Source organism: Sturnira hondurensis, unplaced genomic scaffold, assembly GCF_014824575.4.
Source record: "Sturnira hondurensis isolate 20B ecotype Veracruz unplaced genomic scaffold, ASM1482457v3 Scaffold0003693, whole genome shotgun sequence".
Taxonomy (NCBI): Eukaryota; Metazoa; Chordata; class Mammalia; order Chiroptera; family Phyllostomidae; genus Sturnira; species Sturnira hondurensis.
The window spans coordinates 3,540,242-3,658,591 of NW_028076324.1; the positions used below are offsets into that span (position 1 = coordinate 3,540,242).

Below are 118,350 nucleotides of genomic sequence, written 5' to 3' on the forward strand. Positions count from 1 at the left end.
ATCAGATGCACAGTTCAAAGTACTGGTGATCAGGATGCTCACAGAATTGGTTGAATTTTGTCCCAAATTAGATGAAAAAATGAAGGCTACACTAAGTGAAATGAAGAAAAATGCACAGGGAACCAATAGTGATGGAAAGGAAACTGGGACTCAAATCAATGGAGGTTACCAGAGGGAAGAAAGAAACAACCAAACAGAAACGAATGAAGAAACAAGAATTCAGAAAAAACAAGGAGAGGCTTAGGAACCTCCAAGACATCTTTAAACGTCCCAACATCTGAATTATAGGGGTACCAGAAGGAAAGGAGGAAAAGCAACAAGTGGAAAATTTATCTGAACAAATAATAAAGGAGAACTTCCCCAATCTGGCAAAGGAAATAGACTTCCAGGAATTCCAGGAAGCTCAGAGAGTCCCTAGGAAGATGGACCCAAGGAGGAACACACCAAGGCACATCATAATTACATTACCCAAGATTAAAATGGAGGAGAGAATCCTAGAAGCAGCAAGAGAGAAGGGGACAGTCACCTACAAAGGAGTTCCCATCAGACTGTCAGCTGATTTCTCAAAAGGGACCTTACAGGCAAGAAGGGGCTGGAAAGAAGTATTCCAAGTCATGAAATCCAAAGACCTACATCCAAGATTGCTCTATCCAGCAAAGCTTTCATTTAGAATGGAAGGACAGATAAAGTGCTTCTCAGATAAGATCAAATTCAAGGAGTTCATCATCACCAAGCCCTTATTATATGAAATGTTAAAGGACTTATCTAAGAAAAAGAAGATAAAAAAGATCAACAGTGAAAGGACAGCAAACTCACAGTTATTAACAACCACACCTAAAACAAAAGCAAACTAAGAGGACAGCTAGATGAGGAGCGGAGCCACAGAAATGGCGATCACACAGAGGGTTAGCAACAGGGGAGTGAGAGGAGGAAAGAAGGTACAGAGAATAAGTAGCATAGATGGTGAGGAGAAAATAGATGGGGGGAGGGCAAAATAGTATGGGAAATGTACAAGCTAAAGAGCTTATGACACATGGACATGAACTAAAGAGGAGAGTGTGGGGGGAAGGGGTGTACAGGGTGGAGGGGAATGAAGGGGGGAAATGGGACAACTGTAATGGCATAATCAATAAAATACATTTTAAAAAAAGAAATGCTATGGAAATGTCTCTATTTCTATTATATGAGAACAGTACATTAACATGTCTAGGATATTAGCAAAGCCTATCAGACACATACTCATTTCTAAATATACCCGTGGAAATGGAAGCATGCGAATCCATTGACAAAGGGCTTTGAGAGCACGTGTCCAGCTGATGGTATCTGTTACTCTTGGGGAGGGGATGGGGACTGAGCAGTGTTCAAGAGGATTTTTCCCTTTGTCTGCTTGTCTGAATATTTTTCGAATGACTGGAGCCATTTACAAAGTTGTTGTTTAAATGAAAAAGATGAGAACTGATGAGTTCAGCCGAAAGTGTGAGTTGTGATTTCTTGTGGCCTTGTAGGAGGGAATGGGTGGGGCGCAGGGGAGGCGGCTTTGTGGTTCTCTGACAGTCCAGGCTCACAAGTGTTTCTTTTACTGTGAGTTCCTCTTTTGGGTTCCAGGGTGGGCCCTTGATGTGAAACCTGAGCTCCTAGAGTTCCAGACCGACCAGACCAGCAGGGCACTTCCCTTTATTGGCACTCTTGCAGGCAACCTGTGGAGTTGCTCCTATATCAGCTGGGAGGCAGGGCCTGCTGTGACATCCCCCCACCTTCCATAAGGACTAGCCAGGTTCAGTCCTGCTTCAGCCCACCCCCCAACCCACAGGGCACCCGGCTGGGTTTGGACTGGAAGCATCTTATCCGACTGTGCGGTGTCCGGTGGAGACTGGGCTCCGGTAAAGGTCTTTGGAGAGAAGGGACACCACTGGGCATGTGCAGTCCTTGTCTTCTCCCCCCACCTTGTTGGTCCCGGGGCTCAGAAAGGGAGGCAGTCCTTCACCTCCAAGAAAAACGGGGAGCTCCAGGTCTTAGGGGCGTTAAAGGGCACAGAACACCAGGGACTAGAGAAAGCCTGTTGGGAAGGGAAAAATTCCCCTGGGGGAGAATTCTAACATTGTGCAGTTTTCTAATATAAATGAGTTGCAGTTTTTTTAGTGCAGAGGATAAAATGAACTGAAAATGTAACAAGCATAGTCCCCGGAGGGCTCCTTCAATGAGCAGAGAAGTCTCATTTGTAACCAGTGTGTGTTGTTGGTGAGGCATGTTATATGACGCTGAAATAGATCACATGTTTCTCAGAAAATCCTCCGACTCTCCCCATTCCCTGCGTCTGGTGCACTGATACTTTTCTTGGAAATGCTGCATCTTCGAAATAAAAAAGGCAGGCCAGAGCTCTTGCAGCTGCGAGGAGCCGAAGGAGATGAGAAGACTTAATGTGATGTGGCATCTTAGCTGGGATCCTGGAACAGAAAAAGGTAAAAACAAAGGAAGTCTGAATGAGCTATGGACTTTAGTGAGTAAGGATGTATCAAAGTTGGTTCTTTAATTGTACCAAGTGTATCATGTTAATATGAGATGTTACAATGAAAGAAACTGGGTGGGGTTGTATGAGGACTCTCTGTAATATCTTTGCAACTTTTTGGCAAACGTGAATCTATTTGTAAATTTTAGTAGTTTTAGTTAGAAGAAAAATCAGGCCTGGCCTGGTTTAATTGATACCCCACGGTAAAAGAAAAAAAAGTTGTAGGTGGTAGTGAGGGGTGAGCAGAATTCAAAACTTAGAGGGTTGATGATGTTTTTATTTGAAGTAAGATGTGCATTCTCTGCCATAAATATTCTTTTCCTATTTCTATGGTTGGCCCTTACATCACCCTGCGTGATGCATTATTATTTCCATTTTACAGATGGACAAGCCAAGCTCAGAGAGGTTACATGGTTGCCCACCACCCTCCCCAGTTAGTGCTTTATTTGCCCCTGTACTCTGGAGGATTTCCCAGACTCGCCAGGTGTCTCTGCCTCTCTCCGTCCTTCCCAAGCACTCCACCCCTCCTATTCTCTGCTGGGAAATTGTCCAGCCTTTTCTATCATGTGAAATTGACTCCGATTTTACTTCCTCTGAGAAGCCTTCCTTGATGTTCCCATGTAACTAATCATCCCACACTCAGTGCTTCTTCTGAACCTCCCCAAAATGAATTCTCTCCTTGAAACCGTCTGGCTGCTCCCTGGGCCCTGAGCACCTTGGGGGTTGGAACTGTGTCTTTTTCATCTTTGAATCTGCACTCTCTGGCCCATTCCCTGGCAAACAGTGGCTGGGCACCCTGTGCCTCATGTTGAACTGAAGCCAACACGAAATTGGTATTGGCTGCTCAGGCTGTCATAACAAAATACCCCAGGCTGTGTGGGATAAACAACAGAAGCCAGTTTCCTCACAGTTCCGGAGGCTGGAAAGCCAAGATCAAGGTATCGACAGAGTTGGTTTCTTCTACAGTCTCTCTCCTTGGCTTGTAAGTGGCTGTCTTCTCCTTGTGTCCTCATGTGGTCTCTGTTTTGTGTGTGTGTCTGCGACCTTATCTCCTCTTCTTCCAAGGACACCAGTCACTTTGCATTTCGGAACACCCTAATGACCTCATTCACCCTTAATTACCACTTTAAAGATCCTATCTCAGAATGCAGATGCATTCTGAGATAGTGGGGGTTAGGACTTCAACACAGGAATTTGGAAGGGACACAATTCAGCGGATAACAATGCCAGAGCCCTGGGGTTGGAGAGTGATGGGGAATGACCCCAAGGGTTTACTATTTATAAGATGAGAGTGAAATGCGACAAGGCTGGAGCCACCAAGGTGCTACGGATTCAAGAGAGAGAGAGGAACTTGTATTTGGAAAATGATCTGAGGTCATTAGACGAGGTTGCTACAGAAGAGGCTCATTTTTATTTATCACTAGAAACAATTGCTTCGTCCAGAAGAGGGATTCTGGAAGCCTGCAGTCTGTTCTGTGCTTCTTGGCCTTGACCCCTGCTATCGCTGGGCTCAGGCTCTCCCGCTCTTGTTCCCCTTTCTCTCACACTGTTACTTTCGCTTGGTCCAGCCCACACAGCATGCAACATCTTCAAGGCCTCACGCTCTGGAGCAGGGGGAGGACCCAGCATGGAATTTCAGACTAAACTAGCAACAGCCAGCTACCTTCAAGGGCACAGAAATGTCTCAGGCAGCAGCTGCAGCTCCCCAAGGAGATCCAGAAAGTTCTGGTTGCTTCTTATGCATTGAAAGAGATGAGCGTGATAAACGGCCCACTCTGGGGAAGGGCCTGGGAGCCCTGTTACCTGAAGTGCAATCACCTAGGACCCTGGGAGTAGACAAGGACATCTGCAGGACCAGGGGCAGCTGGCCACACTTTGTACCCGTTGGTTTTGTGCCTCAGCATTGCCTCTTTGGACATAAACGTTGTCAGACAGTTGCTACTTATCCAGCATGTGCCAAATACCGTCTGCACGGGGCTTAACAGGCTACAGAGCTGCCTCATGGCCATCTCTCCATTTGATCTCACAGTAAAGAGTGAGGCAGATCTGAATGTCTACACCCCCATCTTGCAGGTGAAGAAACGGAGGCTCAGTAGAGTGGGCTGATTGGTGCCAGGTTGCTCAGCTGGTAGGTGGTGGCTTTTGCCTCTGGGAACAAGGCCTCTAGCTTCTGAGACTATGCCTTGTGCCTGCTTGAGCGCCTTTGCTCCCCTCACCACCTGGCATGTTTCGTTTCTCAGGGTGAGCTGATGTTTGGGGTTATGTGAGTGCCCAGGCTCACACAGCCAGTGGCTACCCAAGTTAATTTCAACCAACTTTCCTGGCTTTTGATCTAGGGCACTTTTTCCTCTACCACTGTATCGAGGGCAGGGGGGACCTGGCAGGTTCGAGACAATACCTTGCCCTCCGTGTGCTCACAGGCTGGAGGCTTTAGATGGATGGGGAGTACAGGTGGGACCGCGCACACCACCTAGGGGATGGGCCATCCCAGGCGCCACATTTCTCTCCAGGTCGGGGCCTGTGCTGGCAGCAGCTTTGGGCCCACAAACAGAGGGGCATCTTGCCTCTCACCAACACTTGTTGTGACCAGGGCAGGGAGGAGGCACAATGTCATGGGCAAAGAGAACATGGGCTCGAGGGGCAGATGGATCCAAGTCCCAATGCTGATGCTCCCACGGATGAGAAATTGCCTGAGAGGAATCTTAGCCTCAGTTTTTCCATCCGTGAAATGGAGACAAAGATGCTCACTTTGTAGGGCTGCTTTGGGGGTAAAACTGAGACAATGTTTATCAATTACCCAGCACTGCACCTGAAGTATAGATGCTTAGTGAATGGCGGCTAATATGATGACGATGAGCACGGTGGGGCCCAGCCCCCGATGTACAGAGAAAATGCCTTGGTGCCCATGGCCCAGAAAAAGCTCTGGGGTTTGTTGTGTGTGTCTCTGCGCATCCCTCCTCTCTACTTGCCCACCTGGGGCCAAAGGCTGTGCAAGCGCCAGGGTTACCTGCTGCGGGATCTTGGGCAAATTACCTCTCAGTCTCCTTTTCCTCCTCTGCAAGGCAGAGGATAAAAGTACAGCAGGTCCTCAAATAACGCTGTTTTGTTCAACCTTGTTTTGCTGTGAGGTTGATGAGATGCTGTGGGAACCTAACTATTGTTTGTATCAATTAGCCTTTGGTCAAATTGGTTTTGTTATATGTTATTTCACTTAAAATTGCAGAACCTACCAACAATGTTAAGTGAGGACTTACTGCATCTTTTTCACAGCATTGTGAGAATCCAGCGAGGCTGTGCCTGTGGAGAGTCGACACAGAGCAACATGTATACATATATATATATATATCTGCCATCATCACCATCATTATTGTTTCATGGGCCAGCCCCCTGGTCTGTGCCCCGGGGTCCAAGTTGAAAGGGTTGGAGGTCTTGTCTTGTTTCAGCAGGGAGAGTGCGTGCGTGATTGGGGACGTGCAACTAAAAGTGGGTTAGGAACATCAAGTCCATGAGTTTTCCCTTCCTGAAGATCCTATTTGTTGAAAATGGGACTTGTCCCCGCTTTAGGTCTCAGTTGTCTTCTCTATCCATGAGAGAGTTGGGCTGGCTGATCTCCGAATTCCTTTTTGGTTCCATCATCCTAGGTCCCCGGTGACTCCATGCCTTAGCTGAGCTGAACATTTCCCCAAATGTTCCTCTCCAGGAAGTTGGCTGCAGCCAGGAACAGGAAGGAAGTCAGCTCCCGCCTGGCTCCTGCCTCTCAGGGCCCCTGGGAAGCTGTTCCAGGACTCCCAAGGCGGTTCCTGGTTGTCAGTAGGGCTTCCTTCCAGCCTGCACACCAGCCCATGGAGCGAGCCTGTGCCTCCTGCCCAGGCTCCCAGCCTGGGGAGGGGAGAGAGTGGGTCCAGCACCTCTGCACTGCCTTCCACCTCAGAGGCAGTGAGAGTGTGGAGGAGCTTTGTCTGTAGCAGGGCAGCTGTTGAGTCTACTGGTGTGTCCATGAAATAGGGCACCCAGAGCTATTCAGACCTCAGTGTGGTGGACCTTGACCGTCAAAAGGGTCTGTGACCAGGCCTTAGTCATCTTCCCAGAGAAGAGAAGCATGAGGAGTGAAGTGCGGTCTGAAGGGGAGAATTACCATCTGCTGAGCTTCCACTCTGTCGGCACCATGCAGTTTCTCATGATATAAAGGAGGAAGAAGACAAGGCATCAACTGTCCAGGAGACAGATATGTTGCTTATCAAAAAAAAAAATTAAGTGTCCGTTTCCTACAACTTAAATATAAGCTGCAGGAGAGTGGAGATTTTCTTCATCCTGTATACCAAGGTATCCCCTGGAACTGGTGGCCTGCCCGGCACGTGGCAGACAGTCAATATTTATGAACTTAATGGAGCAACTGCAATTGTGGAGTAGGAGCGGAAGCACAACCAAGGTGTTGGGAGAATGGTGGAGAAGGGAAAAGCGAGAGGTGACAACTGGACTGGGTTTTGAAGGATGAATAGGAGTTCTTCAGGGAATGAAGGTAACAAAGGGTTTTTTTCCCAATCTTTGATTAGATTTCAAGGTAGACTTTTGGTTAATGATAATTACAGGACCCTTAAATAAGTTGATAGGAGGTGAAGGCATGAGCCATAGAGAAGTTAGAATAAATGTCTCGAGGTTGCCCCATAGGGACAGGAATTGATGGGTTAGTGGTAGTATGCCCTGTATGTGCCCAGTGCCGTGCCAGGCACTTAATGCATGATGTCTTGTTTATTTCTTCTGACCTTTCCATGAGATAGCATTGGACAAATGTGAGTGCTGGCTAGGAGGACTTCAGTGACTTCTCTCGGTCTCAGACCGTGTTGGCTGGAGGCTGGATTAGACCCAGAGCTTTCCAAAGCTGTCCTTTCCTGCAGGGGCTGAGCCTCCTTGAAGCCAGGGGACATGGTCATCTTAACCACGGAGTAATGAAATGTCCCTCCAGAAAGAGAGCCCTCCACTAAAGCTCCAGGTCCCAAGGCCAGAGCTTAAAAATAAGCTCAAAATCTTTGCATTAAAGAAAAAAAAATTTTTGAGCCTGTGGCCTTTCTTCTTCACTTTCTCCCAGGCCACTCCTATCCCGCCACTGTTCTCCCACCAGCGGGTGTTCTGAGGGACACGAGAAAGCTCCGAGAGGAGGCCCGAAAACCTCCATCCCTCCATCTGCCATCCATCAAGAACAGAAAGGCTCCGGGGCAGGTTTGGAGAGTGGGAGAGAAGGCTGGGGGGCAACGGGTTGTTCCAGAAAGGATTCACAGCCCAGAGGTCCCTCACCCCATTCTTCGGAGGCGGGGCCCAAAGTGTGGGGGTGGAAAGGGAGAGAGGGGCAGAGGAGGCGGGAAGATAAGCCGGCAGTCATTTGTCTTTTTAATTGGCTCGGATGCTCAGAGGAGAACTGTGTTGTTATCCTGGCTCTGGGGCTGGACTGGCTCCAAGCGCCAGGCTTTGGCCACAGTGTAGGCTGCAGACGGAAGCCCTGGGCTGCCCTTCCCTGGGAGGGGGACAGGGTGGGGGGCAGCAGCACGTGGTCAGAGGTGGCTTCTGCCTCTTCGGCATTTCAGAAATCGGAAACAGTAACTCAGTGACTGAAGTACACATACTGTAAAGAATCCACGGCATCTGAAGGCCCCTCTGAATTCATCCTTCCCCTGTGGATGGAGCCTGTTGGCCGCGAGGCCCAGAGGTGCCGCACGGACAGAGTCTTGCAGTTCTTGGTCTGGAACCAAGAAATTCCCTCCGTAAGCACTCGCTGGACACTGCGGAAGCACGCTGTGATTTGGGATCAGCAATACCGTGCTCTGCACTATCCCATTTGGGCTCCAGTGAGAAAGGCAGGACAGGCACGCCTTTCCCGTGTCCTAGATGAAGACACTACAGCTCCGAGAGGCTAGGTGGCATGTTCAAGGACACTCAGCATCACAGCTGGTACTCAGATCCAGGTTCTTCTAATTCTATGTTCAGGGGTTGGGCCCCAAAGCTGTTTGCTACACAGAGGAGCTATACCGGTGGGTGCCTGCTGCGGCATGGTGGTCCCTCCCCAATGATGGTCATCGGCACAGCTCCCACGGGACAGACAGCTGTGTTCAAGCTCCCACTCAGAGCACATTTCAGTGGGAGGGGGGAGGCTCTAATGCCAGGGGGTGGGGTGGGAATGGGGTGGATTCGGGGAGGGGGAGGCTGCCTAGGAGCAAGGTTGGTCCGGATAGGCCGTGAAGAGGGCAGGAAGGGAGGAAAGGTGGGGTGGTCCAGGTTAGAGCAGGGTATTCTGGCAACCAAGAAGGCGGACGGTGTGTGTGGTGGAGGGGGCAAGGGAGTGGGGGAAGCTGCAGGCTGCCTGTCGTTCCAGTTCCTCCAAGATCTTCCTTCCAGGAGGAGGGAAGGCTCTCCCCCATCCACCTAAAATGCAGAGCCTTTGCCTCATTACGCTGGGGCCCAAAGTGCCCAATTTAAATCTCTGAACACAAAGCAAAGGAAGGCACTTTTTCTTTGTTTTCTGGAAGCTCCCAGGCGCTGTGAGGAGGGTGTTCAGCTTCAGAGACCTCCCGCTGCAGAGTGAACATCTTCTGGCAACTGGGAGGCCCTGTGCCTCTGCCCTGTGGCTCGCCCTCACCAGAGCCACCGCCCCTCGCCAGAGCCCCCAAAGGTGGTCTGACAAGCTTGGCTCAAATGCCACCACCTGTGTCACTGTTTAACCTTTCAAAACTCCTCCCGAATTCTGTTCCTTACTGGTCAGCTGGCCTCCCTCTCTTGTGCCCCACCCTCCAGATCACCAGCCTGGGGGAAGGGGCATGGGTGCCAGCTCAGGCAGTGACAGGATGGGACCCCGGGGAGTGTCCGGGTCAAACAGAGAGGATGCCAGGGTGTCCTGCTTCCAGGCTCCCAGAGCACTGAGGAAGGGAAGGGAAGGAGGGGAGGGAGGAAGCAGGTGGTGAGGTGGTGTGTCCCATCCTCTCCTTACCTGGTGCCTCCCGAAGGGGTCAGCAAGTTAGGTGGGTTGAGAAGAATAAGAAAGTTATAAGGACTTTTGCCCTGCCTCCCTGTGCTGCTGCGGTCGGGGGCTCCTGCTGTGACACAGGAGCCAGCCCAGGAAGCCACATCAGAGAAAAGCCAGTGGCAGGGACACTTAGTTGGAGAAGGTCTCTGGGTTGGTTCTGTGTGGGATGGAAAGTACCCAGAGGTGGGGAGGGGAAGCCGAGAGTCCTGCCAGGTGAGTCTGCCAGGGAGGTGGCCACGCTGCGTCTCAGGGTGAAATGACCTATAGGGGTGGGCCACTGGGGTGGGACTGAATGGGAGTTGGACCCCCAACCAGTGTGGAGTCAGGGCCACATCAGGCCCTGAGAGAGCCCAAGAATCAACTGGAAGTTCATCTGCCTCAGACCATCCCAGAAGTTAGACCAGACTCACCTGATCTCACCTTCGTGAGATCCCCAGTCCTGACCTGACAAATGCGGAGACCAGGGACCCGGTCTTAAGCCTCCCAGGTCCCTGGGCTTAAGCCTCCCCTGCAGGCTCAAGGGCCCAGTGGTCTCCCCTGGATGCGACAAGCATATTCCTTCCCCTTCCTCTCCACTTGCACCCCGCCCTGCCAGGAGCCCACCTGTGTGGACACTGCTGGTCCACAGCCCTCAGGCTTCTGGCTGGGCTTGGCTTTCCAGGGAAGGTTGCCACATGAGGAAAGGTTGTTTGTGAGTCAAATACCTGCTGAAGGGTGAGAGAGGGTGCTGGATGGACAGCATTTGGGGCTTGGTTTTAGCCTCATTTGCCCAGAGACCGGCGCTGTGCTTCCTCTGAGCAGGCCCACCCCAGTTCCTGTTTCCTCTGGGCTCCTCTGCCCTCAGTCCCTGCCCCAGGGTGGTGTCCTCCTGCCAGTGCTCGCCTCTGGGGTGTCCTCACTGCCCTCGGTCCATCTTCCCAGAAATTCCAGCACCTGAGTAACCGAGGCCTCAGTTTAAAATCCACAGCTTTCCATTTCAAAGTGGATTTCTTTTTCCTTGTTGGACCTGGACTGATGTGCAGCCCAAGGGCAGCCATGCTGACCCCATTGACTTTCTGTCCCTTCTACTTTTTGTCCTTATGGATTTGACTGGTTAGGTAGCTTACATGAGTGGAATCCTACAGCGTTTGTCCTTTTGGGACTGGCTCCTTTCACTGAGCATCATGTCCTCAAGGTTCATCCACGTTGTACGTGTCAGGATTTCCTTCCTTTTTAAGGCTGAATAGCACTCTGTTGCACAGAGACCACCTTTTGTTTATCCATCTATCCATCCACCCGTGGCAACAGGCTGTTTCCACCTTCCCAAATCTGCCTATCTGCTAAGGGAACTTGCCCTGGGGAGACAGCCCTCTCCCATGCCGGCATTTCCAGGTGGCTTTGCAGGGTAGAGAGCAAAGGTCTGCACGCTGTCCAGCGCCTGTGCCAAATCAGGGCTTGCTCCTGTGTTCCTGACCCTGAAAGTCGCTTGTTGGAAATAACTGAATGAATCAGACAGATAGAGTGACTTTTTCTCCCCAGAGGGAAATGCCTGTGTCAGATTCAAGTCACATTCTTTACTGGGTTGGGTGTGACCGGAGAGCAGGGCTGAGCCTCTTGCCCCCAGACCCTGAGGCGGGGGAAGATGACTGAGCTCGACTCTCCTAAGAGCACCTGGTGGCTCCGGGAGTCCATTGTAAAGCTGGTTTACTCTTTAACAGGCGTCCATAATGTGTCACCTCAGACCCTCTCCACCCTCTCCACCCTCTGCTGAATCCGCCAGCAGAGGCTGGGGTCCTGGGATGAGGCAGCAACACGAGAAATAATGCAAAAGGAGGCAGCGAGGGAAGGAAGAGAGGCAGGTATGGAGGCAAAAAGCGTCTGGGAGTGTGAGCTGGTGTCTGAAATTTTGGACAGTTGCTCTAGATGCTTAAGAACTTTTTGTGTGTTAAGAAATAGTTTTTAAAAATCGCTTTGGCTTCAGGTTGCACATGAGCCGACCCCCTTCCAATGCTGAGACGCCTGAGCATTCCTTCTTCTCACGTCCCATGGTGAGTCAAAGGAAATGGAGCACCACAGTGCTGGGGGCTGGGCGACCCAGCATCCCCAGGGACTCGGTCACAGCCTGAGCACCACACAGGGGCAGTGTGGCAACCTTCCAGCAGGTGGCGGTAATGTGTCTTAGAGAAAGACCATTTTCCTTAAGAATATTTTTAAATTGAATTTACTGGGGGTGATATTGGTTAATACACTTATATAGGTTTCAGGTGTATAATTCTATAATAGATAGTCTGTATATTGTGTGTTCACCACCAAGGTCAAGTCTCCTTCCATCACCACTTATCCCCCCCCTTTACCCTCTTCTCCCCCCGCCACCCCCTTTCCATCTGGTAACCACCATGCTGTAATACATCATTTTCTAACTTACACAAAAGTCCTGAATAGGTTAGCAGGTGGCCTCGGGTTCGGTGAAGGCATGATTTGGACTTGACCGAATTTTCCTTTTGACAGATGTGGAGACAATCTTCCAGTGGGTGGGAGCCTTATTCCACACAAGGACTGTGGAGGGCAGAGAACTTGCTCGGCTCAGCCCCAGAGATTGGGAGTGGCACCAAGGAGTCACTGCTATAGGAAAGCAAATTTTGGTCTGACACAGGAAGAGCTTTACAATAATCAAAGGTGTCAAAATTTATGGTAGTGAGGTGACCGTCCCCAGAGGTATTCAAGCTTGGGCAGATGGTTCTTTCTTAGTGATATTGCAGAAGGCCCTCAAACATTAGATGAGGTGGGGTTAGACAGCCTTTCAGGATCTTTTCCAAGCCAGGGAGCCTGTACAATTATTTTACTAAGAGGGAAATGATGGTGAGACCTTGAGCTCATTGAAGAAAGAAACATGCCTTATGTGTCATGGGCTCATCCATTCCTGGAACATATAGGCACATATGATAAGTATGTCAGTAGATGTGAGAGCCTTATTGAACAAATGGGAGTCAGGAATTGGGATTAGAGCTGTTGTTTGCTCAGCTGAGCAATTTATGACAGCCCCCCTCACCTGCCCGATGGTTAGGGAGGCCCTTTTCCTCTTCCCTGCAGGTGGTCTCCTCCCCATCTCTCTTCTCCTTACTCTAACTATGCCACCATCTTGAAACTTGGGGTGTGCACTCAAAGAACCCCCACCTCCAAACACTGGCCCTCAGCCTCCACTGGACATCAGCTGGCCAGGACTGTGGTCCCCAAACAACCCTTTGCTCTTCCTTTCTCTCTCAGGGTCTGGAGCAAAGCAGGAGTGACCTTGTGGCTTTGTGTAACTGTCTGGTGAGTTGGCCTACATCCAGCCAAGGGCTCCGAGTGTCCTAAAAATACCCGTCCCCACGCCCGTGTCCTCTCCCAGCCCCCACGTCCAGGAATCTCTGACAGTAACCATATGCCAGCACCGAGTCAGTCACAGCAACCTTGTCAAATGCCGGCCACGGTTGCTCGTAATCTTCGGGGAGGTAAGGCGGTGCCAGAAGAGGCCGGTTTCATTATCCCCGTCACCCACACATAAACAACATCGGGAATCATGACAGGGAGATCCTCCTAGGCCGCTCTTCCAACCCGTTTCGCCCTGAGTGACGTTACCTCGAGCTCAGGGCCCTAATGGCTCTGGGCATCGTAGCTTAGGACTCTTATCTGCCGGACGCAAAGCACCTCGCTGAAAGACATTTTGGTGCCCTGCTCTGGATGTCGCGGTAATCCTCTCATTTATGTATGCAGACAAGGAGATCAAAGCCCCCTGGGGAGGCATAAAACACATCAGGGCTGGGAGTTGTACATCCATTAAAGCTGACAGATGCTTTGTCCAGCTCATGGGCAGCCAGATAGCCACCCTGCGGGGCGGGACTGCTCTAAGGAGGGAAGCAGGGGGACCACCTGGGCGCCGGGACCGGAGAGGGACTGGGGCGTCAGGGGCTGAGAGGAGAACGAGGGCTGGGCCGTGCCAGGGTGAGTGGGGTTCAGGCCCCCCCCACCTCCTTGGGCACCTCCCAATCTTCGATGTGAACAACTGATGTTTTTACAACCGAGTGAGACGTGCTGTGTGCAAAGATGCCCTTCGAGAAACGCTGAGGCCCTGCTCTGTGGACACCTGCGGTCCACAGGCCTGGAATAGAAATGGGAAGTCCTGGGGGAAAGGGAAGGTCGGGAAGAGGAACACGAAAGAAAAGGGCAAGAAGTGAAACCTGGAATTGCCAACAGCCCCTCTTTGAAAATCTCGGGAGCACAGAGCCCACCTGCCATGTCGCCGCCGTGGTTGCGCCTGCGCGCCAGTTCGCCCATTACAGGGCGATGGGGAGGTCTCTGGAGAGAGCCTTCCAGAAGTTTCTGCTCAAGTGGAATCCCGTTTCCCTTGGCTTTCTGGAGCGGAGAAAGAGGGGGGTGGTGATCACTCTACAAATGGAGAAACGGTGTCCCTGAAACTCTCCCGACTGTGCATTTGCATCCCCAAGGAAGGAAATGTCTTAGGTGAGAACATGTGTGCCTATGAGGGAGAGAGAGAGACAGACAGACAGACAGACAGACACTAGCACCCAGGAGCCAAGGCAGCTTCTGCTCTCCCTAGACCAGCAGCACAGAACGCGTCCTTCATGGGGTTAGACACCTGCCATTCAGATTGCTGAGCTGCAATCTGTTACTGGCTGCAGTCGTGCTGGCTGCAAAGGTTACTCTGGTTTCCCAGCCGTGTGCAGTCGGGGGAGGCTCTGCTGGCGAACCAGGCCTGGCTGCATGTTGGAAGTCTCGCTTGGAGGGGCGGGCATGTGGGAGTCCCACCTGCAGGGCCATCAGGGAGGCTTTGCCACTGGTCCCACACGGTGCTCTGCTCAGGTTCTGAAGACAGTGCAGTCGCCGACAGACCCACTGGTTCTCACCATTGGCTCTGGCTTTGCTCCTCTGTTCCTGGGCCCCTTTGTCTAGAATGGGGTTCGTGGTAGTATTTCTAGAAAGATATGTTCAGTCAGTAAGTTTTCTGTCTTTTTAAAGTAAAGCAGCTGGGGTCTGCTGTCTCCGTAAACCTCCATTTCTCCCCTTGACCTTGTCTGAGCCTTAAAGCTCCCATAGTGAGGGCACAGGCAGCCCCGACTTACAGATTTGCTCATTGGGAGGCACACATGTCCCTGTGAAAACAGTGGAATGCTTCCAGCCCCCCGAACCCCCAAGTCTATGTCAATCCATTCCCTGAAATGCCATCTATTTGTAACAGAAAGTCAATGAGGTTGCAAACCCAATTTAAATGAACAAAATCACACATTTGCTAAAGTTATCATTTCCCCAAATGCTAGTTCTCAGAGAGAGAGAGAGATTTAATCAGATGCAGCTGGAGAGATGGATGGAGACGCTGGCATTCACCGGAAGAGGGCTCCTGAGCACCGGTGAGTGCTGCACAATCAGGACCTACGACATGGTTCTGTTTGTTTATTTTATTTTCATTTGAGAGAGAGGACAGAAAGAGGAAGCGAGAGAGAGAGAGACACACACACGCACACAGAAGCACATATTGATTTCTTGTTCCACTTATTTATACATTCATTGGTTGATATTTGTGTGTGCTCTGACCAGGGATCGGACCCACAACCTTGTGTATTTGGATGATGCCCTAACCAACTGAGCTACCTGGCCAAGGCTAGTTCTGTTTTGTTTTTGTTTGTTTGTTTTGTTTTGTTTGTTTGTTTTTTGCTTAGTTTTAAATCAAATACATTTTCCTTTCAATAATATAATTCCTTCACTATTTCCAATTGTGATTGGAGTCATTTAAGAAAATCTCCCTCAGTTCCAAAACAAAATACAGAAAAGAAAAAGAGAAAGCAAGACCGGGCAGGGACGAGCTTTCCTGAGATAACTGGGTGCGAGCTAAGGGAGAGACGCAGAGTTAAGGGAGGACAAGTTTACACGGGAGCCAGTGTCAGGTCTGGAGGGAACCAAGTTCTGGACAGAGAACCATAGGTCGTTGTAAAGAGGTGAGGGCAAAGTGTAATTCCTTCTAAAGAGAAGAAATGGGAGAGGCCAAGCCCAGAGAGCTGGGTCTCCCAGTTTTTAAGGCCAGCCACCAGATGGCAGCACGAGACCAGAACAGTTTTGTTGCTTCTCCAGTGTCTCCAGGGGTGGGAGACCTGCGGGGCCTGCAGAGCCGAGGTGCAGCTCTGGTTGGGACCTGCCTGGTCTCCGGCCTTCAGGAAGCTCCTCCACCTCTCAGCTAAGGCCACCTAATCAGCACCCTCGCTCCAAGCTCTGAAATTGGTCTCGATCTTAGTCACTAGTTTGATGGAGCTCTGGTTTGCACGCTTAGCCTGATCCTATTGCTGTATGACACAAGCTTTTGATTTTTGTCCCTGACACCAAGTTCTCACTTGTACCCAATTCCAACCACCTCCTTTTTACCTCTTAACCACTACTTACCCTTTTAAAAATGCTTCCGTAGATTACTCTTGTATCTCAGTTTCCTCTCTCTTCCTACCCTGAGGACTAGCCTCGTTCCCCAGTCCCACGGCACACCCTGGGGGCGGAATTCCCTGATCATCACTGCTTGGCTGTGTAACACATGCTGCCCGCTGTGGGATTTCCCGCTGATGACTTCTCTCACAAGGGCTTGCCAGGGTTCTGCCTTCGCCCTGGTTTTTAGGTCCCCTGAAGCCTCTCCGTCCGCTGTGTGGGGGTTGTCTCTTCAGCACCTGCTCGTCCCCATCCGTCCCCATGCTGTTGCAGTTAAGCCTCTGTGTGGGCAACACCAGGAGCCACGACGACCACATGCTTAGAACCTCCCTCGGTGCCGCCTTGCCTTTAAGATGAAGTCCTCACTCACTAAGACCGTAGATCCCGTGACCAGTTCCCACCTTCTTCTCCATGTCCCCTCTCCACATTCTTTATGCGCACCTTTTCTTTAGTTCCCCCCTCCCCAAGTGGGCTCTTTCTGCTTATGTTTCTGAATCCCTCATAAAATTTTCCCTTCTTTCTAGAACATTCTTCTACTATGAGCCTGGCTAGTTCCTTGAGCTCTGCTAGCAACATGTCTAGTGGGAAGCCCTCCCGGATTACCCCCCACCCTGGGGGTGGGAGGCCACTCCTGTTCATCTCCAGCACCCTATGTTTTCCTCCACTCCAAGTTCTAGTCGGTTATTCTGTGGCATTACACAGTGCCTGTAAGCCAAGTGCCCATAGTGTCCCCTACACAGTGTGACTTTTGGGTGGGCAGGGACTGTGTCGCATATACCTCTGCATTCCTTGTGCTGGGTCAACACAGCCAGTCTTTATGAACGAACATCAACTATTTAATGAATCGCGCTGTGAGTCAAGGGTATTTGAATGATAGGCTTAAGCATTTTTCCTATGCACGTTCCAAGAAATTCAATTTCTACAGAATAATAGATAGTGTTGGCCAAAGATCGGGTAGGAGAATAATTTGGAGACATGCTAGTTACGCAAAGTAAAACAGGTTTTTTAATTAAAGCATTTTTGGCATCTTTTACTACGCTAATGTGTCTTTCTGTCTCCAAGGAGTCTGAGATTACACGGGGCTCTCGGGCACCTCCTTCGGGGAACTGATGTATTTCCTTTATCAATTCTAATGCAGAGCACGCTAACTGGAAGGCAGCAGCGTGGTCACTCTGGTGGGGATAAGTGGCTGATTGCCCGCCACAGGCCAGGCACTGCTTAAGGCCCAGGGGATACGGCGGTGAGCGAGGTGGCCAAAGCTCTCCAAACACCAGCAGGGCTGTCCCAGATTCTGAAACGAGGGAAACTCATCCAACGAGCAATGTTTCGGGCCACTACATGCCAAGTAAGGTGCCAGCGTTTAGTTTTTCTGTTGCGCTAAAGTATACATAAAATTTGCCTTAATCATCGGTGAGTGGACAGTTCAGGGGCACTGAACGCATTCACACCGTTGTGTAACCAGCACCATCATTTATCCCCCCAAACTGAAGCTCTGTTCCTGTTGAACAGCATCTCCCCATTCTCCCCCTGTTTACCCCGGAACCCCTCGCTCTGCTTCCTGTCCTTGACCACCCTTGGTGGAATCTTACCACTAGTGGAATCCTTTTGTGTCTGGCTTATTTCACTTAGCATACACTCCTGAAAGTTTATCCATGCCGTACCATGTGTCAGAATTTTCTTTTGAAGGCTGAATACTATTCCACTGGACGCACAGACCATGTCTTCTCTGTGCACTCATCTGCTGATGGACATGTGGGTTGTTTCCTCGTTTCGGCTGCCGTGAGCAATGCTGCTGTGAGTGGGGGCGAACAACCACCTTTGCAGGATAGGCATGTGTCGTTTCCAGGGGTGCAGGCCGGAGGCAGGGCACCCCTGAATCGCACCAGCCAAGCTAGGATGTCACTTGGCACAGGTGTGTCAGTTGTGCGTGCATTTTTCTGGGGCTGCAACCTTCCTCTAGCAGGTCTGAGGGACAGGAAGTGGAAGACGGGAGACCCCAAGAGAGATTCTGAGCTCACTGCGGTGGAGCACGCAAGTTCGGGGGAGGGGCGACCTGTGGAAGGAAAGGCGAAGGGCAGAATTCGCAGTGGGAGGTGCTGACTGGCCCTGAGAGCTCCTCTGTGCCCAGGCCCTGCACAGGGCAACACACAGTCCAACACTCACCATCACCCCAAGATAACTAGAGAGGAAGCATTATCTTCCGTTTGCAAAAGAGGGGACCAAAGTTTACGCGGGTCTTGTGGGATCCAAAGGAGTCCTGGGGGAATGCCAGGAGTGAGTAGAACAGAGGGCAGTACTGTGGGAAAGGAGGCCTCGGAGAACATCCCTTAAACTCACCGTCTGCACCAGGGGCCTCGGGCACACCTGCAGGGCTCTGGGTCCGAGGGTCAGACCCTCCAGGGCTGGGTGGCTGCCCTTCTCAGCCAGCACCTCCCGCTTCCGGGCCTGTGGCTCCTGGCAGAAGGCGAGGTGCTTCTTGCTTGTCCTGTGGATGCTGTCGTGTCCGTCTCAGTGTTTACACCTTTGCCTTTGAGATGAGAGCCGAGAGCCTCCAGCACAGCCCTCCATCAGCTGGGAGCTAGGGGAGACCACGGGTGCCTGACCAACTGCTGGCCCCAGACTGACCCCGTGACCCCAGAGTTATCACAGGGAGACAGTGCTGCGGTGGGCCCAAGACCACCAACAAAGCAGCAAAGACCAGGGCAGGGGTGGAGCAAAGAGAAACTAGGGGAGGATCCCTCCGGCTCAGGGACCAGTCCTGGATTTCCACAGGTGCTCAGTCGGTGCCCACTGCTTGAAGGACAGTAATCTAAGCGCTGGTTAGCACCTACTGTGCACTTCACAAACACAACCCCACCATGTTCTAGCTACAACCCTTAGGGTTGGAATCTACAACTCTCATTATGCAGATTCCATAGCAGAGGAAACTGAGGCCCACAGCAGAGAGGGTAAGTGCCTTGCCTGGGGTCACTCCCCACCTGGGATGGGACGGCACCGGGACTGAATCCAGGCCCGTCAGCCTCCAGAGCCCTCGGGAACCCTGCCCTCACTCCACTGCCTGGCCTGAGCCCCGTGCAAACCATGCCAAGTGTCTGGGGCCAGCAGTCCTGGTGGGTCATAGGAACTGGCAGGGACAGGGAGGGGAGGATGGAGGGTTTCAGTGTTGGCAGGTAGACTGTCCACCAACAGCCCTGCAGCCCCACCCAGCTCCACCCCCAAGGGAACACAAGCATCAGCGTCCAGCAGCAGCAGGGCTCCCCCAGCCACGAGGGAAGGAAGCTGTCCGAGACCAAGAGCCTCCTCCCCTGGGCGCAGCGGTGGTGATGGTGGTTGTCGTGTCCCTTGAACCCCAGTCATTGTCCCAGTAAGGGTGACCACAAGGGATGAGACTCAAGGGACAAATCACAGAATCCCTGGGCTTGACTGAGGTCATTTCTCCCAGCACCATATCTCCATCTGGTATTTTTCCAAATACTATTAGGAATATGAAATTGTGAATATTCCATTTTTTGTTAATGAATTGTTAATTGTTGCAAATATTCAGCAAAGATGACAGTTTCTTATGGCGTGACTCATAACTGAGAGGCTCACACCAACCCCAGGGAATTGGCTGGAAAGCCCCTGCTGGGACCCCGAGAGATTGCACTCTGCTCTCAGCCCCTGCTCACCCAGCTGGGCTGCTCCTGGCACGGTCTCCAGAGCCCATAGCGTTGAAGTAACCGTCTCCAGTGCTGCAAACCTCTCCAACCTCCGAATGGGTGGCAGGGCGCAGGGCTGGAGATCTGCAGCCACATGACTTTGCCCAATCCACCTGACTTCCCCGAGCCTCAGTCTCTTCCTCTGGGCCTTCTCACAGGGTTTTTATGCCGTCCAACACACCGGCACATACAAAGTATCCGCACCAGGGAGCGCTCAGCCGGTACTCTCTGAGTGTGTGTGGGCTGATCTCAGTCTCCCAGAACAGTGCCCAGCTCAGAAAGCACCCCTAGGAAGATACAAGCCCCAGGGCAGCCGCCAGGCCTCAGACCCCTACCCTAGCTCCACCGCCGGGGGTACCTGTAGGTGCCAATGGCCATGGTGGCTGCCACTCGGGCCCACTTCCCCTCTCTCCATTCATTTCCTCGACCTGCTTCATCTTTTCTACCAGCTCACCTAGGCAGTGTTTTGTCAGAGGACACATGAATGCACTTGAACCTGATGCTGGGGGACTCCACGTTGAGGAGACTATTATCCTGGGCTCAAGTCATATTCCTGTAGGACACATGTCCCGGTCCCACCCACCCTTATAACACACCCACACTGTGACACCCCCACCCCCATCCACCCTGTCTTTCTATGACATTCCCACCCCCAAGGTACAATCACCCCCATAACACACCCATCCCTCTGTGACACCCACTCCCCCAGAGCCCACTTACTTCCACTGTTGGGATATTTTTCTGGACCCTGGGGAGGGACCCAAGGAAACTACACCTTGGCTAGTCAGGATTAACAATAGAGTTGGAAGAAAACTAAAAGATCATCTAACCTCTCTCCTTGATGTTACAAGTGAGGAAACTGAGGCTCCGAGGTTGGTACAAATGATGATAATAGCACAGCTCCTGACACCCAATAACTTGACACCCAAGAGTGGACATACATCAACACCTATACCCATTTTGCAGACAGGAAAACTGAGACTGGGAATGGCCTGGCTGAGGTTCAGGGAAGCCTGCCAGGTCTCTGATCCTGCGAAGTGCTCCTTCCACTCCCTCCACCTTCTCCCTGAAAAAGCCAGGAGACACAAAGTCTCAGTCAGTGGGGCTCCAGTTTAATGACATTTATGTCAGCCACCCCCAATGGGGAGGGTCCCTCACCCTATCAAGCATAAGGGGGCAGAATGAGTCTCCCCTGGAGTGAGGGGCAGGCACCTGGTAGAGACCCCAGACTGGAGCCAACAGGGTCCATTGAGACCTCCTGCTTTCTGGGCAGAAGCTCTTGCAGTGACCTAGGTCCAAGACCTGGTTCTGCCACGTATTTCCTGGTGACCTTGATCACTTAACACCTCTGAGTCCTCTAAGAAATGGCATCCAGTCCAGCCCTAGGGTTCCTTATTTTGACCGTGAATGGATATTTCAGGACAGTAAGCCAAATGCACAAACATGGTTCCAGAGAGTTCAAAGAGAATACCTTTAAAAATGTCACAATACCTCAAAGCAAGCCACTTAAGAGGGGGACAGGATGACAGGAGAACTTTATTTATAAAGAAGGATCTGATATGTCTGCCAGCTAAGCTACATCTTGTTTGATCCTGAGAGGAACCTGTGAGGAATGTAATATGATCGCTGTGTAACAAACGGAGAACGGGGGTCTCCATGGTGCATTGTGGGAAGGAGAATCCCCTTTGGTCACTTACTACATGCCAGGTGTGGTACTTAGGATCCTTCACCCGAGGTCACAGTAACCTGGGAGGCAGCAACTGTAACCCTCACTTGAGATGGAAAATAATAAATCAAAGTTAAATAAATTGTTCAAATGACATCTCTACTCTCCCTCCCAATGAAGTCTGCACATCACTGTTACTGGGCTTGTAACATTTCATGGCGGAGCTCGTCCACCTCTGCCACTGTAATGCCGAGAGCGCCCTGAAGCCAGCCCCTCCTTATCTGTGTTCAGTCAGCATCTGAACACATTGGTTCTCTGCTGGCTGTGCAATGCAATGAACATTAATTTATTTTTAGAGAGAGAGAGGGAGAGGGAGAAAGAGATAGAGAGAAATATCAATGTGCTAGAGAAATGTTGATTGCTTGCCTCTCCTATGGTCCCTGACCAGGAACCGAACCCACAACCCAGGCCTGTGCCCTGATAGGGACTCAAACAGGCAAAATTTCGTTTTGCAGGATGATGCCCAACCAACTGAGCCACACAGGTCAAGGCTACAATGAACATTTTAAATGCCATTGTTTGCAATGAGCTGACGATTTACACCACAATTTCTTGAGGTGGAGCATTACATTTTTTTCGAGTTTCCAGAATGGTTCTAGTGTCCAGCCAGGATTGCAATGACTGACCAAAGGTAGAGACAGTGTTCAGCTACATAAACTCGGTATTGGTCTTGATTTTAGTCTTTCAATCTATAAAATTAGTAAAAATTATACCTTTGTAATAGGGAAATTTGAAGAATTAAATGTAAGAGTGGACACAAAACAGCTTAGCATATTGCTTGGAATGTAGCAAATAATGAATCCACAGTAGGTACTACAACTGTTCACAGTATTTATAATGATAATTATGAGTGATCATTACTTGGCGATTGAATAGATAAGTTTTGTGTTGAGATGTAACAGATTTGCAGGGGGTTAAGATGTCACAGGGGGTGCAGAAGGTGGCCAGACCAGGGCTGTCTCCAGGACACACGCCCCAGCACCAGTTCTCAGGAGTCCTGCAGCCCCGCCCCCCTCGGCACCTCTTGAGGACCAAGGAGGCAGGGCCATTGGTAGTGTGCCTGTAGGTGCCACCAAAAAAATCTCTGAGTGTGAGGTGGGCGTTCTACCTGCGAGGGCGGTGTAAAGATTCAGAAGAAAACAGCCTGCCCACTGCCTAGCACAGTGACCGGCATGTACTAGGCATGCAATCACTGCCAGCTGCTACTCCTGTTATTACAGGAACGAGGGCGGTCTGAGGAATGTCACAGGGATGTCACAGCGGTGGAGGGAGGAGATGCTGGTGGTCAGAAGTCATACCCCACCCCCACCCCATTAGGATGCTGGCCCGGGCTGAAGGGAGGGGCTTGGACACTTTCAACCAGAGCCTGTCCCCTCTCTCTGCTTGTGATCCGAGGTCCTGGACCTCCCACGGGCCTCCCTCAGTGCAGGGCCGATAAGCCGCAATGGAAGGCACGTGAAAGGCGTGGTGTAGGGCCCTGCCTCCCTGTGCACGGAGGCCACTGATAACCTGGTGGGGGGGGCACTATCGGGAGAGGAAATGGCTGGAACTGGGGAGGGGGGCTGTAAATGAGGCCCAGAGTCAGGAGGTCGCTTAGAGCCCCAGAGAGGGACCCAGCCTTGGGGGTCATGTCATCCATTCTCTGCCACCAAGCACAATTGCGCCGGGCCATCCATCACTGACCACTGTCTGGCTTTTTCCCCTCTGAATGCATTAGTGCATTCTCATTCTGAAAGATCTGAGCAAGAAGGAAGGACGGAATACAATGTGAGTGCCTCCCTTATCCGCCTTTGTCCCATTAGCACCCTCCACCCCCAGGAGGTCACTGGGAGCTCTCTTGGGTGGGTGTCACTCAGGTCCCTTTGCTTTACTTTATACATCCAGATAAATGTGTGTGTGTGTGGTAAATGTAACATTGTGTGTACACATGTAAAACCATACCGTATGTGTTTTTCTGCACCTACCCCCCTAATTGACATGTCTTAGGCATGTTTCCATATCTGTGCCTGTAGAAATGCACCATTCATTTTAGGGACAGAATAGTAGTTGGTAAAATAAATGTGCCGTAATTTACTTACATGTTCCTTGCTGCTGTACCTTTAAGCAGTTTCCAGTGTTTGCTGTTCACCATGACAAGTGCGCTGCTGTGAAGGGTGTCAATCATTCATCTTTGAGAACAAGGGCATTTGTTAGTGTGGGATAATTTTCTAGAAGCACAGTGCTTTGTTGCTGAGCATGTGCACCCCAATTTTGTATACATTTTTTATTTTGTTTTATTTTTTTAGGGAAAAATATAGAAAAAGAAACACTGATTTGTTGTTTCACTTATTTATGCATTCAGTGGTTGATTCTTATATGTGCCCTGACTGAGCATTGAACCCACATCCTTGGCTTATCAGGACAATGCTCTAATCAATTGCACTATCTGGCCAAGGCCTGCACCCCACGTTTGAATGGCACTGCCAAAAATGCTCCCCCAAAGTCTTTATCAAATTACACTCCTGTCGGCCCTTGGTGAGGGCGACCAGTTCCCCATGTCATCACCCACACCATCGGGGGCTAGCAGTCTTGCTGCTTTGCCATTTTGGTGGCAGAAAATATCTGTTTTTTCCACTGACTGGCTTGGTTGGGCACCTTTTTCTACGTTTCTCAGCTGATCATAGTTCTCTTTCTGTGCAATGCCCACATCTTACCATTTGTCCATTTGTCTCGGGGTTGTTTAGAAACAGGAGGGCCTCCTTAGGTGTTCCTTGCAGTAACCCTTTGTCACACGGGGACCGCAAATGCTTTCTCCCTGGCTGGCACTTACTTTTAACTTACCCCATCTCCCTCTCTGCAGGATTATGAGCTATCCCAGCCTTCGCTTTTGGGTGTTTAACCCGTATTCCACCCCCCACCCCCCGCCAGCAGTCCTGTAAACACATGAAGGAGTCTCCCTTTATTGAATGCCTGCCTTGCGTCAGGCCATCTTCAGGGACTGGAGTGGCTCTGTCTAGCCCACACAAGGCCAAGCCTCCGAGTCACTGACACACTTCGGAGAGAGGCTGAGTGGCACCGGAGCCCCAGAGCCACAACCTTTGTGGTTTTTCCTTCCTGGTCTCCACCCCTGTTCTCATGTGGCTCAAACCATCTTTGTCCAAGGCCTGTTTTTTTTACTATGTATAGGGTATGGGCAAAGAGAAAAATGTCAACTTGTCTCCGTCCATTCATTCATGAGTTTGACAATATCCTTTGAGCACATTCTGTGGTCCAGGTCCTGGGCCAGAGGCTGGAGACACAGTGGGAAAGAGACACAGCCCAGCTCCATATTTTGCTTTATCCTTTGCCCACTCACTTAATAAACACCTGTGGCTTACCTGGGTTCAGGAGGCACTGCGCATTTTTCTTAATCTCAGGCATGGTGCCTGAGGGTGAGTCGGGCCTACTGTTTTATTCTAGGGGCTGAAACGAGTAAGATGATGTCCTCAGACATCCGCTGGGAGCCTAGAAGGAGGAAAGAAACAACAGAATCAAGGAATAGTGCCAACAGGGAAGAGCTTGCACAATTCGATGACTCAGTCTCCTCCCCGATGTCCTGGGTTGGTTAGTTATGTGTGCAGGCACGTCCACCCCTGCATGCCCACGCACACACTCACATGCACACACCTCACCCGCTTGTCTGGCCTCCAGAACAGGACACATGTTCTGTTTGCTCTTTGGAGAGCAGAGGGCACACAGCCCCACCCCTGCCTGTGCAAGGCCAGGTCCTGGTGGTTCATGGGAAAAGGCCATTCAGTCCAGAGCAGTGAGCAGGAGACTAATTTTAACCAAGAGCTGCAGAATGGCCTTGGCACAGAAGGAAAGGCTCCTAAAGAGACTCCCCCAGATGGCACCCTCGCCTTTCCAGAAGACATCAGGATGAGATTAGGGACCCCTCTCGCCCTCCTGCCTCCGACTCCTCCCAGGCAATGCTGTCAGCCCTGGGGCGGCAGTCCCTCTTCACCTCATCAGTCCTCAGTAATCTGCCTCCAGGCCCTCTGGGACTGGCTCCCATCAGCCCCCGTCAGCCTCTGTTGCCACAGGGACCTGGTGGCCCAGGGGCCATGCTGCTGATTGGAAATGGAGGCCAATGGGACAGGGTGGGTAGGCTGGGTTTCCACCGTGACCCTGAGGTGACCCCAGGGCAGAGGCTGTCTGCCTGGGCCGCCAGGTTGGGAAAGAGCATGTGTGTGTTGACATCCTCCTGTGCCCGTGACCATGTACCTGAAGCTTTATATACGTTATTTCAGTGCATCCCCAGCTTCTCTTTGAGAAAGGTGTGCTTGTGCCCATTCTGAAGATGATGAAACCGAGGCTCAGAGAGGTTCAACGATTTGCCAGGGATTCATTCCACAGCCAGAACTAGGCAGAGCCCAGAGGCTCAGGGAATGCTGCTGGATTCCTCCAAAGCCTGTTCTTCCGCAGCACAACCCACGCCCTGCATTGGGAGAGGCCAAAGGGGCCCAGGCGGAGCCAGTCCCAGCTCTGCGTCCTCCTTCTCCGCAGCCATGGCCCGCCCCTCTCCCAGGGACTCTGGCCAGAGCAGGCTCTGCACAGAAGCCGACCTGGGTGCCTGTCAGGCAGAGGACCTCACCTCCGACAGCCTCCATTTTCTCACCTGCAAACGGGGACTAGCAACGGAATCCACTCCCGGGGTGTCGTGTGGGCTGCATGAGGCCGTGGTCACAAAACGAGTAACAAGTTGGGCGGCACTGCACCCTTGCCTGAGTGTGGGAGAGGTGACATTCGTGCCCCACAGGTGAGGGCATGGTGAAGAGCTTTTTGGGAGTGGGAGCTTGTCTTACTTGTGGCTGTGGCCCTTCAGGGTCAAGCGAGCACCTGAAAGGGCACAAAGTCCCCACAGGCGGCAGTGAGACAGTTTCCATGTGCGCCCACCATTCCACCCAGGCAAACTTTAGCTTCCCCCCACTATCTCCTGCTGGCTATTTTTAGGTCTTCAGCTGATGTCAGGCCGCGTTCTTACTCTGTGAATCATCAGCAGAGTTCCTGACCCCACGCTCAGGGAGTCCGGCCACCTCGCCCCTCCAGGGACCACAGTTCCTGTCTCGGCGATGAGAATCTGCTCGGTCCTGGGGCCCCACCAGAACCAGATGTTTCTCTTCCTTGCCACCAGGCATGACAGAACCTCCTATTACCCCCTCGGCACGGTTTGCTTAACCTCATTAACATGGTGGCCCTGTGGGGGCCTCGCACCCGGCTGTGTGAGGGGCATGTCCGCCCTGTCCCTCCCTTCTCCAGAGCACATTCAACTTCAGGGCCACTTTCTGGGTCCCTCGAGTGCTGGGCGCAGAGCCAGGGACCCAGGGTTTGCATTCTGGCCCCTCCGCTCTCTAGGGACGCAACAGCGAGAGACGCCCTGTCTGGAAGGCAGAGCGATGAAGGCTGCTTCGGGTTGGAGAGGCTGCTGTGAGGGGCAGCTGAGACAACGAAGCAAGGGAAACCCCTGTGTAAACTGCCGAGGGCCAGGCCCTTGTGCGGCCCACTCCGAGGAGCCGCTGTTTTAACATCTCTCTACTCCGATCCATTCAGTAAAGAGCGATTCTGCCATGGCTAAGGAATGGGGGTTTCCGGAGAACTGATTCATCTGATTTGGAGAGTTCTCAAATACAAGGGTTTCTATTTTTAGAACAATCCGGTGAAATGAACCCTGGCCCACCAGAAAGGAAGGTGAATCAGGGTGGAGGGGGAACCTGGCCAAGCACCTTGGGGGCAGGCTCTGGGTGTGGGCCCCACGTGGTTGTGGGTCCTTATCTAGATCCCGTTTTTCCCATTTGGAGATGGAAGGGGTGGGGGAGGACATTCGACTGGGTGACTGAGTTTCCAAAGAATTTGAAAGCCACCCTCTGTTCAAATAATCCTCACAAGGCAGCTGAATATGTGAAAAAAGGCGCAGAAAAGGCTGCTGTGTCCGAAAGGGGTGTGTGGGGCCTTCTCCCCCCGCCCCCATCCCACAGTGAGCTTCCTTCTCCCGAGGCCCCTGCCCCCCACAGACCTCAAAGCAGCTCAGTGTGAACATCTAGGCCAGATCCTCCCTGGAAGGACGGTGAAGGGTGGTGAGGCCTCATGTCGCCCTTTACCAGCTGCGTGGCCTTGGGCCTGTTACTTAACTTCCCGGAGCCCCAGTTCCCTCATCTGCAGAATAAGAATCACGGGACCTACCTCTCTGGGTTGTCATTGGCACTGCATACTCAACCAGTGTCGACTGCCCATGAAGGTCCTGTTCAGATCTCTAAGATTCTAGCCCGAGTATCAAGGCTGGCACTTTCTTTAATACAGAAAACTTGGAGCTCAGCCTGGCCATGGGATGAGCTGACAAGACTATGTCGGAGGCCCATATGTCTGTAGCTTTTTCTGATCCGCCCATGGGTCTGGTAGCTACTGCCTTCCGATCTCTCCTCGTCCCCTCTGCAGCTGAGTGCCCAGAACCAAACACAGTTCTTTCCCACGGTGTCAAGCAAATCTCGGTGACCACTTTGAAGCAAAGGTACTAGCCATGCTCACCAGGATGCAGACCCACCTGGGAACATCTGGTGAGAGCCTTGGGCAAGTCCCAGGAGACCCTGAGGCACTCCAGAGCAGACTCACCTCAGGGGGAGTAAAAGGTGCTTTCCCCAAAGCAGAGTCCTGCCCCCACCCCACCAGCCAGCTGGGACCTCTCAGCCAGGCCCATGAAGCCCTCTTGCCCCCAGTGCCCAGAGAGAAACAGCAGAACTTCAGAGGCATCGACCTGAAAAGGCTCATCATGGGCGCAGATGGGGCAATCACCCGAGGACCTTTCAAAGAGGCCGAGTCAGTGGAGACCAAGGCCAGAGAAATGGGTCATTGCGGTTAAAATGACATGCCCCTCACATTCATCAGGATGGCCACTAGGGAACAGGAACAGAAACGGAAGACACTGTGTGCTGGTGGGAGCGTGAAGGAATGTGAACCCCTGGGCACTGCCGAGGGGAATGTAAAATGGCGCAACTGCTGTGGAAAGTGGTGTGGAGGTGCCCCAAAACAATTAAACATAGAACCACCGTATGATCCAGCTGTGGGTCTCAGAGAGACGTTTGCACACTCGTGTCCCCAGCAACACCACTCTCAGTGACCCAAGGGCGGAAACATCCCAAGTGACCCTGCCAGATGAAAGGAGAAACAAAATGCGATACACACGATGGAATATTAGTCCTAAAAAGGAAGGACGTTCTGACATGTGCCATGACAGGGGTGAAAATGGAAGCCGTTAGGCGGAGTGAAAGACGCCAGTCACGAAAGGACAGACCCTGTGTGATTCCGCTTACACAAGGCAAATAGAGGAGTCGAATTCACAGAGACAGAGCGGAGCATGGGGTGGGGGGGGACTGGGAGGAGCAGGGGGCAGTTGCTTAGCGGGGCCCGAGTCTCGGTTTGGGAGAGTTCTGGAGACGGACGGTGGTGGCTGCACGAGAGCGTGATGCCCCTGACGTGACTGGACGGCTCGCTTCAGAGGTGTCTAAGGTGGTAAGTTTTCTGCAGTGTGTATTTTACCACAGTTTTGAAAAATAGACAATAGAAAGCCTGGGGAAATTTGAGAACTACTTTTAAAATACCTAAAGGAATATGTGGTGGAAGCTTTAATAAAAAATACCATTACAGACTGCTTTGTCTTTCGTGTAAATCTGGATTTTTATGTGTAGCTTTGCTTAAAGCCAGTCCACTGGCACTCCAGCTTAGCTTCGGATCTTCCTGATTTGCAGGTGGGATGTTCATTCACACCCAATATTCTGGTTTTTGCAGCCATTCAGTCACCAGAGTACACTGACACCTACTACGTGCCTAGCACTAGGAAGGCATAGTGGAAGATATGAAAAAATGAAATGCAAATAAAAAACAGTATGAAAATAGTTGTGAAAATAGAAAACATGAAAGGAGAAACAATGATCACGTTTATGTATTACCGTTTGTTATGGGCTGAGTTTTGTCCCCCAAATTCCTACACTGAGGTTCAAACTCCCAGAACGTCAGGACATGCCCGTTTGGAGAGAGAGTCTACAGGTGATTAAATTAAATGGGGCCATCTAATAGGGGCCATTAAATGGGGTTCTAATAGGCCCGAACCCCTCTGACTGGTGTCTTTACCAGAAGAGGAGATTAGGGGCCAGGCACACGCAGAGGGGAGGCCAGGTGAGGACCTGGGGGAGGCCTCGGAAGGAGACCCTGCTGACACCTCGACCTTGAGCTTCCAGCCTCCAGAACTGTGAGGAAATCTGCGTCTGTGGTTGAAGCTGCCCAGTCCATGGTATCTTTCACAGCAGCCTCATAGACCCTTCCATTTTAAGAGTCTTCTTTAAATCCTTAAAACGCTTTGCAAGGAAGTCCTTGTCCTCCCTGTTCATAGCTGAGAAAATGAAGGCTCCGAGGACTCGAGTTACTTCCCCAAGGTCACACAGCTGAGAGGCCCTTGGGGCAAACCTGGGGCCTGGACTTCAAACCCTGAGCACCTATTTTCCAGTTCTACCCTGAGGGTGTGAGGAGTGTGAATGTCAGCAAAGAAGAATCAGAGTGACCGACAACAAATCACAGAGGACAGGAAACCAGGGAAGGGTGATGGAGGTTGTCAAGAAAGGCCTTGGAAGGCCTTCCTTTAAGGGGCTATAATAAAATAGTAAGAGCTAACATTCCTGAGTATTTCCCATAAGACAGGCACTGTGTAAATGTCTCACATGTACTATCTCACCTAAGTCTCAAACTCAGCCTATAGTATGTGTATTGTTAGAATGCCCATTTTTCAGACGAAGAAACTGAGCCCCAGAGAAGTCAAGCAAAGTGCCCTCGGTCATAGATCCTGGGAAAGTGCATCGGGGTCCCTCTGACTCCAAAGATCTTGCTGTTAATCATTTTTCAATAAATGCAAGGGTGTGTGCACTGGCTTGGGGAGAAAGGACAATCTTCCTCGCAGGCAAGAAGGTGTCTGGAGTCCAAGGTCGGGGCCCACTTTTGAGAGTAGCTCTGGGTGAGTGGGCAGCAATCCCATGCTCCAGACGTCTCGGGCCTGGGCCCCTTCCAATGTCCTCACGCATGCAGATTACAGTGGGGAGAACACGGCCTCCATAGCCACGACTAGCCTCCTCTCCCTCTCTTAACTCGAGTTCTCAGAGCAGGAAGTGTTGCTGCTTCTCCCCCCGGACTACCCCCCTCCCCCATCCATGTTCCGGCTCTTTCTTTCTGTTTCTTTTTTTTCTCTCTCTCTGCCTCTTCTGTCTTTATCTCTCTGTCTCTCTTTGCCTTGCTGTCTCTCTCTAACTCTCCACACCCTCTCACATTTTATTCTCTGGCTGGGAATTGGAAGGCTTCTTGATCTTTATAAAGTCACTTACACACCTAATGAAAACCACCGGGACACCGGCTCAGTTCTGACCACTGCTAAGGTAAGGGCGCCTCCTAGTGGTCCTCCAAGGAGGAAACGTCTCACTGGTCCTGGAAGCTCCAGCCTCACCTACCCTGAGAAACCACCTGGGGAGAGGGAGGTGGAGAAGGTATGCCTGCCTTGCCTGACAACGTGTCATTGAGAACACGCCAGATTTCCTTTCCAGTTTCTGTAGGTTGTCACTTGTCTACCAGAAGGGGAAAGAGCCACAGGGATGAGCTAATCTTGTAACCCTAGGAGTCAGACTGGCTCCTGGTTACTTGCAGCCAGCCCTGCTGAGAAGGGCGCTCCCAAGCCCCACACCACTAGCCGGGTGGTTCCCTGTCCTGGATAAACAAGAGCCAGCTGAGGACACTTACAATGTGCTGGTGGCCAGGCCCCACTTGGAATCCTGGCTCTGGTGTTTTTAATGTGCGCCCCCCTCCCACTATCCTCCCCTCACCCCCTGCCCCACTCCACTCCCACCCCACAGTGATTCTACGTGCTTCCGGGATTGAGAACCAAGGGTATATATTCCTGGCATCACGTAGGGTGCTTAGCAATGATGAAGCTTTCAGATCCTGCCTTAGACCTGCAGGATCAGCATCTCAGACTGAGAAGTTTAGTCACCTGTGTTTTAAAACAGCTGACGAGAGTTCCATGAACAGGGAGGGTGGCCAAGCTCTGGGTGACTCCCCGCACCTTCATGGGAAGGTGGTGAGGTCCAGAGAAGTGGCAAGACAGCCCCAGGCCTTCCAGCTCTTGGACAGCCTCTTGGACTTCAGAGAGACCTTGGGAGGCAGGGAGGTGGTGCTCAGGCCTGAGGTCTGGGCTGCAAAGCCGAGAAAAAGGGACTCATTCCACACCTTACAGATAGGTCCTTTCCAAGTCCCACCTCTGAAGGCACCCATCAGTCCATTCAGGGCCCTTCTCATCCGTGAGCACCCCTACTCAGACTATGTCTGTCCGATGCACCCGCCTGCTGCAGGTCCAGCAGTCTCTGTGATGTCCTGCATTACGGCTTAGCTTGCACCAGCCATACTCCCTTGACCCCAGGTTCTGGGCCAGGCGGCTCCAATTCCTAGAAATTCTAGGGAGACGGAATGTGGGTGCTAAGCCCCTGGGGGTTGCGGGGAGGCTGAGTGAAGTTATTTCTTCTGAGAGACTTAACAGCCACCTCCCCCCAAAGCTCTCAATTCTAGGGGGATGTCTAAGGCAATTTGCCAGAGCCCTCCAGGGCCCCCTACTGCCAGCATCCTGGGCATCCTGGGGGAGATCTGTCCAAGGCCCAGTGGGATCACACTCCCCCAGCCCACCCCCAGGACCCATTCGGGGACGGTTCAGGGAGCCTTCCCCACCCACCTTTGCAGACCTCCCGACTCTGAGAATGCTGTGCTCTCTACACAGCACTTAGGGAGCGGCTGGAGTCAAAGAACAGGTTCAAATCCATGGTCCAGCCTTTGGGCAACACTGGTGGTGTGGAGTCTCTGCCAGTTTCCTCATTTAAGGAAGAGTAGAGGCTTCATAATAATGGTGACCCTCCCTCCCTCCCTCTTTCTCAGGGAGGCTGTGACTATGGGAACGTAGTCTAAAACTAGCAAGCACCCTAGAGGCACGTGTTGCTCTTTGCTCAGTCACCTCTGTTCACATGCAGAGGTGACCTCTCTAGTGAGGTTCTCCCAGCTCAGCACCGCCGTCTACTCTGGTGCTAGGGTCCCACATCCCCATCCTGCTGCTAATGAGTGGCATGACCTTGGGAACACCAGGTAAGCGCATTGTGCCTCAGTTTCTTCCTCTGTTCATGGGATGGCAATAGACATACCTCCTTGGGTTGTCCCAGGACCAGAGAAGTCTGTACATGGCGAATTGGTGGCCAGAGGTTCAGAGGGGGTGGGGGTGGGGTGAATAGGTTGAGCCCAAGGGACCTGGAGGGCACTGAGACTATTCTGTGTGATGGTGATGACATGTCATTGCACACTTGTCCAGACCCGTGGGAAAGTACACACAACACACAGAGTGAGTCTTCATGGAAGCTGTGAATTTAGTTAACAACGATCTGTTAGAATTGGCTAATCATTTGTAATGAATGTACCATACTTTTGCAAGATGTTAGATATAGGGGAAATGGGGAGGCAGGGGCAAAGGGTAGACAGATGGGTCTCCCTGTACTTTCTGCAACTGCTCAAGAAAATAATTTTTTCTTGAGGGCTATTCATGTAAGCAAAACAAAACAAAACAAAACAAAACAAAAAACACACGACAAATGTGGAACCTCCATGAGCAGTGCGGAGCCTCGAATGTTCCTTGTTGTTAGCATTCCATTGTCATCTGCTCACTGTTCATGCGCCGGGTGTGTCTGGGATTCGGAGTCCACGGCGCTCGTTCGTTGCACCTGTGGCGGAATCTCCAGCAAGCGCGGCTCCCAGAGTCGGTCCTGGCGCCGTGCTGAACGGCGGATTCCGGGACTCAGACCTGGGTGGCCAAGGATTTCTGAGGTGAGGGCGCCACCTGCCGGCCCTGCTCAAAGGCAGTGACGGTCTACGCAGGTGTTCTAGATCTGGGGACTTGGTCTCCACCGGAAACCCACTGTCATTCTCGAGTCCCTAGCGGAGCCACTCACGCGTCCATGCACGTCATGGGTGCAATGATCAGGCCAGTCACTAGTAGCGACACGGAAAAGGTCAGAGTTCGTGACTTTATTACAGAAAAGTCCCAAAGTCCTGGAGCTCACTCTACATCAGAGATCTCCCTTCCAGAGCCAAAGCGGGTGGCTGCTTTTCCAAGCTGACTTCTGGGAGGACCCAGTTCCACTTCTGGGGTGGGCAAAAGGGAGCCTCAGTGGGAGGCAGTGCGCGCAGGTGGGAGCAAGGCACTCCTGGTCACCTGTGCCAGCACAGGGGAGCCTTATATGACAAACACTTAAGATCTTGTGTGCCAGGCGTGTGCCAGACAGTGCTCTGAACACCTTACCTGGGCTAACTAATGTAATCCTCACGAGGAGGTAGGTATTATCACTTTTCCTGTTGTGCAAAGGAGGAAGCCAAGGGCCCTAGAGGCCAAGTAACTTGCTCAAGGACACACAGCCAGAGCAGGGTGGGACTGTAATTGGATCCCGCTTGGAGCCCATGCTCTGGACCAACCGCCAGGCTGCCTCCAGTTTCCTCATCTAAATAAAGGGCATACCAGTCCCTCCTAGCCTGCCAGGCTGTACCCAGCTGGAATTAGAGCTGCGAGATGAACAGGCCTCAGTTTTGCAGGTCCGGCCCCAGGTGCAAGCCATCCCGGAGCTGCCCGGAGCTGGGCGCGGGAGCCCCGCAGCGCTGACGCGTTCCGGAGCTGGGCTAGGGCTGCAGCTCGTACTGCTGCTCGGTGGCCGTGTTGAAGTCCTCGAGCACCGACTGCAGGAACTCGAAGGTGGGCCGCTCTTCTGGCCGGTTCCGCCAGCACTCAGCGATGACGTCGTGGTACAGCTCCGGGGGACAGGAGTCGGGGCGCGGCATGCGGTAGCCCCGCTCCAGGTTGCGGATGACCTCGGGGTTGCTCATTCCTGGAGGCAGAGGGGACGCAGAGCGAGGCTGAAGGGCTGCAGGGGGCCAGTGAGGCACTGACCACCATCTCCTTCCTCACAGGTGACCTGGCTGCCTGCCTGGTGCCACCTTTACACATCCCTTTGTTTACTTTTCAGTGCCGGGAGAACCTCTGGACAGGAGGCTGTGGATTTCCTCCTTACTGCCAGCAATTCCTTCATGGACGGGACCCCATCTATCTTACCTGGGATTGCCTGGCACACAGCCTGAGCAATCCCTCACTGGGCAAGTGCTCCGGGAAAATCAGGCCGCCCCCCCCCCCCCCGGACTAGGAGAGACTACTCAGCTGCCCAGGGCCTTCTGAGTGGGCCGGGGGCTGGAGGTTTACAGTCAAGGTGAGGCCTTGGGGAGTACACCCAAGGTGTAAGGCCGAGGGGTGGACAACCTGGTCTGAACTGAGGACAAGCTAATGGGGAGTAAGCTAATTCAGACCCTGACCTTCCCGTAATTCCAGGTCTGGGGGCTGATTGATCCCTGCTGGAGGAAGGGGGCAGAACTCCACCCTCAGACTGGTGTGTCTGGGTTTCCGTCCCCACCATGGAGACTTCACTCAGACACATCTCCGGGCAGCCCCCGGGCACCAGGGTGGGATGTCTGCCACCCCAGGACAGCAGGGACCCCAAGCGTCGCTGCAGGACGAAACTGCCTACCTGGGTAAGGCACCCGCCCATAAGTGACGATTTCCATCAGGAGGACGCCAAACGACCACACGTCCGCTTTGATGGTGAACACCCCGAAATGGATGGCCTCTGGGGCGGTCCATTTGATGGGGAACTTGGCCCCTGTGGGAAAAATGACAGGCGGCTTCATAGGCCATGACCGACTGCCCCCATGCGCACCCCCACCCCCGGCTTCCTGCTCCCCTCACCCCACCACCCTTTTCAGGGCTTGGCCCGCCCTGCATGACAGATTCACCCAGGAAGTCACGGACAGCCACTAGGCCACATGACCCAGCATGTGAAGACACTGGGGGCCACACAGCTCGAGAGAACAACATGAACACAAGTGTCACCCCCGTTAGCCTGTCTGTCGGTTTCACTGGGGAACCACCACGAGCTTCCATCTGGACAGTGGCGGCCCTTTCCCCCGGCCTTGCCTTGCTGAGAACAGGAACTCATGGCGTGGGCAAGTCACTGGACCTTGTACCTGCCTCAGTTAATCCTTTGCTACCAAATGGAAATGATGACATGTGGCTTTGGTGCTTCTGAGAGTCACAGTGAGGAGGGAATTCAAATCCTCTGCCCCACGAGGCCCTGCAGCTGGCTGCAGTCCAGTCAGCACTGAGCCGATGGCACCGCTCAGCACCTGATTTGCTCCCACTGATTCGCTCCCACCTCGCCTGGCTTTCCCGGCCCCACAGCCGGCCCGCAGTTCCTTCCGGGAACCAGCCATATAGCTCCCTCTCTGCATCCACTAAGTAATATGCTCAGCTGAGATGGCTTGCTAGCTTGCTTGACAAATGTGTTGACCACTTCAATTCCTCTTGCGAAGAGGATCTTTACTTCGGTTACTCGGACAGAGTAAGCCCGAGGGCTCTGTGGAGACCTAGTTCAGATCCAAGGTTCTGCTGCTCATGCTTCAGAGCTGTGTTTCCTAAAGTGCATCCTTTGGAACCCTAGTTCCTGGGAAGTTCATGGGCAAGTGGAAAAGTATGTTGGGCTCAAATTGGTGTGGGGGACACCAGGGGAAGCAGATGCCCAGTTTCTTTGCTGCAGGACTTCTTAGGCCCTCCAACATGCTGGTGTGCTCGGAAACCACCCAGGGGCCGTGGGTGGAGTCTGCAGCACCCCCAAACCCACTTCCTCAGGGGTCACTAGTTGTTTGGAGGTACAGTTAGGGAAATGCTGATCTGCCGGGGTGGGAGGGTAAGGCCGAGTTTCGGAAACACCGCAGCTCTCTGGCCTCTAGGCACAGGGCTCTGCCATGTGTGGCGACAAGGACAAGTACAAGGGGGTTTGGGGATTGGGGAAGGTAGGGCACAAGGTCTCCCTGGGTTGGGAGTCTCTGCTCACCCTCTTGGGCAGTGTATTCATTGTCGATGATCCGGGCCAAGCCAAAGTCACCGATTTTGCAGCCCAAGGTCTCAGAAACCAGGATGTTGGCCGCCCTGAGGTCTCGGTGGATTGAATTCATTTTCTCGATATATGCCATCCCCTCGGCAATCTGAGGGAACATGTCACACAGGGAGGGGCAGCGCGGGGACCTCCATGCTAGGACCGAGTCCATCCAGCATCCCCTACACAGCCCTATGGGGGAGAGGAAGGACCCGGCCCACCCTCACCACCACCCTGTCTACAGCCTTCATCCCCTCACAGTCTGGGAGGGGAAGGGAAGCTTGCGTGCGTGTGTGTGTGTGTGTGTGTGTGTGTGTGTGTGTGTGTGTGTGTGTGTGGTAGGTGCATGGCGGGGGAGGTTTGCTACTAGAGAAGAGCGTATTCTTGATGGGGTAGAAAGAGGGCTCCAGCTGCTCCCCAGCTGAATAAGCTGTGCACCCCTGTCCCCTCAAATCCCAGAAAGGCAGAGACATCAGAGCTAGGGGCTACCTGTACCCCTCACCCATCTCTCCTCTCCTCCCCAGTGTCTGCAGGGGAGAAACACAGCAGACTGAAGGCAAGAGAAAGGGAGATCTCCTGACAGGGGAGGAGAAGAAAAGGAGGGGGCAGGAGACAGAGGGGAAGGTGAGGGGAAGGGAAGGGTTTCATCTCCTTGGCCAGTTGGATGCAGTTTTGGAGCCAGGATCTGGGTTTGGAGTCAATGGCCCTTGGCTTGTTGCCTAAGCTCCCTGGGACGTCACTGGACTGGCTGGAACACGAGGAAAGGGGTCTCTGGGGCATGGAGTTGAGGTGAGTGTTAAATGGGGCACATGGCAGAGAACATAACCCAGCACTGCTCCGTGGAGGCCCTTGGGGAACAGGGGCAGCTCCCGATGGAAGGGAGACAGGAAAAGTGGAGGAGACTCCGTGTCTGTCTCTCATCACCAGCCCTGGGCCTGGAATAGCTGTTTGTCCCTCTTGTGTGCCCTTTCGCCAAGGAAGTTCCCTCAGGCTCTGTTCTCCGCACTCCCATTGATAGACAAGAACCCGAGGCAGAGACGAGAAAGCCAGTTTGTCAACTCAGACCTGTGGTGGCAGGAAGCCGGCACTGGGATTGATCCCACCTCTCATCTGTTCCCATCTGTATTGGCTTATCCATGGATTCATTCATTCATTCATTCTTTTGCTAAACCATTCCATCAATACACATTTACTGGTATGGTACTGTGGGGACTACAAAGCTAAGTACCAAATATCTTATTCTGGACAGCATTTAGCAGTACTGATCCCATTTAAAGATGTGCATTGAGCATTACTAGAAATACCAAAAAAAAAAAAACCAAGGTTGAGTAGAACCCAGATCTACTTTCAAGGAGAAAAATCCACCGTGCATGGTGCTAATAAGAACATGCGAGCCAAGTGCTCTCTAGCTCTTTTCAGTCCAGGAGAACTTGACTTGGGTCATGAACATGGACTAGGATTCTTCCAGGCAGAAGAGAGGCAAAGGCTCACAGGTCATCGGGAAGCTGCCACATGCCTGCAAAGCAGGACACCCCGCGTTGTGGTTGGAGGGGAGCTTTGCATTTTATCCTGTAGAGCAGGAAAAGGAGCACCCAGAGGATGTGCAGTGTGAGTGTGTGCGTGTGCACACACGGTGAGGTGCTAATACGACCAGAGCATGGTTTAGAAACTGACCATCTAGGAGGTGCTGATTTTTGGTTTCTTAGCCCTCAGCAACTTGACCACACCTATGTATAAATTGAGGTGTCTTTCTACACCCCTGGGTGACCCAAGATTTACCTTTGGACTGAATGCAAGACAGGGAGAGTGAAAGGAGGAAAAGAAAGGACAGAGTTCACACATTTATCACTCTCACGTGGTTTGAAACTGGTTACCATTGCTAATTTTCCGAGACCATCCCACCAACCTCCTCAAAGCTGTCTGTGGAAAAGGGGTGTGGCAACCTCAGTCTTTTTACTGATGCTAATTGCAGATAAGGCCAGTGAGGTGGGGAGGAGCACCGTGGGGTGAGGGGAGGTTTCCTTTCTGCAGCCGGATGTGTGCGTGGGTTTCTGTCTCACAGGCTGACCACGGATTTTCTGCTGAGAGTTCCAGTTTTAACAGACACACACTCAGGGCCACCAGGTGGGTTTCCTGCCAGCTAGAGCCCTCTGCTAAAATCTCTGGGGAGGACAGATCCCCCTCTCCATTTTCCCACCTCTTACAGAAGGCATTTGTGAGCACCATCTGAGGAAGAAATGAGGTCACCACAAAACCCCTGCCTACCACGTTACATGGAATTCATGCAAACTCTCTGGGTTTTCCATACCACCATCAGTCCTCCCTCTCTTCCTTACTGATAGAACCCACCTAATTTAAGCGTGGCTGCCCAAAATAAGGACTACATTTCCCAAGCTCCCTTGCAGCTAGGTGTGGCCAGGTGATGTTGTGGTCAGGAGGATGTAAGAGCAGGTGTAGTGGGTGGCCTCAGGGACATGTCTCTAGGGAGGAGTGTGGGCTTTCAACCCTTTTTACTTCCTCCTGCTGACTGAGAAGGACAAGATGGAGTCGTGTGAGCAGCCTGCTTGGGCACTCACAGGCTATGCTAAGACACCCAGCAGGCGAAAAAAGCCTGGGTCCCTGTGACTTTGAGGGGAAGACCTACCTACCACCCCAGAGTCCCCACCTCTGGATGTTTACACATTAAGCCGTTATTACTTTGGGTTTCCTGTCTTTCACAGCCCAGCCTGAATCAGATAAATGCAACCTCTGAATACTTGATTCTGTTAAGCCACAGGGCTGGGAGCAGAGACCTAGGGGCCTTGGCCATTGGTACTCAGGCCCTGCTGTGCTTGGAAGCTCACAAACCTGGGCTGACATGTCAATCAGTCTTGAAAGAGACAATCGGCTGCCTTCATCCGTCTTCAAGAAATCCAGCAAACATCCTAAGGAAAGAGATGCTGCAGCTACACTTCTTCCAAAGCCCCTGTCCTGGCCTCGCCCCCTCCCTGGCGATACCAGCCTCCTCCAGGTGTGGGCTGCTCCCTGCCTGGGGCCAGAAGTAGGTGGTGCTCTGCGTGATCCCTTGTGCGCAGAGAAGTCTGCCCACGGTGGCAGGGAGTTCTGCTTCGCAGAATTCCGGCCTCCATCCCCACAGCACCCCAGGAGGCAGCTGATAGGCTTCCAGCCCCTCACAGGAAGTTAGATTTCAGCCAGGTTCAGGGTCACAAGCCAGGTTGCCCGGAGCAGAACCTGCTCTCTGACTCTAAGTTTAGTGCTCATTCCTGGCATAGCATTCTTGCTTCTTCACCCATTGTTGGTAGAGATTGTGCCTCTGAGCACCAGAATGGAGAGAGTCGTCCCCTGGATTTGGTTCAGGGGACACATGAGGGTCCTCCGTGGCATCTAAAGCTGGGAGGGACGCGCACTGGAGGTGTGGCTAAGAGCTGAACAGGGAAGCCATTGGGTTCCCAGCCCCAGTGTGGGGTCCCCTTCAGGGTGACATTTAAGGAACTGTATTAGGGTGGCTTATAGCATGGCTTCCAAGAGAACCTTCGAATCCTGCAGGAAGAGCATGTGGTCAGCACCACGGGATGGGGGAGGAGGTCAAAGGCTGAGGCTGGACCCCAGGCCCACTGTCCCACAAGAACATGGCCATACTGTGAACCTCAGAGGCCATCTCATATAACCTCTCTTTTCACGGTGTGTTAAAATGTTCATACAGTTGTAAAAGGTCCTGTGGCTGGTAAGGGGTAGACCTGGGACTCGCACCATCTCTGCATGCCCAACCCACTCCTCTTTCAACTTGTCTTGCTCTGTCCTCCCCAGCAGGCATCACACAGTGCTGGGCACAGAAGACATACTCCAAGTGTTCCCACACGGAGGACACAGCTCTGTGAAACCACTGACCCATCTTGCTTCTCACCTTCCTCCCCTCCCACCCCACACATGTGGGACACCCTAGATGCACAGGCCGCTCCATCCGGCCCATGGCCCAGCAATGCCCTGCACCGGTCCCCTGGCCAGGCAGACCCANCTGTCCTCCCCAGCAGGCATCACACAGTGCTGGGCACAGAAGACATACTCCAAGTGTTCCCACACGGAGGACACAGCTCTGTGAAACCACTGACCCATCTTGCTTCTCACCTTCCTCCCCTCCCACCCCACACATGTGGGACACCCTAGATGCAGAGGCCACTCCATCCGGCCCATGGCCCAGCAATGCCCTGCACCGGTCCCCTGGCCAGGCAGACCCACAGCAGTAGATGGGCCTCTCCCTTCTCAGCCCCTAAGCCTGTCCTTTCCCCCTCCCCCTCCCTGCCTCTGTCTGAGGGACACGGGCCCCCACAGGGCACCACCTCTGGCCATGTACTCGGTCACGATGTAGATGGGCTCCTTGGTGACAACGGCATAGAGACGAACCAGCCTTTCATGCTGGAGAGTTTTCATCAGGTTGGCCTCCCCCAGGAAGGCCTCCGGAGACATGGTCCCCTCCTTCAAGGTCTTGATGGCCACCTTCATGTTGTTTTTGTAATAACCTGAGGAAGGACAGGGGATGGAGTTGGGGAGAGAACGAAGAAGCCGTTCAGCAAAAAAAAAAAAAAAAAAGAAGCCGTTCAGCAGAGGCTTCGGGAGGTGATCCCTTAACCATTATCTACATAAGCTTCCAGGAGCCATTCCCGTGCTGGGGGTGGGGGACTGAGACCGGGGCTGCCTGCCCAGGAAGAGGCCCAGGGCTGGAATGCACAGCTCCTGAGGGTGAGGGATGTCCCAGCTTATCTTGCTGGTTGCCAGCCTGTCTCGGCCTCCCTCAGGAAGTTGAGGGAGAATGTTCTATGCCTCCATCATCTCATCTGCGAAATGGATATCATAGTCTCTGTCCCTTCTCCCCCACAAGCCTTTCTAGGGGAAGCAGGATGCGTTGCGCAAATCCTGAGACTTCTGTGCTTCAGGGTGCATGGCACATACTCACCCATCCAGACTTCACCAAACTGCCCAGACCCAAGTTTCCTGACCAGCTTGAGAGACTGGCGGGGGATTTCCCATTCATCCTGGGCCCAGGGGTTCTGAGGAGCCAGGCTCACACAGGGCTGGGTTAGCTTGTGGCATAAACCATCCTCTTTCTCTGCATTAGGGAAGAGGAGATGGGGCTGGAGGTTACCAGAGCAACCAGACTGGCCCCTTTCCCAGCTGTGCCCCCACCCCTTCTCACTAGCCCCCTCACCCCCAAGTACGTGTATATACATGGGCACATGCACACCCACTCAGCTCTTTTCATCTGCCTTGCATAAAGCATGGCATAAAGCATTAACCTGCTCTCTCTACGACTGAAGGTACTTGTTATTCTCCAGGTGCTTGAATGCTGATCCAGTAGAAGAGATTAGGTACACAGACTGAATCACTATGGTGACAGTTGTCAACTCCAAGGTAGCACCCAGGATTCCCAATCTTGAGATCTTAGTGATAGAGAGATACCAGGGCTGCTCTGCACAAGCCCCCGCCCCACAGAGGCCCCCACCCCATCAGGGGCCCCCGCCCCATCAGAGGGCCCCCTTACTCGAGTAGTGCTGCACCAGAGCCTGTAGAGTGGGGAAGGTGATGCGTGGGGAGATGTAATAGCCTCCTTCGTCCAGGGAGCGGATCTTATAGTGCTTGATCACCTCCCCCTGGGTGGTCGAGTCCTTCACCGACAGGGAGAAGGCACCTGGAGGGTTGATAAAGACGCCTGCATGAGAGGGAAGGCACACAGAGGGAAAAGTAGGCTGGGATTGGGGCTTCATTTCAATGCCTCGGGGAAAGCTCCCTGGAGTCTGCCCTCCACGTTGACCATGGCCATGCACTGTCTTTTCCTTCATCTCAACCCAACCCCCCTGGAAGCTCCCCTGACCACTCCATCTGACTCTGCTCCTGATGTTCCTCCTAGAGTCTCCCAAAACTCCGCCAGGGAACCTCGGGCCTCTGGAACAAGCAGGACAGTCTCTTAGGAATCAGGACGTCCCTCCCCTGGGCACCCGGTTACCAGGGACCTTTTGCCATGGAATACTGAGAAAGGTAGAGCTGTTGGAGGGACTAAAAGGTTGATTGATTGATTGATTGATTGATTGATTCACTCATTCTGGCTTAAAAACGCTGTCTACTCCCACATGCAGCTCCAAAGCCCAACCGCAAGCACCCCTGTCCAGGAAGGAGGGCATAGCCAGCTATTTCCCAGGGGCTCTGTTCCCCTTCATTCACACGTCCGGGTGCTTTGCCACCTCTGTTGGTGTTTCCCTGCAGATGAGGGCTAGCAGACTCCGGGACTCAAGAGCAAGTTAAGGAGGCATGAGTGCCCAGTGGAGAAACTTCTTCCCATAAACTTGATGTTTCCTTAAAACGCCTCTGTCCCGCTCTCTGGGTCCCATGCCCCGACTCTTATTTGGGAGACCAGAAAGCTGAGGTCCCAAAAGCGATGTCATTTGTCCCAGGTCACCCTGCTCGTTAATTTGCAGGCTTGGGAACCCCAGGCTCCTACCAGAGGGAACGCCTAAGGCGAGCAGTACCACCCTCCCCCGCCAGGTGTCAGGCTCGGACACCTCTTTTTCTGGGTGTGCTTGCTTGATTTTCGGATGCGTTGTTCATCTATGTAGACATCTGTCCTTTCCGCTCAGACCACCGCTCTATCTCAAACCCCTTCTCCCCTCCCATCTCCCTTAACATCCTTTCTCATCACCTACTTAAAAAAGGATGCCGAGACGCCGTGCGCCCCACCGGGGCACCGTGCTGGGGCCACAGTCCACACCAAGCCCCAGCCCCAGCTGCAAGCTGCAAACTGTCTCCCCTACCCCGCGCTGGGTCGGTGCGACTTTGCCCCCATATTTAAGGACCTAAAGAGTGGCTCTAGTGAGTTCATTCGTCCTCACACCAGTGGAGTGAAGAAAAGGGTTTTTCTCCCCATTTCCTCAGCGGTAAGCCAAGGAGACCCGCTCTCTTCCAGCAGAGCCTCTGCCCAAGCTTATAATTCAGGGCCCTCACTCGCCCAGGCTCACCCAAGGGCCTGTCTCTATATCTTTCTTTACAATTTGGTATTTTTTTCAAAGGGGACCTCCAAGTCCTGTCAGCTTCAGGTTCACAAAATCTGGGCCCCCTGCCCTGGCTCCCAACTGTGCTGGGCACGTACAGTCTCTGGGGGCCCAGAGACAGCTTTCTTAGCATGAGAAAGACCACCTGCTTTTGGACTGGGAAACTGGGGGGCCCTCACATGGGTGTCAACACAGTGAGGCTTGAGAAGCTAAGAGACAGCCTGGAGGCCCTAGGGGCTGGAATGCACCCCCTCCCACTTCTGTGTTCCTCCCCTGTCTTGCAGCCACCAGATGTGGCCTCCAGATGCAGACAGAGGGTCTTGCTTTGGAGTTCTGAGGAGCATGTGTGTAGACTTGTGTGTGTGTGTTGGGGGGGGTAGGTGTCAGGGGTAATGGTGCCTGGCGGCCCTGCAGCCCCAACTCCCTCTGGCCAGTGCCCATCTTGGCCTCGGTTCCCATGGAGGAGGGACCCCACCCTTAGAGAACCCCTTCCTCCTCCACATTGAGGTGGGGAGTTCCTTTCCCTCCAGAGGGCACCTTAGCCATAGGCAATGATAAAAGCATCATTTCCAGGGTCAAATGACATGATATTTGGGATTCGCTTCAAAATAATAAGTGTAGGCAGAGATATACATGAAACGAGATGGACTGAGTTGAACATTGTTGAAGCTGGGTCTTGGGTACAAGGGGTTCCATTATACTAGAGTCTCTGTTTCTGTATGGGTTTATTTAAAATAGTCTACAGCCCTGGCTGGTGCAGCTCAGTGGATTGAGTGCTGGTCTGCAAACCAAAGAGTCACTGGTTTGATTCCCAGTGATTCCCAGGCACATGCCTGGGCTGTGGGCCAGGTACCGAGTGGGGGGTGTGCAAGAGGCAGCCGCATATTGATGTTTCTCTCCCTCTCTTTCTCCCTCCCATCCCCTCTCTCAAAAAATAAATAAATAAGATCTTTAAAAGATAAAATAAGATATTCTGCAACATAGGCGCTGGCACTCCCTTCCCACTGCACTGGTGGCCACCCACACTTACCTTTGCTGGTTTCACTCTCTCTAATAAGAAAGGAGCCCACGTTGTTGATTGGAGCCAGAAGCTTCCTCTCAGCGTCTTTCCGGCTAATTGACCTAAAGAACCACCTAGAAAAGCACAAACGCAGGCAAGCCTCAGAGAGTGTCCGTGCTCCTCAGCGTGTTCTTATCCAAACCTCCCTCCGTAGCTGTCCCTCTGTCCCCAAGAAATATAATACGTGTTCCTGCCCCAGGTTAACCTTGAACCAAGTTAACCTTTGATCCATGAAATGCCTCTTAGTGTCTGTGCTCCCTTTGCGTCCCACTTCTGGACTCTGATTTCTTGAAATGAAACAGAAACGTTATTTGGGTGCCTTGGTTGATTTCACTGTGGGAAAAGGCACCCAACCACCCACTCTCAGAGCACGCCCTCCTTGGGGTCAGGATTCTGAAGGAGATTCTCAGAGCACCGTTCCCACCATGTGCCCCTGAGCCTGGACTGGGCAGTGTGGAAGTGTCCCTCGGTCCTGCTTGCTGTTCCAGGGAAGGACACAATGCGGGAAGTGCCAGACAAGGACCCCTCCCAAGAGCTACTACCGTTTTACATGAGGGACACCAGCTGAGGCCACGAACCCGGTTCCTGCACTTTGCTACTGAGTTTGACAGACTCCAAGTTCATTCAGGGAGGAGCCACAACTTACTTGTTTTCCGGCTTCTCCAGGCCTCGGGCAGAGCTGGGCTCTGGAGCCTGTTCGCTCACTACCTTGCGTGTGAGTGAACAGATGGCCAAGGCCTGTGGCAGACCTTCCTGGTGCTGTTCGGAACTGGGTCATGAGAAGGCTGCTCCTCTACAAGCCAGTTCTGAAGGAGGCCACCATCCTGGGACCCCCGTCCCCCCCGTGTCCAAACCCCCGAGGCCTGCCCACTGGAGGCGCTGTGGGAGCTGATCACAGCGCCTCCTCCTTGGCTTGTGTGGCCACGGGACATCGGGGACGTTTCTGCCCAGAGAAGCCAGGCAAGGGACGGTTCCCATTGGATAGATGGGAAGAGTGGGGTGCTCACAGAGGAGCGGCTCCCTCGTATTACACAGAGATGGAAACGTCGTCCGGGACAGCAGACAAGCCTTCCCCGGGAGCTCCAGCTCCCTGCCCCTTTCCTGCCCCCCCCATGGGCTCACATCTTTAGCCACTGTCTGGCCGCCCTGCACAGCAGCCTGCGGAGCAGAAGCAGCGAGCACGCCTCTGCTTTAACAGCCCTTCCCTGTCCACCTACTTTTCTATTTCCAGGGTCTCTACTCGGGCCACAAAGTTGCTGGGCACGTAGCCTTCTCTTCCCGTGATGAGAGACTTGGCCAACCACCAGTCTCCAGATCTAAGGGCAGAAGGGAAAACCNGTTCACATCTTTAGCCACTGTCTGGCCGCCCTGCACAGCAGCCTGCGGAGCAGAAGCAGCGAGCACGCCTCTGCTTTAACAGCCCTTCCCTCTGTCCACCTACTTTTCTATTTCCAGGGTCTCTACTCGGGCCACAAAGTTGCTGGGCACGTAGCCTTCTCTTCCCGTGATGAGAGACTTGGCCAACCACCAGTCTCCAGATCTAAGGGCAGAAGGGAAAACCAAAAATTAGGTGCTGGCTCACACTCGCCTCTCTCCAGGGCAGCTCACAGCCCTCCACGCTGTGGTCTCATCCCTGCCAGGCAGAGGGTTCACAGAGGCAGACGGTCTGGCAGACGAGAGCAAACTAAAGCAAGTCTCTCAGTGACGCAAGGGCTATCAGGGCTATTTCTAACTCACCGGTGCTCCTGGTCCAGGGGAGAAAGGGATGGCACAGCCCCCCAAGGATGCTCTGTCCAGACAGCCTGACCATCCCACTGGGGCCCCTGGCCAATAGTGAGTAGCCTTCCTTTTGATTGATGGACACCTTTAGAATGTAGTGAGCAAATCGGGACTGGACAGGAAAGCCAGAAAAACAGAAGAGGGGAGGAACAGGGAAGCCCACAGATAGTCAAAGGTCAGGGTTTTCATGCTCTTAGTTTAAGGTCATTGTAGAATTTCAAGAACAAAGCTGGCCCTCAGGCCTCTACAGGACAATCCAGGTGTCCTGGATTTGAGAGCAGATTCTGGAGGAGTTTCTGAGAAGGAACAGTGGGAATAAACTACAGTGGATTTTATAAGCCGAATCCCATTGAGATCTCATCTGGCAAGGGAGACAAATATGGACACAGCTGACTCCAGCACTAAGCTGTGATGGAGTTGCTAGCCAAGCGCTGTGGGTGTCAGGAGGGCTGCATGGAGGAGGTGCCATTAGCCGTGGGCTTTGAAGGAAGAGTAAGATTTTTAAAACGAAAGTTATTGGGGTGACATTGGTTCATAGGGTCATAGAGGTTTCAATGACACGTTTCTGTGATACAAGATCTGGATGTTGCACTGTGTGCCCACCTCCCAGAGTCAAACAAGAAGAGTAGGATTTTGATAGCGGAGTAAGAAACCACCTCACCAGAAAGAGACTGGAAAGGCAGGTGGAAGGAAGATGCTTGGGTCAATACAGAAAATGCGGGGTAACCTGGCTTGGGGCTGGGCAATGGAGCAAATGTGGTGGAGGCAGTCAGAGAGAGCGTGGTGGGGTGCAGAGAGGTAGCTGCGTGGATGGGTGGGTGTCCTGCTGTGACACGGAGCCACAGAGACCCCTGACCACGAGCAGCATTCTGGGACTTACTCTTTGAGGATCTGCAGCTTCTCCCCTTTCAGCATCTGCAGGTCGCGGTCACTCACTGCCATGTAGTCATACAGTGCCACCACAAAATGCTCTTCTAGAGGGAACAAGGAAGAGATGGCCACCACTCAGGCCCACTGGGCTGATGGTACAGGCTGAGCTAAGCCTGTGCTACGAGCCATCTTCTGGCTACTAAGAGAGTTAGGAAAAGGCAGGGACAGAGAGGAAGCCAGAGTGAGCCTTCTCACTCGCTGATGCAGGAGGAGATATGTATTTATTTTTTAAAGATTTTATTTATTTATTTATCTTTAGAGGGGAAGGAGAGAGGGAGAGAAACATCAATGTATGGTTGCCTTTCATGCGTTCCCTGCTGGGAGTTGGCCTGCAGGGAACTGGCCTGCAATCCAGGCCTGTGCCCTGACTGGGAATCGAACCTCGGCCCTCTGGTTTGCAGGCTTGTGCTCAATCCACTGAGCTATGCCAGCCAGGGCCAGGAGTAGATATTTCTATCTGGTGGACTGACCTCCTGACCTTGACCCTGGGAACAAGGACATACTGCCCCTCTGAGCCCATTGGCTCTTCCCTTCTAGACCCCACATAGTAACCCTAAGGCCTAGATTGGGCTACTGTGTGAGGGAGTCGACAGCCAGAGGTCTAGGAGATCAGCAGACCTAAATTTGGAAGCAGAGGTTGGCTGATTCCTTACCTCCTGGAGGCATATGAGCTTCTCCTCTCCACCCCTTCCTCACCTGTCCCTTCCAGGCTCTATCTCAAACGGAGCAGTGGTCTTGGGACATGGCAAGTGTAACTTAGACCTGTGGCCATGTCCAGGGCCCTATCATGGTGCTTCCGGCTGTCGGTGCCCCTGATTGCGAATGGTCCCTAGAAATTCTGGAGGTGGAGAGAGGGCTCTAGAGCTTGGCATGGTACTGTTCAAGCGACCACTGCCGGCAATAGGGCTTTCTGCACTGCTCTGGGGAGCGGAGACCTGCCTGGAAAAGGTCACCTGGAGACCACCACGCTCCCTGGGAGTGGATGACTCAGCTTTGTCACGAATGCTTGGTGTGACCTTGAGCTAGTCACCTCTTCTCAATGGGAAGAGGGGGTTGGAACAGATGACAGAGGCTCCTCTGGTGTTGAGATTCAAATTCTTGTGCCAAAAGTAGTTTGTTTATTTCCTTCCTCTGGGCTTCCTTCCTGGAGGTATGAACCCCCTGTCAGGAAGTGAAGAATGGCTCCTGATGCTAATTAATTGGAATCTCCAACAGGATAAGTGACACCAGGTGAGGTGTCAATGCCACCCGTGTGGGTGAATTAGTGACCCCAGCTCATGGAGGCTGGCCTTCCTGGTGGTGTGTGGAAGGGAGCTATGAGGGTGCAGGGTGTTCTGATCTCCTGCATGCCAATTCAGAATTCAGCCACTACCCTCTGAGCCCCTCTCTCCTGAGGCCTGAGCCCCTGACCCAGGAAGGCCAAGATCAGTTGCTCTGTCACCTCCACAGTCCTGCCCACCAAAGTGCAAGTGGAGCCTGGGGGCGAGGGAAGGTGGCATGGGTGGTAAGAAGGTCAGCAGAGGGCCTCAGAAAGGGAGCAAGGACCGTGAGGAACAAGACCGAGGACTGGGAGGGAGGACGCAGAACCACATACCCTTTGAAGCTGGAAGCTAGGTCTTTGAAAGCCTGGGCTTAATGATGCTGTTTGTATTCACTGTAACTCTTGTTTTTTGGGGCTCATTTATAGTTTGTAAAGTCTTTAAAGAGATACCCACCTAGGCTCAGGTACACTAAAGGAACTGGTGCCTGGCTGCTGGAGAGGCCCCCAAGGGCAGGTGAAGCTGGGACAGAGCCGGCCCCAGGCCTACCTGCTCTACCCGCAGCCTCCCCAGCCCTCCCAGTCTGGGCCTGGAGAGTCGGCCTGCAGAGCCTCAGCTTCCAAAGCGGCCCCTTCTTACCTTGATCCGGGTGTGTATCGGGAGGTACAGGAGCCAGGTGGTTAAACACGACCTGGAGCAAAAATACATGTCCTTAGCATTAGTTCAGCGCCCTGCAGCCTGGGCAGAGCCAGCTGGGTGGTGGGTGAGTCTGCTGTAAGTTGGCATAGGCAGACTGTGTGCCCACCTGCAAACACACAGGTGACTTCTATTCCCCAGGTACCAGTGCCTCTTGAACAGCCCCTGGAACACCTGCCATCTTTGCCCAGACCACATACACATTTAGAGGAGGGGTATGTGGGTAGGGATGCCCCAACTCTGCGAGAGACAGCTGTGGAATGGGGGCTGGGGGTGGGGGAAGTGACCGATCACCTGGCCTAAAATCCTGGCTCTGTCATTAAGTGATGAGGTTGCAAAAGGGCCTTTGTTCTCCAGGAAAACTATTTAAATGCCGCATTTCCTTGAAACTCAACCAATACATTCCTAGGTATATACCCTGTGCAGAAACTTTTGCATAGGTATAGCAGGAAGCATGCCCGAGACCGTTCCCAGCAGAAATACATCGTAGTACATACTAATTACATGAAAACTAATCAAGCACAGAAGTCACCCCTATGGCCAATGACCAAGGAGGAGATCAATTAGGGCAATGAAGTCCTACACGGCTGTGGCAGTTAATGAGCTAACTTCAACACACGGATGAAGCTCACAGTGAAAAAAACCCAAGTGGATCTAGAACCCACGTGTGAGAAGAATACCTGCCTTTGGCCGCATTTGATTTAAAGCTCACAATATGCAAAATCAAACTACACAGTGCTTAGGAATATACGCCTATGGGATGAAACAAAAAAGCAAAGCTGAGGAATGATAAGCACGTTCAGAATTATGGGCCCTCGGCTGAGGGGGCCCACTCGGGGGACAGGAGAGACCTTCCGCGGGCGGGTCACTTTCTACTTCTGCAGGTGAGCGGGGCCTCACTAGGGGGTCCTTTCGTCCTCCTTCCACCCTGACATGCGTGTTACAGGAAATCTTTTTTTTCTATTCCATACCTGTTAGATAATTTTGGAGTAGCATATCACAAAATGGTCATGTATGGTATGGTTCCACTGAAAATTTAAATACGTAAATAACACCCAGAAACAATGCCTGCAGGCAGGAGCTCGGCAACACTAACTCCGGTACCATTTACTGGGAGGATAATGAGTACTTATCATTTTTCCTCCATAAATAATATGTATTTTGTGACTTTTTAAAAGTGAAAAGCACTGAAGGCTGTACTAATTAGCACATAACTTTGAAGAGATGACTCAATTTAAGTCCAATCTACTCAACTGGATGACTCAATAATTAGCCCACAGCCCTTTGATTATTCATTTATTCAACAAACATTTTATTGCCCTGTGCCAAACCCTGCACTCAGTGGGGACACAGATAAGACGCCTGGTTTATCTCAGAAATGGGAGTGGCAACCACCACCCTCTTAGGTCACAGTGGGAATGAAGTGATGACTAGCTGGGTGGGCTGTCGGGGAAGAGAGGGCAGGACAGAGGGGTCCAGACATGGCTTCCGACTGCCCGGAACCGAAAGGCAGTAGGTGGCCAGGCAAGGGAAACACAAACAATCATCTAAAAATTCGTTGTTAGGAACCAGTAGCATCAAAGGGTGCTAACTGCTTCATAAACAAACCGGAACTGTGAGATAGACCCTGCGAACACACGCACAGGCACCCTCCCTTCTCAGGACACCTCGCCCTAGGGGAGTAAGCTCTTTGGAATGCTGGTGCACCAGGAAGGGGACAATGATCTAGAAGCTTCTGGATAGGGTTGGGGGTTGCAGATGTTGCTGAATGCCCTAGAATCTTCTCCAGCACACCCTTTCCTCAAGCCGATCTCTTTAATTTCTCTTTCTCTTCAAGGCTTGCCCACTGAAAACTAACTAAGCCTCATTGGGAGCTTACCATGCTCAGTCCTATGCAAAAGGCAATACATTATAGCCTTGCACACTTGTATCTACATGGCATACAGTTACCTCCCTATCAGAAAGAGTACTTTCATTCTACCCATTTTACAGGTGGGAAAACTGAAGCTAAGAGGAGTTAAGAAACCTGCTTTGAAGATACAGCTAACAGATTGACACTTCAGCATTCTGGCTGTTAAACAGTCTGTGATACTGCCACACCAATGTGAGCTGGGGTGACCCTGGAGGGACCCTATTTGTGGAAGGTCTGAGTTGCCAAGATAATGGCACTGGGGCTGGCTGGAGGCAAGCAGCATGGCCCATGGAGCCCCACGTGCTCCGTACTCTCCCTCCTCCCTCTCCAGCTGGGAACAGCGATGACTCACCAGGGGCGGCAGTGGAGGGGCCTCTCTGCTCTGGGTGCTGTCCTTCACAGGGCTCCATGGGCCCTTACCCTTCTCCTTGACCTGCTTTTTGCTGCTCACCACTCCCATCCTGTCAGAGAGCACACAGCAGATTGGCGATGTCAGGTCTTCAGAGACTCTGTACGGAAGAGCTCCCCCAAACTCCTTCCGAGTGGCCAATTAGAATGTTGGGGTGGAAGTGGAGGACAGTGAAGGTCAAAGTCAGACAGGAAGTCAGAAGGGGGTGGGTGGGTTAAGTTTGCATCCATCGTTTTTTCCCCAGAGCAGAAAGAAGTGGTCTGGAGAGGAGAAATGACTGGCTTAGGACACAGAGATCAGCTGGTCTGAGGAAACTGCCAGAAACTACTGGAATGAACTCCAACCCCCTGGGGACAGGATCCTTGGCCCCTAGAAAGAGTCTGACCAGTGCGCCTCGTGGTCTAGGCTGTAGTTGTCATTTGCCCTGACTGCGTCACTTGGGAAAGTCACACTTTCTCCCTTGACTCCTGTTAGGGCCTGTCTGAGGCTCTTTCCAACTCCGAAACTCGGGTTGAACATTATCCATTTAGGGTGCTTTGGTAGCCCAGGGACCTAAGGCCAATTACAGCTTTTCGAATAATAGCAGGGAATCTTCTTTAGACATGAGAGAAATATGGTCAAGATTTTTCTTGGGTAAAATCACAGGATGACAGATACCGGAAGACCCTAGATTTATGGCCACGATCACCACCACCCTCCTTCCAGGGGCTGCCATTTAGGTGGGGCTCATCCTGTACCAGGAATGTCACAAGCCCTCTTTTGTATCACCCTTTCAACTCCCTAAAATGACTGTGAATCGGTATTCCTACTCTCACAGCCCGGTGGTTTGAGGCATTAAATAGCTGGTCCACAATCAAACAACTAACCAACACAGAGCCAGCTCTGGAGCCCTGGCTGACCCAGACCACCGCACTGCACCTCACACCTGGCCCCTCCCCAAGACGCTGACATTTACAGAGGACAGGGCCTTCAGTTCCTGCTCTCGTTGGACAGGCCGTGTGGCCGGCGGTGGATTCCTGATGGCCTTTGGATGTCTGCACCGAGTTTCATGGACTCTGAGATGCACCTGTTTCATATTTCGGTCCCTCTGTAATGGGAATATGTTTTACAATTGATGATGGTTCATACTGTAATGAGCAGCATTTTTCTCTTTTAATGATTTATAAAATAAACGCTCGCCTTCCAAGGAATGGTGTCTTAGATTCAATGAAACACAGTAATGTTTTTCTTCTTCCAGAGAATCGAAGGCACATGCCTCATATTATTTCTCCTCAAACTCAACTTGAAACAAGAAAAGCCTATAATACTTTTGAATATAGTACAGGGAGCCACAGTAACAAATAATCCATTAAGTATTTTTTGAGTATGTTTTGCATACAGAATGTATAATACTGTACATTTATTAAAAAAGAATAGTTTCTGTATTTAGGTAGTTTCTTTGTGTCAGTTCAGATCAACTTTCACATCAGATGAAATATAATGCCAAAATTACAGGTAAACATTTCAGTGTTCAGAGATTTTGGGGTGTCAGAAATTTTTTCTTTTGTTTTTTAAATCTTTTTTGTATGTATTTTTACCTTACTTTTTAGTCCCCTTACATCCCCCACCCCCCACAACCACCCACTGTTGTCCATGTCCATGAGCCCTTTCTCTATCTTACTCAATCCCTGCACCCCTGCCCCGCCCACCAGCTGTCGCCTGCTCTCCATCTATGAGCCTGTCCCCATTTTCCTTGTTAGTTCAGTTTGTTCATTGGATTCCACATATGAGTGAAATCACGTGAAATGTGTCTTTCTTGGGTGTCGGAATTTTAAATAAGGGATCATGGGTTTATATTGGAAATGACTACTAGATTTTACCGGGTGCCGATTTGGTATCCATTTATATGGCAGTTTTCTCTTCATTTGTTGATGTAATAAATTACATTGATAAATTTTCTGGGATCAAAATATCCTTGAATTTTGGAATAAAAGCTGGTTATTGTACATTAGTCTTTTTGATTCATGGATGGACCCTTTTTGCAACTATTTTATTTCAAATAAGACTCTTCATTCCCAACTGAGAGTTGTCTATGAGGCATGTTAGCATTACGATGACGTTGGCTTCATAACATATAACAGGGAGACCTCTGTCTTTTTTTCTTTGGTGTTGAATAGTTTCACAACATTGGGACTATCTGTCCTTTAAAGGCTAGATAGAACTTGGCCGGTAAGTCATTTGTGCCCTGTGAATGGCCCTACAAACAGTAAACCATTAAATCCATTTCTAATTTCTTCCACAGAAGTGCGTCTGTTCAGATATAACCCAGTATTGTCTGTTCCCACTTTTTTCCCTCCTTGTACCATTTTGATGACTTATGTGACCCATAGAAGATCTTTGCTTTCCTCCACATTTCCAGTGTGTTTCCATAAACTTCTACACAGTATTATCTTATAATTATTCAATCTCTTTTGTTTCTTGATTATGATATCTTTCTTGTTCCCAATAGAAATTAAATGTACTTTCAATACAAATTACAATTTTAATTGGATAAAATGATCTGAAGATTTCTATGACCGAATAACTTTTAAATGATGAAAAAGAAGACTGTAATCAAAACAGCATGAAACTGGAATATGAATAGACAGATAACCAGTGGAGCGGAGCAATAAATAAGCAGGCAAACAGATTCCAGTACATATGGGAACTGTAAAAGTTGGCCTTTTAATTCAGTAGAGAACTGAGGGTTTATTCTAATAAATAATATTAGGAAAATGATTATACAGTTGGACCCCAAACTTATACCATGTTAAAAGATAAATCCCAGGTGTATTGAAAAATATATTACAAAAATAAAAAAATTTAATTGGAGAAAAATTTAGAAAACAATTCACATGACCCAGAGTTTGGAGATAAGAATGGACAAAGATAGAATAGGCAGAAGGTAAGAGAGAACAACAAAACACAGTCATAACAAAAAGACAGATTGGTAAATGTTAAACATATTACATAGTGAAAGAAACCATCATGAAATCAGTAGGTAAGCAATAGATTGAGGAAAGATTTGCAAAATAGACAACAGATAAATATCTATTTGCAATATACACAGAGCTCATGAACACTGACAAGAAGTGTGGGTCCAGCATACAATCCACCCAGCAGAAAAATACATTATTATAAATACGCAGTTCATCCCACACAAGCCCAAATAGCTAAATAAACATGTAAAAAATGTTAGAATTACTTAAGATTAGAAAATGCAAATTAAGATAATAAAATATCACAATACATCTATAAATTGGAGAAAAATGAAAAGAGTGGTAATGCCAATTGTTGACAGTAAAGAAAAGGAAAATGTGTTTTCCTACATTTCTGGTACAAAAGTATATATTAAAGTTATCATCATATTGTCGGCTCCCCTCCACTGCTTTTCCCCATGAGGTCTGGGATCTTTGTTTTGCTCATTGTTGAATTCTAGTTGCTAAAACAGTGCTTGGCATGGTGTCAGAGCTTAATAAATATTTCCTGAACAAATAAAATAGGAAATATTGCCGACCTTTTAGAAAACAATCTTTCAAGTTCTATTAAAATGAAGTGTTATACATACCTTTTGATTTATAATCCCACTTCACAGGAATCTCACGGAGTAATAAAGCATCATTACATAGGAATGTATGAGATATCAAAATGTTAATTGCTGTGAAGGTTGTAGCACCAAAAAGATAAAAAAGCTTTGTAGTGGCTCACTAATGAGTGAGTTGGGGAATAAATCTGCACTCTAAAAGTCTAAAACATACAATGCAACTATTTAAAACAATGTGCTAGATTTTCACCAGAGAGGCTAAGAGACTTTTCTGCCACATGCCTCTACGTGAGAAAAGCAGGATGCAAACAGGACCACGCGATCACTCCGTGTGTAGAAACAGCGAGGAAAGAGGAAAGAAAGCCCTGGATAGGCACCTGCTTATGCTTTCAGATCACACGAAGGGCAGTGTGGGAGGGGGAACACCAAGTCGTTTACTTGGGTTATTGGCGGAGGGGGTACAGGTAGAAAAAAAGAGGTCGAAGTCTCCCTTCCAGAAAAATAGGAAGTTAAAAAAAAACGTGTGGTGTGGGCGAGTGGGTGGGCCTCAAAGCAAAGCAGTGCTCCAAAAAGATATTTCTGAAGATGTGAATAATGTTTATCTCAGGACTTCGTGTGACTTTTATCTTCTTTTTAATAACTTTATTTAGTCCTTAGAATTCTTTAACAGCAAGTGTTTATTTTTATTTTGTATTCTTTAATCTTTTGTTGATTTGAGAGAGAGAGAGAAGAGAGAAACATCAATTTGTTGTTCCACTTATTTACGCATTCATTGGTTAATTCTTGTACGTGCCCTGACTGGGGGTGGAACCGGCAACCCCAGCATACTGGGATGACACTCTAACCAGCTGAGCTCTGTGGCCAGGGCCATACTAAGCAGAGACACTAAAATAGAATGTGAATGAGTTGCCCGACAACAGAGGGGGCAAAAGGTCTGGAGTCAGGGCCAGCCCCCGCTCTTGAGAGTGGCCACCAAGCAACCAGTGAGGGCAGCCTGAGGCTCAGGCCTCTCCTGACCCCCAGTCTCCTGACTCAATGAAGGGTGAGCTGGCAGCAGTTTCCAGAAGTTTTCCCAACTTGGGCTCCTGCTTCTGCTCCTGCCCAAATGACCAGCCCTCTTCAGCCAGCCATATTGCCACCAATTACAGACTTCCTGTGCAAACATTTATGTCCACCTAAACAACATAATTGAACATTGAAGTAACTTCACAAAGAGGAAAATGCCTAAAATTAAATCACCTGTTAGTCATAATTCTTTGCCTTCCAACTCCTTAGCCATGTATACATACACACATGATTTTTTCACAGGTTTTATAAATAAGTTCTCTACAGGTCTCCCCACCCCAATGGTTCTGACTGGAGACTAGAATTACTAAGAAGGCCAGGTGATGACTAGAGCCACCCTGCTGTGATATTTTAGCCGTTTCAGGCTGGGTGGAGCCAGGAAATGGCAGAAGTCCATGCAAAAGTCAAGGGTGACACACACAGGTTCTGGGTGTCTTCAGGTGGCTTTGTTGGACTGAAGACCCTGGCCTCCATTTTGGAGGTGAAGAATGGATGGGAGTCTGTATGTGTGTGTGAGTGCATACGTGTGCACCAGTGTGTGTGCTTGTGGCAGAGCAAACATGTGCCTGCACCCATGCATGTACTTGTGTGTTGTGTTTATGCACACACATGCGTGGTAGGGGGGCTAGCAAGAGGTCTAGAAGGTGGGGGAGGGGACTTCTGTCTGCTTCTTTAGATTGGATTAGACCCCCTGTGAGACTTTGACCAGAATGGGAAGGTCAATGTTGGCCCCAGGGCAGAGGCTTGAAGCCTAAAACACAGCCCAACATGACAGGGGTTGTGGTGGAGGCAACAACTAAAAATAGAGAAACTAGAAACTCTTCACTTACAGCTGTCTAGCATTTCACAGGCTGAAAACCACTTGCCATACATGACTTAGATGGTAGTCCTGATAGCAATAATAGGTTAATTATCCTCATTTTATAGCTGAAGATAGAGCGGCAAGGTGGCTTGCCACGGAAGGCCCCCCATAAAGGCAGCAGAGCCAGGAGCTGGGGGGTGCTCTCTGCCTCAGTATTGCCCGAGCTCACTGCCCAAAGGAGGTAGATGGGTGGCCTTTGGCTCACAGTCCAAGCTCAGGTTCAGATACTCTTTTTCCTTTTTGACTGGGCTGACACCTGCCTCTAAATCCCTCCCCTCCAGGGGAGAAACCTCTGGTGGAGCAGCTGGAGCAAGACGATCTGGGGATGAGTGCCACCCTGGAATTTCGGGCAGAGACAAAGACAGCCACCCCCCTCCCCCCTGGTCCGGTGAGGGTGCGTGGGTGACCTGAGGAACCAGGACCCATAAGCAAGCTACGCATTGGCTGTGTGAGCTTGGGCACACCACTGAACGTCTCGGAGTCTCGGTCTCCTTACCTGTAAGGAGGGGTGGCGTGAAACCGTTGCTCATTTCACACCGGAAACCCGCCTGAAGGAAGCACAAAGCGGAATGCTGAAAACAGGCGAACAGTGGGCCTTCCTGTTTGGGCGGGAGGGGCAGTTCTGTTTCTGCAGAATTTAGTCGTGTTGTAAAATTCTCAATCACATCTTCCCTGTCTGGTGAAGCATCATGGTCTATTTTCAGCCTTTCACAGGCATCTTTTGATTATGTACTTACCCATGATTATGGGCGTAATTCCAGTGACTATCTGACTATTTGTGTAAAGTTAGGGAAAACTGCACCAAAATATTAAAACACTTGTACAAACACCACTACCCAGATGGAAACTGTTGTCTTGCCAAGACCAAGCTGTTGGCAGGTGGTGGCAGTCCCCCGTGATGATTGCAAATGTTTCTTCACCAGCTGATTTGCTGAAGTCCAAATTTAACACACGAAGAATGTTTTAGGATACTGACACATAATGAGCAAATATGTAGGTTTTTATAGAGGTCAAGGACCAATAGCCTATAATACATAATTTACACGGTTGTCGTGTGAACCAGGCAAGACGGGGGTGGGAAAGGACAGCAGCACAGAGAGCACTACGTAGATACCAACTAGAGGATGACACATGAACTTGGGGGACACTGTCCTTCTCCAGAGCTGCCTGATGCTCCAAGGGGGCCTGGGATTCATGGGGATTTTCTACCTTTCCTTTTTGGGTTATCTAAAATCCAGTCCATAATCAAATTTCCCCAATTGTCTCCAAAAATGGCTTCTCGCCATTGGTTTGTTCTAATTAGGGTTCAAACAAACTTCATATTTGTCATATGACTGTTTTGTCTTTGTGTCTCATGGTTTGTTTCATGGCATCGGTTCGTGAAAACCCGCTTGGTGGTCCCACCGAGGGTTCTGCGCTCTGGATAGTGCTCCCTTGTGATAGAGACCTCGTAACTTGTTCCTCTCCTTGTGTCCTATTCCCAACTTGTTCCTAAGTTGTTCCATGATTAACTCTATAGGTTCCATGATTCAGGCTCACCGTTTTCTTCTAGGGATGTCTTATGGGGTTGACATGTGCTCCATGTCATATGCTATTGGGACGTTTCACATGCTGCCACACAGTCGGCACACTGTCTGCTGCCCCACTGTAGTGATGCTAAGGCAGACCTGAGTTCTGGTGCTGCCAGTCCGATTCCACCATTGAAAAGCACCTCACCAACCTTTCTACTAATGGTTCTGTTTGGGTTACTAAACACCGGTGCTCCAATGCCATCATTCCTGCCACATTTGCTAGTTGGGAGTTGAGAAAGGATGAGAAAGAGAGACCACCAGAAAAAATGTTGTGCATAATTTCATCAGGGTCAGGTAATATTTGGATATAGAGGAATAATGATTTCCCAAAGACACAGAAACAGGAAACTTGGTCAGAAAAGGTTTTTCCATTGGCTGGATTGTTGACTATACAACAGAATTTTTTTTAAAAAAACTGCAATTAAGCCCTGGCTGGTGTAGCTCAGTGGACTGAGCGCGGGCCTGTGAACCAGACGATCGCGGTTCGATTCCCAGTCAGGGCACATGCCTGGGTTGCAGGCCTGTTCCCCACAGGGGTCAGTTCCCAGCAGGGGATGCACCAGAAGCAACCATACATTGATGTTTCTCTTCCTCTCTCCTTCCCTACCCCTCTAAAAATAAATAAATAAAATATTAAAAAAAACTACAATTAATGCCTTATGCAATACTTCTAAACAATGGTGGTGTATCTACCCAGGACTAGCACAGGACCTGATACAGAGCTGTGACTCCTGGCTGGATATGGAAGGCCTCTGTGTACGTGTGGTGCCCCAGGAAGAGGCTAGCTGGCAGTGATGATTTGTGACTTGTTCGTGCCCTTGGTCAACATCGGTGCAGCTTAGGTGTAGTGAGGAGGAGACATACACGTGGCTACTTCAATTCTGCCAAGTGCAAATATTTCCGCAGTGGAAAGTTACTCCCCACAGTGGTAAAGTTGATGGAGAGATTTTTTAGGTGGTAAAAAGTTTGAGGGTGCAGACTTCCTGAAGTCTTTTCAGGAAGGAAGGCAGCACTCTTGTGAAGCTGTCTTAAGTAAAATGGAGACACGCGTCGCTGAGTCCCCGGCATTTGCTTCTGCTGACATCGAGGAGCTTGAAATTTGTTAGACTACAGTGTGGAAAAGTGGTGCTGTGTTGATATTTAAATTCTTGTGATAATTACTAGCTGCGAATAAAATTCCTTTAATTGGAGACATCATGAAAATTTATATTTTCAAAACCCCCCACAATAGTGCTGATTAAAACATGCTGCTGATGTGCAAAAATAGAAATACAGCTACCGTTGTATTTCATATTGATGGAAATGTGAACTGCAATCTACTTTGCAGTTTCTAAAATTTCTTGCATTGTTTTCATTTTCAAAAACTAAACAAAAAATTAAATCACAAGTATACTACTGCCTAATGGAGTCAGTTCTGGCTGCCTAGCACAAAAGTTCTCAAAACTCTGTTTGCATTGCAGCCAACCAACCAGGCGTTTGCAGACAGACGCCCGAGGCCCAGTCCCAGCAGGTGCAGGGTGGGGCTCCGGGGTCTGTATTTTTCACAAGTACCCACTGCAGATGCTGGTGCAGACGGGTTCACCTACCCCATTTTATGAAGATCCTTTCTTTTATTGGTCTGCATTTCTGGAGTATGACTAGTAAAAAAGGATCAAAAGACCGTCCTGCTGACCTTGGGTATTTCTCCATGTGAGTTCCTCATAAATAATGCTTGTGGTTTTTCTGCCAGCGATCCTCCTGTCTTTAAATGAAATGAATGTTTTCTGTCCTCCACACAAACATTCCTTACACATTAATATACAGGGTCCAGCAGAAGTCACGCCATTGAGTGTGGTTGGTAGGGCATGTGAATGTCTCACACGAGACGGACAACATTGAGAACATTTCACCTAAAATGCCATGAGGTGTGCTTGAATGTGTTATTGTTATGTTCTAGAATGACATGCTAATGATTTTGCAATAAAGATTTTTATGTAATAAAAGGGGGCATTATTTGTGTTGTATCCTGTATTTCTGCATAATTTTTTTTGATCTGGGGGAGATAACATCTCTTTTCATAATAACAATGATGGCGTCTCTCTGATACCTGCCAGGTCACACAGTATTTTCACTTACGGAATCTTAGGGGCCCCAGAATGACCCCATGAGCTAAATAAAATCATCATCCCCGGCCTCACCCTCAGACAAGAGACTGATGACCGAGGGGACAAAACGGGCGTAGAACAGGGATTTAGGTCACATCTCTGACTGCAGAGCCTTGCTCTCTCCCACTGAGGCTCACAGGAGATCCTCCCAGACACACACCCTTCTGATCTGAGTTTCTTTAAAAAGGCTGTCTCCACCATTCAATCCCTTTGAGCCACTTTTTGAATGTCTAGTAAACACAACCCAGAGAAAGGATTTGTGAACACAGGGAAGAAAGCACCTCTAGCAGGTATGGGGGAGGGGAGGGGACATTTGGACGGAAAAAGCTGGCTCTATTTTATGCTTCTGAACATGGACTGGAAAAGGTTAAAGACAGAAAAAGCGAGAAAGAAAAAGGTCTCAGGCCCTTGGCATTGGGGGTTAATTGTGATTATTGAGTAGGTCTAGAGACACTGACGTCCAGCAGGAGAGGCGGAGATTTAAAATTAACTAGTACAACTGTCGTTGCGGGATTCGTCGCTCACGTGAGAACAGCAATGCTAATGACGACTAGCACTGTGCCTAGCACTCCTTCCGACTCCAGCCTAGACACTACGCTACGTGCTTTGCGTAGAGGGTACGTCTAGACTCAATCGCACATGTGTTCCTTCCCACTTTACAGATGAAGAAATCGAGGCCCAGCCAGGTTTAAGGGCTTGCTCAAGGGCATACAGTGAGTCACAGAGTGATACTTGAACATCAATTCTGTCTTCGAAGGCTGGCTGACTCTACTTTGTTCCAAAGCAAGTGAGGTAATGAAAAATAAAACACTTGTGATGATATCTGTGACAAATGTGAAACTGGTTAGAAAATGATGTATAAATGGTAAGTGAGTAAAAGCGGTTTATAGCAAGATTTTAGAACAGAATGAGGGTCTCAGAGATTTCCAAGTTTTTCATTTATTCCTAGTTACTGTTGTAATTCTCATTCTGGACGGCCTTGCTGTCCCAGGCCCAGGCAGACTGGTCTGAGGGAGCCACTCGCCCAGTCGGGCCGGGTACACAGCTGCTGAGCCTCGCATTGAGGGAGGCCTGCGGTGGCTCGCTGGCTGCAGAGCTCTGTCTTCAGCCTCTTCGAGTCAATGCTCTACAGTAATTCTTACACAGACATAAAAATCTTGCTCTTTAGAATTTCAGAAGATGTAAAAATAAGAAGAAAAACTAATAGAACCAGAATTTTGCCAAAAAAATTCCTCAGGAATGCAATTGAAGGTTGAAAACATCACCCAGGGAGGCACCTTAGGACAAGAGGCCCGACTCAGTGGTGGAGTGTGAAGCACAGTGGGTGAGAGAGGCACGTCTTGCCTTTGGGAACTCAAAGAAATGTGTTCAAGCTTGGCTTTGACGCCTGATAGCTGTTTGAAAAAGATAGTGTGATTTAGTCACTGCAGGCCTCTGTTTATTCATCTGCATAATGGAAATAACATGCTTACCTTGCATAATTATTATAAGGCATACAGATAGTGTATATAAGAGGCTGGCATACAGTGAGTGCTGCATAAAAGTGGTTTTTTTTTTTTTTTTTTTTGGCTAGAAAGGACTTAGACATCCCAGCAGGTAACAACTTCACAAATCTGGGTACAGCCATCATGATGACCACGGACAACCATAGCAGCTGACAGCATTATTGGTTCCAGGCATTACCACCTGAATTATATTTTGCCTCGCTTTTTAAGAAAGCCAGTCTGGTTGCCTTCTTACCTCTTTCTTACCCCTCTCAAAGAGCCCACACATCTTACACAAAATGCACAGTCTGTCCTTCCATTTAAGGAAGGGGCCTGTGGGGAAATAGTTCTGCACAACTGCAGAGAAAACCTGTATCAACTGTCAATTCAGAACAGTGTAGTGTTTTATCCACAAATATAGTCAACTACACATCAGGAGAACCCAAAGAAAATAAATAAACAAACAAATAAATAAATGACTCAAAATAAACAAAGAATAATTCAAGAGAAAGCAGAGATAGACTGTAGAAAATAACTTTTAAGAAAAACCTCTATTTAGTATCTTTAGAGAGATTTTATAGATTATTAAATTTAAAAGGAATAAGTTGATGTGAAAGAAGAATAATTAGAAAAAAGGAATGCAAATTAAAACCATAATTAAAAAATGAGAAGACTGTGGCTGAAGTTCACATTAATGACCTGAAATATGGAGTCAAGATATATCCTAGAAAGGAGCAGTGAATGACTAAGAATATCAGACAGGCAAGGATTTCCACTCTCACCACTCTTACTCAGTATCATATGAGAAGTGTGAGCTAATGAAATAAGACAAGAAATGGAAATAAATGATATACAGATTGGGAAGGAGGAAATAAAATTATCTTTATTCACAGATAACATGACTGTCTATTTGGAAAATCCCAGAGAACCAACAAAAACAAAAAAAAAACCCTGTAACTAATATGTAACTATAGAAATATTGTAGATTATCAGGTTGAAATATATCAAAGTCAGTTGCTTTCTTATATACCAGCAATAAACAATTGGAATTTGGAACTAAAAACACAACACCATTTACAAGCACCAAACAAATTAAATCCCAGGCATAAATCTAACAAAATATGTACAAAATTTATATTAGAAAAACCACAAAACTCTGATGAAAGCAATCAAAGAAGACCTAAATAAATGGAGGAACATTCCATGTAATTGATAGGAAGTCTCAACATTGTTGAGATGTTAGTTCTTGCCTACTTCATCTACAGATTTGATGTAATCCCAATCAAAATCCAATAAGTTATTTTGTGGCTATCAAGAAATTGATGAAAAAGTCTGTTTAGAGAGGCAAGCAGCCCAGGTTAGTCAATACAAAATCGAAGGAGAAGAGCCAAGTCAGAGAACGGACACCACCAGACTCTGAGACTTACTTCTCGTGAAGCTTGGAGTAATTGAGAAACAATAGACAAATAGATCAATGAAACAGAATAGAGAGCCCAGAAATAGACCCTCAAAGATACAGTCAAATCATTTTTGACAAAGAGCAGAGGCAATTCAATGGAGAAAGGAAAGTCTCTTCAACCAGTCTCTTCAAATAGACACTCAAAGATACAGTCAAATCATTTTTGACAAAGAGCAGAGGCAATTCAATGGAGAAAGGAAAGTCTCTTCAACCAGTCTCTTCAACCAGTCTCTTCAACTTGTTCCACCTTGGAGGTGGAACAAGTGGACAACCACATACAAAAAAAAATCATGTTTTTTTTTCTTTCTGTAATGCTAGCTGAAAAGCCCAAAAGAGACCAATGTACATGGATGTAGAAAACATAACAACAAAAACAAAAGATTTGAACTATGTACACTAAAGAGGGGAAAGGGATTCTTTCATACAACCTTTTCCTTTTTTGGAATAAGAAACTGAACACAATTCCTCCAATTTAACTTAGGATGAAATAGCACAACTTTTTCAACCAATCACTTAGTTTGTCTTTAAGCATAAAACTTGAGACTTTGAAATTTCAAGTGTGAAGTACAGTAAAATGAATATGGGCACAGAACAGAATATAAATGTTAGGGGCATATAATATAATAAATGTATTATACATAAAAATAGTCATAGAACAGAAAAGTAAGATGTGAAGTTGAAAGAAGTGTGTGTGGAGGGTCAATATACTGTCCAAGGTTAAAAAACTAAGATATAAAGGGTTAACTATATTATTTTATATTATAAAGTCAATCACTCATAGGATAAAAATTGATAAAAATTTAGGGAAGAGGGGGTAAGGTAGAAGGAAAGTAAGGAAGTGAATTCTGCATTTTTCAGAGGACAAATCAATACAATCATCCCAGAATACATTTAAAATAAAAGTGTTAGTTTTCTTTAAAATTATAAAGGTAACAAAAAGGAGATTTTGAAAAAAAATATTATCATTGCTTATTTCTGGGGTGTTGGTGGGGAAGGCAANAAATTGATAAAAATTTAGGGAAGAGGGGGTAAGGTAGAAGGAAAGTAAGGAAGTGAATTCTGCATTTTTCAGAGGACAAATCAATACAATCATCCCAGAATACATTTAAAATAAAAGTGTTAGTTTTCTTTAAAATTATAAAGGTAACAAAAAGGAGATTTTGAAAAAAAACTATTATCATTGCTTATTTCTGGGGTGTTGGTGGGGAAGGCAAACTTGTTTTTCAGTTTGAAGCATTTGGGGCTGCCACATTTCAAGAAACTACATTCATCTATAAATAATGTAATAATAAACCCTAAGTCAGTAAATGAAAGGGTAGATAAATACAGGGTGGGGCAAAAGTTGGTTTACAGTTTTTCATTCAGAAAATAATTAATAAATAATAATACAGGAATAAACTCTGTTTCACATACAACTATAAACCTACTTTTGCCCCACCGTGTAAATTAGTAAAGGAATAAAAAAACCCTAACAAAGAAAAATGTTCAGAATACATCATCATTCAGTGAGAATAAATTGCAGAATGCTTTAAATACTATGATTCTGGTTGTATAAACAATAAATAAAAATGACTGTACAAATGCACTTGCAAATAGAAAGCGGTGCCTGGAAGCCCTCGGTTTAAGTGAAACCACTAACAAAGCTGCTTTTGGAGAGTGCAGTTCACAAGCAAGGTTCGGAGGACTTTCTATATCTGCTTCACAACACCTCTGTGAAGTCTGGATTAAACACAAAGCAATACACTTAAATACGCAATACCTTTAAATGCCGTTTTAACATGTGAAGTTTAAATAAAAGAAAATAGCCCCCCCCTGCCCCCGCAATTATGGGCTGCATGCGCAGGAGCAGCATTAGAAAGGATGAGCCGAGTGACAGAGCGCCTGCCTCTCCGTGTCCAGGCCGCCCTTGGAGGGCTCAGCCCCCCTCACGAATCCCATTAAATATACCTTCCTCTTCACACATGTAATTTGCTGTTGTTGCAGGAAATGCGGAAAGTAGAGAGGAAGATAAAAATTACCTACAACCCCATCATCCAGAGAAAACCCCCGTTAACAACCTGGTGTGTAACTTTCCATTGCCATTTTTTAAAAAAGCAAAACGGGGATCCTTGTCTGCATCCTGTTTTGTGACCTGCTTCAGAGGAGTGCACCGTGGCCATCTCCCCGTCACCTGTTTTGCCTGGAGCGTCGAATGTCAGGCTGGGGGTGCATTATCAGAAGGCTGCACCAAATTTATTTTACCCATTGCTTTGTTACACACCCAAGTTGTTTCATTTTCTTTTAGTATCAAAAAATAATGCAGCAAAGATGTCCTTTGCTTGTGTATGTTACCCTTGCTCATGTCCCCCGTTAATCCTGGTTGAGGTTGAAAATCCCAGAAGTGCAATTGCTAGGCCCAAGAGCACACCCTGTTTAAGTCTGCTGATGGGTTTTGTAAATTGTCCGCTAGGAATTTCACACAGCAGTACCTGAGTACGCATTTCCCTGCACTTTCCATAATAACAGTTATCATTTTTATACTCATTAATTTATTTAAAAAGCTATTTTTGCATTTTAACATAACTTTTGTTAAGTGAATAATACACGCATGCCAAAAGTCAGATCAATGCAAAGAAAAAAATAAAAATGACTTGCAATTTCATCATGAATGGAAAGGAGCTATGAACACTTCAGTGATGAATTTCCAGAGTTTTTGATATATGCATATCCACTTCAAAAAAGGGGGCTAAGCTATTTACACAGATTGTGCTGTAGTTATTTCAGTAAACAGTGCAGTGTACATTATATAAGTAAATACTATTTTAAAAGCAATATTATCTTTGCTATTGAAAATACTTAATACTAATGTATGTAACCACCACATATGTCAAATAAGTTATTTTCAACCTTTGACTAGTCTTAAGAAACCTGTAATAAGTTTGTCAAACCTGTAATAAGTTTGTCAAACCTGACAAAGTAATGGCCCAGACCCCCTGCTCCTTTTTACATTGAGGTTTGTCATTGTCTTAATGACATTTAGAACCTCTTTGTACGATTTATGTATGTAGTTTGTGCGCTAACTTGTCCTGTACATTATAAATATTTTTTCAATTTATCTTTTGCTTTTTAATATTGCTTATGCTATTTATTGTACACAAAGGTCTTCATCGAGACAGTTTATTAATCTTTCTCACCAATCTTTGTCTTTGATGTTCATACTTAGAAATCTCTTCCCCACCCCAAGTACAGAAATATAAAGCCAGTTCAAATTTTTTTACTGTCAGTTATGAATACCTTATAGTGTGAGAGCACAGAAACCAATGGAACAGCACTAATATCAGGTACTAACCTTTTGTCCCACTCACTCAGCTCTCTTTTTCTTCTTTCCTCTCTCTTTTTATGTCACAGACACAGCTGAGGCTTCAGCGTCATGTTTTCTCCTCTTTGTCTCCAGAAGGAATCATGACCTCGAAGTCCCTGGGTGCCACGGCCATGTGAGACTTTTTGCATTTATGACATGGATAGGAAGCCATAAGCAATATATACTCTTTCTTTGTATGCTTTGCGAAATGGCTACAGAATGCATATACCCTTTCTCAACTCGCTTTTCTTTTTTCCCTGAAATTGTGTTTTGAGATATGTTCACTTTGCTACATAGATACCTAAGTTCTTCTAGTTTTTATATTTATTCATTTACAGTTTTTTGGGTAACAATTTATTTTTTAATGAAACTCAAAACTTTGTATGAAAATATGTGGTCACTATAGAAAAAATTTCAATATAGAAAGTTTAGAAGAAAAATTTTCATAATCCCAATACTGGAGGCGTCCTCTGTTAATATTTTGGTATATTTCTTCTTAGTCTTATTTTGTGGGATGGGGGAAGATATGAACATTTAAACTTTTCTACAGAACTAAAATTAGTATGGAGCATGGTTTAAAATGGATTTAGCCCTGGCTGGTGTAGCTCAGTGGACTGAGCACGGGCCTGCGAACCAGAGGATCGTGGTTCGATTCCCAGTCAGGGCACATGCCTGGGTTGCAGGCTGGTTCCCTGCAGGCCAACTCCCAGCAGGGGACGCACGAAAGGCAACCATACATTGATGTTTCTCTCCCTCTCCTTCCCCTCTAAAGATAAATAAATAAATAAAATAAAAAAAAATAAAATAAAATGGATTTAAATTCTGGTTTTACACTTTATAAACTATGTCACATTTGTCAACTTCCTTGATCTCTTCAAGTCTCATTTTCCCGGTCAGTATAATACTAATGACTGCCTCACAGGTTGTTGGGAGAATTACAAAGTATAAGTCAAGTCCGTGGCATATACTTGGTGCCTGGCACAATAGCATCTAAATGCCTATTTGCTATTATTATTGTACACACTCTTACTTAAAACTATATCATGGGTCCTTTTATGTCATTTGAACTTACAATAAACACATTTAAAAGTTTCTCCTATATATGTATGTATACCCACACACGCAATATTGTCTATTATTCCTGTATAAATTGCTGCCTACATTTCATATTTCCCCCTGTTGCTTAGGCTCTCTGAAGGAAAGTTGCTTTGGACCAGTACCACAGAACTGCTTCAGGATTCCTGACCCAGACTGACAAACTGCTTTCCAGAAAGGCTGCCAGCAGCCGTGCATGAGCCCCTCCTGATGGCAGTGTGGCCCCCGAGTACGAAGGCTGGGCCTGAGCAGCCTCCTTCCTTCCTTTGAGGGGCTCCTTCTCCCGGCAACAGAGAGCTTTGAGCACAGACAGACCTGGGCCAGGCTGTGTGAGTGCTGGGCAGATGGTGGGGATCGAGTCAGACCAGTTTCCAGTTCTCCAGCCCAAATCTAGAGAACACAGCACTGCATGGAGGGGCAGCCAAAGAACGAATACACAAAGCAAATGTTTAACAATTTCTAAAAGAGGTCAGCACTGTGAAGAAAACAGAGCGTGGTGTGAGAGAATGACTACAGAGGCACTGGCTTATTCAGGTGAAGAGGAAAGGCCTCTCTTAGGTGCTGAGATTTTTAAGTTGGGGTCAGAATGACAAGCAGGTGAAGGTCTGGAAGGGCAGGGGGAACAGCGGGGGAAGGCCCTAAGGAGGACATACACTGGGCACCTTCTAGGAGCCAGAGGGTCGGTAAGTGTGCTTGGAGAGGAGAGATGGGGAGGCAGCGGGGACGAGGTGAGGACAAATAGAGACAGAAATAGAAGTCGGGCTTTCTTTCAAAATGCCATGTTAAACCATCGGATGGTCTAAGCAGGAGTGACTTACCTTTTTAAAAAAGATCCCCGAGGCTGCTATGTGGAGAAGGTTGTGGGGTGTGAGCCCAGAAGGGGGTCACTAGGCAGGAGAGCAATGCAGGAGGGGGGGTGAGAAGTAGCAGGGTGAGGGTGTTTCCAGTAGAAATGGGGAGAGTGGACAGAAATGATGATATGGCAATGACAGTGACAGTGACCTTCAGCTGGGGGTATAGGGGCTGTCTGTATAGGGGAAAGAGATGCCCCTCAGTCCTGCTGAAGAAGTACAGTCTTCTACTGTACCTCACCCCTCCGCTGTGGGATGTCTGGGTTTGGAATCAAAGACCAGTATCCAGCAGGGTTTGGACAGGTCAGGTTTTAAAAACTACAAGTGGGGTTTAATCTGAACAGCCAAGCTCCACCAGGAGCGTCCACCATCTAAGGCCTTAGCTGAAGCCTCAGTTTGAAAGTCTGTGCCTTGTTTAGTGTAAAGGGCTCCCAATGCCTGTGTGAGGCCAGGGGGCCGCTCTGGGGTGGGGGTCGGGAGGCTGCCCCTTTCCCAGAACAATGAGAAGCAGATTGTGGACCTGAGTCAACCAAGCTATGGACCCTGTACATTCCCTCCCCCTCTCCCAGCCTCAGTTTCCCCTTCTGTAAGGCCAGCCTCTATGGCATTCACTGATGACCAGCCACCTGAGGATGCCCTGCTCCCACATGTTTTTACTGACTCCTCCTGGAGCCCCCCTAATGTCTGCCGGCACAGCGCTGGGCTGCCCGGCTGCAGCTGGGAAACGTACTTCTCTGGCTTTCCAGAAGTCACTCTCACCTCTGAGAGGGGCCCTGAACTCAGGGTCCTGTTTGGGGGGCCTTGAGGAGTAGCACCCCACTGTGTAACAGGGCCAAGAGCTCTGACCGCAGCACAGGTGGGCGCTGGCCTCACAGCAGCGGGCTCAGCGGGAGAAGTTCCAGCTCTGTAGGAGCTGGACCACCGTCTCCTGCCCTACCAGTTCCTTTAACACCATTTAACCTTTCCTTACATGCGCTCCTGTGTTGGGTTATCAACTTGTTTGGTAAGCGTTTGGTTGCTGGGTTGAGGTTATTTTGTTGTAAACTCTCAGTGATTCATTCATACTGATACAAGTTCATGCAGGGAGAAGTTGTTCTTGTTACTCATGTTAACAGTATTGCTTCTATTTAATAATAGATTAGTCCAGTCTTAAATTAGGAGCTAGTTTATATTATTGGAATTAAGGTGATTATGTTGTTGAGCTTAAATGCTTTCTTAATTGGGGGCTGCTCTTTTTCTGCTCCCACACGCCCAGGAAAAGCGCTCTCTTGATAGGACTCAGAGAGCAGCTGGACTCAGAGGGTAAGGCATAACCCGCATGAGCAGGAAGCCCTTGGGAGCCGAGCTGTGTCTGAAAGGTCTCGTGTGCTTGGAGGCTGGGACTCCCATGATACTCACATGGGAAAAGAGCCGAGAAAGGGGCTGGCAGGACTCGGAGAACCAGTTGACATCGAGACTGATACCGCCCCTCAGATACTTAGTAAACAGCTCAGACTTCCAATGGCCAGAACAAGTCCCTAGTCTGCTCCCCAAACTGCCAGTCTCAAGGCTTCCCCCACCTCTGCGAACGGCAACTGCGCCTTCTAATTCCTTGCACTTTTCCTCCTACTTCTCACAAACAAACCATCACTAAACCCATCACCTCTGCCTTTGACATTCATCCAGAACTGGGCCACCTCCCCTGCTGCTGCCGCCGCCGTCCCCGTCAAAGCTGGGATTCTGGTAGCAGCTTCCTCCTGGCTCTTTCCGCTCCTTTATCTGCCCTCCCACCCGCCTACTTCCAGCAAGGCAGCCAGTTGTGATCCTGGGAAATATTGGTCAGACCATGACACTCCCCCACCCAGAACCCCCAATGGCTCTACACCAGCACTCAGTGTAAAATCCAGAGGCCTGGGTGGAAGTTCCTCAGACAGTAAACAGAAGAGTCATGTGATCCAACAACTCCATCTGCACAGATGTTTGCACACTGATGCTCATAACAGAACTATTCACAACTGCCAAAAGGTGGGAGCAACCCAAGCGTCCATCGATGAGTGAATGGATAAACAAAGCATGGTGCATCCAAGCAATAGGACAGTATTCACCCTTAGGAAGGAAGGGCATTGTGTCACAGGCTACAATGTGGTGCCCTTAAAGGCATTATGCTAAGTAAAAGCTCTTGGGCACGAGAGGACCAATACCGTATGATTCCACTCACGCGAGGTGTCTACAACAGTCAGACTCATAGAAACAGGCAGTAGAATGGTGGTCGCCAGGGGCTGGAGGAGGGAGTTAGTGTTTAATGATGTGTTTACCTACTCAGGCTGCCATGGTAAATACCACAGACTGAGTGGTTTAAAAACCAAAAATTTATTTTCTCACAGGGTGGGAGGCTAGAAGTCCAAGACTAAGGTGTCGGAAGGGTTGGTTTCCTCTGAGGCCATTCTCCTCGGCTTATAGATGCCTGTCCTCCTCCAGCATCCGCACAAGGTCTTCCCTCTGCGCCTGTCTGCGCCTTCATCTCCTCTTCTTGTAAGAGCACAGTCGGATAGAATTACAAAACCATGACCTCATTTGAACTTAATTGCTTCTTGAAAGACTATTTCCAAATACTGTCACCTTCTGAAGTATCAGGGGGTAGGACTGCAACTTATGAATGCGGGGGTGGGGTGGGGGGCGGAGCACAATTCAGCCCAGAACAAATGGGGACAGAGTTTCAGTTGGGAAAGGTCAAGTTTCGGAAATAGACGGTAGTGATGGCTGCACAACAACGTGAATGTACTTAATGCCACTGAGCTGTGCACTTAAAATGGTCAACTGTACATTATGTATAATTTACCACGCAGACACACACAGAAAATCCAAAGTCCTTAGACTTGACTCATACCCTCTCTCCTCTCCTACCACTCTCCCTCCCGCCACTCTGCCCCCAGCACAGTGGCTTCCTTACCAGGCCTCACACACGCAAACACACTCTCACCTCAGGGCATTTGCATTGGCTCTACCTCTGCCCAGAAACTCTGCCTTGGATGTTGCAGCTCCTTCATCTCCTCCAGGCCTCTGCCCAAAAGCCACCGGCTCAGCAGCGGGGCCCTTCCTGTCCTTTCACAACAACACAGACCCACCCATCCCAGGCTCTTCTCTCTGATTTCTTTTACTCCACAGTCCTGATCCCCACCTGACACTACAGACTCACTGGTTTAGCACCTGTCTTCTCCCACTGCTAGGTGAGCCCGGCAAGGACAGACTTTGTTTTGTCCATGGACCTAACTCCAGTGCCTGCAGTAAAAGTACTCAGGGACTTTTGAGTGAATGGACGGTGGCTCCTCTTCTAATATGGCATCCATCTGAATTATGGTCTGTAGTGGCAACTGCACACATCATCAGATTCGGTCCCTGCAGCGGCCCTGGGAGGTTCAGCAGGGTGCGAAGCTTCAGGGTTATTAATGATGAGTCAGGATGAAGACCCACCGTCATTTTAGTCCATGGCCCAGAACTATCGTTACCACTATTCCCTGGGGTCGCAGGGAGAGTAGGGATTGTAAAGCACAATGAGTGTATTGAAGTCAGGGCTCTGCCTCTTCTTCACTGAGCTCACGCTCCTTATCTGGGAGCTGCAGCGAGGAGCTCAGGCACTTTATGTGCAGCATTTTACAGAAGTTATAAATCAGGTGTTAATGGTAGCTGCTTCATTAAACACACACCCGCACTTTCACTTTTATTAGGTTCCTGCCACCGCTACAGTTGTCTCAGAAAGAATGTCTGCATCTGCCCAGCTGCAGGGCAGTTCCCTGCCACAAGTCCCTCAGGATGCCGCCTGGTGTGCCCTCCTGATGGCCCAGCAGCAGGAGGTGCTTTTCCCTGCTGTGTCTGCAGACAAGCCTAGAGATTTCCAGACTCCTGTTGAAGCCCTGAGAAGGCGTCCAAGGAGTCTCTTAGCTTCCTGAGGTTACAGAGGATTTATACAAAATCTGCAAGCCTGAGAAATCTAGATCACCTCCATCTTTACTCCCACCTGCTTCGGTCCTTCTTTCTTTCCCTTCTCCCTTCTCCCTCCCTCCCTCCCTCCCTCCCTCCCTCCCTCCCTCCCTCCCTCCTCTTCCCCCCTTCCTTCCCTTCCATGCATGGAGTGTGCTACATACTTGTTACTTCCTTCTCTCCTGCATCCATGGAGTATTCTTGGGAAAGTAGATATAGCTAGAGAATGTACAAGAACTTCTAGGTTCTCTTTCTCTCAATGGACATTAACAAGTGCTTCCTGAATGGGTCAGGAAGCAGGTCCCTTGAGAAGTGACAACAATAGAAAGATAGGAGCCTTCTTCCGAGCAGCGCTCTCTGCACCACAAGCTGGGGGAGGTCCCGCTGTGCTGTGCGGTCTGAGGCGTCCACTGCAGTGTTTGCCAAAATCCTTCTTCTTTCTTTTTAGTATGATCATCAGTAAGAAATACACTGCGCATCACATGATAGAACAGACCTGGGTGCACACAGGCACACCCACGCCACGAAAAAAAGTTTTACAAAACATTTCTTATCCTTCCATAAGCAACCCATTTAAATATCTTCTGTTCTATTCTATTTCTTTTTTTAAAAAAATTCACACTGTGGTAAATGGGGATAGCTGTAATCATGTCAACAATAAAATAAAGTAAAAAATTTTACATCTTCGTAAAACACACTCAACATAAAATTTACCATCTTAATTTTTTCAGTGCACAATTTAGTAATGTTAAGTATCTTCACAGTGGTGTGCAACCAATCTCTAGAACATTTTTGGTTTGCAAAATTGAAACTCCGTGCCCATTAAACAAAAATTCATTTTCCACCCCGCCACCCTCTGGTAACTGCCATTCTACTTTCTGTCTCTGTGAATTGACTATTATAGATACTGCATGCAAGTGGAATCACTCGGAATTTGTCATTTTGTGACTGGCTTGTGTCATTTAGCACAGTGTCCTCAAGGTTCGTCTACGTGTTCAAATTTCCTTCTTCTTTCACAGCTGAATAATATTCCATTGCAGGTGTATGCAATGATTCCTTTATCCATTATTTATTCACTCAACTGTGGCCATTATGAAAAAGCCACTATGAAAATGTGTATATCGTTCTTTCTGAGACCCTGCTTTTAATTCTTCTGGATATTTATTACAAATTTTATTTGGTTTTGTGTAATAAAATACCACACCTACTGTGACTTACTAAAAAATCCCAAATATTGTCCCCACAAAGACAGGCCAGTGAGTTAAGCACTCTTCAAGGCACAGACTTCTCTGAGTTGCGGTGAACTGTGAAACCCAGCTCGTCTGGGGAGTGGGCTGCTCTGGTTACCCACAGTCTTGTTCATACAGGGTTTTTATACACAATCTGCGGTGCCTGGTCTGCCAGCTGACCAGGTTTAAATAACATGGAGTTTAATAAACGCTCCCAACCTGTTCTGAGCCATTCAGAAGGCACTTCAGCATCTCGTAATGTCTGAAGGGCATCACTGGATTATTCACAATGCTACTTGGGTGAGTCACTTCATCTCATTGCTTCTGTCTCCTCATACGTAAGCTGTGGGCTTTGGGTGGATGAAGTCCATGTGACCTCCCCGCCCTAACATTTGGTGGGCCCACGGTGCCACCATAGATTTATGGGGGCGTACAGGAGTAGCAGGGTGTAGGTGGTAACCTGGGCTGCGCCCACAGCTGCAAAACATGAGGATGGACATGGGGATGAAAGAGGGAGTAAGTCCTGCCTGAGGCAGTGACATGGAGGTCCTATTAGGAGTGATGCTCTGGTTGTCTTCCCCTCTCAACTTCCTCTCTGCCTCTTCAAGGCCCGGAGCACCAGAGTTCATCTCTGCCCCTCAGCCTCATTCTCTGGCCTTTGCCATCTCCACCTCCCAACCCAGGGCATGCAGTTTAGGGTTTGAGGGCCCTGGTTCCTGAGCCGACCACACAGGGCCATCAGCGGTCTCAGTCAGGATAAGCCAGGCCGTGGGCATGGAGGTGAGGGACTAGGTCGATTGTGATAAAGCGTGAGAATAAATATTCTATTTAGAGCAAAAAAAGAGAATGTATTTGTTGAGAGAGACTTGCTTCAGACTTCTTGAATAATTTTTTAGAAAGATAATCATGTTCTGTTGCCAGAATACCTTGAAAATGAATAATTTGAATTTATCTATTAGATGAGGCAAAGGCAAAAAAGCCAAAAATCTTTTATGAAGTTTCTGAATGATGTTATATTGAATCAGATGATGTATATGAAACACTTAGAATGGTACCTTACCAGATAATAAGCACCCAATAAATGTCAGTTGTTATTATTATAGCACGGCACAGTGTTATATTATAGCAGTAACCTTGAACCACGAGGAAACAATTATATTTATTTATTTAGGAGCCTGCGTGATTTGGAGCAAGATTTGTCAATCTCTTTGAGCCTCAGTTGCTTTATCTATATAATAGAGCTAGAAATGTTTCCTGCTTGCCTGAAAAAAATCAAATAAAATCATTTAAGTAATTTATAGTTTATAAAGTGACATATAGAAATCTCTGTTGAGACCAAAATTATAAAATTAAGAAGTGAAGAGTCACCCACCCTCCACACGGTCTGCCCATGCCCGCGGGAGCACCGCCGTGGCCGCCAGGGGCCGAGGGCAGTGCAGTGTGTGGGGCGAGGATTTTCACAGGCTAGTGATGGTGTTGATTAGACTACCTTAAGAATGATGATAAATTTTGGAAGAGAGCTAAAGAAATACCTAACATCGTTTTCTTGGGTGGCGTTCCTTAGGTCTGAGGGAAGAACCAGTCTGCATGGAGACATAGTTCAGGTCTCATCAGCTCTGGGGCGCCTTTCCTGCCACCCCGGATCCATGAAGTCACCCGCTCCTCTGGCCCCAGGCACTTATAACAACACCGGTCACTGTACCTCGGGCCTTTGTTTAAAGTCTGCCTCTGAATTAGACTCCTCCTGAGTGCCTCACGGGGAGGAGCTGTTGGAATGTTTAATCCTTTTATCTTCAGGGCCCATCTCAGCATTTGAAACATTTGATTTGCAGTGAATTTTTTTCTTCTGAATAAACGAATAAGTAAGTGGATCAATTGATCAATCCATTGGGGGAAACCTAAACATAAATATCTACTTATCTACTCCCTCAGTAACCCACTGTCATAGAGAGTAAACAGATGAATTTACTAAGGCAATGGTATAAAGATGTCATTCATACCACGTCCAGTGTATCCTGGTTACCCAAACCAAATCTGTATCCTGATTACTGTTCTTCAGTCAAAACTCCGGAGCCAACAAGGCACACTGATCTAATGTTTAATGTATTACGTCTAAGATGCCCAAGATGAAATTAAAATTTGCTCTTTTATTGCATGTTTATTTCACGTATTTCAGAAAGTCTGGCCTCTGAAAGGCTGCCAGTTTTCAGTAGGAATGAGTGGTTAATTTAGCAGAGGTTCCTGAGGAAACCAGGAGACAAGAAATTGAATTATGCCTTATCTTCTTGGCCTCCAGGTATGCAGCAGCGCATGAGTTTAAAGAGATTTAGGAAAGCATTACTAAGAGGGAAGGAAATCAAACACATATAGGAAGCCAAAGTCACCTACTGGTGCCAAAGAGTTTGTTATTAATAAAAACATATGTTTAAGAAGGCCCAACGGTGCTTAGGGAATTGTGGGTTGAAATCTCCCACCTGGGACTGTTGGGTTTGGTCTCTTGAATTTCAAAGTCACTTGGTCTCCTTAAGCCTTGAATGATAACATTTCAGTTTGATAAACACAGTTTACCTCCTGTGGCTAATGCTTGTAGCAGGAAAGAACAGTGAGCCAACCACAAATATTTCTGTGTCAGCCTGGCTCCTCGGAGAGCAATGGGAAGGTTTAAAAATTGTCTTAACGTTTCCTTCAGTTAAGAACCCAGGATGGCCTTAATCGTGGCAGAATCTCGTTAACACATTAGCAATGATCTTTGGTTAAAGAAGTAAAAATAAAAGTGACTCTCTCACAGAAAGGTACTTTAGCACAATGGGTTTGCACACAGAGACAGAGACAGTGAGGCAGATTTGTGTTCAAATCCAAGGCTCCCCACGTGCCAGCTGTGTGCCCTTCTGAGCCTCAGTGTCCTCACCTTTAAGTTGGGGATAGTATGTTCCCCAAGTCAGGAATGGAGCTCTGTAGGTAGACACATATCTTTAGGATTCTTTCATTTTAATCCCAGACTCCCAAAAGAGAGTTGGGGAGGAGAGAAGAACAGATCAAGAGAGAGGAAGGGAGAGAGAGAGAAAAAAAAAAGGGAGAGAGAGATGCTTTTTTTTTCCAAAATATTTTTTCTGCCACAGCCTGCTTTGAGAATCCGGTGCATTTACAGACAACATCCCCAGTAAATACATTCATGCACATATATGTCAAATTTTGAGCACAGTTTCAGGACCCCTCCCCATGCACAATGATTCAGGGACCTCTGATTAAGAATGTTGGTTTAGACTTTGGGACAAATGAGGCCAAACCCTTGGGTTTTGTTTCCTTATGAGTCATTTCATTTCATGGAGAGGACAGTCTGTTCTCTGGCCAAAGACCACACCAGTAACCCTGGCCAGCTCACAGGGTTGCCGACAACAAGGGAACTAGATGAGAGAGGATGGAAAACTCATGCCACTAGCACCAGGCAATTCAAGTCCACCCCATACCATCCCCAAAACAAGCTCTTCTTCTCTCTCTGTCATTGTCATTCCATGAAGGGATCAGGAAAGCAGAGCCTTCAGCTGCATCCTGATGTTCAGAGCCTCTTTGCAAGCTACCTGTTCCTTTGTTTTTAATCATAGTCCTCTCTAGTGTTTAAAAAAGGGAAGTGACTGAATGCCTCGCTGAAATGGTGAAATAGAGTTAACACAGTGAAATATTATCATGGCCTCCAAAACGGTCACTGCGAAGACATGTAGCTGTGGGAGAGACGCCCGGCCTGTGCCGGAGAAAAAGAGAAAAAAGCAGACTCTGAAGTCATCCATCTTTCATGATTCCCGCGGTGAAAAAGTGCATCATGTAAACCAAGACAAGCAGCTCTTTGGTAGAAAACATGAGCTTAGTGGAATTATTAATGGCTTGTATCTGTTTTCAAAAAAGCTGTTTGGGTATTATATAATTTCTACAGTTTTAAAGTAAGGAGATCAGTGATAAATCCGTACAAAATGAGCCTGTTCTTCCAAATGGCTGTGGCCCATCCCCTGCCTCTCAGCAGCCTCGATCTTCTTCGCTCTGCCCCCGAAAAGGCAGCCTGGGCCTCGCAGAGGCAGTCGGAGCCCCACAGACCCACAGTGAGAGTGCCTTCACTGTTCCCAGTGGCTGCTCAGGTTCCCAGGGGGCCCTGCACAGTTTAGGGCCTCGGCAACCAGCAACCGAGTCTGGGCTGACGGGGAGACTGCCTCTTGCAAACAGCACAAGGAATTTCAGGTCTAGATCTATGTGAGCCTCTGAGTTTCAGATTCACACCATCCACAACGGGCTGACACACAGAGTCAGAAGTAAATGAACTGTCCAGGGCCACAGACCCAGTCCTGATGGGACAACTGCCATTCGCTGATGCTGGAAACAGACCCAGGAGGCTCACGGGGTCCCCATGGGTGCTGGGCGGTTAGCTGTGCTCACCACGGCCACCCGGAGAAGATTAAGGAAAACCTTCCTGTAGTGTAACCTACAGGAGGGGTGGCAGCTGCATCCATCAGGAGGCCACTTGACCTTTCTAAGGATCATAGTCAGCACACCTGTCATTAAGTACAGAGGCCCCTAAGTAAAAGCAGCACAGGTGGTACTGCAGCTCTGACCTCAAAGCCTGGCTCACTGCCCCCAGGCCAAGCCCCTGACCCGCTCACTCTCAGCTGTGGGCTCTGGCACCTGCATGTGTGGGACACGAACAGACAGAGCAGCAGTTGGCCGCATCCTGCACACACTACACTTCCTTCCCAAAGCGCTCAGCAGAGGCGGGGCTGCCCTGATTCCTGTGGAAGGCCTCTTCCTTCAGTTCCTCCACCGAGGCGCTTCTGGCCCTGAGGGAGGGGCTCCCTTGTCTGATGGCCCCACCGAAGAGTGTGGCAGGACCTGGGTGACAGCCCCTCCACAGACTGATTGGGGTGGGAAGGATGAATGTACATGTCTGACTTCATAGCAATTCTTGTTTCTGCATCTGCAGGGCCTAGCAGCGGTCTGGCTTCCACATGGGTCACAAGTAATGACCAACGACTGACAATTCCAGGGCCAGGGGACCACGAGGCAGGGAGAATTCAGATGACCGATTCCAAAGAGTTCACAGACGTGGGAGCAATGGGGAAGTGAAAGGCGACAGCAAGGAGGCCTGAGCTAGTGGGTACACAGGGGTGATGCCCACCGCAAAAGGGTAAGGGAAGTTGGCATGCACTGACCCAGTCTAGGACTAGGCAGGCCTTCTCTGGGGGGTCATTTCTGCAGGTGAGATCATGCCATGTGCAAGAAGAAGCTTCTTTGGGCAGAGGTTTCCCAGATGCCATGTAAACACATCTTGAGTGTCTCCATCCCTGGCTTTCCATTTTCACCCAATCATTATGCTTATGCCTGCAAGTTGGGGATGATTTCAAAGCACGTCCTGGGTGACAGCCTTCCCTTGCCTTCCTGTGGTGCCCTGATCAGTGCTCTGCACACAGTGAGCGATTAATAGACCAACAAATGGAGAGGCAAGAGCACTGGTTTGGGAGCCACACGGACCTGAGTCTGCATCTGGGTGCCGGCCTTCCAGCCTGGAGCCCTGGCTGGGTTCCCAGTGACATCACAAGGCTGTCGTGGGAAGTCACATGAACTCATGTGCACAAAGCACCTGGCACACTTCTTGGCACTCAAGTCCTGACAGCTATTCCAGATTTGACCACATGCCTTACATGGCAAGTAGACCCACCAAGGATCTGACTGGAGAGAATGTTCGGAGACCATCTAATCTACTCCCTTGCTTGGCAGGGTTGGAACACAAGGCCCAGAGAGAGGAAGTCGCCTGGCTAAGATGGCAAGGCCAGTGCCCAGTTGTAGACATGCAGTCTTGGGAACAGACTAGCTCGGCATGGCCTCGTGCTCCTGGGCACCCTCTTCCCAGTGCTCCTGGTTTCTTTCCCTCCCAGTTCCAGGCTCCTGCTCCTGCCCTAATGTGAGGACTGTCCTGTCTTGCTAAAGCCGCCTACACTCCCAGGCCAGGGTGATGTCTGCACCCTCTCAGCTTTATCTCCACATGGACCCTGTGTTCCCCCGAACCCAGAGGTCTACCCACTGGAATTCTTTGATGAGCCACTCCTAAATTCAAACTGCTTATGTATTAACTGCACTGGGGTCACCAGGCTTTTTGTCCATTTCAAGTTCCTTTAGCCACACCTGCCCTCCTCTGGGGTAGGGACAGACCCCCGTCTCCAGCAGGACCTCTGGGCACCCACCCGCATCTCGACGTCATCCAGGTGGTCCAGGCCAGACCTGCTAGATCTAGGGTCATTCCTGGGGGCGGAGTCTGCCACAGGCAGGAAGGCAGGACATTCTACTTTCTTCTTTCACAACCCCCTGTTATTCTTCCCCCAACTGCACTGTCCTCCCTCCCTAATCCTGCTCCTGCCCCATTCCCCCTTCCCTCTTCCCATTCCACAGGTGCTCACCCAGCTCCCCTACTCTGATGACTCAGTTTGTAAACAAAGACACTGTTTGCACTCTGTCGGGAAAATTATCAAAGCAATGAACCCAGTGTTGCTGACACACTGTTTCTGTCAGCAGATAGAGCACACACCTGTCTTTTGAGATATTAATGGATGTTCTTACTTTTATCAGTTTGCTATTTTGTTCCTCACTCCCATTCAAGCCATAGCCACAGGGAGGCAGAAAGTAGAGACAAGAGAACTTCCTTGGGTTAGACCAGACTGACCAAGAGAAATGCCATGAGTCAGCCTGGCACACGAGGGCTGGGGTCTCACTGAAAGTCCCGTGGCCCAGAGTGGCACAGGAGGGCATTCTGGTTCCTGCACCCACGATGTGGCCCGAACATCCTGAGAGAGGGCTTGACCCAGGGCAGAGGCTGGAGACACCCTTGCAACAGCTTATGCAGATCAATGATGAAGGCCAAGTGGGTCACCCTGAAAGTTCTGAGCCCCGGGGATCCCCCAAGGACTGAGCCCTGGAGAAAGGGGACCACTCTCAGTTCTCTGGGGTTATCTACTGCTACACAGCACAAACCGAGATGTTCAGACTAGATGTTCTATTTGTGGACTGAGACTCCTACCCACCCTGCAGGGATCTGCTCTCTGCCGCAAGCTCCCTGAGCCCACCAGGTGGTCTTCCAGAGGTGGGGACACATTCACGCTGAACTCGCTCAACCCATTCTCCTCCCTTCCAGGAAGCTGGTATTGTTGTCAACAATTTCAAAGGTCCCCTTAGCATCACTGTGCTCAAAAATAGGACATTATTTTTGAAATGACGAATGAACCAAATACATATTCCTGAGTGTCCCAAGAATATGTGAGACCTTCAGAAGATAAAAGGAATAAAGCAAGGAGACCAATTCAGCATTGCCTTGTTGTCCCCTTAGGTTTGCCAAGTGAAGGTGGGAGAACTTAAGGGCAGATTCAAGAGGCGCGCCCCCTGGTGTGTAGATGGACAGGCACAGACGAGGCTCGAAGAGGCCTGACCCAAGAGCCAAGTTGGCCTCTGGTGATCTGTGTGGGCTCAGGGAAGCTCTCTGCTCTCTGGCTCCCACTCTCTTATGTGACTGGGAACTGGAGATGCAACCCGGTGTAAATGCGGAGCTGGGGTGGAGAGCCGTGTCTACATGGCACGAAGTTCAAACTCCTTTCTACTTCAGCTCCCTCCAGGCCTGGCAGAAGAAGACACACCCCATGCCTGGTGGTGCCCAGGCCAGAGGGAGAGGAACAGCTACAGGAAAACTTGGCTGGGATGAGACTTTGGCACCGGACTTTTGAGCAGACACAGGAGCGCTCCTCACAGAGACGGGCATTTTAGGCAAAGAGGAGGGTTTGGCAAAAGCTCTGAGATGCGATGGGCACCAGGGTCCTCAGGGGCTGGGCTGCTGGGCCCAGTTGCCAGGAGAAGGGCACCAGGAGAGATGCTAGGAGAGGAGACCCAGGCTATGTGGGACCAGGCCCTGGGCTTTGCTCTTGGGCATTGAGGCCAGAAAGTCAAGAAAGAGAGCCACAGCTGGGTTCTGGAACGCAGTTCTCTGAACGCTGGAGCACCAGGGTCCAGATGTACGTCTCTCACACTGACCAGCTGCATACATGAGCCGCACCCAACACAGCCTGATTCAGGTTTCTCAATCTTATTAAACTCATTTCTGCTTTCAAGAAACTTAAAAATCACACTCTCTTGTTCGAGATTTCAAAATAAATATTGTGCATAAAAATGTCACAGAAGTTACAATGTGACCCGTGCCTTTTCAAACCACAAGGACTCCTCTGGCTGATTCTCACATGGAGGACTGAGTGGAATCTAGGTGGAAGTATTGTGGACTCTTCAGTTTCTACTCACCTGAGAATCAGGGCTTTAATTCTTATAACCCTGCAATGTGCTGTCATCAACAAATAAAGAAACCAAACCTGAGGGCATGAGAAACCCACCTGAGGTAGGGAAGGCTTCCAATATAAAGTGAGGTGGAACTACTGGTATTTCATGAAGACATTTGGTGATTTGCCCAGGAAGTGGCAGGACTGAAACTTGAACCCAGGCCCTCTGGGTTCCAGTCCAGGGCTGGGTGTCCGACCTCTGTGCTACAGGATTTCTCAGGCATGGCTGCCTTGTCTTACTCCTATGGCCAAGTTCTTTCCACTTTCTTATGTCCACAACACACTGAGCGATAACATCAAACCATCCTTGGTAAATATTGGACTTGGTGATTCCAAACACTTTGGGGTTGGCAAGTCGTTTTGGGAATCTGATGAAAGCCATAAATATTCTTTGCTAAAGGTGTGCATGTCCTCAAAAGCTTGCGTATAAGTTCAGAGGGCTCACAGGGTCCACACAACTCACCAGGGGTCCCTGGTCCAGAGGTTGGAACCCCTGACCTAATTCATTAAGTGCAGACCATCTCCCACCCTTGTAGGGACTAGGTGCACATACGCGAACATTCCCTGCACTTGAGTGACACTGAGGGTCAGGACCTTCTTCAATTTGTGCCTCTGGTGCCTTGCTAGCCTCAACTGAGTGCTGGCCTGGCAGCCCAGGTACCAAGGTGTGCTGAGGCCAGAGAAGACAAGACACCCGAGAGAACCTCCATGGCTTTGGAAGCATGAGCCCTTTGTGAGGAAGCGTGAACCACACCGTGGCCCAGGGGGTGCAGAGGTCACTCGGGTGCCACAGTGCCCGGGCCAAGCCTATCCTATGTCTCAGCCTGCATGCTTTGATCATTTTTCTCAATTTAGTTCTCACATCTGAGCTTGGAGCTGGATGTGACTGCGCCCATTCCCTAGAGAGCAGGTCACTCACACTCTCCCACATAGCAAGAGGCAGAGCCAGGTCCTCATGTAGGACTGGCTGGCCCCAAGACCCAGAACCTTCCTCTACCCCACATGGCCTTGCAGGGAGAAGATCATGCCAGAGGCCTGGTGACACCCCATCTCCTTCTGCAAGGACCCCCACAGCTCACTGTGGCTAAGGGTGATCATGAATCCTATATGCCTTCGCTCCTTTAAACTTCTTCCCTCATTCACTTGCATTTGAGGTCTTGTCTTAGTTTCTTTCAGTCAAGAACCATCTTGTAGGGTGCCTACCCATGCCAGACACCATCTGAGCAATGGGACCCAGAGGAGAATGGAGGGAGGACCTGGTCCCCACTCTGGAGCAGCTCAGGTCCAGAGGGGCAGCAGGTCTGAAAACAAAGAGCCCTGAGCATGCACAGGAGGTTTTCGGGGACACAGGGATAGACTTGGGCCCTGGTGACAGAAGAGAAGACATTGGTGCTAATCCTGAGAACTAGAGTGAATGGGACTTGCCCAGGTGAGAACACGTGGAGGGGACCCCGAGTGGAGGAGACCCCAAGTAGAGGGGCCGGTGGGGCATGGGCTGGTGCATTCAGAAGCAGCACGTAGCTGGTGCTGTCCAAGCTTCCAGGCTGGCAGCGTGGGGAGCAGGAGATGCGACAAGAACGGTCGTTTAGGCCCGGTGGTAATCACCACTCTTTAGTTGTGATCTTCATCTAAGGGTTGTGATTTTCATCTAAGTGCTGTCTTCCTGTAGCTTTGTAATTCTTTCTTCTTTCTCTCTTGCTTCCGAAACGTTTTTGTAATCTGTTTCAAACTTCACCTTTGAATAAGGGCACACCTGCTCTGCTGTGTCTGGGGCTGGGGGTAGAGGGGAGTCGGGGTAGGGTGTCAGGCTTCTCTGTTTCCTCCTCACCTCCCCACATACCTGAACCTCACAAGCAAGGCTGCTGGCCTCATCTGGCTGCTGCAGCTTCTAGGGCAGCAGAGTGGGCTCCCAAGGCCCAGTGGTCACTCAAGCAGGAACTGGCCCTTGGGTTCCACTCCAGGTCCCTAAGGCCACAGCTTCACTCAGAGGGGATTGTTTTCCAGCACAGCTCACAGTGCTTGGCTGGCCGCAGATTCCATGGCGTGGACTGAGCTCAGAGGACAGCAGATTCCACCAGGCAGTCTATGCAGGGTTGGGCCCCCACTTGCTCCTATTATTGGCTTTCTGCTTCCTAGCTGGGGAGGGGTCAGGGTTGGGTACTGGGCATGCACTTGGAGGCCCGAGGGTGTGATCCAGCCTAGTGAGCCCTGCTGGGCTGATAGAGGATGGGGTGCTTGGCTCTAAAACCCATGACACAGAGAGAGGTCTCAAAAATGTACGTTGGATGAGAAAATAAATGACCAATGAGAAACACCATCAAGGGAGGGAAAGTTAGGGCTTTCTTGGAGTAAGATGGGGGTTGAGAGAGAAAACGGTAAAAAATGAAGAAGGTCAGCTAGGTTCTAGAACACTCAGAGACTCAGCAGGGACCCCTGGGCTGTGGACTCATTTTCCCAAGCATGCTCGGATTTTGATCACTTCTGCTCTAAAGTTGGATACGTATGATTTTTTTTTCAAGCTTTAATTTAGAGTAATTTTAGGTTTGTGGAAAAATGACAAAGACGGTATAGAGACTTCGCGTATACCCTTTACTCAGCTTCCCCTAGTGTTAACATCTCACCTCTCCATGCTACAGTCGCCGGAACTGAGAAATTCACGTTGGTACAATGCTGCCAATTAAAATACTAGGCTTTCTTTAAGTTTCACCTGTTTGTCACCTGACTTTCACCTGACTTTGTATTGCTGTTGTTGTTCCAGGATTCAGTCCAGTCCAGGGTGTGAATTCTAGATTCAGTTGTCATGTCTCTGACGTGTGACCATTTGCCCAGCTTTCCTCGTTTTTCACGACCTTGACAAATTTGAAGATCAAACGGCCTGTAGACTGCCCCCTCAATTTGGGTTTGTCCGATGTTTTTCATGACTAGACTGGGATTAATGCATTTGGGGAAAGAATAGCACAGAGGTGAAGTATTTCCTCCTTGTATCATAGCAGGAGTTACGCAGTGCGTGACTTATCCCTCAAGATGTTAACCGTGATCAGCTGCCCGAGCTGCCATCTGCCAGGATTCTCCACTGCAAAGCTTCTGCTTTTCCCTTTCCATCTGCGTGTCCAGTCCTCACTCAAGGGGAGGGGAATCCAGCTCCCATCCGGGAAAGAGGAGTATCTCCATATATATTATACAGAATTCTCCCCTATAACTAGGGAAGCACAATGATATAGCAATTGTTTAGTTGCTTGGCAGTGTGGACAGTTGAGGGTAAAAGCAGTGGCCAGGTAGAAAATGACTGGAAAAGGTGTCAGAACCCTAGAATTTTAAAAAATACAACACGCTACCAATTGTCCTTTCTTTTCCACAGATGGACAAATAGATCTCTTAAACAAGAAGATCACCATTAAACCTATTCCATCACCCTACCCCTGAATGCCTGAAAAAATGGAAAACCTTGTCAAAAACAAACAAAATGAAACAAAAGCAACAACTCATCATTCACCTTGAGCCAGACACTCCCATGTGTCACAGCTGGCCTCTGTCGGCTCTGCTCCATAGCTAGCAATGCCCTCTGGCATTGAGAGGCTGAGTAACTTTTGGAGCCCCCCTGGCTGTCATGTGTGTGCCCAGCCATATCCCCAGCCCACGGATTTGTCTGTCTTCTTCTGTAGCAGGATCTACTTTGAATGAATAAACTTTCACAAATCAAAAGAGAAAGAGAGAGAGAGCATTCACTGCAAAATGGCAGCATAGGCAGACATGGCTTGCCTCTTTGCACAATCACATCAAAATTACAACTAAGATATAAAACAACTATCACTTAGGAAAACCAGAAATTGAGCTGAATGGAAGTTTGACAATCCCAAAATTGAGGTGAACCGAAGCGAAGTTTGACAACTACAGAGTTAAGGAAACCACACCTATCTAGACTGGTAGGAAGGGCACAGACACAGAAGAGCTGGTCCAAGTGAATAAAAATTAGGGAGAGATATCCCAGGAGCAAAGAGTCCCAGCCCCACACCAGGCCCACCCCCCAGCCCAGGGTTCCAGTGCCGGGAAGATATGTCCCCACAACTTCTGGCTACAAAAACCAATGGGGATTGAGTCGGTGAAAGGAACTGCTGGAGCCTTAAGCAGTTCCTCTTAAAGAACCCCCACACAGACCCACTTACTCAGACTCACTCCTTCTGAGCTCCAGCATTAAGGTAGCAGCTTGAAAAGCACCAGTGGTAAACAGGGAGAAACTGAAGTGTCTGGCATCAGGGTGAGCAGAGGCTATTGTCCCTTTGATAAGCCCTCCCCCCATACAGCCTGTAGGCTGGTGCCATATCTGAGGCTCCAGGAACCTGGCTATCACTGTTTGACCTACCTTGGAGATCCCCAGAGGCTCTGCCCCACCCAATTTATGCTCCTACCCAAGCTGGTTTTCCTAGGAATGGCTAGTCTTGATGCAGGCTTCACAACTTCCTAAATCCTATGAAGTAAGAAAGAGCTGGCTTCAGTGAGCCAAGACCCAGTACTCACAGCAGACAGATTAGAATCACAGCTTGGTTTTGCTTGGGAATCTCTAAACCCAGCACAAGTAGCAGCCACCTCAGATTGCTTTACAGTTTAGGCTGGGTGCCCCAGGCAAAACACAGGTAGAGACTGATCTTGGCCTATACCACCTGGGAAATTCCAAGGGCCAGCATACCCAGTGGAGAGCTACAGACCATGTAGGAGCACCACCACCCTGCCCCTAAACAGCTGGTCCTCCACGGAGAGCGGAGGTTGGTGGCAAGTGGTCACAGTCAATCCTTGGAACTGACTGACCTGGGTAAATCCCTTCCATTAATCTGCCAACAGCAACCAAGGCTCAACTACAAAAGGACAGTGTACTGAACCCACACAAAGGGCCCACCATGAGCACCTAGCCTGGGTGACAGGGGAAGCTGTGCCACTGGACCCTACAGGACACCTACTACATTAGGCCACACTACCAAGACACAGAGTCAATGCAGCTCTACCTAATACATAGAAACAAACACAGGGAGGCTGCCAAAATGAAGAGACAAAGAAACATGGCCCAAATGAAAGAACGGGTCAAAACTCTAGAAAAAGAGCTAAATGAAATGGAGATAAACAATCTATCAGATGCAGGGTTCGAAACACTGGTTATAAGGATGCTCAAGAAACTTAGTGAGGACCTCAACAGCATTAAAAAAGATCCAGTCAGAAATGAAGGATTCATTAACTGAAATAAAGAATAATTTCCAGGGAAACAACAGTAGAATGGATGAAGCTGAGAATCAAATCAATGCTTTGGAACATAAGGAAGCAGGAAAACTCAAAACAAACAAACAAACAAAATCCCCAAGCAAACCTTACAGAACAGCAAGAAGGAAAAAGAATCCAAAAAAATTAGGATAGTATAAGCAGCCTCTGGGACAACTTCAAGAGGTCCAACAGTCACATCATAGGGGTGCCAATAGGAGAAGAGGCAGAACAAGAAACTGGAAATCTATCTATCTATTTTTTTTTCTGGAAAAAAATAGTGGGAAAAAGCTTCCCTAATTCTGTGAAGGAAATAGACATGCAAGCACAGAAAGCACAGAAAGTCCCAAACACGATGGATGCAGAGAGGCCCACTCCAAGATACATCATAATTAAAATGCCAAATGTTTCAGATAAAGAGAGACTCTTAAAAGCAGCAAGAAAAAAGAGTTTGTTACCAGATGGTTGGCAGATGGGAGGGGCTTATGGGAGAATGGAGGAAGAAGTGAGGGGATTAGGAAGCACAAATAGGTAGTCACAGAATAGCCATGGGGATGTAAAGTACAGCATAGGGAGTGGAGAGGCCAAAGAACTTAGGCATACGACCCATGGACATGAACAATGCTAGGGGGATTGCCTGAGGGAGTGGGGGGTGCTGGGTGGAGGAGGGTAAAGGGGGAAAATCAGGACAACTCTAATAGCATAATCAATTAAATATAATTAAAGAGAAAACAACCTCTCTAAAATTGAAATGAACCAGTGATGGAACAATCTATTCGTAGCTGTGGCTCAGACCATATTAATGTCTTCTCTCTCTGTCTGTAACATCCGTAGCAACGTTCCTGACTGCTTTCTCAACTACGGGCCTTACAGCACTGTTTGTACAGTTTAAGGAAATGAGATGGCCTAGAAGGCAGAAGATGCAGTCTTACCTTGGCAGCACTCAGTGGCTCTTCACCATAGCTCGTCAAATCCCAGCATCCATGTGGTGTAATGGCCTCCTACTTATAACCAGCAACTGCTGATGCAATCCTAAAGGAAAAGCCCATCTCAGCTGTCTCAGTCAGTTCATACAGCTCGTGGCTTCCTGCCCACCACAAGCGCGGGGCAGAGGTGGCAGGATCTTCAGTCTGTGCACCAGCTGCCCCCCAGGAGCCCCTCCCCTCCTGAGGAGCCCCGCCCCTCCCGAGCACTTTGAAAGCTTCCATGGGTTCCCTGGGTCCAATGGGCGCCACTGCCCCAGAATGGCCCATGAGCAGCTGGTCTTTCTCTGGCCCTGGGCCACATTGGTCAGAATACCCCTGTGCCACCAGAAAGTTTTCTCAGGGGGGTTTGGTTTACCAACACGGGTGGTGTTTTTCCTACACGAGCCTGGCAGAATTAGTAAGCCTTCAAGCTAACTCTATCAGGTATTTTGCTTTGCAGCATTTGTCTGCAGTACAGCAAAAAGCTTGGGATCCACTGCCTGGTGCCTTCTGTGCAAGCCAGGGCCTCTGTCTGGTCTCTCAGCCTTGTTGGTTTGGCTTTCCAAATGCTGTTGATAATGCCTGGCCCGTGAGATACTGTGAGCATGAGTGATAGCAAGGGTGTGAGGGAAGGGCACAGAATTGGCTCTCAATAGCTAGTACCTGTTTTTTTTGTTTGTTTGTTATTTTATAGCACTCTAGCCAGGCGTTGATTCTGCTCTCAGAGCCTGTCCAAAGTGCTGCTTCACTTGGCTATGAAAACTTAGAGGGGCAGAGACTGAAGGAGGACACTGAGGAAGGGCCTTAAAATCTAGAGTGGAGAGGAGCTGTCCCGGACTTCACCAGCTGAGGGACCTCAGGAGACCTGCTGGTCCAGCCAGACAGGTGAGCCACCAGTTATCCACTTTCTTTTTTTAAGTTAAATTTAGAAATTTGGGGGGGGGGGGTCATTGCTTTCTGTTACATGTACCAAAGAAAGCCAGTGGGTGGGCTCCTCTCCTGCCTTTATGTCTGGGGAGACTGGGGGGATGAAGTTCAGACAGACCTGCTTCTATCTCTGGTCTGAGACCACAGTCCACAGTCTCAGTTTCCCCATGGATTTCTTTCCTTGGATTTTAGGACAAAGACAATATTTCACTGTGTGTTCCTGGTTAAAAAAAAACAACAAGCCCCTTTTGACAGATGCTCATAGCAACATAGACTTCTTGGGTTTTAAGGCTCCTTGGAAAATTTTGCTTCTTTTCCCCAAAAGATTTTTGTGAAAATAAATAGATCAATGCAGGAAAAGTGTTTATTATAATATTTAGAACTTAGTAAGCTCCAAAGGACCGGTAGGTAATGCGGTGAGCCTAATCAACGTCCCAAATCTGGTCTTTGAAACAGCTTTGTCCTCTTCTGCTCTTGGCAGCAAAGGGCCCAGAGCAGCGTCCAGAGCTGGCTGTGCTCCGTGAATTGCAGCTATTAATTTTTTACAGTCTTCATCTCCTGACACCCAAGAGTTGGACCTAAGCATTAAATACAAGTTTAGAGACTCTTGAACTGCTTAAACTTACAGTTCAAACTTTACTGATTTGAGACAGGATAATTCAGTCCTGCTATATCAATTCAATTAGCACAAGAAATTTTGGGACTGTCTGCAGTAAGCACACGCCCAACTAAGGATAGAGATATAAGTAACAGTTACGATGATTATAGTCTAAGCGCAGCCATGGAAGCCTCCACAAAGCACAGTGTTTAACCAGAGGCACGGGCAATAACTCCATCAGGACTATTGGGGGAAGTTACCAAGGAGATGGCTTTGAACTTGATTTGTGACTAAGAATCCTGCAAATGTTTAGAGGCAGATGCCTAACTTGGTTGAACCTTTTTCTAAGCAAGGATCCAGTGATGTTGCCTAATTATATCTGCTGTTTTTATCAGTGGGGACTAAGCAAGTGACTTTTGGACAATTTTTACATACTTGGACTTGAGGATACCAAGAATATAGTGAGAAGCAGAAAATCTACCTTCATAAGGGGGAAATCCCTTTTTCCTCTGACTCTGGCTCATCTATTTAATTAAGGTTATAGTGTGAGGGGATGTGAGAGTTCAATTTGCAGGGAGGGGAGGTTTTACATTAGCTAGCTTATTGTGGTCTGGAAAAAAGAAACTTCATCTTTCTGTGTATCTCTAGAGGGGGGTTGAAAAAAGAAAAACCTAAAAATGATTCCCTCAGTCACTCAGAAAAGAACAAGGAAATGACTTTGCTCTTGGGTTTCAGGTGTCTGAGTTGAAGTGAAAGTTAATTTCAGCCATTTTAGCTCTGATGGAGTCACAGAATCCATGAGAGTGGCTTATGGGAAGTGGGGGAAAGAGCCAGAGAAGAGGATGTGAAGCACTGAGATGGGATAGGTGAGGCTAGGGGAGCCCTTTTTAGACACTTTTGTTGGGGAACCTCAGAGAGACCTCACAGGGCTACACTAAGCCTTGACCCAGGCTCTGAAACCCCCAGTTCAGTGTTCAGCTTCACTGGCTTTCTCATTTATTTTTGTAACATTTGAGGTAACTTATGCAAAATTCAGAGCTTTGCTTCCATGTGTCTTCACTGGCCTCTGTACACCAGTACATTTCTGATTCAGGCCAAAAGCTGTGGGCAGTAGAATATTTGAGTGGAAGAAACATTTAAAAAATCCAGTCCAAGATTCACTTCAGGAAAGGTGGTGTGAGAAGTTGGGCAATTTCCTTCTGAAAAAAAAAACACACCAAGTATGAAATTAGACAAAGTTGACAAAACCAACCATTTCAGGACACTGGAAAGTGACCAAAGGCACACAACAAATTGAAAAGCATTTAATCTTTAAAAACTGCTACTGCATCCAAATGGTCATGAGTCTGTGATCTTCTTGCTTAGGGGATCTACACCTCCTCCCCCTCCCTCAATCCCTTCGGTAACAAGAATCACAGCTTTACAGGTGGGAACAGTGAGTATGTTTTTAGGACTATTAGTGAAAACCAGCAGCTTTCTCAGCTGGAGGTGACAGATTAGGTCTGGGGTGGGGAAATGAAAACCTACAGTTTTATAAGGCAGAGGTCAAGGAATCAGTTTTAGCCAGGAAGTGAAAAACTGCAGCTTTATTGGTTTAGCCTCTTAACGGTTATAATCTCTGTTCAGAGTGGGAAGATCACCCCGACATGTGATGGGGAAAATCCTGGAAGTTTGGCAGCTATGAGAAGGCAGATATTTACAATATCCAATCCTGGATATTGTAAACTCCCCACGCATCCCTGACTGACTGCTAAAGTATCACGAGCCAGGGAGACCCCGTGGTGCAGAAAAGGTGGACGGCAGGGGAGACCTGAGGACTTCCTGCACATTTGAATTTGCCACTCCCACTACAAACAGCTTGGGTAACAGAAAGTGGGAGGTTTGCATGTTCAAGGTGCCTGAACGTAACCTCTGTCTCAATGATTGTTCGACCATTAAACAATGCAGAAACAGGGGACACCTTTAGAGAGCTGGACTAGAAAATGAAGTAAAACACTAAAAATAAAAACTACACAGTGACTTCAGTGGCTACATGTGATGGAGGAGACCAACACTGCAACTCAAATGCAGATCAGTTTCTAAAACAACCAACCAAACACTTTCAGGAAAATAAACCAGAAATCAGGGTTGCACTACAATGTCCAATTTTCAACCGGAAATTACTAGACATGCAAAGAAACAGAAAACTGTGACCAGAAAAAAAAAAGTCAATAGATTCTGACTCTAAGCTGTTATAGTTTGGTTCAAGGAATAAAAGGAAAATACACTTAAAGAATTATAACAATTAATGTTAACAGTGAATCAACAGAAAGGGAATCTCAACAGAGAAATGGAACTTATAAAAGGGACAAAATGGAATTTCTAGAGCGGCAAACTACAGACACTAACATTAAAAATTTGATAGATATGTTCAATAGGAGATCTGAGATGACAGAAGAAGAAGCTGTGAATTTGAAGATACAGCAATAAAAGTTAAGGCCACACAGTGTAAAATGTTCAAAATAAGTGTAATAGGAGTCCCAAAGGAGCAGAAAGCAAAAAAGGCACAGAAAAATTATTTAAGGAGAAACTAATTGAAAATGCTCCAGTGTTCATGAATAACATTGATTTCAAGAGTCAGTGTTGTGGTCTGAATGTTGTGTCCTCCCCCAAACTCATATGTTGAAACCTAAGGCCCAGAGTGATGATATTAGAAGGAAGAGCCTTTGGGTAGAGATGAGGTCATGAGCGTGAAGCCTCATAAAAGTTGGAAAGAAATTCAACCTCTCAGTTTTATTTATCTGGAAAAGAATTAGAGTTAGTGCCATTATAAAAGAGTCCTGAGAGTTCCTTCCTCCCTTCTACCATGTGAGGTTAGAGCAAAAAGATAGCCATCAATGAAGCAGGTCCTCACCAGACTCCAAGTCTGCTGGCACCTTGACCTTGGACTTCCCAGTCTCCAGAACAGTGGGAAATAATTTCTGTTGTTTATAAGCCACCCATCTATGCTATTTTGCTACAACAGCCCAAACCAACTAGGACAGGCATGAAACTACATGAACCCAACATAACATAAGCACAAAGAGAACCACACCTCAACATCAGGGGCCAAATATTGAAAAATCAAATAAAAGATAATTTTGCAAGCAGCAAGAGAAAAAAATAATGCAACATATTTATGGCAACAATATGATTAACAGTTGATATCTCGTCAGAAACAATAGTGATGGAAGGCAGTACAATGATATATTCCAAACACTAAAAGAACAAAAGAACTATCACCTAAGAATTCACTATCCAATAAAACTATCCTAGAAAAACGGAGTTGATATAAATACTTTTCCAGTTAAACAGAACTGGAGAGAATTTGTTTCTATCTGACTTACAGTACAAGAAAAACTAAAGGAAGTCCTTCTGACTGAAAGAAAATGATGCCAGATGGCAGCCAGTTCACAGAAAGGAACAAAAAGCATTGGGAATGGAGAGGATGTAGATAAATAAAACTATATATAATAACATAAATATCTTGTCTTCTCTTAACTTTTTAAAAACACATATGATTGCTTGAAGCACAAATTATAAAATCACACTGTAAGTTTATAACACATAAATACATTTGACAGTCATAACACAGAGGAGCATGAGAAATGGAGCAAAGTCAGTATTCATTTAAAGTACATCGTGATGGATTGAAGATGTAGCTCCAAAGTAAAGAGGAAAAGTGATCTCGGCAAATTAGCACACTAGGAGGTCCTGATGCTTGAACCCCTCCCCCGCAAAGAGACAACAACAAAAGTAACAAATAAAGAACAACAAACAGATGAAAATAGCTCTGGGAGAGCTCTGGAATGCAATGAAGAACTTGCATCAGCCCAACACAGCAAAACCAAACAAATCCCCAAACAAACAAACAAACAACAACAACAACAAAACCCCAAGAGAGGCTGCACAGAGAATCAGAGGAAGTGTCTTACCTGGGTCACCTCAGTCCCTCTGGCACAGCTGGGTGCCAAGAGGGACCCCATCACTATGACCTTCCCACATGAGGAAAGGAGATCAGGAAGACCCCAGCAGCTGCTGTAGACACCCAGAAGGTTTCACCACGGCTGACTCCCACAGTGTTTGCAGATGCTGCCCCAGCTAACAGAGCTGCCGGAGTCCATGCTGCTGTGCCCCCACCCAGAGAAGCCACGGCTATGCCCTCTCCCACACCCCGAGGAGACACTGCTGTGCTCCCTGCCTTGAGAATGAGCCACGACCGCGTGGCCAGGGCCAGAGCTGCTCTGTTCCCACCCCCTGCCCCCACCCCAGTGATCGCTGTTGGGTGGAAAGTTCTCTATATGCTGAGCCCAATGGATAGGTACCCGGAGAGTCTGTCCCCAGCTCCTTCACAATCTGCTGAGGACACTAAGCTTCCTATTTATGTCCACACCCAGTACTATCACCCCATTATAAGGCATCATGGGCCTAGACAATGGCCTTTTCCCCAGGAACCTCCCTTTAGTTACCTAATTTTATTTTCTTGATGGTACTTAACAGTAGCTAAAGTTACCTTGTTGGTTGGTTAATTTGAACATTACTCCCTGGCTTTGCTCACTAGAATGAAGGTAGCCCCCACAAAAGAGGTTTTATTGTTCCTGTCCATCCTCACACTCTCTCCAGCCCCTCGAACAGTTCTTAGCACATTGAAAGTGCCCGGTTGTAGTTACTTGAATGATGGAAAAAACTTTCATCTGGGTCATATTGTGCCCATCGGACAGGGTTAAGAGAAGGACTTGCCCAAGGCTGCAAGCTGGCGAGCAGGAACACTAGGACTAGCGCCAGGTCTCCTGACCCGCAGTCCAGTCCTCCTCTTTCTCCAGCACTTGGCCTCTTAGAAAGCTCTTCCCAGACTTCCATTCCACAATCCCACTAATGACTGGTTTCAGCTGAGAGCAGATGTCCTGGGAGCTTCAAACCCTGAAGGCCGAGCTGCCACAAGTCAGACCTTCTCAATCATTTAAAGAGAGGTCAGCAACGCCTGCAGCTTGGCAGCCCAAGGCCCTCTCCAGGCCCCCTGGGGGCGCCAGCTGGAGCCCCTGCTGGTAAGTCGAGGCTGAGTCGGTAGAAGCTCTTTCAGAGCTGAGGGCCCAGGAGGGTCCTAGTTACTCAGTGGGACACAGAACAAGCCCCAAGAACATGAGGAAATAGGCCAGGGCTGGGCTTGAGGCTGGGGCAACCCAGTGGCTACAAGGACTGGGAACTGGAGAATTCTCCCCAGCGAGATGGGGGAGGCCTCACAGATCAGGCCTGAAAGAACTCCCCCACTACCTGAAGTACTCTCATTTACAGATTGCCTTGCTACCTTGTTCCAAAAAGGACTGTAGTTACACTAAAGTGATTCACATCTACAAGACATTTAAATAAAACATTTTTAAGTAGATGCGGGGAAATGAGTCAAAGGGGAGAACAAGAGGAGGAAGGTGAGACAGAGCCAGGAACAAGAATAGTAGGCCCAAGCCTGCCGTGAAGTCCTGTCCACTGGGCTTGGTTAGTGGGCCAACAGGTCCTACTGGTTGAGATATAACTGGCCGCCTCACTAGGAGGAAGGAGATCTGTCAGTATCTAGCAAAAGAGAAAAGGCCTGTCAATTGCACCTCCAGGAACCTACGCCGGAGAAGCACAGGTAGACAAGGATGACGCGGTACCATGTGACTGGTACAGTGAAAATGTCCGTCGGGAAGGGTCTGTGAAGAAGCCCAGATTCATGTGAATCAACACCAAGCACCCACTGGGGAGGAAAAGGCAAATTGCAAAGTCACACATGCAGGGTTATGCCATTAGTTAAAAATGCAAACGAACAAAATGAAATGTGTGCGTGTGCACGCGTTTCATATACTCATGTGCATGAAAGTGAAGCTGTAACTGAGGAAAATAAATTCCAAACTCACAGCGGTGATTATTTCTGGGGAGGGGTGAGTGGCAGGGGCTAGTCAGAGGGGACTTAGCTTTACCTATAATATCTAATCATTTTAAAAGAAGAATCAATTTACTTGGAGTTAATTATACTTTTTAGGACAATATACAGCATGAGAAAACGTAGAAGCAAATATACTGAATATTTTTTTTTAAATATTTTATTTATTTATTTACCTTTAGAGGGGAAGGGGAGAGGGAGAGAAACATCAATGTGTGGTTGCCTTTTGTGCATCCCCTGCTGGGAGTTGGCCTGCAGGGAACTGGCCTGCAACCCAGGCATGTGCCCTGACTGGGAATCAAACCGGGACCCTCTGGTTCACAGGCCTGTGCTCAATCCACTGAGCTACACCAGCCAGGGCTATACTGAATATTAATAAAAGTTAGTTATGGGTGATGAATATGAATGATTATTCTTTTCTTTTTGAACTGTTTGATTTTTTTCTTATTTTCCAAATGTACCATATCTGCAAAGAAATGGGACCAAAACCAATGCTGAAGGCACCAAAACCTTTGTCCTGGGACAGTGCCAGAAACCGGGCTCTCTGATGAGCACGCAGGCCGGGGTCTGGCAGCGCCAGGCTCAGAGTCAGCAGCGAGAGGACCAGGGGCTGCCTTGGCCTTTCGTACCTCAGTTCTCCACATCTCAGGCCTCCCAGGCAGCCCACCCCTATGGCTTTGGCCTCCCAGCACCCTCCCTCTTAGCTCGTGTAATTTCCCACAGACAAGGCCTGCCCAGACCCTGGCCCCCACTCTAGCCCAAACAGTTTCCCAAACAGGACTCCCAGGAGAGTGTCTGGCCTATGAAGGGCCTACAGCCAGGGGGGCGGGGGGGGGGGCTAGATTCTCATTACCTTGCTCAAGCCATCAGGAGGGACCCACTGGCCACTGAGAGATGAACTCGAGGCTCAGAAATGTCCTAAGACCCACCCCACCCCCTCTTGCTCTGCCCCTACTTGGTGCACACGCATTCCAGACATCCAGGTGCAAACACCTCAGCTGCCTGGGCCTTGGGGGAAGGTGGGGCAAGTAGTGGAATTTCCCCAAGTGGCATTTAATGAATGAGAAGCATTTTAATGCGCCTCACTCCCCAGCTCAGGGCTGGAGGGGGAAAAGAAGTCCTAGACTGGCGGCCAGTTGTGGAGGCATTGGAGGAAGTGACCCTCTCTCGTCTCAGCCTCTTCATCTGCAGAAAGGACATGAAGTTTGTCCCTTGCTGAAAAAGAAGGTGAAGTGAGTAATCAACTACCCTTTTTATCACCTTAGAAAAGAGGACCAATCACACAGGCCTATTAATAACGGGGAGAGATCCTTCCTGTCTTTCTGTGAAGTCAGTATGGGAGGACCAGTGGTGGCCAGATCACATCGTGGGTGAACTAAGGGAGCCCCATCAAGCTCCTTCCTGGGGTGGGAGAGGACCAATGACCAAGCCCTCAAACCTCCAACCCCATCACCAGCTGTCCTTCCAGAACGTTTCTGGGATCCTAGGTTCAGCTGGCTCCCCTTCCATTCATTCTTTAGCAAAGGACACTGAGCACAAGGGTTTATAAGCAGGTGTGCTCATTCAGCCCTTCATTTGTGCATACATAGCTGGGTTAGGGACCCATGAGTCCCAGCCCTGGGAGGTGGTATGGGGCACTAGCAACATTTCCAGGAATGAAGTGAGTGAGATGCCATCCCTGACCTTACAGGCCTTGGAATCTATTAGGAGAGATGAACACGAGATTGGTGACATCGGGGTGGAGTGTTAGGATAGCACTTTGCCCCTGGTGACGGGGAAGCATGGGTGAGGGCACCAATTTTAGTTAGAGGAGTAGATACTGGGGGAAAGGGAGAGGGGAAATAGAATTCACACACTTAGGGAAAGATTAGAGGATCTATGAGTTTCAGGACCTGCAAATAGGTACACTTGACTGGATGTATGAAGCATTTCTCTACCGTTTTCTAACACATAAGTCAGATCATGCAAGAAAAATGATCTAGCCTGGAACCTAGTATTTTGCAGGTGCTGAGTGTATTGTGCGGGCATGTTGAATGTGAATGGGTTTCAAAAACCAATGATTCTCCTGATGGCAAGAAGCCTTTTGTAAAAACACAGTTCAGAAGGAGTGTGATGTTTGGGTCTTAACTGTATTTAAACTTAGCTTCTGCCTGACTTCTTTTTGCCTCCATCTGATTTCTCTCAGACTCTGAGATTCCACAGGCCTGAGTAGTTTGCGTGGCTGGACTTTAGGTTAAGAAAGGTCAGTTGGGGATGGGGTAAAGTTGAGCGGATTTTATACATTCTAAGGAACTCTTCCCTCCCAACTGCTGACAGGTCATTTTTTCCCAACTGGAAAACTACAAAGATATCCTAACCCCTTCAGGACCATAATCCCTGACTTGTAAGGATGAAGAAGTACCTCCAGCTCAGAAAACTTGTGGGAGCGACTTCCTCGTGAGTCCCCCCGGGTGCCATGGTTGGGGTGTGTAAATATGACCGAGACATGATGAGATCTGTTTGGGGAGGAGAAGTGGGCTATGGCCAGTTTCTCTGGGGAGACAAAGGCCAGTAGCAGCCAGTTTCTCCAAGGAAAAAAAGGCCCTGAGCACCCTCCTCCATAGCCTTTTATTGGGTTGTAACACACAGGAATACAGGGCGGCAAGGATCAAACAGTAAATAACATTTCAAAGAAATCTGAGGGCTTAGTATGAGTCAGTGTCTGTCAGGAAGAGAGTTGCAGAAACTTTGGGAGACATACTCATTTCCTGCTCGAACCCTTAACATATGACTGAAAGCGCTCTTAGCAGAGCAGATTTCACAGGTTTATCAGCAAGTCTTTGTGATGCCAGATTTTTCCCCAGGACACGCTCTAGCAAGGCAAGGAGCTGCACCTCTCCCAACAGGTATTCAGGCTTAAGGGGACTAGAGCCAGGAAGCGCTTCTCCCAGAGGACATGGGAACATGGGGACTCGGGCTATCTCAAAGCTGGGGGGGGGGAGTCAATTGCTCTTTGTTGCAGAGCCACCCCCCCCACCAAGTCCTTCCATGAAGGCCTCCCAAGTGATCAAGTCTGGCTTAGGTTGCCCCCTGCTGTGAGGGGTCTTATCCATCATTGACTTCCGACCAAGCTTTGGGGCCAGGGAGAGGAAACCGAGGCAGCGTTTGCTACCAGAGACAGGCTTTGTCTCCTGCGGCTGCCATTCCAAAGTTCATCCCTCGACCTTAGCCTCAAGGGGTCGAGATACAATTCCTAAAACCAGGCAGAGGGGTCTACAACAAAAACTGAGGTCAGGTCCAAGGAGGAGAGGGTGGGTCCTACAGAGAGAAGGTGTGATGAGGCTGCCCTGAGGTGGGGCTTTGCCACAGGAGCGGTTTGGCTGCAGAACTCTTAGCCCAGGGCTGACCTGGCTTTTCCTGCAACAGGTAGACTGCCCAGGGCTGCATGGACCAAGGCCTTCATGACTGGGCAGCAGGAGAGTCAGGCTATTAGTTCTTTCTGGTCACTTCCTGTTCACATCAGAGGCTCTGGGCTCCAGGACACCAGGACACCGGAGAAGAACATCCTAGTCCCACTGTCTTAGTCCACTGGGGCTGCTCCAACCAAATACTACAGGCCGGGTGGCGTACACACAGCAGAAGTTTATTGCTCACAGTGCTGAAGGCTGGAGTCCAAGATCAAGGCACCAGCAGACTGTGCTGGTTAGAGCCCACTTCTTGGTTCATAGCTGGTGCCTACTTCCTGCACCCTCACACGGTGGAAGGGGAGAGGGGGCTATAGGGGATCTCTTTATAATGACACTCATTCCACTCACGTGGGCTTCAGTCTCAAGATCTAATCACCTCCCAAAGGCCTTGCCTCCTAAGAGCACCTGTGGGGGTGAGGATTCCAAAATATGAATTTGGCGGGGGGGACACATTCAAACCATAGCACCCATTCTGAACAGTTTTCTTCCCTTCTCTTTTCTTTCTCAACTTCTATTCCTCCTTCTCCCCCTCACTTTCTTCCTCCCTCCTCCTTCTCTCTCCCTCCCTCTTTCTCTCCTTCTCATAAGCCTATGGCATCATCCCCAACTACCATTTGCAATGAGGGAATGCTGCTTGCTAAACACATTGACCTGACCAGGAAACATTAACCCGAAAGTGATTCATTGGCGGTCCTGCCGATGCAATCTCGCTGTGCATTCATCAGTCCGTTGTCTGCACCTTGGTTTCTCTCATCCCAATGTGCATTCGATAGGTCCCTCTGTGTGCCTGTATTTCTTTTTCTCTCCCTGTCTGCTGCCAGTTCTCTCTGTGAACCAGAAACAGTCATAGTCATAAGATGTTAGTCAGTTGAGTGGTAGCTGACCCCGCCGAAGTGGCTGGCTGTATCCCTGCTGGGACGTGCCCTGAGTCTGTGCCTGAAACCTGTGGCCGAGCCACGAGGCATGTTTGTCTGCTCCGTGCTCCATCCTGTTTTTCCGGTGTCAGATTCCCAGCAGAGCTACCTCGTGTTCAACGAAGACAAATAAGGCAGCTGAGATATTTGGAAATCCTGCCAGCTTGATTGCCCAATATTTGCTCACACCATGTATTAGACTAGAATGAGGTACAGTCATGCTCCGTTTCGGGTGGTGCACAATCAGAGACTCATTTGGCTCACAGACATGATAAGAAACATTTATCAGGTGCCTGCTCGGTGCCAAACATTATTTCAGGCATTGTGTAGGCATTAATTCTAATCCTCACAACAACTCAGAGTGGTAGGTGTGCGGGTGAGAAAACTGACACTCAGAAGGGTTAGATATTTGCCCAAACAAGCCTGATAACAAGGAACAGAGCCAGGGACAGACCCAAGCTTCCAGAAGCCTGAACTGTATAGTATAAGAACACAGTTGACCTCTGAACAACACAAGTTTGAACCGCACGGGTGCACTTATAGGTGGTTTTTTTCCAATAAATACTGTAAATATATTTTATCCTCCTTATGATTAACTTTTCTTTAAGCTTACTTTATTGTAAGAATACAGTGTATAATACACAAACATATAAAACATGCATTAATTAACTGTTCGTTATCAGTAAGGCTTCCAGTCAACAGCAGGACATTCACATTAAGTTCTGGACAAATCAAAAGTCACACTCAGATTTTTGATTGTGAGGAGAGCCTATGCCCCTGACCCCCGTGTTGTTCAGGTTACCCGTATTTCCTCCCCACCTCGATCGCCGATCAGGATGGGATGGGAGAGAAAGTGTGTATCCCATTTGTTTTAACGTCGATGGAGAAGTCGGTTTGAGTTGATTTTAGGAGAGCAGCTATGTACAAGGAAGATTCTGCTTCCACTTAGGGAGTTGTGTACTTGCAGTGGAATTCTTAGAAAGGGGCTGGGTATGAGGATCCGAAGACCAGCTTCCCCTAGAATCCCTTCCCAGGGCTCTGTGGGATGAATGAAAAGCGCTCTTATCTTCTGCAACCTAGCCTTGATCCCACCCCTAAAGTCCATGATTATGGTTTAGGTTTCCTTAGTGATAGAATGATTAAGTTCAACTTCATTCCTGTTTGTGACAATTTCCCCCCCGACACCCTAAAGTATCATCCCAGACTGGCTGGTGGAAATGGAAAGAATAAACTCCTTAGCAGCAGCTGTTGGCTCAGCCATTAGGTGCACTGTTGAGTTTGTGAAGCAATGGGCTTCTCTGCGTTTGCTTCCATCACGAGCAGAGAGTTCTGCTGGAGGCCCTAGACTTCCTCCTCCTGCTTTCAGGTCTAGGACCACCTCACCTCCCACCCCCATCCACCCACCAAAGTTAAAGCAGGGCAGAGAATAAGCAGACTCTCCCCAAGGATAGGGGGTACAGCCTTGTTCCAAGTGTCTCACTTGCAACTTCTCATCCCAGCCTTGTGACAAGCCCACCAGACCCACTCCGTCCAGCTGGCCTTGACCTCTTGCTACCCCAGAGTTTCAGTATCTGCCAGACCCTCCCACCTTGCAGTTTCTGGTCCTGCTTTCTCCCACTGCCCAGAATGAAAGATTCTATTCAGTTGGGCGGGGGGCAGTATCATGAAATCATGGATCAGGAGATGCCAGAGCTTGACTTCCTCGTGTCAGTGATGAGAAAATCAGCCAACAGGGAAAGTGAGTTGACAAAGGTCTAATTAGTAACAGAGCCTGGTCTAGAACCTGGATCTCCTCTTTCCTATCCAGGGCACTTCCCATCATTCAAAGGAGCCTGGCTCCCTGGGTGAGATGGTACTTAGAACAACCTAGAAGCCTCTCTCTCACCCATCAGGGCTGCTCCACTGAAGTCATTAGTGGCATCATTTCTGACTTCCTTCAAATGTACATGCCCTAGGAGACCTTTTCCCAGTGGTCACTGGGATGCGGCGGGCCTGGCCCTGGACATATTCATCTAGATGATGAGTCCCACAGGCGTCCCCAAGATATGAGAGCCAACCGCAGCAGGTGCCGAGACGCCACAGTGAGGAGGAGAGTGAGTCCCATGACAACAGCTCCTGTCTGTGTGCAGCACCGAGTGTCTTTGCCTCTTAAGCAAACCAGCAAGCCAGGCCCAGAATCAGGCCCACCCCTGGCACTGGACAGGTCCTAAGCAAATGCACACATGGAGGCCCACAGGCCATGTGTCCAAATATTCGAGTGTTGTAAACCAAGCTGACAAACTGTTAGGCAACGTTGGTTCTCTCCTCTTGCCTTAACACATACGCCTTTATGACAACCTCAAAGGCAGGTTATAAATCTGCATCCTTGGACCCTGGCCCGTGCGGGGTTGGGGGTGTGAGGCCTCAGACCTAACGGTGGCCCTCCTTCTCTCTTTTCCCACCTGAGGACCCTTGTGCTGAGGCAAGGGCACCCCAGACCAAGAGTCCAGCCTTCACCCCACGCTGCACAGACCAGGAGAGAGGCCAGCATGGGCCTGAACGCAGGCCATTTGGCAAAAAAATTTCTGAGTCCTGATTGTTAGAGCATGGAGTAGAAGAGAAGGAGGTAACTGTGGGTGGACAGGTCCCCTGGCCCCACGGCCATTCTCCCTTAATAGGCCCAGAGCTGGGCTTTCTGAAGCATAGGGTCCAAAGCAGGTCTCTTTACCCATGTATGAGGGGAGGAGCCCCCCCCAAAGGAATTCATGGATAAAAAACTGTACTTATTTGTACATGTTTAAACTTCAGTCACCTTCAAAGCACTCTCCATTTGATATAAACACCTATCGAGACCCTTTTCCCACAGTTCAAAACAATTTTTGAACTCATTGGTTCTGCCATTCTTTGTTTCACCTCGAGCCACATCAGGAAAATGTTCCCCTTTGAGGACTTTTTTCATCCTGGAAAACAAAAACGAAGTCACTTAGGATGAGATTGGGCGAATAGGGAGAGTGGGGCGTGGCTGTCATGCCGTTTGTTGGTCAAAACCTGCTGAACACTCAGTGTGGTAGAGCAGGTACACTCATATGACACCCATCGTGAGTCATGTGTCACCCATCACGGTAGGCAAACACATGGAAAGAGTCTAAAAAAAATTTGCTGAAGCTGAACGCAGCCCCTCACAACAATGCCAGCTAGTACACTGATACAGATGGGTTCCTAGAACACTCACGTAGTGGGGGAAGCCTGTACTATAAGAGACCCATCCACCAGAAGATAATTCCCTTTCTTGAGGGGTTCCCTCTTGTATATGAACAGTATTATTAAAATTATTTCTATTTTATAGATGAAGTCGCTGCAGCTCAGAAAATTTGAGAGACTTCTCACAGGCACACACCAGTAACCGGAAGAGTTGGGACTCACACCTGGGTCTGTCTGCCCATAGATCCCCCGTTGCCCCCCTTCTCAGTGCTGCTTTTCCCATTGACCGCCAGCAGCTGGGACATGCAGTGAGCCATGTCTTGCTGTGGGTCTGGACTTCCCTTGCCTCCCACTGCTGGTGAAATGGATACATTCTCTTTATTAGTCTCCTTGCCCACAGTCTTGTCCCCTTGTGTCCCCAGCTTCTCTGAGATATAAAAGCCCTGGCAGGCTCCCTTCTTAACCCTTCACCTTCAGGGTCACATCCACAGACCTTACCTTGGCCCATCACACTCTCGCACTCTTCTCCTCGGCCACACTGAATCCCTCTCTGTCTTCAACATGCCGTTGCAAATGCTATTTGTTCTCTGGCCACGACGTACCTCAGGCCTCCCCACTACCTCTCCTAGCCGGCTCCTACTCGATTTCCGCCTCTGGGCTCAGATGGCAGCTGCCCCCTCTCCACCTCCAGTTCTAAGGTGGCTGCTTTTTACATTATCTTTCCTACTCTGATAAGCTGCAGGTACAGTGTCCCCATGCCATCAGGGAGCACAGGGCAAGCCACCCACACTGCTCATTGAACGAATGGGCTCCGTACATGATGGGAACCTCCTATGATTGAGTCAGCCTGATTCAGTACCTCCACCTGCCTCCCACCCCTGTGATAATAGAGCAAAGAAAAGCCATTCCTGATACCAGCATCAGTGCCAAATGGTAAACATTTCGTGGATCCTCTTGAAATGCTAGGCCCCCAGATAGAAAAATCTCTCTCGAAGGCAGAGGGTAGAAGCTAGTGGACTCCAGCCCAGGACTGGGAGCTGTAATTGCTCCCTGGAGCAGGGGAGGGTACCATCTTCATGTCCTCCATACAATAGAGCCAAACAGAAATTTGTTTCTTCTCTCATTCAGCCAATAGGACTACATTGGAATCACCACGAAGGATACCCAGGAGCCTTAGACAATGCAGTTTGCCCTTGAGTAACTTAAAGACTCCAGTGGGAACAGGTAAGACTAATTTAGAGAGTGTTTTGTGCTGTGGGGGTGCCAAGAAGGCAGAGACTCCACTCAGCTGTGATGCCTTCTCTGTGCTCCTTTGGGGGAAAGACAAATCCTCATAATAGTCTGCTGGGTGCATGGGATGTGCCCTGGCACCCCCACCCTGTCACCTCTCTGGCATCATCTCCCATAGTTCTCCTCGCTCCCCTGCTCACTGTACCCCAGTGTGAGGCCCCTCACGCTCCCTCAATTTCGGCAGATATGTTTTGCACGGTCTGTTCCCTCTGCCTAGGACACCCTTCCCCCAGATACCTCATGACCAACTCCCACATCTTCTTCAAATCTTTGCTCAAATGTCGCCTTATTAATCAGGCCATTCCTGCCCACCATGCTTGGGTCAAGCCCACTGTGGTTACTTAGGCTGCTCTGCCCATTGCTTGGGGGGACAGCAGGGTCAGTGTGGTCGGGTCTGAAGTGCCTTAGACTCAGAGTTAGACAGTCCCAGTGCCCTCCACTACCAGCTGTGTGACTTTGAGTTAGCCCCCGAGTCCCCTCAAGCTTGGTGTCCTCATAGGTAAGATAAGGAAAATGTTTCTTGACTCCCTTATTTCACAGGATTTCTGTAGGTTCAAAACAGACGACGTCTCACTCATCTTGGGACCTCTGGAAGGGAAACCGCTCTATAACCTGTAAAGTGCTGTGCTAACGACAGTGAGGTGGCTGCCTGCCGAGACAGGCACTCACTAAAGAGGTCCAGACCCCCGGGTCAGCCGTCTCACGCAGCATTTCATCTCATGTCTTGAAAGTCAGAGGGGGTCAGTTTGACCAGGACTAATTCAAAAGGCATCTCTAAAGTCAGTGTGTTGTTTCCAAGTCCAAACTCACAGGCTTGGCCTAGTGTCCCCTGGTCCAAAGGGCCAACTTGAGTGGAAGAGTCCCCAGGTGGCATTGCTGCTCTGAGGGGTCATGCGGATCCCCCCACCCATCATGGGGCTCCTACCCAGACTCATACATAAAAGGCAGCTCCATACAAAGCAGGAGATATCAGGCACCCCAACCACAGGGCCATCTTTTCTTTGTGGCAGTGTTTCTTTGTTTTAATTTTTCATTTGTTTATCTTTAGAGGGGAAGGGAAAGAGAGAGAGAGAAATATCAATGTATGGTTGCCTCTCGTGCATCCCCCATTGGGAACTGGCCTGCAACCCAGGCATGTGCCCTGACTGGGAATCGAACCAGTGACCCTTTGGTTTGCAGACCGGCGCTCAACCGACTGAGCTACACCAGCCAGGGCTGTGGTAGTGTTTCTTTAGGTTGCTAGTTACAGAAACTGTTCATTGTAGAAAGCACAGGGATTTAATGCAAGTCTATGGAAGAAGTGTAAAATGCTCCGTTTTTTACATTTTACAGGAGGTTGCCCAGTCCCCAAGTCTAGACAGAGTGCTCAGCCTGCAAACATGGTTCCTGCCACCCAGTGCCTACAGCCCCTGGAAGGATATATACTAATCAAGTGACCACGGGAAGAAAGATAAAACGACAGCTGGTTCATGAGGGAGAGGTAGGTGAGGCTGCAAGGACGTGCAACCTGGGGTCTTCCCGGGAGGCAGAAGTGCAGTTAGCCCTAAGGAGGAGCAGGTGTATAAAAGGACCCAGAAGAGCGTCTATCTGGAAAGCTGAGCATCAGCACAAGGTGAGGCTCAAGAGGTGGACAGAGCTGGACCATGCAGGCCCGGTCAGTCACGCCCAGGGTTTAATCCTGGGAATAATGGGAGTTGGTAGAGGGCTTTATGCACTGACAAGCCAGGACTGGATTTCCATTTTGAAGAGTTTGCTCTGGCTGTGAAGGAGTAATTGGCTCAGGGGGAGGCAGGTGGGAAGCCAAGAGTGGGTGCTGGGCATCCACAAGAGGCTGTTGCCGGAGATGGGGCAACCTGATGGTGACTTGGGCCTGGGCAGAGGCAGAAGGGATGGAAGAAGGGGAGGATGGGGTCGATATCTAGGAGCTGGAATCAAGAGGTTGAGTGAATGCTGTGACTCCCCAAAAGACCCCTGTTTAAGTACACTTGCTAGCTGAGAAGCATTAACCTGTTCGTGTGAAGAGGTGCCCACATTAGCAGGATGTCTCTTTACACTAAGTCCATTACTAGAGGTGCTAGTGAAAGGGGCAAAGAAGGAAGTGGGTGAAGGGTTCCATGGGCAGATGAAGTAAAGGACACAGACACCAGGGGGCAGCACAAGAATCTTGGTGCCTAGTCCCTACAGAAAATAAGATCAGCCACTTCCCACTGAGCCTGGGGTCAAGTCACTTTGTAGCTTCTTGTTCAAGTGTGTGCTTCTGTCCGTGGAAGATAAAGACACCTGTGCTGCCCACCCAGTGCTACTGTGAGCATGGCAGATTAGATAACTCTGAGGGACCTGCTAACCCGAAGCATCTAGGAAAGGAACCTGACCATGTCTCAGGCTGCCCTGAGAATGAGGCTAACTTCTAGTAATCCACCCTGGGACTTGGGATCCTGGGAGGAGGTGGAGACCCCTGTCTGCAGTCAGGATTGATCCTAAGGGCCAAAATGGGGCAGCCCTGGCTGCTGTCCTGTGTGTGTCTTAGGCGCCTGGATCTCTAGGCTCTGGGGGGGCAGCAATTAGATTTAGACTGTAACCATCTCTAGTGGTTGACAGAGCGCATAGTATTTTATGCCACGAAGCACCCTTGTGGTTTGTGGGAGAAACACATGCTTTGGGGCCGGTCCCTCCAACTACTCCCAGCTGGTCTGGGAGACAGAGCTGGAAGAATTTCTGTTTTCTGCTTCACTTCTGGTTTCTTCTTAACCACTCTGAGTCTCAGTTTCCTCATCTGTAACCTAGAGATCAGCCCCCCGCCCCCACCCCCACCCCCCAGCTGAGTTGCTCTGACAGTGTGACACTCTTTAGGCACCGGGTAATGGGAGTTGCTGCTGGTAGATGAAAGCCACTTGTGGGTGGAGTGTAAGCTCTGGGTTTGGCGATGCCTGAAGAGGGTTCTTCTGCCCCCTCCACGCAAGCAAACTGCTGACAGTGGCAAAGCCACGTTGCCATGTTTATGGGAAAACTGCTTTGGTTTCGCATTTAAAAGAAAAAGGATACTTGGGTTTGGTTTCGTCTAGGGTTTGGCAAATGCATGTGGCTGGGCGCCGCTGGGATCCTGGTCCGGGAACGTGCAACTAGCCGGGCGTTAGGACCCAGAGCGAGTCTCCGGACCTGGCTAGTCCAGGTCCCGGAGCCGCGGGAGGAGAGGCATGAATGAGAGGCTGAAGGGGTTCTCGGCTGAAAGGGCTGGCGGCGGAATAGCTCTGCTGTCGCCAGGCAACCGTCCTGACGCAACGCAAAAAAAAAAAAAAAAAAAAAAAAAGTCCCTTAAAAAAAGAATAGTGCTGAGAATTCACGGGAGCACTAGAGAGGAGGCAGCAGCCGGCTTAGCCCCCCGAGGCCGGGGCCGGAGGCTGTGGAACGGGGAGCCCGTGTCCTGTGGAGGAGGCGGGGACCTTGGTGACACCCCTGGAAGGAGCCTCTGAGCACCCTGGAAGGTAGGTTTGCAGCAGGAGCGGGAGGTTCCCTGGGCTGGGAATCGGACTGGTGGTGATGCGGCTGTTGCCGGCGATGCTGGCTGGGGAGGGGGCTCGGGCGCGCAGGTCTCCTGGGCGGGCAGTGGCAGGGAGCAGCCTGCCTGGGTCTGCGGGAGCTCCCATCTCAGAGCACCCTGAAGTGGACACCCACTCCTGGGGCTCTTCCCTGGGGGGTGGGGGCGTGGGACGCGTGGCTGGACACCATCGCCCACGTCTCAGCTAGCCCCCTCCAGGTTAAGATCTGGGTGGAGAAATGGGGTACCAGGTCTCAGAGCGGGGAGCCCCATTTGGTCTTTCCAGGTCTATTCCCAGACCGGGGGTCATCTGCAAGCCCATCCTGTCCCTTCTGCCTACTTCAGACTCAGTGACATGGAAGTTCCTGCCCCAAGGATGGCATTTGTAACTCAGGAGAAGTGACTGAGGGCACTTGGGCCCAAGGGTGTTCTGTAGGGCTGAGGCTCAAGTGACTGGGGGAAATGCACAGCCGGAAGGGTCCTCAGGAATGAGTAGATCAGCCATGAGGTGGGGTCACTAGGAGAGGGCAGGAAGTTCTGTGGTCCCTGGAAGGTGGGCAGGTATGTTGGTCCACCAAGTCAGGTCGGATGTTCTGCTTTAAAAAAACCAAACCAAACCCTATTGCTTGTATCTGGTTTTCATCCCCCTTATTGAATGGTTTCTCTTGAGAAAGTCTGGAAGGCAGGTTGATTTCCAGGAACTCCCAGCCATTCCTGGTGAGTCCCACGTGGGGTGAACCCAGGTCCCCATCAATAGGGCTACCAAGAGTGCCCAAGTGGGTGAGGCTCTAAAGCAGCTTCCCTTCTGATAGACAGTCCTGCTGCAGCCCCCCACCCAAGCCCAGATTGAGAGTGGACAGTGCTAGGCAAAGTCCTGGGAGAGGAGAAGTGGCTGGGGCGCCCCCAGCCTGACCACATCCACGGGATGGGAGCTGCTGCCAGCACACTGTTAAGGAGCTTGGCCAAGCAGCCACAAGCTGCATTTGGAGTGGAAAAAGATGACAGCTCTTCTGTCTTGAGTACATTTACCAACCAGGCACTGCTTGAGAAGCCCTCACATCTGTTGGTCATTCTATCTTCACAATTGCACTTCCAGGGGACATAATATCCCCATTTTGCTGACCAGCTCCAAGAGATTTAGTAACTTGGTGCAGCTCACTTGGCTGGTGAAAGAGCAGACAGATTCAGCCTCACATGCCTGACTCCTAAGAAAGTGCTCTCAGAGGATGGCTGCTTTAGAAGATCCCAGGAGAGAGACCCAGAGTGGGGAAGAAACCAGTCCCAGCCAGAGCTGTGTGACTGGCTCGTCTTGTGACCTGGGAAGGTCCCTCGCCATCTCAAGAGAACCTGTGGAGCCAGGAAAACTTTTTCTTGCAGCAGAAGTTGGAAAGTCTCTGTAATTGGGCCTAGCTCGCTTCAGTCCACTGGCCTGAAAGAGGAGAGCAGGGTCCTCTCTCTCCCTTCTTCCCCCTTGCCCATCCAAAGACCCCCAACTTTCCATGCACTTGTTCTCATCTCATCTTGTTCTCCCAATTACATGCATGGATTTCCACTGAATTATCAGTCTGGCTTCCATACTCACCAGCTTGGCCTCCCTCCAAGAGGAACTCTGGTTGGGAAGTAAATTAAGGCAGTGCCTAAGTATTTCCTGAGATGGATCCACAGAGCCCCAGATCAATGAGGAAAAACCTGCTTGTTAGGCTGCTTACACACTCTGGTGGCTTTCTCTAGGCAAATTTTGCTAGGGGGACCTCTCTTGGCTCTACAACAGCATCTGGAATTCCCACCATCCCCTGCCAATGGCTCTTTGCTTGGCTGGGAGGTTGAGTTACTTGCAGAGGTGTAAGATGAATGATCATCTGAGTAACTTGCTCCCTGGTTTATAGACTTCCTGGAGAAGTTTTCATGAATTGGAAATCCTTGAGGATTAATCAAGAAGACTCTTAAAATGCACAGGTAGCCTGGGGTTTGGATAGGGGAGAGGAGTAAGGAAGGCAAGGCAAATTCTGAAGCAGGCCTTGAAGGGGTGAGGACATGCTACCTGAGAGCAGTGAACCTGGGAGCAAGGTGAGACTGCGGGCAGGAAAAGGGTTTAGAAGGGGGTGGCATGTAGGCCTGACTAACTTCGCAATCAGCCTGCAGAGTCTGAGCTGCCACTGAGGGTCAAGTTGCCAGTATGAGTTGGGAAGGTTACAAATATCAGCTTCTCCATGGTTAGGACGGTGGCCCCGGAAAAGCCCAGCACTTCCCCTCTCTGACCTCCATCCTGTCCCCATGTGCGTACAACTTCTCTCTGGAGAGGAAGGGGGAAAAGGGAGAAAGAAGGTGGGCAAGAGGAGAACTCAGAGGCTTGCACTGCCCTGTGCCCAACTTCTTTCCTTCATAATGCCACCCGACCTCCCCACCCCACCCTGCAACAGTGCTCACCCGTGAGAAACTCCTTAGAGAAGGGTGTGCTGTGAGCAGCAGCCCCTCTCCCAGTGGGCACCACCCATCAAGGAAGGGCTCTTTTGTCTCCAGAGGTAAGAGGTAGTGAGCTCTCCAGCTTCAGGGGCCTCCTCATACCTGGGTCCCTGCCCAGAAGCCTTCACAGAGCCTGAGGAAGGCATGGAAGTTCAGCTTCCCCCAGGGTGCAGACTGAGCCCCCATTTTTTCCAGGCAACATTTCCAATAAGGCCAGAAATTCTCCTCTGATATTCTGACCCAAATGTGGGAGCTGGTGATAGGTCCTCAAAGACTTCCTCTTAGGGTTTGCCCTGTAGGACCTCAGAGGGCAGAGGTGATTTTCTGGGTACACAATGGGCCCAGACAGTGATCTCCATCATAGCTACAGTTTCAGGGTTTCTTGAAGACTGAGCAGCATTTCCTCATTCCAGAAAACCAGCAGGGCCTGTGAGTGTGACCTGGCACTTCCGCCCCAGAAGGCCAGCTGGGGAAGGCTCAGGGGGATGAGGACCCAGGAGAGCTCCAGATCGGGCTCCTGGACTGGAGACCACTGAGGGCCCTGGTGCCCCTGACCGCCACCAAGTTAAAAACGACACTACCCCGCTCTCCAATGAGCATTTCCATGGGCTACACCCTGGAGACATCACCATACGCAAACCAACCTGAGTCCATCTGGTCATACATCTCAGGTTTTGTTGTTTGCTGTTTGGCCTATTTGTTTGACAGCAGCCACTGAAAACTTTGAGGAAGTGAAGGCAGACCTCATTATCAGGTTGAATAAAAGCAGGCCTCCGGCCACATTCTGCCACACGTGTAGATAATTTTTTTTAAGATTTTATTTATTTATTTATATTTAGAGGGGAAGGAGAGAGGGAGAGAAACATCAATGTATGGTTGCCTTTCGTGCATCCCCTGCTGGTACTTAGCCTGCAAGGAACCGGCCTGCAACCCAGGCATGTGCCCTGACTGGGAATCGAACTGCGATCCTCTGGTTCGCAGGCCTGCGCTCAATCCACTGAGCTACACCAGCCAGGGCTTTTTTTTTTTTTTTTACGTGTAGATAATTTTTGAGCAACTATTTATTTGCAAATGGGCCCGGCAGCCATCACACAGCTTGTTCTCTGGGCTGGTTGCAGCCATCTGTGTCTCTAGCTGCACTGACCACACCTCTCTTGAGGTCTCACTGCGTTCTTTCACCGGCTCTCATAAGAGTCAAGTGCATCTTGAAATTCAACTGGCCAATACTCATATCCTGAATACCTCTGCTTTCACCAAGGAGAATGCATTTGTAATATTTACTCTGCTAACTACCAAATGCCTGCTATTGAGCAGACAGAAAGACAGCTGAAGTGCTTGCCATTGCTCCCTCCGGAGTGGGATTCTGCCTGAGGCTGCCAGCCAGGTGTGGCGAGTCCCGATTTGCATGCTCACTTCTGAAATGCCACTCGTTGCAACTAGACAAACAATACCAGAGGAAGTCTCAGACCATCATCAATAACAGACGTCCTACCAAGGAAACAAGACAACAACCCTGCCCTCCAGGAGCGTGGAGTCCGGAGGGCAGGGTGCCAGATGAGAAAGACAATTTGTGAGGCCCAGATTGCTGGGCTGACAGGAAAACGATGTTCCACACATTCTGGAGCACACACTTGAGCAAACAAATGGATCAGCGGCTGTCCCCTCTTTTGATAGGCCCAGAAGAGGCCCAGCCAAGTGCTGTTATGGCAAGAGAGTGAGTTTTATGAGAGGCCAAACTCAGAATCTGCATACACTCTCTCCAAGTCTATCTCATTGGATCCTTCCAAGGCGTTGAGGCAGGTTCCATCATGATCCCCATTTTGTGGATGAGGAACCTGAGGACTACAGGTTGAATCGATGAGCTGAGTTCATAGAATTAGCTGGCCTATCACCCTGCCCAGTACTGCCCCATCCCTAGCCTGCTCCATTTCTTTCTCCTGCTCCCGATTCCTCCCTCTGTTAGGCGTGAGTGCAGGCAGCTCAGAAGCCCAGTTAAGTTTAGCTCAAGTTGACACAAGTGTGAACCAAGGTCACACATCCTGTTTTCTGTTCCCCCTGTGTAGTGCCTGAGCCAAATGTCTCCTCCAAGCCCCAGGGTAGGGCGCCTTCTGCACCTTGGGTCAGTTGCAGGCAGCACCACAGGTTGCTAGCCAGGCTGAGGCCACTCTGGAACCACCCTCACCTCCCCACCCCAGAGTCATTAGGAAGGGCCCTGACCACACAAAGGGAAACTCTAAGAGCCCTTCCACCCCCTGGGAGGTCAGCAGGTCCAGACAAAGTATGAAAGCGAAAGGACTCACATCAGTATGGAGCACACTGTGAAACTTCCTAGGAAATCCTTGTGACACCGTTGGGTTTTGGAACTTGCAGTGCAGAGGAAGATGGGAATCCAGTCATCAGAACAAATCCCACTTGAGCTGGAGTTTGTTGATTCTGCTCATTTAGAGCCAATGACCTCATGGATTTGGATAGTCCTAAATCTGCCTCTTTTGGAGGGCTGAACCAATGCCGGTTTGGGGCCACTTTGTGGGGCCGCACCTCGAAGAGGGAGGATGCACATCTTCGGCTGTGAGTGGTACCCTGAGTTTCGGTCAGCTGTGAGATGTTCCCTGTTCTCATAGCTTCTCATAGCCAGACACTGGCTCAGACTGTGTTCTACTTTGATCTCTACAAATTGCCTTAAAGGCCACTCTGTCTCTACTCTCTGCCACCTAATCCCTGCTGCCACGGCCTTGGCCAGAAAATTTCCGTAGTCACATGCAGCCATTGGCTGGGGTGGCCACAGGCGGCCTCAGCCCTCCCTGGGCACCTCTGCCTTGTCAGGCATTTTCATGGAGGAAGACTTCTGCTTCAGATGCTGCCTTTCCCATGGCTGACCCCGCGCCTCCCCTCCAGACTCTCAGATTCCCAGGCACCTTTCTCCCTGCCTGTCAGAGAGGAACAGCCCTTTCCCAGGGCCTCGCGGCCTTGGAAGGGACACAGTGGCGGCCCAGAAACCCCTCCCTGCAGCAGCCCTGCGCTCTCTCCTCTCTTTTCAGTGAGGCAATAAATTAGATCCACGGCTCCCAGGAACCAGGGTCTGCCCCTCCCAATAGGGAAGCACAACTCTTTCTTGGTGATTTTCTCGGCAAATTCCTTCACTGGGCAAATGAGAGGAAAGGTCTCCACAGTCCCAGCCTATGGTAGGGTCCTGTGAGTCTGCTCAAAGCATCCAGGAGTGAGCCCATCAATTATTCAGCACAGACCGATCACTCTGAATTTGTAAAGGTCTTAACAAGTGTTTTTCTAGATTCTTGCCTCACGATATCTCAGCAAGACAAAGCAAGGTTTCCCTGTGTTCTAGACAACAGAAGCTCAGCCTGGAATCAAGACCAATCCGAGCCAGCCCACCCCACTGACAGCACTGTGTGACCGGGGCAAGTCTGGCGACTTCTCAGGTTTGCGGTTGTTCCGTGGTAGAAGTCTCAGGAAGGTCTCTCTGGCCCAGGCCATCGTGTGTGTATGTGTGTGTGGGGGGGGAATTTGTAAACAGCAGTGCGATTTCAAAATGTCTGTGATGGCTCTTGTTATTCCAGGTGTGGAAACAGAAGCTTTGGGTAACACACTGAGGTGTCACACAGGACATTGCACACTGCCCTGCGCTGAGAGATACACCGGGGTAAGTCAGCTCTTCTGCCTCTGCTCCCTGCGGCTGTGGTCTCGTGACCTGGTGACAGCCCCATAGGCTGCTGTGGTTCAGGCTCTGTGCATGTTGGGGTACAAGGAAGCGTAAAGGTCATTGAACCAAGATGCATTTCTGAGGGAGAGAAGCAGGAGACTGAGAGGGGAAGTGAGTTGTGATCGTCACTCAGAGTGGGACAGGGCCCCTGACTCCCAGGCCAAGGGCTCTTTCCTCCCCTGCTAGGGCCCTGGGTGAAAGGGCACCCAGGGCTGCTGGGAGCAGAAGAGTCAAGGGGAGCAGCAAGGAGCACAGGCCTCCAGGGCTCCCTGACCCCTTCTGGTCCCGGCCTAGGCCTCACACCCACCTGCACATCCCCCCCTCCCCCTGCGCTGGCAGCCTCAGGTCTAGGCACCACAGCCACCCCTCAGCCTGGCTCAGAGCCAGCCTGCCTCCCTCTCCCCACCCCTCCCCCTGCACCAAGAGAAGCAAAGTGGACAAATCAAATGAGTTCTGCCTCGTAGCAGGCACTTTGCTCACGTCCCCAGAAGGGTTTCACATTCGGGAGTGGCAGAACGTTGCTTTGGTTTGGTCTCCTCGTGGCCAGGCCCTGCCCTCCCAGGAGAGCTCCAGCCTGGGAGAGGGCAGACCCAGGCTCAGCAGCTCTGCTCACCAGCGCCAGCAGAGAGGCACTTCCCTCCAGGTGCTTGAGCCTCCTCCTCCTCCTTGCCTTCCCAGGTGACTTTCACAGGAAAACAAAACGGTGCCATCAGAATACTTAATGTTATTACCTGCTCCTGGGATTCCAGAGACCCTGGGCTTTAAAACACTGAACGTCTATAAGGTCTGTGTTCCTGTTACTTCATTACGCATGAAGCCACTTGTGGGCACGTTCACAACAGTGGAGTTGGGCCGAAATGGTGGTTCCTTCGCCTGCCTGCCTGTGGCCTGCAGAGAAGGAATAAGACTAGTCCTACGTAGGGGTCATGTCAAGGGCTCAGCTGGACATTTGCACGGGGGCCTGGCACATAGTAGCCCTGGGTAAGGGTTCTCTCCCCCTCTTCGTCTTGATGCTGAGAAGTTTTACTTGTCACTGTGTTCAGATAGAGACACAACGACCATTTATGTATCTATTTCATTCATTTATACAGAAGACATACATTAAAGTTGAACTGGTTATGCCAAGCAAGCAGCTGTGAGTCGTGTGGGAAAGAACTGGAGACAGGCTGTGCTCTCTAGGGTCTCACAGGAGGGATGCTGGGCAAAGATACATCTGACCACCTGACAGGCACATCGGAAATGTTGCCGTGTCATACAATTCAAGAAGACGAGTGGTCAGTACCTAAGACTGGTGTAGACAAATGCTAAAAGATTCTGTGAGGGGAGGAAATGATCAGTTTCACTCAGAAAAAATGAAGACTATAGAATGAGGTGGTGCACCAGGCTCGAAGGCTTAGCCAAATTCAACCGTGAGGTTGTGGGGAAAGGATAAAACATAGAATTGAGACCGGCTTTCCAAACGACCCCCATCCTCTACTTCAGACTCACTAGCACATCTTGACCTTGAAAGTCTTACCCATGAACCTGTAGGAGGTGTACTTGGCAGGAAACTACTGGAGGTGTGAAATACTCAGGCTAGAATTTGTTCCCTGATTCACAGCATTGCATCCTTCAGCATTTATTGGACATCTGCTGTTTGCAGAGCCCTGGGCTCAGGACACCAAAGAGAAAGTAATACTGTTCCTATTGAGGAGCTTGATGTCTGTTAAGGAGACAGGACACTCTCAGAGTTCAAGGTCATACAGGCCAGTGTGCCATGAGCCTGGTAGAAACCAGTGCCAGAATTCAGTCAAAGTGGCCCAGAAGGGAGGGGGGGTGTCCTTGAGGGCCGAGAGGAGGAGACAAGCCCTCAGTTGAGCCCTAAAGCAGACCTTTAGAATCCGTGAGGAGCAGGGAGTTCCCAGATGGGCTAATGACAAACAGAGGGACAAAAGAGACTGCCCAGAAAGTTCCCCATCGTTCATTCACCCATTCATTCATCCATTCATCCATTCAATCACTCATTCATTCAGTCAACAAGTTTACTGAGCACCTACTATGTGCCAGGCACTGTTCTGAGTGCTAGGGTCACAGCAGTAGACAGGAGAAGGTCACTGCTCTCAGGAAGCTTACATGCTGGTGAGTGAGACACCATAAACAAGCAAACAAGTCAACATCTGGCCTCTGTCCCTCTGTTTGAGCAGATGTGAGTAAAGTGGGCATGACATCAGGGAGAAGTCAGGTGGTAGAGCCAAGGCTGAGGGCAGGGAACATAGCCTCAGACTCTTAGAAGAGATGGCTGGATTCTTACAACGGTTTGCTGCTGGGAAGACGGGCGGCACAATCCAGGAAGCAAATGCATAGCTTCCAGAAAGCGGACTGTGGAGGGTTCTCCCGTGTGGGAAGCTCGCAGCCCCTGCAGCCTGCTCTCCTCTAAGGTGTAGATCAAGGGAGCATCTGAGAAAGACCCCGCTGTCACATGTGCCCTTGATACCCCCTCCACTTCCCTTACCAGCATCCCCCCTGTACCTCAGAACACACATGCAACAGTGTAACCCACCCCTGCCCCCCACTCCTATACACATGCACACACAGTCCCGACGTAGTTCCCTCCCATCACACACATGTAATAGGAGCCAAGGGTCTGGTCTCTGGAGGATGCCATCTCCCCATCTCAGACGCTCCCAGTACCAGCTCAGACCAAGACCTGGAATAAAGATGAGCCAGGATGGATGATCTGTGTAGAGCCAGACCATCGGGTGTCTCCTCCTGCTTCAGTCACCATGGCAACCTCTGATGAGGAGAGAAAACACAATTTCTGGCAGCTCCTGGAAGCTCCCTGGCTCCTATGGGCAGCTCCGTGGGGGTGCAGGCCTCTGTCCCCCAGTTTCTTGGCCTTTGTCATTAGTGCTCCTGCAAGTCTGCAGAGCACACATGGGGATTTCCCAGGCTCCCTCAGGCTCTGCTGGAGATCAGTCTGGAGTCCTGGCCCCCAGCTCCCTCTTCTAGATGAGCATCAGGGTTCATGAGTATGCCCAGAGCAAAAAGCCTGCCTAGTCACAGCTCCGTGTCTGAGTCCCAGACCTACTGACCTCACATCCACCTGCGGAGAGAAAGGGATTATCTGCTTTAAATAAGGAAAGAAAAAGATTCAGGTGAGCGTGGCCTGAGCCCTGAATCTCTTTCAGTTTATAAACACATTATAGTCCCCCAAACCCTTCCCCTCACTCTCATGTTTCGTTCTCGCTGTGATTCTGCAGGGTAGACGCTGCATCAACCCCATTTTTGAAAGAGGAGCAGAGCCCTGACTGGTGTGGCTCACTTGGTTGGGTATCATCCCACAAAGTGAAAGGTTGTTGGTTTGATTCCCAGTCACAGTACGTGCCTGGGTTGCCGGTTCCGTCCCAGCCTTGGCTCATACAAGAGGCAACCGACTAATGTTTCTCTTTCACATTGATGTTCCTCTCCTTCTTTTTCTCCCTCTTTTCCTCCTCTCTCTAAAAATAAACAAATACTGTAATTAAGTAAATAAGTAAGTAAACACATAAATACTAGGAAAAAAAGGTCAGAGACCCAGGCAGGTGAGGTAGAGTGACTCCCCCAGAGTCTCACAGCTTCCGCTACAGGTGCTCGGGCTCAGAATACAGACCTACAGCCTGGGGACCTGGGCTCCCCCT

The 118,350-nt window shown here is 49.5% G+C and overlaps 1 protein-coding gene and 1 long non-coding RNA gene across 4 annotated transcripts; one reads left to right on the forward strand and one right to left on the reverse strand.

The window, feature by feature from the left end:
* Positions 1 to 33,790: 33,790 nt before the first annotated feature.
* BLK (BLK proto-oncogene, Src family tyrosine kinase) lies at positions 33,791 to 88,841 on the reverse strand. 3 transcript variants are annotated; one of them, XM_037042176.1, is made up of 14 exons: positions 88,656 to 88,841; positions 57,498 to 57,629; positions 51,456 to 51,564; positions 49,135 to 49,186; positions 47,187 to 47,280; positions 45,969 to 46,067; positions 44,498 to 44,601; positions 41,967 to 42,113; positions 41,382 to 41,534; positions 40,768 to 40,947; positions 39,278 to 39,354; positions 36,389 to 36,539; positions 35,027 to 35,158; positions 33,791 to 34,336 (listed from the first exon to the last, which is right to left on the reverse strand). In XM_037042176.1, the coding sequence occupies exons 3-14, from the start codon at positions 51,561 to 51,563 to the stop codon at positions 34,131 to 34,133; spliced, it is 1,503 nt and encodes a 500-aa protein (XP_036898071.1). In that variant the 5' UTR covers position 51,564; positions 57,498 to 57,629; positions 88,656 to 88,841; the 3' UTR covers positions 33,791 to 34,130. The 3 variants fall into 3 exon arrangements, with proteins under 3 accessions (XP_036898071.1, XP_036898070.1, XP_036898069.1); XM_037042175.1 differs by lacking the exons at positions 57,498 to 57,629; positions 88,656 to 88,841 and adding exons at positions 53,610 to 53,614; positions 70,810 to 70,815; XM_037042174.1 differs by lacking the exon at positions 57,498 to 57,629.
* A 690-nt stretch (positions 88,842 to 89,531) lies between these two features.
* Positions 89,532 to 107,427, forward strand: LOC118984327 (uncharacterized). The gene is made up of 3 exons (XR_005065909.1): positions 89,532 to 89,573; positions 104,824 to 104,912; positions 106,311 to 107,427. It is a non-coding gene; the product is annotated as an uncharacterized LOC118984327 (long non-coding RNA).
* The last annotated feature ends 10,923 nt before the right edge of the window (positions 107,428 to 118,350 follow it).

What these genes read in the sequence shown, in the direction of transcription:
- BLK (XM_037042174.1), bottom strand. Translation starts at nt 51,563, where the DNA reads ATGGGAGTGGTGAGCAGCAAAAAGCAGGTCAAGGAGAAGGGTAAGGGC. An exon ending in CGATACACACCCGGATCAAG is followed by an intron (nt 47,281 to 49,134) that starts GTAAGAAGGGGC and finishes TGTTCCCTCTAG; the next exon opens with AAGAGCATTTTGTGGTGGCA. An exon ending in TCTGGTGCAGCACTACTCGA is followed by an intron (nt 41,535 to 41,966) that starts GTAAGGGGGCCC and finishes TCCCTAATGCAG; the next exon opens with AGAAAGAGGATGGTTTATGC.